General features: G+C 39.7%; 6 protein-coding genes across 12 annotated transcripts in view; 2 read left to right on the forward strand and 4 right to left on the reverse strand.

Moving 5' to 3' along the window:
- Positions 1-743: 743 nt before the first annotated feature.
- SF3B1 (splicing factor 3b subunit 1) lies at positions 744-24393 on the reverse strand. 4 transcript variants are annotated; one of them, XM_082284992.1, is made up of 25 exons: positions 24313-24393; positions 18377-18543; positions 16324-16425; positions 15524-15638; positions 13612-13691; positions 12267-12434; positions 11880-12114; positions 10902-11114; positions 10383-10504; positions 9555-9752; positions 9362-9463; positions 7891-8070; positions 7399-7485; positions 7001-7271; positions 6580-6725; positions 6346-6492; positions 6050-6175; positions 5444-5665; positions 5016-5198; positions 4812-4923; positions 4605-4725; positions 4172-4303; positions 3020-3292; positions 2326-2542; positions 744-1366 (listed from the first exon to the last, which is right to left on the reverse strand). In XM_082284992.1, the coding sequence occupies exons 1-25, from the start codon at positions 24338-24340 to the stop codon at positions 1208-1210; spliced, it is 3906 nt and encodes a 1301-aa protein (XP_082141118.1). In that variant the 5' UTR covers positions 24341-24393; the 3' UTR covers positions 744-1207. The 4 variants fall into 4 exon arrangements, 3 of the variants coding, with proteins under 3 accessions (XP_082141118.1, XP_082141120.1, XP_082141119.1); XM_082284994.1 differs by lacking the exons at positions 16324-16425; positions 18377-18543; positions 24313-24393 and adding an exon at positions 14005-14060 and having other exon boundaries at positions 15524-15605; XM_082284993.1 differs by lacking the exons at positions 15524-15638; positions 16324-16425; positions 18377-18543; positions 24313-24393 and adding an exon at positions 14005-15466.
- Positions 24394-31406: 7013 nt separating this feature from the next.
- On the forward strand, positions 31407-41596 carry COQ10B (coenzyme Q10B). 2 transcript variants are annotated; one of them, XM_082284979.1, is made up of 5 exons: positions 31439-31538; positions 34880-35026; positions 36462-36654; positions 38751-38852; positions 41385-41596. In XM_082284979.1, the coding sequence occupies exons 1-5, from the start codon at positions 31453-31455 to the stop codon at positions 41550-41552; spliced, it is 696 nt and encodes a 231-aa protein (XP_082141105.1). In that variant the 5' UTR covers positions 31439-31452; the 3' UTR covers positions 41553-41596. The 2 variants fall into 2 exon arrangements, with proteins under 2 accessions (XP_082141106.1, XP_082141105.1); XM_082284980.1 differs by lacking the exon at positions 34880-35026 and having other exon boundaries at positions 31407-31538.
- A 1928-nt stretch (positions 41597-43524) lies between these two features.
- HSPD1 (heat shock protein family D (Hsp60) member 1) lies at positions 43525-53223 on the reverse strand. Its single transcript, XM_082284978.1, has 12 exons — positions 53114-53223; positions 52145-52320; positions 49125-49377; positions 48519-48601; positions 47831-47926; positions 47434-47527; positions 46858-47026; positions 46444-46543; positions 45360-45605; positions 44990-45164; positions 44215-44393; positions 43525-44125 (listed from the first exon to the last, which is right to left on the reverse strand). The coding sequence occupies exons 2-12, from the start codon at positions 52316-52318 to the stop codon at positions 43973-43975; spliced, it is 1722 nt and encodes a 573-aa protein (XP_082141104.1). The 5' UTR covers positions 52319-52320; positions 53114-53223; the 3' UTR covers positions 43525-43972.
- A 215-nt stretch (positions 53224-53438) lies between these two features.
- LOC309575150 (MOB-like protein phocein) lies at positions 53439-73045 on the forward strand. Of its 3 annotated transcripts, XM_082285423.1 has the most exons (9): positions 53439-53705; positions 55584-55748; positions 64908-64970; positions 65464-65564; positions 66917-66959; positions 67195-67281; positions 68842-68921; positions 69712-69823; positions 70701-73045. In XM_082285423.1, the coding sequence occupies exons 1-9, from the start codon at positions 53703-53705 to the stop codon at positions 70830-70832; spliced, it is 786 nt and encodes a 261-aa protein (XP_082141549.1). In that variant the 5' UTR covers positions 53439-53702; the 3' UTR covers positions 70833-73045. The 3 variants fall into 3 exon arrangements, with proteins under 3 accessions (XP_082141549.1, XP_082141548.1, XP_082141547.1); XM_082285421.1 differs by lacking the exons at positions 53439-53705; positions 55584-55748 and adding an exon at positions 62741-62847; XM_082285422.1 differs by lacking the exons at positions 64908-64970; positions 65464-65564; positions 66917-66959; ... (2 more) ...; positions 69712-69823; positions 70701-73045 and adding exons at positions 57004-57093; positions 57641-57855.
- A 119-nt stretch (positions 73046-73164) lies between these two features.
- On the reverse strand, positions 73165-105597 carry RFTN2 (raftlin family member 2). Its single transcript, XM_082285420.1, has 10 exons — positions 105493-105597; positions 104901-105105; positions 99841-100024; positions 97829-97940; positions 95564-95876; positions 92434-92634; positions 89995-90116; positions 88778-88881; positions 82261-82339; positions 73165-77922 (listed from the first exon to the last, which is right to left on the reverse strand). The coding sequence occupies exons 2-10, from the start codon at positions 105037-105039 to the stop codon at positions 77653-77655; spliced, it is 1524 nt and encodes a 507-aa protein (XP_082141546.1). The 5' UTR covers positions 105040-105105; positions 105493-105597; the 3' UTR covers positions 73165-77652.
- Positions 105598-115892: 10295 nt separating this feature from the next.
- BOLL (boule homolog, RNA binding protein) overlaps positions 115893-121024 on the reverse strand; it is a gene marked incomplete at both ends in the record, with an annotated part of 16639 nt that continues 11507 nt past the window's right edge. The window contains 3 exons of the mRNA XM_082285374.1: positions 115893-115910; positions 119179-119253; positions 120710-120835. Coding sequence (XP_082141500.1) covers positions 115893-115910; positions 119179-119253; positions 120710-120835 — 219 coding nt within the window. The remainder of the gene's footprint in view (positions 115911-119178; positions 119254-120709; positions 120836-121024) is intronic.

Raw genomic sequence — 121024 nt, forward strand, 5'->3', positions numbered from 1 at the left:
CTCCTTTCCTAACAAATTAGTACCTTTATTAACAAAAGGGTCCCAAGTTGCTTTTGTGCCATCCCAAACCCCTAACAAAAACTTAGGCCCTGAAAGCTAGGGTGAAATTTTCTTATATGCTGAACAGGTAAAGACTCTCACATTTATGTAAAACAGCAGAGAAGTCAGACAACACCACTGCATTGAACTTGGTAAGATGGAAATGAATCACTTGAGTCAAGGACTTGTAGAACAAGGTGTCCAATAGCCAGCTACTGCCTCCTGTTACCTTACAAACATGGGGTAATGCACACTACTACCAGCATGATTCATCCTTGGGTTTTAGGTGGTTTACTGTCAGACAAGACCTTTTTCTTTGTAGTACACACACAAAAGGCAAAAAGCAAATGAGAAAACAGAATGATTTTCTTAGAAACTGCCTCATCTAAGGTGCTGGGGACTTAACTTTCCTAGCTCTTTAACAGAATTATAGCACAGCCTATAAATATTTGGCTTTTTAAACATAATATGATCAATATACATAATTTTCACAACTGATTCTGCAAATAACATTTACAATAAAACTGCTTAACTTCTGAAAATTTAACAAGCTAATCAATGCTCACCAGGATACTGCAGATGAAGCAGTAACAAGCAAGTAAATACTATTTTTTCCATGAAAATAAGCTGATACTACTACAACCATCAGCCAGGCTACAGCTACATTATTGCATGACAAAGATACACACATTAACTACAGTTGGTACATTTTTCTTATTTATTCAAAAGCTAGTGGATGACAAAAAGGGTTAAAATGTTTTATACCACCTATTTATTACATGAACAAATACTTAATCCAAAGGGACTCATTTTACAAGCCCCTCTGTCCAAAAACCACACACAAATTAGTTTTTATACACAAATGTTTATTTCTCAAATAAACTTCCCCTTTAAACACAAGGAATGAAATCTAAATCTTCATAAAGATGGATCCAAAACAAAATCCCTCCAGTACATTGTAATCACTGTTTTGTTGGTCACTACTGGCTTTAACTGTTTAACATCAAAAAACAAGGACATATTTAAAAAATCATGCTACTGGATACCTAGCTCTGCCTCTGACCAGCTCTACACTGATCTCCAAAATTTTAAAATTTTACATCATGAAATCCAAAGCATTTAACTGAACAACAGCTGTGCATTAAACACAAACAACTGAACAAGAAGATTATAAGATGTAATCAAGTTCATAACGAATATAGGTGTTCTTTTCATCATTATAGATTCTTGGGTAATGTGCTATCAGAGCATCCTGTGATCCAATGTAGATTGAATTATAGATCTTCCAATAAACATCTCTGACTTTTCTGGCAGGGTGAAACAAACCCTAGAAAACAGAAAAGAACAAAATGTAATAAAAGCTTGAAGTCCCAATGTCTTTTGTTGAATTTAATCAAGCATTGGAAAATAAGCATTTAATAAATGGGTAGAATATACAAGCTCCAGGAAAAAACAGTTCTATATAATAACAGTATATACAAACAGTGCTTGCAAGAATATACACTGCAAGAGACCTTCCCCCTCCTACTGACATCAGTATCTTCATGCTGAGGTCCCCGCACTGCAGAAGTGTGAAATTTCCTACCTGCAACTTGCTACTAAAATGCTGGCACACCTTCTCTACACTGCCCTGTATTACCTTAATCCTTGCTCCCCACCTGTTAGGTGAGTTTTGATTCCATAGCCAACACAGCCACTGTTACGTGCAATTACACAGAAAAGGAGCCTTCAGATTTTAGCACCACATGCACATTTACAAAACCTGAACTGCCTAATGTTGATCTAGCAGTATAAATTCTAATGAAGGCTCTGTTTTATAGTGCTTCACTCTTCTAATCATCTCACTGTTTCTCTTGGCTAATGACAAATCATGACTATTAATCCTATCCTCTCATTTATTTATCTCACTGGTTACTTGTCATAACCCCTCCCACAGCTAATTTATTCCCCAATCATTAGTTCACATCTTCAGAATTTGTGAGATGCTTCCAATTTAGAAATCAAAGTGCCAGGCTATTTTAGTCAACTGAAAATCTAATTACCTGCTCTTTCTACACAAGTTCTGTGATGTAATCACCTATCTCCCTACACCAAACCCTCTGTTTACTGTCTATTTCCATTATTCAAGTCCTTGGCACAGAATATCATGTTTAAATAATACTTTGGAGACAAAAAGCCAGTTTTTCCTTTGCTGGAAATCATCCTCAGTTGATTTTTTTGTCTCCTGCAAAGAAGTCCTCCCTGACAACTGCTGTCTCTGCTGCCCCAGCACACACAAGGCCATACCTGTAAACAATACTGCAACATCCTGCAGGGCCCAATAGCGACTCTGAGGCCCTCCAGAGCCCCCATAACTGCCTGGATGACGTGAGGAGAGGTTTCAAACACATTAGGCCACACGTAATTTAACAAGTGATTAAGGGAATCTTCACAGCCGAACCCATAAACACCGAGGGACATATGCTGCACCACAGCACTGGCTGTCTGTCTGTGTACAAGATCCCTGCAAAGAGAACAATGGGCTATTAATAAAATAGACTGAGAAGCAACATTGGACAAGCATACTGTTTATTTTCAGTTACACTTTTCTTGAAAGCACTAACAACATTTTTAAGCTATACTTACTGACAGCAAGAGGCAGAGTATCAAAAATTAATAAAGTGAAAAAAGATGTGAGTTTTCTGACAAATTACTGCACTCCAATTCCACAGAAGTACCAACAACAGAAATGATCAAAAGCAGTTTTAATGGAAGAAGTCTTGACTCACTGAAGATGCTTTTACAATTTTAATCTTCAGAATTATTAGTAAAATTGGAGCATACATAATCCAAATTGTTTGCAAGTAACAGCCTCCAAATTACACTGGTCACTTAAAGCCTTCAGCAAACAAGGACAATATGCATATTTGCTATCGTTAATGATCAGGTATATACTTAAATATGACTATGGGTACCTGTACCACAGAAGAAGTGCACTCACCTGTCCATTAAAGCATCTTCAAGCAATGGTGTAACAGCATAAATGTAGTCTTTTCCCATCTCTCCAATGTATTCAAACAGGAAAGAAAGAGATTTTAACACACCATTCTGGACATTCAGTTCTGGAACTCTGTATTCATTCATGAGTGCAGGCAGCACTGTGAAAGGTGAGCATGTTTCAGCCACAATAGCAATTGCTACTGTAGTACATACTCTGTTCTGCCTTTCCTGTACTTTCAAGTTGTTCAGCAGGGTGGCCAATACATCGTGAGGTCTGGAAGAGACAACATGGGCATCCATGTCAATAGATTCAGTGAGGGCTTGGATAAAATTAGTTAAGCTTCAAACAAGTGGTAGAGAAACATGGCTTAGCACTCATTTAAAGTTGAGAGAACTGGGAAACAAACTGAACACTAAAAATGAAACACTAAACTATGGAACAGCTTAAGGATTTCTTTTCACAGCCAATATTTTTTACTTTGCCTAGACTTAGCTTTCTCCCTGCCTTCTGTTCCTCTTGCAGACTCTGGAGGGTAGCAGAGCCTCCCCACTAATACTCTGATCCCAGAGGCAATTACAGACTTGTAAAAAACCATAAGCATTGACAGAAATAGGTTATGTCCTCCACAGAGAAGAGTTACAGTGCCCCTGGCTGCTTGCTCTATCTGCATTCAGTCAGTCATCAGTCACTTAAAGAATATGCATAATGGTGGTAACTGTGCTTCATTCCACAATGTGCTGACTTGCAGTATGACCTTAGTGGAAACAAACCTTTAAAAATCAATAAACTACTGATTTTGGTGGGGGGAGGGGAAAAAAAAAAAAAAAAAGAGAGAGAAGAAAAATTATTTAAAGGAGAGTTTATGAAATAATACAAAGAAGCTACTGAATGCAAATCACAGTACCAAAAATTCATGAGACAACAGCTCTCACCCCCAAGTAAGACTCTAACCTTATTAGTCCACAAATTTTGTTCAGAAGCCCAACATCCTACGTTACTGAAGAATACATGACTGTATTCTTCAAAATGAGTAAAACCAAGTCTGCACATATAAAATGTAGAGAAGCTTGAATATTTCCCACCAGAAAACTAACAATCATCACTATGTTTGGTAACTGCGTGTAGAAGTGGATAAGCATTAAACCAACTTACCCAATAGCTTTTGCAATATAACCAAAAGTGTTCACTGTGGCTCTTCTGATAGCTTTCTTGTGAGCTTTTAATAACTCAAGCAGTTCAAAGCAGATCCTCATCCATTCTCTTGCAGAAACATACTCTGCACCTCTGAAAGAGAATAAAGTGAGTTACCTCTTCATTCACGAAAGAAGTCTTTAAATAAAGCCACAAACTGCAGCACCTATTCATTTGCTATCAGAGGTAACTGCTTAAGCATTTCCTTTATTAGGTAATTCAACAGTCTAAGTATCTCAAGCTTTATGCACAACTTCAGAAATATCAAGAGATACAGAAATATCAAGAGATACAACACTAAATACCCTGATGCCGTATCAAAGATTCAACTTGAACTTTTGCTACAATAATTGCCCACACAGAAGGTTAGATATTTTATCATTACTCAACTTACCTGTCTGCAATACGCCCAACAAGATCAATACAATTTTCCTGTACTTTCTCATGTCTGTTCTTCAAAATAGGTGTCAGCCGTGGCAGCAGGTCTTTGATTGGTGGCGTCATCTTGTGCATACCTATTGAATTCAAAGAGGCACATTTAGTTTTATCATGGTTTTTTATTTTGCTCTTGAACAGCCAAGTAATCAATACAAAAACATACCTATAACATTCACAATAGCCTTAAGCGCTCCAAGTATGCTGCCCAGTACTTCAGGATATTCTTCACCCAGGTACTCATACAAAACAACACCCAAGTGTCCCATCAGTTTTTCCTACAACCAAGTAAAAAGAGTTAGAAGTTAATTTTTCCTTCTCCTCTCATTACTATGACCTGCTAGAGCACATCTGGAAGAGAAGCCCATACCTCTTGACAGGTCTTCATGACAACTGCAGTACGAGAGATCAGGTCAGCGGCCTGCTGCCTGACTTTGGCTGATTTGTTGTTCAAACGCCACAAAACTGTACCACAGATCTGTGGCAAGTAGGGTTTAACTCTTTTGCCTAGAGCATTAACCACTGTGCCAAAACCATTCAGCATCACAGAATCCTGAGGGTAAAAACAACAAAGGAAAATCAGACAACAACACTACATTTTAACTAAACTTGTCATAATCTAGAATTGCTTTTTAAATGCTAACATTCCAGAGATGCCTCTGGATTTCACTGATTAGAGCACTGACATCCAAAAAGGGATTCTAAAAATCTAACTCAGAAGCATACGTTTCCATATAACTAACAGTGAGATAGCTTACAATTACAGTGAACCAAATATTCCAACAGCCTTGGCCATACCTCTGTTGTCTGTTCCTGGAAGGCGTACAAAATACCATCAATGAGCTGTTCTTCCAGTTTATGATCAATGTCAGCTGCCCCCAGATTTCCCATGATCTTCTCAATTGTTTCCATGACCATTTTTCTGTACTGCTCAGCCTCATCTTTCAGATCATCCACAATTCTAGAAATAATTTCTGCTGCTCCAACTTTATTTGCCAGCTCCACAGTTGTATCAACCAACTGAAACACAGAAATGTTAAATAAGCAAACATTGTTAAAATCTACTTTCTGCACCTTGAAAACAATTTCCCTAGTCTGAAGAAACACATTAAGCCCACTCTAAAAAACCTGTTTTTACCTTTAGAAACCCACCAGTGTTTTTGAGAAGATAAATGAGGTGAAGCACCCCACCTTGCAACTGATGAAGAGTCATTCACAGATGTAAAATGTCGTGACAACCTCCTAAGAACCTGAAAATCATCTTAGCTACACAACTTCTAAATTGCTAGTACAAACAAAAATCAAGTTTCAGGACACAGACAAAAGTAAGTACCTAGTCTGAAAGAACATTCTAATTTTCTTCTACTGTAAATAATTTTCCAGCTAAAAAACCACCAAATATACCTGTCTGTAATTTCTTCTGTCCAGTGCCATTCTGTGCTGCCAGAAATGTTTGAAGAAAGGTGGCAAGATTTCTGTTTTAATGTAGTTTGCTTCAACACCATCCGTACCACAGCACTGCTTTACCACCTGACAGGAAATAAAAATCCAACAATTTTAATTCTGTGCAGGGGTGTGGGGTGGGTGATTTGGGGTGGGTTCTTTTGCTTTTGTTTTAGATATTTTTTTTTGCTTTTTATTTTAAGAAAAGGAAATACATACATATTCAATATCAATGGTAAACTATCATTCTGACATACCTTCAACACAATTTTTTTCATCTCTTCATCAGGAGACTGGAACTCTCTGATAAGAATTAGCATGACTTCTCTGGTGTAGTAGTTTGCATACTCGGCATCCATGAGTGGAATCAGGTAACCAATAGCCTTCAAAAATGCAGCCAAACCCTATTTAAATGCAAAATATATCTCTAATAAGTTACAGCAGGTACACATCCGTTTCAGTTCACACTAAAGAAAGTGGTTTAGATTTACCTTTCCTCTGTGTTGACGTATACCCTTCCACAAAGGCTTCAGGACAGAATCAAAGGACTCGATACCATAGGGAGTGGCTGCCTCAGCCAAAGCAGCAATGGCCAAAGCACTGATGGTGCGAACTTTCTGCTGCTCATCCACCAGCCCTGCAAGACAGTAGGGTTTAGTACCACTTCTTGTACTCATGTCTTAAGATCAAAATAGCAAAAATAGAGGAGGACTGTAAAAGGGATTAACTTATTTTCAGGAATACTGAACCACTATTCATCTTTAGTCATCTTTCAGAGTAAGCTGAAATGTTTCTCAGTGTCATAGCAACAACAAAACCAGGACCCTACTGTCACTGTGCCTTACTAAGGTATGAAAAATTTTCCAGATAAAAGTGGGTAAAAAAAACTTTGTCTGGGAAAGCAGAACTTACCATGTTCAATAATTTCAACCAAGCTCCGGAGATGAGGCAGGATAGCACAACCCATAAGAATAGCAATCTGCTGTACAATCTTGATGCCAGTGTGCCTGGCCTGCCAGGACTTTTTGCTTTTACAGACAGCTTTCAAGAAGGGCAACAGAGAAGGAATGCCCAGAGCAGAAGCAACAACAGCAAAGGCTCGAGCTGTTGTATTTCTGACATATTCATCCATGTTATCAATATCAGGTCGCATTGTGGAGATCATTGTTGCCAAACCAGCAGCCTGCAGCACAAAACACAAAACACACCAACTGGATTTAAGAACAGCACAGTTAATTGTTCTGCCATGCCCACAAACATGCAGTTATATGTAAGCTAACTCAGTGCTTTAATAAAGGATGGAGTTTTACCTTAGCCAAGTTTGAAATAATTTCTCTGCCTTCCACTCTAGCATAGTAGTCTTCATCAATCAGCAGCGGTTCAATGACGACAAGGATCTGAAAAAGATACAACAAATTAATATTTCCTTTTATTAACACTTTCTATAGTATTTCTAGCCCTACTAGAATCCATGACACAGAGATGATTCCATTAATTCAAACTTAAAGCCTTATGATGATCAGAAAAAAATTAGATCTATTACATTGTTTTTAGTCTCTTAAGGACATGGTCTGGAGACACTACCTAGATCAGCTAAGGTCCTTCCCACATATGCATATATCATATTTACATCATGCCTCAGTACTATAAAGACTACGCTCCAATCACACTACAAAAACTTAAAAGTCTGGCTTCAGAAATATGAAAGACAATTATGTTTAAAAAAATTGTATCATCCTCTTCTGATGTGCACAAAAAATGCAGAAAGAACAAATCAGATGAAATAGGAAACTGCAACAGACCTTGTGTACGTATGGTCGGACCAAGTCATCCAATTTGTACAGAATTCTGTCGATGACTTTGACAAGCAAGTGACGCTCCTGATCTTCGAGTGTTGGTGACATCAGCAGAGGCAGAATCTGATTGAACAACGGCCCTGCTCCGAACTCCCGAGCTTTATCGGTAATTTGCCGCAACGCAGCCTAAACAAAACCAGAAAACCTGCCAGTTAAACTAAGGAAACAACACTGAACAATCATAAAACAGATACTAACCAAGTTACAATGTAACTGACTATATCCACAGGCTTCCAAGTACTTGCCCCAACCAGTGCAAAATTATTTCAAGCCATTTTATGCTGATCTGTTTAAACACAAACGTGTGATGACAAACACTGTGTTGTTAGTGCCCAGGTGTTCAGTTTTTAAGAAGAGCATGCTTCTGAGCTAATACTGGCTCCATCTGGAAAGTAACTTTACAGCATTTGCATCCAGGCAGCTTAGTGCTTGGTCAGTTTAGAGCATTTGCAGAAAAGACTGCTATTATGCTGCCTAATGCTTATAGCCAAAACTTAAGTAAGAGCTACACTAAGTAGCTAATTCAAGTGTAACAAACAAATCCAGAAATTACAAAGGCCTGTAAGCAAAACACGCTATAAGCCCAGTTTCTCATAACTGTAAAAAAAAAAAAAATTACACAAGCCCTACACCATTTAGTGACTGAACATCACTGTCTAAAGAGCAGCAATACTAAATTATACTGAATTACAAAAAGCCACACAGATATAGAAGAGAAAGAAAGTAAGCACTAAACAGGGTGTGCTGTTTTGGCTGGAATAGTTGATTTTCTTTACAGTCACTAATATCAGGCTGCGTTCTGGATTTGTGCCAAAAACAGTGCTGATAACACAGGAATGTTTAGTTACTGCAGAGCAGGGCTTACACAGAGTCAGGGCCTTTTCTGCCTCTCAACCCACCCCACTACTGAGAAGTCTGATTGGCACAAGAAATTGGGAGGGGACCCAGCCAGGACAGCTGGCCCAAACTGCTCAAAGGCATGCTCCACATCATATGGCACCATGCTCAGCATGTAAGCCAGGGGGAAAGCTGGCCAAGGATCACTGCTAGGGACTGCCTGGGCATCCCTTGGTTGATAGTGAACAAGTGTTTTCCATCTGCATCACTTGTTTCCTTGAGGTTTGTTTCTTTTTTCTTTTTTGGCCTTTACTATTATTATTATTAAATTCTTATCTCAATACACAAGTTTCCTCACTTTTATTCTTCTGATTCTCTCCTTCATCCCACTAGGGTGAGAGGGGGAGAAGCAAACAGCTGTGTGGGGTTTAGTTGCCAGCTGGGGTTAACCCATAATTGATACCAAACCTTAGGAGATCATCTTCAAGAGAATCCCGCAGACCACTGAAGCTAAACTTGAAAACAATCACTAATTTTTGAAAAACGAGATTACATAAACGTATCTGACAACTGATGTTACCTTTCGCATGGGAGGTGTGCCATTCTTTATTTTCAGAAGTAATTTCATTATTTTTCTCTCCTTCTGTTCCTCAGGACTCAGAGTTGATTCATCAACATCAACCTACAAGTAATTCCAGACAAATAAATGCGCATTACTACATAATCAAAAGAAAGCAGCGAAGTTAAATCAGCATGAGTGAAATCTACTTTACCAGCAGCTTGTCAAAGTACTGGATATCATCTGGTTTCAGGAACGGCAGGTTGCCAGATGGCTGGTCATTAACGCTCTTCATAGTGCGGTCCTCTGTCTGCATGTGGAATCCTGTCATACCCCCCAGGGGGGTTGGAGTTGCTGTGAGCTTCCGAGCAGGAGTACGGATGGGCACGTAACCAGCTGGGGGTGGGAGAACCTAAAGAAGGAAGAATAAAATTCATTTTTAATTGCAACAGATATAAAACGAGGAAGCCACTAAATACTAAACATTACTTGAAGTTGTAGCTTTCACTTTATTTGTTTGGGGATTTGTGTGTTATGGCATACAACAGATCCCATGTTCACAGCAATACAAACTCACCCTGACCGCTTGTATTTGCACTTATCCTGTACTGACAACATTTCACAAGAAAGCTCACTCCTGCTTGCAGAATAAATTGTGAAGTCTCCAAGGATTAAAGCAGCACTTCAATAATTGTATCAACATAGTATACTTGCTGTTCCAGGATTTGTGACCCTCTTCCATGTTTGTCTATGTCTGGAGTTGATATTTCTATTAGTCAATACAGAGTACATTTCTGGCCTTGACAGGCATTTCCAACACTGAGAAGCACAATAGTGATTTGCCTGTGAGATCACCTTTAGACCTCCCCTTTCTAAGGGATTTACAATATATCAGTAATCAAGCCAAACAAGTGTGTACAATCAACAATCAATACTTACTGTGAAACCTTCTACTTCTGGGGGGAAAAAAATAAAAATCAATAATCCCTGGTAAAAAAAATACTTCATTATGGTCTGCTGTATTGTAATCCAGATGAATTACCTTATATCCTTCTGGAAACATAGCATCCAACTCCTCATCAGAAAGTGGTCTGTTTCTCTCATCAATTTCCCTCTCCCATCGCCAAGCCTGCAGCTGTTCAGGAGTCATGCTCATGATGTGACCTATATTCAAATTTAAAACAAAAAAGCATTTAAAAAAATCCTTTGTATACAGAAGCAGATTACTTGTTTACTTAACTTTTAAGTACTCTCCTGAGTCAAAGTTCCCATAGCAGTTGAATTCCATAGCCAATAACATATCAAACTTTTACAGAGCGTTTTACCAATTTTTTTACCAACTACACTGAACAGCAACAGACATGTAACCTTAGTCTCAATTCCCCTCCAAAACTGAGTTGCTGTGGACATTACCACAAAAACAGTAACTGAGCATACACTGACTGCTTTCATACACGCAGGAGAGCATGCTGGGCCAAAGTCTGTTTCAAAACACAGCACAAAAGAAATGCTTCATTCCCAACAAAACAAAGTGAAGCCTTAGAGAAGGGACTGAGCTTACCTGGTGTAGGAGTTGCCATGTTCATAGCTGGTGTACCGATGGGTGTTTTGCCAGGTGTCAGAACAGGAGTGCTGCCACCCATCTGGCTCGCAGGCGTTTCATCCCAGCGTGATTTCCTTTTGCTTGCTCCTGGGGTTGGTGTCTCACCTATGGAGTCACCACCTCTATCTGTACGAGGTGTCTCAGCCCATCCACTGCCATGGCCCGGAGTATCTAAGGAAAAACAAACCCAATTTTCTCAGAAAGCTGAACAGTATATACTCCAACTATATTATCAATATTCAAATCTGTTTTCAGTATCAAATTAACAAACAGTATGCAAAAGGTAAAGACTGCTTTGGTGAACATTGAAAAAACACAGGTATTACACTAAAAATATCCAACAGAAAACTTTGTTTTATGAAAAAGTGTCATCTTCCTGCTGAACCTTAGCATAAAAAGGTAAGATTCTAAAAAAAAAAAAAAGTACTCAGATATTCTAGGAATTGAACAAAGTACTCCATGTACTGCCTTGATAAAAGCACTAGGTAACAAGTGTTTCACCATTCTCTGACACAAGAGCCAAATTCAAATTAGGCAGATGAGAAAATGCTTCCAAAATTTGTTTTAATGACAACCTCTACAAAAAACCAAAACCATTCCAAAACAACACACACAAACATATTATGAAAGGTAGTGCAACATGTGCTCCTTTACGGTGTCCTTTGCACATTAAAATCCCAACTTGCAGCAGTCATTAGATATGACAAAACTTTGATTCGATTTTTGAGCCGAGATGGTTTCACAGATGCCACTTAAGCACAGGCAGAACCCAAAGCTACACTCAGACAATAACAACTCCCCACATCAACCACTAGATGTCAGAATAGAATTACGTCTTGCCTGGCTTCTGAACTCACTGTTTACTCAAAGTGAAAAAAACCCAATACAATCAACCATTTGAAACTTATTAAGCACCTCCCAGTTAGCCAGAAATACCTCTTTCTGTTTTGGGTGTTTCATCCCACCGATTTTTCCGTGCACTGGAAGTGGCGCCTCCATGGCCTGGTGTTGCGTGACCGGGCGTGTCCCGGCCGGGTGTTGCAGCTCCTGCTGGGGTATGACTGGGAGTCGGATCCCAGATTTTTGAACCTGGGGTGGCACCTGGAGTTTCGCTGCCCTTTGCACGGCCTGGAGTTTCATCCCATCGCAGAGATGGGGTGTGTCCAGGAGTCTATACAAGACAAAACCGAAAGGATCAGTATCTCATACTCTACAGCAAAAGACTGCTAGTTGTTCTCAAGTACAGTAAGAAACTTCTGACACTCAAGAGCATTAGCACTAATAAAGTCTTCTATAGACAGCTGATGAGCACTAGGTCATTACCTCTGCTTGATCCCAACTGGACAATTTTTTAGGTGTAGCACCAGGAGTCTGATCAGCTGTCTGATCCCAACGCCGTTTGCGTTTTGAAGGTGGCTGAGAAGCGGCTCCATTGACGACTTTAAGCTCTCCAGCTTTAGCTTTTTCAGCTAGTTGTTGCCTAATTTCCCTCTGTTAAAGAGCACAAAAAAAACCCCATAAGAACTCTTCAAATTATACTTTTTAAAAGAGCTTTTTTCAGGATTATCATATCTTTTTATGGGTTTTTTTGAGGTTTTGTTCAAATAACCTGCAATCAGCTACTGCTTTCATTTGAAGGCCACTCTTTTTTCAAATTCTTCTATATTGACAGAGCAGCTGTGTTTGAGGGGCTGTTTTTAAACTGATTTTCCAATACAAGCCATTCTTGCAGCAAATACAAACACAGAAAATTTTTAAAGCTATCAGTTTCTGTCACCTATAAGTATAGGCCTTAAGACCATTACCCTTCTGCTTCAAACAAGTGCCACTTCAGTAAATTAAAGGTGGATGACTTAGAAAATATGTCCACATGAGGTACATCCCATGACACAGAAAAAGCCCTGAGATTCTTATTTAAAATCCTGAGATGATATTGCTAAAACAGCACACTAACCCAGACTGTTTTGCACTCAATGGATGCATAAGCAGTAAGACTGTCAAAATTATGAACTAGTTCCTCAGTTAAGGTAAGACAAATCAATGTTAGAAGTCACTGAACTACAAGGTCTTGCTCCAATTAACAAGATGGTACTGTAGGTATTACACAAGAAATCTGTTTATATTACCAATATCTTTTTACCTATTAAAATGAATTTTAAAGCATGTTTTTGGTTTTTCTCCTTTTTTTCTTTTTCTAATATTTAAAAGCAAATGCCCATCTTATACCAGATATTAGTACTGCAACATCTGCTGTAGGTACATCACCAAAAGCCTTTTAAAACCTCACTGGCTTCCCTGTACACAGGGCTCACAAAAACAAACATCTGACACTGAGTAATTCTCAGTCACTGTTAGATTTTGTCTGTCCTCTGAAAGAACAAAAACAAACAAGAGAAAGTCCAAGTACTACAAAAAAAAAATCCAGATTAAAATATATTGAGACTATTTTTCCCTGCATTGCTTAGCTATTACATAGAACAGATGTTTTTTAGAACTTTCATTTTTAAATTCTACTGATTTTCAACATATGAAAAACATGATTTTCCAAAGAAATGGGCTTTTAAGTCAAGACAAAGTCTACAGAATTTATGTTCCCACTTTCCTAACATGCTTTCAAAGGCTGTAACATGAAACTCAGTCCAAGTGGAAAACCCTTCCCTCCACGCACCTCTTCTTTTGTTAAATGCTGTTCACGCATAACATCCATGTATGTTCTGGCATTCATTTTAGGGTCTGGAGTCTTCCCTCCTGCAGAAGAGAACAGCAACAGGAATGGAGCACAATGAGTACAGGATAAGCAGAAACTATGGACTTCTACTGTCCTGCTCTAGTATTATATTATTCCATGATCATTTAATTTTACTTTTTGATCGAAAATTTTTAAAATTACATGTATCTTACGTTTATTCAGTTTGCTGATCAATTTAACCTGTTTGAACACAAACATAACTACTGCAGTTTCAAACAAATATTTTAAAGCCGATAAAAATGATAAAATGACAACACAGTTAAGAGTCTTCAGAAGTGATGGGTTCCTGGGTTGCTAATCCGGAATACGTACACTTTCGTGCCTTTGTCTCCATCAGCAGTTCTGACTTCAAGCAGCAGAATAGAAGCCTAGAAAATTATCTCTTTACCATTAGTAACACTTTGGAAAGATATTTATAATCAAAACATTACCTTGTGTAAGCTGTTAAATCCTACTTGTTATCTGACTATAAATAACTATTGCATACCTAAGTAATGTTTAAATTGTTTTATCATAAAGACCCATTTATAAGTTTGACAAATCTGGACATGTCTCACAGACCTTCTAGTGTCATATTGTAACAGGGCTTCATTAAAAATAAAACAAAATAAAAAACCCCAAAATACTGTTTGATGACACTTTCCCCCTCTTTTCTTCTCAAGGTACACTTGTGATTGGGAGCTGAATGCAATACAGTACATACACCACCACAACAATACTCACAGGCAATGGGTTTTGTACACCATATGTTGTTTTATGCTCTGTATCTTGCATTAATTAAATTTTTAAATACTTTAAAAGAAGCCCAACTTTATAGAAATGAGACTTGTCAAGAAAAACACTTTTCTTTAAGAAAAATGTGCAGATTTGCTATACGAGTGGTATAGCTATTATACTTCAGGGAAAAAAATAAACTTCTTAAACATTTCTATGCTGAAGATCACTGCCCAATTGGCTGTGTCTTTCTGACACTAGCTTTGATAGGACTTTCCTTTGGAATACTTTTTCACCATAATCTACACAGGATGTGTTGAACTGCACCCTTAAGAATGCAGACAGGACTGGCATATAGCAGTACTGCTGTAGGAAAGAAATTAAGGACAGTTAGTATGGGCCTGTGAATTCTGACAATACATGTTTATATCAATTACAATTAAGCAAGTAAAATAATTAATATCCCTATTAATTCATGCAGGCTGAAATTCTCATTTGTAAAACCTGCAAAATAGCTACTAATTTTAAGCCAACAGGCACCTTATTGCCACATGTGAAACTCACTCACCTGAAGAAAATTTCTGTCAGACCCACTAACACCCCTTCTCCTGACTTTCATTCTAAAATTATCAGAACAGACTTGAACTATTAATAGTATCAAAGTCTTATATATGCTTTTGTTTCTTTTAGCTATACCACCTAAAATTTACATAGGATGGTAAGAATTAGGTGCTCTACTAGCATTTCAAAAGCAGTAACCCTGTAAATCTATAACTTGGAATGAAAACTATCAAGGTACTGAATGAATCTGAGCACTCAATACACAAGTTGTTCAAAGTATAACGCACAACCCAAAACGAAATGAAAATAGAAACCTTTAACCCTTTGTGTTTCTATGGCAATGGCTCATTGACAATTTTCTTGTCCTTCTACCTGGAAAGAAAACTCGTATTATAAAGATGAAGAATATGGCATCTAAATTTTCAACCAAATCTCTATGAAAAGGGGATGTTTAAAACAAAACTAAGTTTATAAGCATGCCAACAGAAATCAAAGGGCTAAAGACAATTAAAGACAAAAATTTCATAAAGGGTATAGAAAAGCCAAGATAAATTACCATCTGCAAAAGGATCAAGACGCTCAGGGGAAATTATCATCATCCGCCTGTGCTTTTTGTACTCATCTTCCCGATCTGCAATCTTTTGAGGACGGTGTTCTGCAAAAGGATCATACTAAAAACCAAGAAAGCCCGTTAGTCACATATTTATGAAGACCAATACAAAAAGTGTCTGATACAGTATTCATTTTCAGTATTATTAAAAAAGACCTAAATTATATTCTGCCTCAACTATGCAGGAACATCAAAACACTATACTAACTTAAATTTTACTTCTGTAACAAGAACTTTCATTTTTCTTTAACACAGAACTTATGAAATTACTTCTGCAAAAATTTGCTATTTTAAGAATTTATTCACTTGTTACCAAAGCATTTCATGCTGTTGACCTTTCCCATTCTTTTTGCAGGGTGACTTAGCTCTACCTCTTGTGCTTTTAAATTTTACAGAAAAATACTCCAGGCGCATAAAACTTAAGTGATTACATTTTCCTTAAAAACCAGAAGTATAAAGGACATGAAGTTTCCCAGTTACTTTAATTTAATGAAGTATCTGACTTCAGTAAAAAAAGAATTCAATAGTTTAGTTTCTACATTCATGTTGGCTTTAACATGCACAAGTGCCAATCTTTAGCACCCTGTGGAATTCCAAACTAAAGCAGTAACAAGCTTAATTTAATTAAAGCAAAATTTAATTAACATACATCTCATATTTCCAGAAAACAAGACCTGTTATTGATTAACACTTCTTTTCCCCCATGCCTACAACAGTATTTTACAGTGCCTTCAATTAAGATGTACCTGTTCAGTAGACTGTGGTATGTCATTAAGCAATGCCACTGGAGCATGGTACCCTGGCTTCTTCTGGCCGAGCAAACTTGTGGAAGGGTAGTCATCATCATCCTGTCAGTAAAGACATGGTGAATTTGTGATGCTGATATTGTATTTAGATAAACTAACATCAAATGTACATGCTGTGGTCACAGAAAAGATGAAAATGGACAAGTACAGTAGTTAATTCCAAGTTTTCACAAGCTTTCTCATATAGGTCTTATTATTCCCAAACTGCTGACTCAGATAAACCTGCTCATATCACTAAGCAGGCTCAAGTAGTCTTCAATATGCTACATTTAATCAAGTGTGCTATCTACACTAATTAGACAAGAAGTCTGTATTTCATATGAGCCCTACCATTACAGTTCCCACGTTGCCATGTGAGAACTGGTTAGAGATACTCAAACTATTTTTCTTAGAAGTCATATACATATATGGAACAAGACTTAATAGCCCTATAAAAAAGCTTCAGAAACAGTGAAAAATTGAGAGATAGAATTCATGTTATTTTAGCTGTACTTACTCACAACAGCAATACAAGCACTTGCTTTTGTTACTTCTTCATATTAAAGTCAGTTTCTATTCAATTATTTACAGCAACCCAAAAGAAAAACTGCTCATAGAAGTATAAAATTTTTTCAGTGAGCCACAGAGTGATGGAAATTTTTAATTAAGGCATCCTTAGAAGTCTATAGATGACACAAGTACATCACTAAAAAAACACTCCATGTATTAATTAGTACTAAACAATCTTCCTCATTCTTAGAAATGAAATTCTCTCGGTGTAAGATATATTTATGTATTTATTATTTAAACTATAGCCTATGAATTTATGATTTGAACTGCAGACTCTGACTGCTCCTGCAACTGAAAATATGATCAAATGCTTAACAATAGAAATTAACATATCTTACAAGCAGGATACATAAGGAGAACACAGTATCATGAGAAAGCCAATTCGTAAAAATAGCTCTGAAATTTGAACCAGAAATCTTAAAACAGTTTGTTGGCTGAAGTTTTATTAGATTTTTTTACCATCATTTGTAATCCTGGCAGCAATAACAGAACAAAGTTAATTATTCCAGTCAAGGCTAACGCTGAGTACCAGGCCACAACTTTTTGCCTCCTGCTTGGGGCCTACAAGGCTCTCAAAGCACAACTCATAAAGTACAAAGCCAGACTTGGAACCGCAGTCCTGCCAAGAAGGAGTTCGGGGAGCTGGTGCAGGAGAGGCTGGACATGACCCAGCAATGGGCACTCACAGCCCAGAAAACCAAACGTGTCCTGGGCTGCATCCAAAACCCCATGGGCAGCAGGGCAAGGCAGGGGATTCTGCCCGTCTGCTCTGCAATCCCACCTGGCACACTGCATCCAGCTCTGGGGGCCCCAGCACAGGAAGGACAGGGACCTGGTGGAGCGCATCCAGAGGAGGCCACCAAGATGATCAGAGAGATGGAGAATCTCTCCTTTGAGGAAAGGCTGAGAGTTGGGTTTGTTCAGCCTGGAGAAGAGAGGGCTTTGGGGTGACCTAATTGAGGTCTTGCAGTAGCTGAAAGGAGCCTACAAGACAGCTGGAGGGGGAGTTTTTCCACCAGCATGTGGTCACAGCACATGGGGGAATGGCTCCTAACTGAAAGAGAGTAGGTCTAGAGTGGATATTAGGAAAATAATTATTTTCTGTGAGGGTGGTGAGGCACTGGCACAGGTTGCTCAGACAAGCTGTGGATGCCCCATCCCTGGAAGCATTCTGGGCCAGGCTGGATGTCACTCTGAGCAACCTGGTCTAGTGAAAGGTGTCCCTGCCCAAGGCAGGGGGGTTGGAACAAGATAATCTTTATGGCCCCTCCAACTCAAACCATTTTATGATTATAAGCTTCCCAGGTAAGACATATTTGGTCCAACATGGCTTTAATAACAACTGTTTTTACTTCAAGCAACTGCAACTAAAAATTTCTCAAAATCAATTCTGAAATACTTACATTGCATGCCATAAACAAACAAAACACGTAAAATCACTTACATCTTCCAATTCAGTTGCTGCAATAGAAGTGACATATCCAGCAAATCTGCTGTCGCTGCCACCATAAATTTCTTGATCATAATATCCTGTGGAATCAAGGCCTACTCCTTGTGCTTCATCAAGAGCAGGCTTTTTTCCTTGAATTTCTCGAATTTGTGCTTCGATATCTAGGGTAAAGCCACACACACAAAGAAGTCTTGTTACACATACATACAAGATGTAATACTCATGTTACTATGTACAGCAAACCAAGTTTTTATTCCCAACCTAAGATTATCACTAAAGTAATAAACATATATGACACACAAAACTATAAAATCATCATTCATAAGCTGGTATTCATAAACAGCTTTTCCTCAATGATCCAGCACAGACTACATAAATAGTATGGCCCAAAGCAAACTATTTAACTCAGTGTTACCATATCTCATCTTCCGACAGAGGTAACAGAGAAGGTAATTTACACCACAGCAATATTTCTCAACACCACACTAACAAAACCTTTTCACAACAAATGTAATCCTCTCATTAAAAAAAGCCTTTCACAATGGTATCACCAATTTTGCTAATTTAAACAACTCTCTTCCAAAGAACTACTGCACAAGTTCTCAAAACAGATTTAATAAAACAGAAATTGTAAAGCTGTACTATCTTTCAATAAGTAAATAAAAGACCCAACCCTAATATGCCACTGAGTAACAAGTTAATGAAAACTCCCAAAACTTAGGACCAGTTTCTTTTCACTTTGGCAGCTCAAATGTTATTTACCCATCATTATTCCTGCCTGCACCACCATCTTTGAAGACTTTACTATTCTTCTGGATAACAAACACCCTTCAAACAAGACAAATGGGAGCTTTGTCATTCTTGTAGTGTGTCAGGATCTGACTCTAATCAACTCTGGTGGCCATCTTTGACCATGAAATTTGGTACTTTCAGAAAGAACATTAACTTCTTAGTCCAAAAAACAAGGAACAAAATTAAACCATGCCTTCCTCCCATCCGTTGTAATGCAACAAGAAAATAAATTGCAGTAATCCAACTACCTTCAGCAAATGTAACTGTAGGTATACTGAGGCACAGCTAACTGTAAAAATTATTTCTGTTTTCGTGCAAATTTTGAGCTAATAGATATGGAAAGACAATTATCCATACAATGTAAATTTCACTAGATCAAACAATTACTTTAATGGCCAAGAAGACACCCAAGAGTTGCATTCCATGGCTGCAAGGAATACAAAGGATCATGCTTGAGAGGAAGAACTGGATTACAAAGTCTCAAAAGACCCTTTCATCATCAGTAATTCTGTGATTCACCCTCTCCCACTTGAAGTGGTACTGCCTGCTACATTAACTTAAAGGAAATTTGTCAATTTACAAAGAAGCTACAGGAAATGCTGTTCACAAATAATCTTGAATCCTGGCTATTCAATAGTTGTTTACTACTGTTGCTCACTTCTCTTTTCAGGATGAATAGATTTGACACGTTTTTCCCACCAAGTCATCTTGCAAAAGACACTATACAGTGTTATGCAACACCTGCTAGGAAACCTGACAAAAAATAAGAATACTTTTTTTATAAAGCTAAGATTATTACTAATGCAAATTATTGGATCAGAATGGCTTAGTTTAAAAGTTTCAACTGTCAACACTGCAAGCTTCAACCTTAACGTCACAGCTGGGTCCTTTTCTTATCACAGACTGCCACTAACCAAAAAAAAGAAACCCAACAAACAACAACAACCAACCACAAACCCACTGTAAGCCAAATTATGCCTCTGGTACAAAGGCGTTTTCTAGGGAGGCAATTCAACACAGTTTTACCTGACAAATCTCTGCCACATAGCTACGAGTGAGAACAGCAGGACTAAGTGTTCACTTAGTCAGAAAGAAACACTGACTTCATGTGAAGCACCGTATTCACTGGCAGCAATTCCTGCACTGCTTTAGCAAGGAAAACCAGCAGAAATGTATTTCTGAACTCATCGAGAGTCCCACACACAGAAGATATACCCTAAATGCTGATAAGGACAATCTTGCTCCAGCCACTTCAGGGCTTCCATCAAACTTCTGCAGCTTTCTAGAGCAGAGTAACCTGGACAGTCACCTCTGTGTTACAGAAACTTGTGATGCCTTAAGCTCATGAGAAGCTGAAACCTCACAAAAGCCTTATACTGCTGACCATGAGCACCTCCTGAATCCTGCCTGTGGGTACATCCTGTTCCCTCTAAAATTCTGCACAGCTCAGGGGATTGCTGTAAGTCCTGAACTTGGGACACATTGTTCTCCAATGTGTTAGTTCTGGGAGAAGCAGTAGGAAGAAATTACTGCCAAATTAGGGATCTTTCTCTTGCCCACAGAGGTCTCTGATTGCCTTCAGAGGCGCTTACAGTGCCCTCCTCTTAAGATATTCCACTTTTGTGGAATCATCCTATGGCATGGCTATGGAGCCAGTGCAACTCAAGTATCTTCTCCACATATTTTTTTTGTTATTTCTGTTTCCTCCAGAGAGCAGACGAAGCTCCTGATTCCTTTTCCAGCCTGGTGCACTGCAGTACTGGAGTGGAAGGGAACACCTGAAGCTTCCATCTCTACCACGGACAACACTACCAGCACTGAGTCGGTGCTTTTAGAGTACACCACCACCATTTCCTTTATTTCCAAAGAGCAGTTACAGGAACAACACCCTGCCTCTTCAGTAGGACACAAGGGCCTGACTGAACATCCATAGTTGTAACCAACTTCAACATGAAACAAAGCCTACAGATCTTGCCTACAGGATCATCCTGCCTTTCCATCACCTGTTCACTGAATCAACCTGACCTACAGCTCGAACACATAACACACTAGGCAAGCACCCTGCCCTGCATGATGGGCCACAAAGATTTCCTTGTGCATGGCCTCCCACCTTTACTATCACCAAGAGAGTTAAGTAAAACAGTTGTGGGATTTCTGCAGTAAAAGTATTAATACAAAAATATTTTCCTGTTGATAGTTCTTACCAACACTTAACATACTAAGGCCTTCTCCTCTAACTTTATTTTTAAAACAGCTATACTTAATGAAGAGGGTAGAGGTCTCATTTATTGTCGGCCTGCTCCTTTAAATTACAGGGATTACATCTGTTGGCAGGGTAAGAAGCATTCTCATTTTCCTACAGCAAAACCTGCTGGGTTATCTATACCAAAAAACAAAGTCTGCATAGGGTCAACAAACCCTACTGATGGCCACCCTAATTTTCAACTAATGCCACACAGCCTCCAGGTGCCAGTTTTAATGAAGCACTCTAGAGAGAACACCCATCTGACATGAACAAAACCCCCTGAACCAGGACGCCTGTCGTCACAGGCAGCCTGGCTGCCAGTTTGGAAAGCACTGCATATTTAGATGGAAAATGCTATTTTAACATTCAACATGTGTTTATCTTCCTTGAGTTAACTGGCACTTTCTTGAAAAAGCTCACACCGTATTTAATAAAGCTCTGTAATAAAAAGCAAATTAAGAAAGAGTAGTCACAAACCTTAAAGATACATTGTGCAGAGCAAAATACCTGTTCAATGACTTAGACAAGCAGGACATAACGGAAGCTTCACTCACAAACAGAGAAACAGGAGAGGGAGTGGGACATAGGGAAAAAGAAGAGGAGGAATATAATATTCTACTGATAATTCCTTTTCTGTATTTTACTCTATTATTTATATATTTTGGGATTTTAGAAGAAGTAACTTTAACATGCAGTTGATTTGAAACATACCATAAATGCTGAATTATTAAAGTCAACACATGTAAATTCGAAGCCTCTGAACATCCAGCTCACAGACGAGCTTTCTCAAAGTATCTGCTCTGTTACCACACATGTAGTTCTACTCTCAACATTAAAAAAAGAAGCCCCTATGCTGGAGAGGTATTTTACAGAGTAAACAGGTTCTGTGTTTTCATGTCTTATCATATTTTTGCACATTTAGCTTGCCCTTGTGTGGATTTATTTTTATCTCCTTTAGCACTTTTACACATATTAAGTCAATTATGTTTGAAGATCTCTGTTCTTTTCTGAGCAAAAAAAGAAATTTAAATTAAAAACGACCTTCAACAGCATTGAAAGGTGAAGCACTTATTGAAGTTTTCTAAGCTGACACTTAAAACTTTACTTTTCAACCTCCAACAGACTTCCCATTTAACTGTAGTTCCCTGTAGCTGACACAACCTCGAACTGTTTTGATGCTTCTTTCAAGTTGTGTCTTGAACACATCAATCAGTAAGTATTTAACAAACAGTACAAATATATCAAAAATATTTCAAGATGATTTAGTAACAAACAACTCAATTTGAAAGATTAGTGAGGAACTGAAAAAAGATAGGATAGAACTCGGAAGCAAAATAATCAAGCTGCTTAGCTAATGCCTCCATGCTGGGAAAGACCCTTACATGATCATGCCCTGTCATACACATTTTTACTTAACTACCCTCCCCCTTAAAACCTGTTCTGATACAACACTAATCAAAACACATCCAACTGGAAGCATGTCAGTGTTTTCACTGAAGTCAGTGCATCACCATTTCCTGCAATAAATAAGCAATTTCAGCTTGGGGGAAAAAAAAAAAAACAACAAACCAAACCTCGACAATTCTACTATTTTAGTACAAAAATCTCTTTAGATAGTAGAAAAGGCAGAGCACTGTGATGGGTAATACTCACTTGGGTAGTATCTCACACAACCCTTATGCATGTCACAGCATACAAACAAAGCACAGGACAACTTCTGTAATAATATAAAAATACCCTAGAATTCTTAAAAGAAAACCCCTTCAAACTAAGTTTAAAAAAAAAGTAAGGAAAACAGTTTAAGCTTTTCTTCTTCCCTAAGGTCAGATTAGGTCTGCAATGTTAAAGACTACATTAACCCCACTTCCACGGGAGATGATGGCTCTCCATCTGAAAAGCTTTTTCAGTGCAAAACTGAAAAAAAAAAAAAAAATCCTAAAAGACAATGAATACCTGGGTGCCCTGCCTACCTCACAGTGCACAACCACCATCCAGAGGTAGTTTTCAATTAGTGAATTACGGATATAAATTAAGACAAAACACAGCAGATCACCTATCGTACACAGAAACACAAGTGAAAAACCCCAAAGCAAAAATACAGAAGCAGTGTAATTCTACAAATTATTCTCCGTTGCCTGAAGATACTTAAGCGCAGGGCAAGCCGCAGTCAATGCCCACAAAGACAGCTTTGATTCACACTGAGAAGAGCTGGAAGCAGCAGTGCACACAGGCACACGGCACCTTCGAGAACACCCCGCCTGAGAAAGCCCTCACTCGGTAAATCGCTCAGAAAGCCGCTTTGCTACGTAGACACTCGGCCGGCAGGAAGTTGTGTAAAATGGCAGCTCAAATGCTCCAGACCTCACGCTCTTTCCCCTCCTTCGGGGCACTTTTCTCAGCAAGCACCGCGGCGGCTCAGTATCAGCTCGGCCGCGCCGGCTTCCAGCGGGCAGCACCCGTCTTCCCGCCCTCTCCGCCCCCCCGTTAACGAGGCCGAAGGGCTCGGGCAGGGAAATAAGCGTGCGATGCCGCCACTTCTGATGCGAAACTCGCATCCGCACCGCGGCGTTTCCACCGAGCACCGGCCGAGGCCCGCTGGGCGGAAGGAGGCCGGGGGCGGGGAGCTCAGAGACCGCGCTCCCCCGCACGGGCCTGGCCGTCGCTCCGTCCCACACCAGCACAGCGAGAGCTCCCCCTCATGCCCGTCCCCCGCCCGACCCGGACACGGCGCTGACGAGCGCAGCCGCCATTACACACAGGCCCGGCCCGCCCGGCCCCCGCCCGACGAGCCGCGCCTGACGCTGCCGGGAGCCGGGGAGAAACACAAGCAGCGGGAAATAGCCGAGTGCGGCCCCAGCGGGAGCAGACACGCGGCCTTCCGTGGTATTTTTACCTTCGTGGGTCTTGGCGATCTTCGCCATTTTGTGCAGCGCCAACGACGCCGAGGCGGAACTGGCGCGCCCCGCCGCTTCCGCCACACGGGGCCGCCAGAGCCAGCAGCGCGCAGGCGCGGCCACCGTCCCGCGGGCCGGGGGCCAGGCCCCGCCCACCGCCTGATGGACGGCACGCCCAGCCAATGGCCGTGCGGGAGCGGCGCGGGCGCGCGCTGAGCCCGGCCCGCCGTGAGGGCACTTCCGGTGAGGGCGGTGGGCAGGGAAGCGCCAAAGATGGCACTGATTGCTGAAAACTTCCTCCCCACAGACAGTGGGCTCTTCCCGGGGGCTGGCCGCACTGGCATTTGGGTGCCCTGCTCTGTTTCCCAAAGTGCTTGACCTGTGTTTCATCTGGTCAGGGTAACTGGCCCAGTGCCAACAGGCGGACTGCTAGCTACCAGAATAAAGTACATACATGCTTTTTGCCACAAAATGGGGGCTTAACCGGATTAAAGCCCTTCAGGCAGGTCAAGTCTGTTCAATATTTTAGTAAGGGCGCGAAAGAGGGAAGGGCAGATGTGTTTACAAAATTGGCGGATGACACCAAACTGGCCAAAACCGCTGGCAGGTGGAAGAAGGAATTGAGAATCATCTTACATTGATTCATACATGAAATAATCTAAGATCAAGGAGGAAAGCTTTAGCAACAAAAAGCGGAAGTTATTACATATTGGAATTTTAAGTCACTATATGAATTCAAAGTGGCAAAACCAGTCAAAAACTGATTACATGGTATAAGCAGATCAAAGCTATATCCGTAGCAACATGCTGCTGCAGTGGAAGTAAATCTTACTCCAGGCCATTAAAAATTGTGTTGCATACAAAACCTGGAAAGCAATCATTTCACTTTACTTAGCTCAGTCAAAGCCACTGATGGAGTTCAACAGAGACGTGGGCAAACTCAATATAGTCTAGAAGAGAGAAGGAACCATCAGGTGTTTACAGACGTGACCTAGGTGGGGATGTAAACAAATTGTTTAGCTGTTCTACAATAACTGACCTCACACTGCTTCCACATTTCATTTGGGAATTATTAACTTTTCCCCCCAGTTCTGTTGATGTGACAGACACACATTTCAGCATCGCTGTCTGTCGTGTATTTAATAACTGAATAGGATTGATTCTGTCCAGATGCAAAGCCCTGGGAACTCTCCCTTACAGTCAAGTATCGTGAACAAACTAATTTTTTATTCTCCCAACTTTTAGTAGTAGTAAAACATCAAGGCTGGCTACACAACCTAAGGAAAAACTCCACAGTTGCTTAATGATACAATGCATCAATGATACTGCATAACTCAGTGTCATATGCAAACTTACATAGTTTATTTACTGTCATGCAGTTTTATTGTACAACTGCTAAATCCTTAATCTCCTTAGAAGTTTTTGCAACAAGTGAAGTCAACTTGAGAACTTTAGATCAAGTAAAATGCATAAACTATTTCCAAAATGGGAGATAAATACATGATGGCAAGACTCATATTGACTCCCTGCTGATCACTCCTCTTACAAAACTTGGTAGCTCACATTATGGCATTTTGAGGGTTGTCTTAAAAGAAATAATGCTAAGGTCATGTGTTTGTGTTAATACATGTATTTGATTAGCCAACTGATCTAAAGATCTGTCTTTGTATTGATTGGTTTGCAGGAACTTGCTGAACAGTTCTGCTTGTAATAATTTACATAACTACATGTACTCAAATGTTCCTAAGGGTGACTGTCATTTGAAGGTGCAGAAGGTCTTCTGTTCTTTATTCTCAGTGTTATTAAACTCACATTCTGCATTTCTAGAAAGATGCACTTGCACATAGTCAAAGGCTACAAAAGGAGATATTTACCAAGCTGCCCAGGGACATGTGACAGTAAGGTTGAGGCAAACTAATTCCCTACTGCAAGAATTTAATGCATGTAACTATTTTAAGTAAATGTCACATGCTCACATTCACCACGAAGATCAATTTGCAGTAACTTTCTCTTGTTTCTTCAGCCTGACTTCCAACTTACGTTAAGCAGAACAGTTGCAATATTACATTTCTCCTGTTACTAAACAGAGCTGAGCTCAGGGACGAGGTCCCAAGGAACACTTTAAAGTATTCATTTTGGAATGTGCCATTTCACACGTAAAAGGGAGAGCTAACAGGAATTGTGCTGTGATGAACCAATGAGAAAAATGCTTCTTGCTTGTGTCTCTTCCCTGCTTTTCCACCAAATTCTGTATGCTGCCCCAGGTTCTTTGTGTCTGCCTGTCAAATCCCTGAATATGTACTTTTGCCTCCTGAACATTAACTCCCTCACACAGCTTCCACAGGATACGGACAGGGCTGTTACTTAGTGGTTTACTAGTCCAACTGAGTTCCCGTCCCTTTCCCACACATACAAGTGTACACAGAGTTCACTGAGATTCCTGTATGGATTTGAAACAGATTGGATTTAAGAGCCCATAAGCTTTGCAGATCTGGAATCATACCTTATTAAAAATGCCCTAGGGTATATTACCATGTCCCACCGCCATAGGGAGGAGGAGGAGAGAAGATCAAGCAGGCAGGAATTGTGCAACAAGATTGATTTATTTAATTATTGTACAAACTCTTTTATAGATTTTTTTTCTTCATAGTCTAATTGGACAAAGGATCAGCCACCCCTTGGGGATGACTGGCTAAAATCCTAAAACATCCATTGTCAAAATATTTTTCTACTGTACTATAAACAAGACTTCTCAAGGTTGCAGGTGTTTAATTGTTTACAGAACTCTGCTGCCTCTTCTGTGAGAGAGAAAAGTCTCTCACGGATTTAGAAAATAGCAATAAAATCCTTGCTAGCAGCATTTTTGTATCTACAATACCTAAGTAACAGACCTTCGAGGTCCCGCTTTATGTAAGATTCAGGTCCAATTTCATGGGCAGCTTAAGCTGTCACTAGCTGGCACTGCTGCTGAAAGAAGTATCCAGACTGTTTGCCTGTCCTTGATTGACCCCATCTATTGTGCCAGTAGAAGTTTCAGGTACTGGTGCACTCAAAGAAGGCAGGCTTTTGACTACACCCTCGTGCTGCTTCTTCCAAAAAAGACTTTCTATTTGTATTCATTTCCACCCCCCCCAAACGCTATAAACAACTCTACAATGAGCTGACATACAAAAAGCTACAAACTTGATCTAAACTACTATCCTTCATTCTGCCTCGGGTCTGTGCTTAGCTTCATGGGCCAGGGACAGTTCACTGACGTTCATGTGTCTATTAAAGATAAGGGCAGTAGTTCTTAAAACAAAAAGAGGAGATATTTAACAGCAGCAGCTATGCTTCAACTCTGTAGAAACTTCTCACACAATATGAGCAAGAAAAAATAGCATGAAATAAAATCCCTTCCAGTCCCATTTTTGCTGCTGATGTCAAGAAGAAATAATGTAGAAAGGATCCTTTTTGTCATTGGAAAGCCAGTGAGTTAAAAAACACCCTTTAGATGATAGGCTTTCTGCAGGAGTTCAAATGAGGGCTGCTTTGTGTTCTGCAGGATGTCCATAACCTGGACACAAACCACCCCTGCTTTTTGTCACTGCTGGTAAGGATGGGCTGAGGAGCATAAATCAAAGAGAGGATGGGACTGTCATCTGTGCTCCCACAGTCCTGTGGGCTCCCCTGAGGGAGTCTGAGGGTCTTTTTGTAGATTTTCTGCCAAGAGGCACCAGGCTTCAGGCCCTGTGTCCCAGCTAGCACAGCTCCCCAGGGCTGGCAGGGGCAGGGTGGTTGGGTAAGGGCTGCTGCAGACACGGCCCTCCCCTAGCAGCAATGCTCCCCCCAGCCTGCCCGAGCTGAGCCCGGGGTCTGTGTGGTTTACTGCAGATCGTGTTCTTCCTTAGAAGTTAAATAAATACAGACAGTACCATTTTGGTAGTGGGACAGTGGGTAAGAACAGAGAAGCTGAATTTCAAAACTGGCTGTGAGCAAGTGTGCACAGAGATTTAAACCTTTTTTGGATTTACAGGTCCATCAAAATCTTACGAAGGTCTAACAAGTCTAATCCTTTACACAACAAATTTACAGCCAAATACTTCAATTACTACTAACACCAAGTTCACTGATGCTGTATGAAATATAAGAAAATTTATGTGATTCTATATTCTGATTAATCCACTTGAGTGTGAAATAGTAAATCTAATTCCTAGCTGCATCATTTGCAGATCATGTAACTAGCAACTTAATTATCACCCATGCTTGTAGATCATTTTTCCCAGCCTACATGTATAATTGTGAGATATTTTGAGATCTTTCAAAGGCAAGTATTATTCAAAACTCATTTATAAACAGGAACACAATGGCTATATTTTTGCTTTCCTCAGTGTCATACATGAAATCCCTATTTGTGTTTGGTCTTTGCATATTAAGTGCTTTAAATAATTAATTTTGAGTTAATTATTTTTAAATTGAATGTTACAATTAACCCATCAGCCCAGGTACAAAAATCCAGTTCTATTATCAGTGTTTCCATTTGTTTAGTTTATTAATAGAGTTGCACCCTTCCCAGTTAAAATTTTCCCAGTTAAAAATCACAAACTTGCCCCTTTTCAAGCTACAAACCACTGGTACACCATAAGAGTTACCTTTCCTGTGTTTACTGTATACTTTTACAAGTGTTTTGAGGTGTGTTGGATGTATTTTAATACTTTTTGTAAGTGTTTCACTTGCATTTTGATTCCAAGGCCAAAACCCCACCCAGTCTTAATAGCCAGCAGCTATTTTTAGCTACAGCCATTACTCTGCAGGCAAGTTCCATGGCAACCTGAATACCTGAATTTTAATGAAGGCATTGTATTCCCTTATCTCTAACTGATACCACCCCCCCCCCCCTTGACAACGATGAGCCATTGGTGGTCAGAGATGATCCATCAAAGGGAAAGCACCAATCGCCTTGGACCGAAGGGGCGGGCTGTGGGCGGACTGGGGGCGGAGCAAAAACTATAAAAAGGGCGAAGCCGAGAGGCGGGCTCTCTTCTCTCTTCCCCTCTTGCTCTTTCCAGACTAGCTGTGGGAGACATCGGTGCTGGGCATTAAAAGCCTTACCCCTTTTAAGGGGCTTTTAGTAATTTTTTTAAGTCAACCCAGCACTGCAAGTTCTTTTTCTCTACCTGAGGTCTAGTGCTGTCTCAGCCAGAAGATCTCATATCCCTGCGCTCCTGGGGCATACCATCTACCGAGCCATAGGATCCCAAATTTTTATATTTTTTTTCATTTCTGTAATTTTTCAATTTTTCTGTTTTCAATAAATTAATCTTTTTAAGAGTTGTCTCATTTCTCACACTCAGCATATCTCTGGCTGCCCAAGGAACATTCTAAACCAGCTACTCTTTTCAGTCATCTGTAGGAATAGAGCTGAATAAAAAATAGCTTTTTTTTACACGGGGAAATGCTCTCCTCATGGAATATTGACTCTCTGCCCACTGAAAGATGTCCTTAAAATTCTTAATTGTTTTTAATAGTATAAACCTCATAATCAAAATTTAAACCTAACCTAACGATAGTAGTGTTACAACAAGTAGCATTTAGAAAAAAACCCCTGTGTACAGTACATCTCTTTCTAGTGTATCAGAAATTTCTTGCATCCCTCTGGTGTTAAGGATTAATTTGGGCCACTCCTCCTGTCAAAGTTAGTAAATGCAACTTTCTCTTCCAGCAACAGATATCAAACAAGGTTTAAGAACTTCAATCCTGAGCCTACCAAGAGAAAACAAAAAAGGCAAAAACCCCTCAAAGTGCCTTAGACATCCATCAGCTCAGACTTCTCAACACCTGACTCTTCAGTTATTCTAAACACTGAGCGACATCTATCTTTCCTAATCGCAGAGCAAACTAGAAAGACAGACACAGAACACATTCCCAGGCACAGAATCCAGCAAATAACAGCAGCACTCATGGAAGTTGCAAAACACACAGATGAGGTTTAGTAATAAGGGTTAGAGGAGAGGGTGACAAGGTAGGATTGGGGTTTTGTTTTTATTTCTGGCTTTGCAGTTTGTTTTTCAGCTGCACTGGAGAACATGGGTTTTTACTTATTTCTGGTTTTCAACAAGTTAATAGAAATATGCTGCAGGACAGCTTATCTGAGACACACCATACCCTGAGGCGGTAAATAAAAGCTGCTCCATTTAGTCTCTGTCATCCAAATTGGTTGTGTGCTTATTTAATAATGAGTGGTTTTGCTAATGGCAAGGACGTTGGGATAATTAAAAAGGATCAATTTTCTGAAGAGGATGTTGTTGTAGGCTTATATAATTGAACTGTTGTTTCTGTCCAGAAATCTTCTCACTTCTTAATGCATTCAGCAGCTTGAACTAAAACTGCTTCATTTACACTGAGTGTAAAATTCTAGTTGCATTTAAATGCGTGGGAAGGGGTTCCTCCCGTAGTTGAAGGGACATTGCTGGCAATGTATCCAGGCTCGTTTTCTACTGCATACAGCCCAGACACAATTCAAATTCAGGACGTGAAAATACTAGTCTTAGTTCAAGATTCCCAGTCAAGACTATACCTGGTACTAAAAAAAAAAAAAAAAAAGAAAATAGATTTTGCAGTCTTACCTTTTAACAATTTATGTGTAACACATATTACACAAAATATGAAATGTGTGTTGAGTTGTATTTAAACAGTAGGTCTCCGATCGCAGTGTAACTGTAAAACACGGATTCCTTGAGGGAGCCTGTATCTGAAAGGGGAATCACGAGAGAGCGTTAAGTAGTAAGTTCTTTGTTTCAGCTTGTGCTCGAACGGCGCTCTGTGGTTGCTGCTGACCGTAACCCTGCGCACGCACCGAGCAAAAGCGGGACGCGCACCAGCGACTCCTCACGCGGAGCCCCCGGGTCAGGCGCTCTGCGGGACACGGGGCCGGACACGGGGCCGACACCGAAGCCGCTCCCGCCACTCGGTGGGGGCGCCCCCCGCGCAGAAGGCCAATTATGGCCGCGCGCGGGACTCGCGCGCTGCCGGGCCAATCAGGCAGAGCGCCGCGGCCGCGCGCGCTGTCCCGTGACCGCGCGCCCCCGCAGCCGGGGCGGGCCGGCCCCGCGCCAGGGCCACAGGCGGCGAGCGGCGCGGGCGGGATGTGGCGCAGCGGGATGTGGCGCAGCGGGATGTGGCGCAGCGGGATGTGGCGCAGCGGCGCGGCGCTGGGCAGGGCGCTGGCCCGAGGGGCCGCCGCCAGGTACGCGGGGCGAGGCGCGGTGACCGCGAGCGTGACAGAGACGGGCCGGTTTCCTGGCTAGAAACTCGCCTCTTCTTTGCCCAAGCCAGTGGTAGAGTTGTGATCTGTCAAAAGAGTTAAAAACTGAGGAAGCGCCCGGTTATTTGCCCTTCATGTAATGCAACACGTTCCTTCTCACCTGAGCATTTGTAAGGCTGGCTGCAACAACTTGAGAAAAATAATATGCTTTGGGGAAGAGTTAACCTTAGAACTGAAAAAAAAAAAGAGCAAGCAGATGAGAGAGAGAGCGATTTGAAAATCAGTATAAAAGAAAAGGTTCACCTGTTACCACTGTTGGGGCAGTGCTGCTGTGTTTCTTTACCAAACTCTTTTGTCCTCGTAAAAACTGTCAAAAAGTGGAATAGAGATTAGTTCATGATGTCAAATTTCATGCAGTCATTTGACAGAACTGTTAACTGTGCAGTGGTATAACATAACATTGGACCACGTTTTTTACTGTATATCCTTTGTGGGATAATCTTAGGGTTCTGTTTGCAATATTAAATTCATTCTGTCCTGGTAAATAAAATGGATGTTTCAAAGAGTAGTTTATTAGAATCTCCGGGGCAAAATCAATTGCTGGGAAGGTGTTTGGTATAATGAAACCCATTAAATAACTGCTTGCAAACTAAGTTTAAAAATGTTTCTCATGGAAGCTGCAAGGATCTTGGCAGCTATGGATCAAACCCAGTGCTGTGTTACTTGCAGCCTTGGAGCTGGGGATGCTTCACTCCTGCAGCTGTCCCCGAAGTGCACTCTGTGCCTGCTGCCAGCCCGGCAGAACCTCACTGTGCTCAGTAGCAAGCTTCAAGGGCTCAGGTGGTAAATTAGTCTTGTGTACTTAATCAGACTGAAATGCTCATGAGGACACTTGATGGTACACTCATTTTTTTGGGATACGAACAGCTGTTGGAAAAGAATTTGAATGGGATCAACTCACAGACCATAAAATCAGATATCACTAACCTGATGAAAGTGTCAGTTGGGGTACAATAAATATAATTGCCCTGGCATGCTCCTGGCACTAATTTCAGTCTTTACACTGAGGAGTTAAGAGAGACGTTTTTTCAAAAATGGTAATCTTCAGGCTTAGAAAATTCTGCTGTTATTTTAAAAAAATAATCACTGAATATAGATCACTTACACGTGCATGTCATACACCAGAAATGCTTCCTTTTCAGGTCATGGGAGTTGGCTGGTACTGTGACCAGTCCTCAAGTGCTTAGGGAGAAAGCAGTGAGTGGCAGGAGTGAGTGGAGATGGTTCTGTCACTGGCAGAGGATAAGTACAGAGGTGGCAGGTGTGTCTGAATTCTAGCATGGACTTGGCTTTTCTTCAGTGGCCCAGGTCAGGTTCACAAAAATGTCTGCTGACAGTCCATGGAAACCAAGGGATTTCATAAAGAGATCTGCTTTCCTAAACTGGGACCTAGCCCACCACATTCTCACAGCATCTGTTCTTCAGATAAAATTGGGAGTGTCACCATAGTTGTTAGCATTATAACCTCTTAACCTTGCCTTCCTCGAATGGCACTGCATTTGTGAAAAGGACAGTGTCTTTCAGCAGCTGAGAGTTTATTTGTTGGGATTGTTTTTCAGTCTTGTGGCTGAAACAGGTTTAGATAAAACTGCATGAAACAATACTAGCACAGCATTACAGTAAAAAACAAACCGAGAGACAAACCCTGGTGACTGGTTTGGACTGTGTCCTGTACATAGCCCCATATAAAGGAATTTAAGTCAGCTGTGCAGAATGAGATCGGAACATTTGAACACCTTCTGTGAATCTGGTTGAGGCAGCTACAATGTTACTGGCACCCTTCCAGCATTCCTGTCAAAGCTTTTCCTTAACAGTCTTGAACAGTCTGTCTGGAAAAAAACAGATTTTGTCCACATCCCTTGAGATACTGTTACAAATATTTGCAGAGACGTCTAAAGGCTTTTAAAGTGGACTTACACTTTCTCCATTTTGACACAATACTTCTGTCCCATCTTAGTTTCTTTTCAACTGCAATGATTACAATGTGTTGTCAGTCATCATGCTTCATATCCCAGTTCCACAGTTGTTTTTTAAAAAGTCTGTACAGATTGTTTCTAACCAGTTGCTAATGATGATTATTTTCCTCATAACTCAATATCAATTTATTCTTTACCTGTCTCCTAATACAGTGACCATATGAGCTGATGTACTCAGTCATGGGTAACTACTGTATTTCTTTAGAATTCTAAATTACGTTGATTTTTAAAGAGCATATTGTTAATTTTAATGAATTCAATTTAATTCAAAATTGGTAACTAATTTGCTGACTGATTTGGTGCTTGGTAAACAAAGAAAAAAGGCTGTTCATTTTGTTTAAAAAAACCAACAAAACAACCAACCAAACTCCGAAGAACCCTAGTTCTAAGTAGAGGAGATTGGTTCAATTTTTAACCATGTGAATCCAGAAGTATAGTCATGATTGTATAATTGGAGGAAGATCAGTAGAAGACCTGGGTTACTCTTTAGCTTATCTTTGTAGAATCACTGAAGGCAAATGGTGGCATTTTTACTTTCCTGGTGCCAAAATACAGAGCTTTTGAGGCAGCATTTTGCATTTTGACTGACTTGATCTGAGCAAAATCAATAATTTAGCAGAGCTGTTAAACACAATGAATATTTGTTAGATTTTGGTGTAGATGTTCACAGAGAACCCTGAGGCCCAATCTTAGAATTGCTAGTACTTTGAAAGGTAATTTGTAAAGTTTTACTTATAAAAACACTGTGTCCAAGGTTCTGGTGATATTTTCTGAAGGAAGTGTTGAAAGCTGGGTAAACAAAGCACCTTCTGAAAGGACTTTTAAAATGAAATTGTCCTTTTAAGAGAAGAGTGGCAGCAGAGGGATTATAGCAGAGTTCAGCTTTCTGTCTCCAAGTGAAACCTTCTCTACTTTGTGTATTCCAAAAGGGTAAAGTATTGCAAACTATGCCTTGATGTTGCTATTAATAAAGCCTGTTCTGCAAAGTAAGTGCATGTGAGACTTGAACGTGAACTGAAGCTGCCATGAAGCCAGTGGTTAATGAGGCCCTTTGTAGTTCACTCTGCCAGTTACTTTTGTCATGACTGGGGGCTATTTTTAGTTTCTCTGAAGTGAAAAAAAAAGGTGCCCCTTGTGTTTTTGGCAGTTTGTATATTGTTACGAGCTTTCATTTTTCCATCTGGCTGATGTTTTCTGTAATGTTTTACAAGAGACTGTCTTACCTGAATGCGCTGTTATTTATTTTGCTGATATGAAGCACATCTAAAAGCATTTCCCCTGTTTCAGGCACTTGGTTTCTTGTGGTATTCTGATGACCAGAACCTCTCCTTTGCAAGTACCTGTAATGAGTCATACTTTTTCAAGAAATTTCTTCAATGTTGCTGCACCACTAATAAATAAAAGAAAAGAATATTCTGAAAGAAGAATTATAGGGTTGGTATAAAACTGTGGAAAGAGACTTTAAATGCTTATTGATTTTGTATTTACTGTACTTAATCCAAAACACTAGTAGTTCAAAAGACCCACGTTGCTGTGACTTTGCCCAGCTGGAGCTTAGAAAGGAGTTTGTAGAAAACAGGTTCACCAGTCTGAAACTGAGTATAAAAAGAGTTCCTACCCAAAGCCCTTGGCCCATGGCAACAAACAGCAGAAATAACTGTTCTATTCCATAATGAAACAAAACCAACCTTGAAATGGAGTAATACACTATAATTTCACCTAGTAAAATATGAATAAACCAACAGGTATGAAAACTCTGTTCCATTCTCTCCCAAATACATGCTAATGTTTGCACTTACATTATGTTATACTTATCAAGATTTTCTTCTTTCTTTTAAGGAAGGAGTGGAATCAGTTATGTGATGAAGAAACTTAGACACAGAAAAAGATTTTGAAAACTTTTTTGCCTTAGAGCTAGTGGGAAAATCCCAGTTCATTTAATGATACTGGGATCTGCCCCCAGTCTCTGGTCCACAACAGTATGAACTGTTTATTAGCATATTTTTTGACTATACTTAACATTCCTTTTTGTGATACTTCTTGAACTGTAACAGATCTTGCCTAGTCACTTAAAAAGGGCCTTTGTCCAATAGCCCTCACTGCTGAGTACTGTTGAACATATGCTTCATTTTAAAGGAAATTAAGCACATGCTTAATCCCATCTGTTTCAGAGTCAGAATGAAAAATTAAAAACCACAGCTATCTAATACTTTGCCACGTTACAGCAGAATCAACTAAAATGTTGCCTTAATATTGTTTCATCTGATTTCAAGATCCTGCTTGAGCAGGGGTGTTAGACAAGATGAGGTCCAGAGGTCCCTTCCAACCTCAACCATTCTGTGATGCTGGAAGGTTTTTCCATTGCATCTGGTTTTTAATTAACTTTTTTCACTTGGGCTAAAATATGGAAGGTAGTGCTCCTCTGTTTAAACCTTATGAAATATAGTACTTGAGTTTTGGTACACCTTGTCTTGGGAGCCATGAAGTGTGGATTTTTCTTTTTTTGTGGGGAATGTCCACGATCTGCTTAAGTGAAGACACAGCTTTGCTGCAAAAGAAATGTTTCCATTTGAAATGTATGCATATTTACCTGATATTGCAGAAAGTAGCAGGCACTAGGTTCATTGTTCACTAATGGTACTGCTGGATGGTATGGGATATTTTGCTTCTTTATGCAAAAGCAATTACCAGCAATTACTTTTCTTTCCTCTTAATTATCAAAGCTGCATTTTCAATTTCCAAAATCAGTGGCAGTGACTGTGTCCACCTTTGAACTGCCTATGCCATGTACACATCTTTGAAACTTTTTAAATACTGAATTTGAAGTTAAAATACCTTGTAACTGTAATGTACGTGTGTCTGTTTCCAGGTATTCCATGCAGGAAATGTATGAAGTTGTTGCCGTTGTGGAGAATTACAAACTCTTTGTTCCCTGGTGTAAAAAGTCAGACGTACTCTCGAAGCGCTCTGGGTACTGCAAAGCACAGCTAGAAATAGGATTCCCTCCTGTAGTAGAGAGATACACATCAATTGTAACCCTAGTGAGACCACATTTAGTTAAGGTAACTGCATTTTTTTTGTTCCTAACCATAATTTTCCTTAACTTTTGTTTGTTGAAATTTGAATATTCCGGGAACATCTTGCTTCAAAACAAAATCGATGCTGGAAGTTCTTTGTGTGGCTCAAAACTTGTGTTGCATTTCTTTAAAGACTTTAGATAAACTGGGGAGAATTTGAATGTGCTTTTAAAATATAACCTGCCACGTGAGGGAGGAAAGGGAATTGCTTTTTAATTTGCCTTTGCTGGAGAAGCTGGCAGCTATTAAATGAAGATATAACTTTTTTGCTTTTTTTTTTAATAATTTTGTCCAAGCCTCTCTAAATGCAAAATTAGTACTCAGTTAAAAGTTATCTGACAACTCTAGCTTCTGATGCCTTAACAAAGTTGCTATCTGTCATTACTTTTCTTCTCAAAATTTTAACTAGTTAATATGAAAAGCCTTAAGTGTAGGATGTGCTGAAGAGACTGTTATTCAGTATATTGATGAGAAGACAGAAGTGTGGATTAAAAGTCAATTTTTTTACAATTAATTTGTTCAGAAGAGAAGCAGTTGTATTTCTCCTTTCAGCTTTTCAAGAGCCATAATTAAGAGAAAAGTAGAAAAGTGTCAAGGAAGACATTTTAAATGATGCCTTATTTGTTTGCCTTATATGTTCAAATCTGTTTTAGTAAAGAATGGCTCAGGACAGATTCCTTATAGCAAAACTGCCTCTCCCCTGGCAGATCCTGATTGGTTTGGAATAATTACTGGAAATTATAGCAGTTGATTGCTGTTCAATATAATTGTTTGAAAATTCTATTTCACTATTCTTTTCTAGGCTGCCTAATAAGAGACACTTAACAGAAAATGAGTTTCTGAAGTACAGGGGAGATGTAAATTGGAAAAGGGATATGCAAAGTGCCTTTATTCAATATCCTTATTGATTCTGGAAAGAAAAAAGATTTTTCTCCCTTTATTTAAAAAAGTTGAGTAGCTATAATGGAAAATCTGTGCTTTACATGCTGAGAGCTTTCCTTTTCTACTGTTCCCTGACAAGACAGGCCTTTTTCTTTCATATAGCTATCAGATTGGCTTACCACCTCTTTTTCCCACTTAATTCACTCAAAATAAGCATTCTTGTCTCAGAAAAAAACCCTACAAAAGTGGTGAGGAAAACCATTTCTTCAGATTTCCTCCCCTGAGACTCATTAGCCTGTTCTCTGCTGCAGTTACTTTTCCTAGAGGTTTACATTATGTCCACAGAACTGCAGGAACATTTCTAGGGAAGTGATTGTGTGCTTGGACTATTTCACTCTCCTCTCGAGTAACTCCAGGCAAAGGCACCTTGCACAGTGGTCAGGCACAAAATGGGAATGGGTTTGTTGCTTAAAACTTTTCCTTTGTCTGGGGCTTAAACAATGGAAAAATCAGATTGTTAACAGCAGTTTTTGCTGAGGGGGAAACCATGGAGTGAGTTTGCTGCTTTTAAGACTGGGAGGAAGGGGGACACAGCGGCAGTTTTCCTATTTTTCCTGCCATTTTGACAGCAGTAGGAAAGAGCAGGCCCAGCTCTTTGTGTTTAATCTTCCTTCTACTCTTTCCCTTTCTGATGTAGAAGTAGCAAGGCCAAGCATTTTCTCATTCCTGGAAAGAAAAATGTAGGTGTTTTTGTGCTGGTGATTAGTCTTTGAGATGAGTCACCTTACCACAGCTTTCCAGCCCAAGCAACACCTATTCCCTGGGGGCACTCTCTTGGAGCAGAGCTGCTTGGGGTAACAATAAGAACTTGTAAAAAAAAAAAAAACAGCTACAGAAATGTTCTCTACAAATTCCAAGCCAGCTGAGGTTGTGTATTTGCATGTTCTATGCATCATGCCACAGATCTGTTCTGTGACATTCAACACACAAATGTTTCCTCTCCCTTGAAAGGACTTCAGTTATTTTGCCATAATTGACACTGTGCATACACGAGCTCACTCTGCCTGTGCTGCAAGAACAACTTTAACTATGCCATGACCATCACTATTTAGCAAAATGCAAACACAAGTTCAGTAATACCTGTTTGTCACATTTGTAAAAGCCTAATTGTAGCTTGATTTTTTAAAATTTTATTTTAGGCATCATGCACAGATGGAAAACTCTTTAATCACTTGGAAACAGTGTGGCGTTTGAGCCCAGGTATCCCTGGTTATCCAAGGACGTGTACATTGGATTTTTCAGTAAGTATGGTAATTAAAACTACCACGTGCTAGGAGAAGCACATAAAAACACTTATCTTCAACTGAGAAGGCTTTTTAAAATGCCTGTACTATTTCTTTAAGCACATGTACACAGAAAACAAGTTAGCTTTAGTTAATTCTGTCCAAAAAATATTTTGCAAACTTTACTGCTGGAAACCACTTTGGTGTCCTTTAGAGCCTTCTGTGAGGTGCCCAGGTATCACGAAACAGTCTAGGACAGGCACCTCTCACCCTACAGTTCTAAACACACTGAAGTTTTTTGACAGTCAAATACAGGAGAAATGCTAAATATGCTTTGCTATTTCCTTTAATTACAACCTAAATGTTCTTGGTACCAGAAAATTGATGTTCTGCCATCTGTCCTGTTTGGGGGGCAGTTTGGTCAGTTTAATTTCATGTCTTCCAATTTTATTCGTTCATGTATTTTAAACCTTACTCCTTCTTTCTTTAATAGAATTGTAATAGATTTTTCTGTCTCTCTATTCCATGATGGGATACCACTGCAGCCCAAAACTATTGCTCTTTAAATCCAGTACCTGGTTTAGCCTGATCTCACTCCCAGACAGGTTGTTTTCCATTCGAGTTACTGCTTTTCCATGTTGTGTGTTTTGTCTGGCATCACATTTTTTTTCTTGCGTTTTACAACAAAGTGTAGGTGTTGCATTGAGCTGGGTGTTGTAACAGGCTGCAAAGGTACACAGAGATGGGCTAATCCTGCTGCCATCTACTGGAATACTCTACTTGGAAAATTATCCTCAGTAAATAGAAGAAAGCTTGTGGAGTATTTTTAAACTAGCACATTAACCTCCTTGGGTTATTAACTTCCAGTTTATTGCTGTATTGCACTTCATACAGTTCAACAGTAAAAATTAATCTACAGGCACTCAAAGAACCACATTTTTAAATTGTTTGCATGTTATTTGTATTTCGTTAGGCAAGTAAGTGTCAGGTCTTTCTACTAATATATAAGCTGTCTTTTAACCCAAGCCATAAATCAGTTAAAAAACTTGAATTAAAGAACTATTTAAACCCTACAATCTAAGTACAAGCTCGGTGAGAAAACAACACCACACCTCCCCAAACTAAAGCCACATTTTGACATTTCAGGTCAAGAACTTCAGTTAAAGGGAATCAAAACTGAACTGGATATGGACGTTTTCATTTTCTTGGGGGAACAGTACCAACACATCTTACTGCTTACCCTGTTGTGAGGCAGCAGAAGCCAGTGCAGTCAGCTGAGCTTAACCCCTGCCAGTGACTGCCCTGCTGGCAGGCACATGCAGGCAAGGATGATAAGAATTTCACAACAAACTCCTCAAAACAGGCCCTGCAATTACAGATATTCAAGAGAAAACTTTGATTTCAAGAATGCTTGTTTGCTTTAGAAAATGTTATTTGAGTCTCAGGCTATGCTGGTTCCCACAAGCTGCTGTACCCTGTTGTGCCAGCCTGATTCCAGGAGACATCCACATACAGCAGGGAACTTTCCTAGTTTGGTTTCAGCTCTGAAATGATTTGGTTCATTGACTGAAGCACACCACCATTTTTACCACCTGCAACCTTCATTAATGTATACCACACCTCAAGATTTACATAATTGCTGAACAGGATGCCACACTCATTATCCCCCGCTCTGCAGAACCCTGCATGCCCTAAATGACAGCTCTCAGACTTGCAAGAGGCACTTTAATTTTACTGATGCTTGAGGTCAAGCAAATGTAAATGAAGCTACACTTGGCTTATGGGCCAAGCTGTTTAATTACTCCTGTGCTACTGCTTTGCAGTTAACATGCATTGCTCATAAAGAATTGAGGAGAAGCTGTATTTGCTCCTTGTGGCATCAAATATACTGATTTCTCTGGAACGACAAAAATTACTTAAATCCCAATCCATTTCATTGATTGTCCCTGTCAGGTTAGGAGTGGGAGCTGTTCAGGTGGGAGATCTGACACACAAACCAAATTTGTAGTTTTAGTCATTACACTGCTTGTTTGAACCTACCATAACTACTGCCAGCAATAAGGAAAGACTGATTTAAAATATTGGCATTTAATAGGTAACTATTTCAAGCCGCTTTTAAGTTTCTTGGGCATGCTCCAGCTTACCTGTTAGTCTGCTGTCTTGGCATGCACGACTTTCTTCAGACAACTTTTGTCCCCCAAAGTGAATTCTGTGCACAAAATAACAGCGTTTGTCAGTAGTTTTTCATTATCCCAAGCCTGTTTTGTCATGCATCATTTATTAAAGGCAGTTTAGGCAAATGTAAATGACTACATCAGAGAACTGAATGAAAGGATTCTTCTGATGGAAAAGCCCAGGGGTACAGTCCTCAGACCAAGGAATATGGGTTTTCTTCTCAGCCACATTCAGCTATTCCTCGGTTTTAACTGTTCTCCTACAACTTACCTGCAGCCTTCACTGGACATTCTTTAATAGAGTTGTCTATTTGTAACAGCATTTTACAACTGAATATATATAGGAAAAATAACTGTATTTTATGTCCTTAAACAGATTTCTTTTGAATTTCGTTCACTTCTACACTCAAAACTTGCTACACTATTTTTTGATGAAGTTGTAAAGCAGATGGTTGCTGCCTTTGAAAGAAGAGCATCCAAACTCCACGGCCCAGAAACCAGCATCCCTCGGGAGCTGATGCTGCACGAAGTTCATCAGACGTAAAGGGGGAACTGTAACAACCTCAGCTATAAACTTGTTTGTACAAAGTGCCGTGCTCCGCCTTTGGGGCATCTATTTCTTATCTGAGCTGTGGGTGTGATTGTACACTGCACCAAACACACGTGCTCAGCCAGACCTATAGAGAATGTTCCAAAGCTGCAATCAAGTGCAGCTTAAAGCCTTATCAGTAACAGACACCTGGCAGCTCCTGTAAGCCAGGCTATCTCAGGCTGCCGTTTAATGCCAAACGGCTCCTGCAACCATGGCCCGAGCTCTGCCTTAGCCAAGCTCATGGGGGGTTTCAGCACTGTAACACATTAACTCAACTTTGTGGGAATGTAACTTCACAGCATCAACTCAGCCAGCTCTGGCTAAGCAGAGACCAACTGACACACTGGCGTCCCAGAGAAGGGCACAGTTTGCCAACCATTGAGGAGTAGTTCTTTCAATTCAAATGAATGGCAAAGGTAAGCCAGGAGTCTCCAGCTGCTCCTGGAGTGACCAGCAACGGCTCTAGAACTCCCCCAGTTTCAGGGATGAAACACAAGGGGTATGCATAAGGAGTATTGTAATTTGAGTGCAGCAGTCGCAGCCATAGCCAGTGCCTCCCAGTGGACCTGTCTGGAATGTGTGGTACATTTGGCAGGCTGAACTTGCCTCTTGCCACTGCTCCCGTTACACATTGCACTTTAATTACTTCCACCTCATCTAATGCAAACAGTACACTTTAAAATAAGTGTTACCTCTTTGAGAACTAGGTATCAGTGCTGTCCTCCCTGGAAGCAGGGAACAAGAGGCCTTGCACTTCCTGCAGACAAGCACAGCCAAGGCCAGCTGTCCTTATAAATCATACACGAGAGCACTAAACCTTTTCTTTGAGGTTTTCAGTACCATACGCCCACTGTGATAATGCCCATCTTGATTAAACACACGTTCAGTACTTCTATTCTGGAAATATTCTCTTCCTGGTCTCTAAAGAAACCAAATGAATAGGTTTGAGCAGATTCTAAATCCTTACTTAATGCAAGGCAGCATAACCATATTTCCTTACTGAAATTCGGTGAAGCTTCAGGGCAGGTACCAAACCTGGTCCTTCGTCTGTAGTGTATGTAATCCATATGGTTACTATAGAACAGCATATTAATATAGAAAGGTATGTTTCAGAATAAAGACAGCCCTGAAACAGTTTCAAACCATTTTACTTAAAATTAGAATGTCACACATCCCATCTGTGGAAGGATAGTTATTAAGGGCAGGAAGCTGGGGAAAGCAACAGCTGGATTAAGGTCATTTTTACAGAACTGAGAAGCTGTAAAGCAGTTTTGAGTGTTGAGGCAATCAGAGATAAACATACACAAGTTTGGGAACACCATTAGTCGGCAGGTGGGAAAGCAGAAAAGACTCTACACAATGTTATTGGCTGTATCAGGTCAAAGAACACGGGAAGGGGCGTAGCAACACTTCTATTGCAAAGTAACTAAACGCTGCACCCCTTACCAAAAAGGAGCAAGGAAAGAATGGAAGGCTCAAGGTGAGGAGGTAAACACATACTACACCTGAGCAAAGGAACTATTTAAAAACCCCAGAACCCTTTCTTAGCAAAGACTTACCTGTGTGATACCCTCAGGGCACTTCCCTTCCCCCGGGACTGTGAAAGGTACACTGGGCCTGTTCCAGCACGTGATACAACCAGGTAAGAAAGGGCAAAATAAAGTCAGTGCACGTGCCTTGTTTTCAGAGCATTGTTTAATATTTCAAAGAACTGTAGTGCAGTTCAGCTTAGAGATTTCTTACCAAAATTAAAGCACTTACATTTCTGAGAAACATTCTAGACAAAGGAATGTTTCTCGGAGTGAAATGCCCTGTCATTTTTTCAAGCATAAGTGTCAATTTCTACTAAATCTTAGAAGCAGCAGCAGGCTGTCCAGGCTCTCCCATAACTATGGCTTTGTGTGCAGATGAAGAAGGTGATACATTTTGTAACTTTTGAGCAGTTTATTACATAAAGGTCACATAACTCTATTTGCCTACTTTGTACACAATTGTCTAGTCTTACGCACAGTGGCTTCCAAGTTCTTCCTAGTACTGGCAAGCACCAAAAAATTCTGAAATAGAATATCAAGTGCCTTAATTTAAGTTCAAATCAGGACCTTGGTAGATGGATCTTGCACCCAGTTATCAGGAATGTACAAATGTCTTTATTCAAAAAATACAAAATAAATTATCTGTAGGCATGGACAATGACTGTAAACAATTACACGTGTGTTAAATGAAATCCGGTAACTGATGGTTACAGTGATTCTTTTCAACACCAGCCTCACTTCAGTCACTATCCATCCTCTCACACTGATAGCTCAAGTTTTTATAGTCAGAACTGTTCAGTCTTCAACAGCACAGCTCATGATGCATCCCTATCCCAGGAATTAGAACATGCCACCTCCCATTCCTCCGCCCATCCCACCCATTCCTCCCATTGCCGGCTCCTTTTCTTCTTTAGGAATTTCAGTCACCACTGCTTCTGCTGTTGACAGGAGAGACGCAACACCTGCGGCGTCCATCAGAGCAGTTCTCACAACCTAAAAATAGGCAAGAAACAACTTAAAATCTGCTGACCATCACAGGAGGTGGGAGGAAGCAAAGCTGAGAATTAAGACCTTTAGGTTACCTTCGTTGGGTCTATGATTCCTTTTTCTACCATATTTACAAAGTCCCCAAGCATTGCATCGTAGCCAACTTCTGATGGGCTCTGCAGGATTTTTTCAACTATCAATGATCCTTCAACACCGGCATTCTTTGCAATAGTCATTGCTGGGATTCTCAGTGTTCTCTTGATTATTTCAATGCCTGCAAGAAACAGGATGGTTGGAGCTCTGTGTGCATACACTGATCCCACTGCCAAGGAATGCCCTTTGAGCTGGAGATCAATACAGAGCAAGAGCATAAGCTATTTTTATCAGTTCCAGGAGGGAAGGGTCTCTGCTACTTGACACTCGCCAACAAATGAAATCTCTGCAGGATATTCATGCACATTTTAGTTTTACTTCCACAAAAAGTAGTAAGGAGTGTTAATACTCTTTATGTGTAACATGACACAGAACCTTCTTCCATCTGATTTTCCACACAGTCTCTTGAGGATTATTGGATTGTGTCTGTCGGCAACAACTTTAACAGCCAGCTCCCAACTCTAAGCATTTGCCAGTCTTTGCTGGGATACTGCTGCTTTACTGCTGCTGGGTCTTTCACAGTCCAGTCAGTGATGCAGTGAAAAAGCTCCTTCCCACCCAAAAGCAGAGACCACCACACAAAAGAAATGGGAGGTTCCTGAGACCAAGTAACTAAAAATGCACTGAAAGCCACCTGCATGTCATCTGATAAAGCCTTGGGACATGAGAAAGTCTGCTTTTATCATTTCAACACACATCTTCAAGTCATCTGCTTACCAATTTTCTGATCCTCGTTGGCTGGAGTTAAGGCATCCAAGGCTGGGATGCAGCGCAGCAGTGCACAGCCACCACCTGGGACGATGCCTTCCTCCACAGCCGCACGGGTGGCGTTCAGGGCGTCGGTGACCCGGTCCTTCTTCTCGTTCACTTCAACATCGCTCGTGCCACCCACCTGCGAGCAGCAAGCCACACATCAAGGCCCGCACCAGGAGCCCAGGTGGGACAGCACTGCTGCCACCAAATTAAGTAGCCAATGCCTAAGAAGTGCCAGAAAGCCAACCCACCCTCTCCCATACTGGCAGTCTTCTTCTGTACCTCAGCACTCAAGAAGCCTAAGCCCAGCTTTAGCTCATCAAGTTCTTAATACCTTCAATACTGCTACTCCATCAGAGAGTTTGGCCAACCGCTCATTCAGTTTCTCTTTTTCATATTCACTGGTGGTAACCTCTAGCTGTTCGATTATTTCTTGAATGCGTTTTTCAATCTGAGCCTTTTCACCCTTCCCCTTAAGGAGCATGGTGTCATCTTTTGTCACAATGACCTCTCCAACTTTACCAAAGTCATGAGGCTGAATATCTTCCACATTTAGGTTCAAACCCTCTTCTCCAAACACCTGAAAGAAATAATGTGACAAGTTGGAATTCACAGGTTTCCCATACATCAGTTTTTTTATCTACAGGCACACGAACACATACAGCAGGCTAATGGTGCAAAATAACCACCTTACTGCAGTTCCACCCTCTGGGTGAAGAATGTCTTCCTGATACCCAACCTAAACCTCCCCTGACAGTTTCATGGTGTTTCCTTGGGTCCTATCACGGTCATCTCCTTGTATTTTTGAGAAGTTACAGATACTGACACTTCACTGACTTTATAACAGTTTGCTGGTTTGTTACTTTGTGCTGCCCTTAGCTTAAACATGAAGTTTTACTTCAACAGCCTCCTCTGGGTCCCAATATCATGCTATGATTTTGAAGTGCATATTAAAAAAGGGCAGCATAAAGGGACATTAATCAGTGCATTAATTATATGCAAAGTTTAGTACTAAGAAAACTCATTCAGTCCATTCCAAACATTGTAAATAATTATATTTGACACATCTGGGTCCAGGCAATTGTGAAACAATCAGTTTTATAAAGGCAGCAATTGCCTTGGAGTTCCTCCTTGCCCTTAACCTAAATCCTGCAAGGAAATCACATGTGACTTCAGTCAGTTACAAGGACGTATCACTCATGGTTGGCCAGGACTGTATTACACAGCAATTATCAGTGTCTGCATTTTAAAAAACAGGAAGATTCAAACATCAGTTACTGTTGCATTTTTGAAAGAACAGAGCACAGCCTGCAATCCAGCAAATACAAGCCAAGAACCTAAAAATGCACATTATTTTCCTCCTTAAAAAGCATTAACATTCCTTGGACCAAAAAGCCACTTAAAACATAGTAACTTACAGCGCCACCAGTAGCAATTGCCATGTCCTTAAGTTGGTTTTTCCTGTTGTCACCAAAACCGGGGGCTTTTACAGCAACAACCTGAAGGCCAACCTTTAGTCTAAAGAGAAAAATTCAGAGAATGAGTCTAATTACTAAGCCAAATTATTTCAGTACAGCTCTAACAGGCAAGCAAACAGAGACCATCACAAAATGAGGTGGTTTTGCTCAAAAAGGTAGGTAGGACACAGCTCAGGTTCTGTCTGAGTTGATGCAAAGTATAGTGACATTAAAAGCTGCTGTTTCTTTGGCACAGATAGGAAACAAACAGCCTTACACCAAAGAAAAATCAAACGTGCTTTTGTATGTATTCCTTTAAAAGGATGGAAATAAAAAAAGCAGTATTTGTAGAAAAGAATGGATTTTAAGCCTCACCTGTTCAAGACTAGAGTGCTGAGGGCTTCTCCATCAACATCTTCAGCAATGATGACCAAAGGTTTGCGGTTAGCATTGGCAATTTCAAGAGCTGGAACTATGGACTGTACACTAGAAATTTTCTTTTCACTGATTAAAACATAAGCGTCCTGGAATTCACATTTCTGCCCTGCAGAAACAACATGCATTATCTGAACAATTCCATTACACAAGCATATCAAGCATTCTTTTAACTTAAGCAGCTGCTTTGGAGCAATGGTTCCACTTTTCAACTGCATTAAAAAGAGACAACTTGTTTTCTCCAAGACTCCACGCTCAATTCTACATTGTTCTGCTGTGTTGCAAGGCCAGCCTAATGTTCACATGAACACTGTCCACACTTAGCACAGAAAGAAAAAGAACCCCCCAAACTCCAAGCTTTTACCAAGTTCAAGTTTTCTGATGGGGAAGGACCCCCCCCTGCTCTATTTGCTGTGATACACAGCATAAGGGACTGTAAAGCCTTTAACAGGTGCCATTATTTGGAACTGACAGGAGCCACTGGGAGGTGTTTGACATGGCTTATTGTTAACTCACCTTTAGTTGTATTAATAAAATACGGAGAGATGTAGCCTCTGTCGAATTTCATACCCTCAATGATTTCCAATTCATCGTTTAGAGTTTTTCCATCCTGTTTAGATGCAAGAAAGTCTGCATTAAAAATTCCCCCATTTGCTACCAAAAGCACAAGTACAGTTTTACATATTAGCACAACAGACTGAAAGGCTCTGCATCCCACATCAATTTCATGTGCTTCTCTTCGAAATAGGAGGAATGTAAGAGGGAACAGTGATCAAACTCTGATCTAAATGAGCTGGGGAGGAGCTATGGTGGGAATTATGGAATGTGAGCTGCAGCATCACATGTGGCAAAAGCCAGCCCTAACAGGAGAAGACACAGTCGCTTGGCACTTTGAATGTCGGCCAGTTCTTACCTTGACAGTGATCACGCCTTTTCGTCCAACTTTCTTCATTGCATCAGAGATTATATTGCCAATTTCCTGATCTCCATTTGCTGATATTGTGGCAACCTGAAAGAGTAAGACATTTAATCTCATTTCCCAACACAAGGCATTCCCTCACGATAAAAAAATCAGAATAACCACTTGCAATTCTCACATTTCTGACAAGGCAGGGCAGCTGACTGCAGCACACCCACAGCAGGAGCCAGGACTCTGTTAGAAGGGCTCAGGCTCTTGGGCAGCTGCAGCACAGGGCCGGATGCCCTGCACTGGGCTCACACCCAGCCCATCTCCAGGCACAGGGACAAATAACCCAAGAAGACCAACACACCTGAACCTCCCACAGCAGATCCTCCACACCCTCAGTACTCTGCCATCACCTCCATCCACAACAGAGCTTTGCTCCCATCAGTTCTTCCCAAGGACACAAATTTATGTTTTATGACCACATTTTAGAATGAAACTTGAAAGATTAAAAAATCTGCCCATTTCTGAACTAGCTTCTAGCAGTGCAACTGAAGACAAAATACTTCTGGTGTATAAAGAAAAATACCCAGTGTTAGATGTACACAACCTAACTCCATTAAACCTGACCTCACCAAACTTTTTCTGAATAACAGCTACCTAAACTGGAGTTACATTTTACTGTGGTTTTTTTAACCTGTGCAATTTCTTCTGGAGTTGTAACAGGTTTTGACAGCTTCTTCAGTTCAGCTATGATGGCATCCACTGCCAGCATCACCCCTAAAGATGAACAGAGCACTTGTGAGTGAACAAAACAAGGTACAGAGCACAGAAAACACAAACCAAGCACCCACCCACCACAACAAAAAGGTTTCCTTTCTAACAAAAGTCCACACTGCAAAAACTCATTGTTTGCACGTTCAAAACCAAACAGTTCTTGTTCCATACTGTCATTTGCATATGTAGTGATAGGTTTTTTTGAAATTGGTATGAGATATTGCCATGACTGAAATTTGTCAGATTTGTTTATATGGCTATTATATTAATTAAATGCAGAAATGGCATTAACTGGAGTTCACTTACAACAAATTAAGTAAGTTAACTGCATGGAAAATAGCAAAATGATTAGAAAAATTAATGATTGTTCAGAGTCCACAATGTAAGAAAAACAATTGTGTTCTCTAAACATTGCTTCAGGTAAACCTTTATGGTGGCTCTTCATATAGAAAACAACTCAAAGTTAGGATATAGAAATTGATAGACAATGATCAAATCTTAAAAACAACAGAAAAAAAAAAGTTACCCCTCCTGATTTCTACTGGATTAGCTCCTTTGCTGATCTTCTCAAAGCCTTCCTTGGCAATAGCTCGTGCAAGGACTGTTGCAGTGGTGGTACCATCTCCTGCTTCTTCATTGGTATTATTGGCAACATCTTGAACTAACTTGGCTCCAATGTTTTTGTATTTGTCTTTCAAGTCAATTGCCTTTGCTACTGTCACACCATCTTTTGTCACTTTGGGACTTCCCCAGCTTTGTTCAATAATAACTGTTCTTCCCTAGGGGGACAAAGAGCAAATTTTAAATCAAAGCCAACCCACAGCACGTTACTCTCACGAGCTCAACTAAAAATGAAGATCCTTTTGAAGAGCCACAGCTGAACACCTTACACAGGGCTTTCAGCTGGGACTTCTCAAGCACACACATTATAACCAACCTTCTCCAAAACTGGAAAAATGGCTCAAAAGCTTTGTGCTTTTGCAGAATGAGGCTTCATTCCTCAGCCATAATGCTTAATACCACAGCCTGCAACTAAGTCAGACTAGCCTTAGAGAGAAAATTGAAAAGATTCCCTCTAATGCTGGTACTTTACCCCAAAATTAAAGTAGAGCAACACAAAGAACTAAATTTGCAAAATTTCCATCAGATCACAATAAAAATTCTTTGTGATTGGAAAAAAAAGTAACACAAAGCTCAATTTGTTGCATGTGCTGGAAGAAAAAAAAAAAGCAGACTTGCAAACCTCATTAGTGATTAGCAAAGAGAACTGAAAATACATCAAATTTGTGTTAATGTTTTATAATAATTTCTCAAACACTGCAAGTTACTGAGCTTTTCTCATCTTAGTTCGCACTTGGATCCAACTGAAAAGCTGGACTATTCTATCTGACAGACACAGCTAACATGGGAAACTGTGAACCATGCCTGGAACACAAGGTAAATGCACAAGAAGATTGTTGCTCATAGATGAATTCAATAGCCTGAATAGCTGCCCCAAACAATCACGGTCCCATTTGAGCTGGAGGCAGCAGAAATGCATGGAGCCACCTCTGGTCTAATGCTGCCCTGAAACTCCTCTACTCCATCCTGACAGCTGGAGCTGCTGCAAGAGGGAAGGGAGAGCAACTACCCCACCTCAGCACCATCTCTCCCAGCTGGCCCTGCACAAGGCCCCTCACCTGGATCTGTCAGGTCCTGCTCAGAGCTGACCCCGCTGGCTCCCACCAGAGCCCTCCCAGCCCAGGGCGAGCCAGGCAAGGATTCCCATGCAGCACCCAGCGCACTGTGCCCTGTGCCCCTCCCCTGCTCGGAGCCCACACACATCTGCCTCAGACTGAACCAGCTCTGGCTGCCTGCCAGGCACGAGGCCACGCTGCTCCTGAAGCACCACCACCCCAAGAACCACAAGGAAAGGTTAAGCTTCAGTTACTCAGGCTGAACCTGGGGAAGAGCTTACAGAAATCTACCTCTGTGCCACGGACCAGTTATTCCAAAATAATGCATTCCCTACTACTATCTTATTTCACCTGTACTTCTAAATATAGAACGATTCAAGAATAAGAAAACTCCTCTCTGGAGGAACATGGTACCAGTATGTTCTTTGTATAGTGTCTCCTAGTTTGCTTAATTTTGGTTTGTATTTCGATATGGTTTTATTCCAAATGTTTGGTTTGCGGCTCTGAGAAGAGGGGTGCAACAAAATCTTCCTATAACAAATTAGAGGAAGGACTTGCTCTCAGCAAAAACATCTGTGTTCCTGAAGAAGGGAACACCACCAGTAACTGCACAGGAATTTGGAATGGTCATGCATATTGAGAAGCTGAGCTCCACATAAACTAGTTCTGTTCAACATGCTGGAGCACCACCAAAAGATTGTGCGAGACTGCAAACCGGGCTCCTTAACATGTAGAACAATGCCAAAGGGAAATTTGTTCACCAGAGTGATGTTTCTTAAAAATGCCAGAAGCAGAATCAGGCACTGCAGTACAACCCCTCCATTTTTACAAATACATGGAGAACAGTGTAACAAACAAAAATCCCCTAAGGTTACATGAAGTTGCATCAGCGACTGCCCTTTAGCCAGTGCATTAGAACCATGCTTAGGCATTCACAAAGTAGCCTAGTCCAAAAAAACAAGAGTTAAATTAACTAACTACACTTAAACTTTGTTCCTTTATGGAAGTAGCCACAGCTTGCTGACATAATTGTTCCTTAACCTTCATCTGCTCAGCTTATGGCATTTTTGCCTCTGAATAAAACTGATAGAACACTAAAAATGTGCAGGAAATACATAAATTAATGTTACAGATGCCAAGCAGCCCTCAGAAGAGCAACCATGTACATACTATTACAGGGAACAGATATTCATATCAGCCCCAAGAAAATCAGTGTCTCTTCCTCAAAAAGAGGAATCTCAGTTCAAGCTCTGCTGCACGTTGCATGACTATGCAGAATACCACAGCTGGTTTTCCAAGAGACATGGATCTCCCTTACAAGACAGAATATAGTGTAACACAAGTGAATCCCACTACCATGGAATTTTACTTAGGCTGGTAATATTTACCAGCCAATTGAAAACTCAACATTACACTTTGGATGTCTTTTACCTTGTTAATAAAAAAACAAAAAACCAAAAAAACAAAAAATCCCACCATAAGAAACCCACGCCAACTCACCCACATGCTAATTAACCTACCCCATGACAGAGACAGTTACACTATCTACTACACTGTTACAGGTTATCAGCTGAGCTGGTAACACATTATGCACCTCTCCACCTTCAAACGGTTTAAACAAATATACTGTACCTTTCACAGGGATTCAAGTAATTTTACTTTGTTACTGTGAAAAGCACATGCACTACTATCACATTTCTGGTGACAAACATGAGACTTCAGCTGCTTGCAATAGCCTGTCCGTGCCCCTACCCCTTTGCGTTACAGTTCTGCAAACACAATCGTGCAGTTTCACCGAGAGAAACCCAACAACTGTTCTGTTATTTTCAGCCAGGTCTGTGCTAACATAAAAGGCCGTATCTTCCGTTACCTTTGGCCCCATGGTGACAGCTACAGCATCTGCTAAAAGATCTACTCCTTGCAGCATCAGAGCTCTCGCGTCTGCTCCGAACTTCACATCTTTTGCATAGGCTCGTGTTAGATGGGGGGCGAGTGCTCTGGACACTGGTCTTATCTGACGGAGTACTGTAGGTAAACGGAGCATGTCTAAAATATTAAAACAAATGCAGACAAAAAGAAAAGCATTATGGCTTTGCACAGCTACTTCTACAGGAAAAGGGGAGAAACAGATTCAGGAAGTAAAGCAAGCATGATGAATCGTTAATTTTTCGACTGGCTGAAATCGAGATACACAAGGAACTCCAAGTACCGGGGCTGGGTATCTCCGAACCTCACGCCGAGATCCGCGCGGCAGCAGCTCCTCCCTGCGCGGCCTCCAGCAGCTCCGAGCTCCTCCCGCCGAGCCTTCCCCAGGAGCGGGGCAGGACACGGCGAGGGCACCGCGGAGCGCCCGGGGCTCCATGTGCTCAGCGCGGGGGCCGCGCCCGCCCGCGGCTGCAGCAACGAGGCCGTGCCGAGAGGAGCGCAGGCAAGGCTCCCGCACCCCCCTACACCATCAAGGGCAGAGAGGAGAGAGGCAGGGCCGTGGCCGCGGCCGCCACCCCGGGCCCGCCGGGGCTCCCAAGCCGGGCCGGGCCCCGCGGCCACATGGCCGCTGCACCAGGACACGCGCAGCAAGGTCAGTGCCGCCCGCCCCTCGCCGCCACCCCCCCGCCAGGCCCGCCGCGCCGCCGCCACCCGCAGGAAGGTGTGGGCCCCGCTCCCGCCACCCGGGCGCAACGCCTGCATCACGGCCGCCCCCCGCTCCCGCCGCTCGGGCCCAGCCGCTCCCGGCGCGGGGCCCTCGCGGTAACCGCGGCCGCCGGGGTAGGGCCGCCATACCCTCCCCAGGCCGGGAAGAGGGGCGCGGGTCCGGCGCCCTGGCCACATTCCCGCTCACCTGCGGCAGCGCGGGAGCAGCACCGCGGCTCTGCGGACTCGCGGGGCACGTCTGGCGCGGCGGCGGCGGGCGGCGCTCGGCACTCACCGCCTCGGCCCCGCCCCCGCGCCGCCGCCGGCCCATGTGCGGCTCCGGCCTCCCGGCCCCGGAACCAGCATGGCCTCCGCGCCCGCCCACAGCCCGCCTGCAGCACTGGGGCCGCCAGCCACAACTGCACATGCGCCGCGGGCTGCAGCATGAACCATTCATGTTCCGGGGCTCGCCAATTCCAGAACCTTCTGGAACGCTCATGCCCGCCGCGGGTCAGGGGTGAGCTGACCTCACTTCCGTGCGGGGCCTGGCCCGGGGTTCCGCGGGCGCTGTGCGGCGGGTCCGCGGTACCACCGGGACGCAGCCGCTCCCGGGACCGGGACGCAGCCGCAGCAGTCGAAAAAAACCGGCGGCGCTGAAGGCGCCCGGGGGCTGGGGAGGGGGTCAGGGCTGTTCCGCCCCGGGGCGGGGCGCTGGCCGCGCATGCGCACGCCGTGACCTTCCTCACGTGTGTGCTGGCGGCGGCGCGGTCACTCGGTGCGGGCGGCGCGGGAGCATCATGGTGAGTGCCGGGGCCGCCGCTGCGCCGTGTCCCCACCGCTCCAGCGGCCCCGTCCCGGGCTGCCCCGCCGAGCGTGCCCGGCGCCGCGGGGACGGACACGCCACAGGGCCTGGCGGCGCCCCTACTCGTTCCCCGGGCGGGTCGCTGCCGGGGCCCCCGAGCAGCCGCGGCTGTGCCGCCGCGCACGGGTGTGCCCAGTCCCTGCCGTGCCCGCGGGCAGCGTTGGGTCGCGGGAGGGACGGAGGGAAGGCGGAGGCGGGGGGCTGGCAGCGCCGCAAGGTCACGCAGTCCATGGGGCAGAAGCGACTCTCCCACAGGCGCGGGGGCTGCGGGCCAGGACGTGACGGGAGGCTTGCGGGGGCTGCTTTTGGCTGCCCAGAAACTCGAGCTCAGGGTTCCCTCCCGCCGCAGTAACGGAACAGTCCCTTGGCAGCAGCAGGGCAGGGCAGGGCCGCACAGGCCGCGGCGTTTCTCTGCGGAGATAGAAAAGAAACCTAGGCCGCGTTCTGGAGCGCTCCTTCTGTAAGTTTAGTAAAATTTTTTATAGAGAAGGAGATTTTGACTGAGTTGCCTTTGTTCTTGCAGTGATACTTGAGTCTTACGATAATAATGCACAGAAATAAAACTTAGTGTAAAATGTTCATGGTCATAAATCAGGCAGCTTTGTTTCTGGTAAACGTAGAACAGCTCTTAAAAAAGAGGATCAGTGGTGTAATCTTCACAGAATGAAAACGGGCACAACTGGCAGCCTTTTCCCTTGGTTATCTTTTGTCCCTGTGGTGCTGACAGCAGTCGAACGCAGCATCTTTCATGTGCTGCCTTCTGTTCGTGCTCTGCCTGTGACTTTGTTTTCTGCCACTTCTCAAGTGTGTGTGGATATTGATGAGTGCCAGCAAAGGGCACGCGGATGCCAAGCCCTTCTAGCTCTTTCGCTGAGTGGGGGCTCCTACCTGCCTAGTGGAGCACTGTCTCCATGTGACTTGGCAAGTTGCCGTATCTTTCCTTCTAAATCAAAGCAAGTTCCTTCTTCCTGACCCCTGCTTGTTGGGATAAATGCACGTGCTTGCATTTATCTGGGAATTAAACGGCTGATTCTGAAATGCAGACAAGTAGCAGTGAGTGGTTGCAAAAAAACCCCAAACCTAAACCAAATGAGAGGGAAAAAACCCAACAGTTCAACAAAAACCCTTCACCTTGACTCTGCTTAAGCAGAGACAGATACAAAAGCAGTTGAGCTAGAAGGGTGCCTTCCTTCCTATTTTCAGGGGCTTGACCTAAACCTTTTCTTAAGGTCTGAATCTATTTGTAGAAGTCGGTATAATAACAGCACTGTGGCTCACCTATTTTTTTGTGAAAGGTTAAGGCTTGAAAACACCTGAAAAAGACTGACAGTGGGGCACCTGGCTAGACTTGTGCTTCTTTAATGTAAACCTCTTCACAAGTACAAATGCAGCTGTCCCAAGGAGTCCTTAGTCATCATTAGATCTGGTTGTGAACTGAATAAATACAGTTCATATAATCAATAATTATGCTCACCAAGCTATAGCAACTAAGGGTTTGGTGTTAAAAGCCTGGAGGCCTCTCCAGAGAGGAGTCTGCTCCATCTGTGGGTGGTTTATTCCCTAGCTGGAGTACATCTTCCTACTGTCAGGATTGCCCAGCTGTCAGGATTGCCCAGCATCTGCGTGTGCCTTCAGGATTTTCTGATGCAATCAGAGGTGGTATTTGATTGCTACTATTAAATAAGTGCTTAGTAGTTTTCCTAAACTATTAATCTCTCTCAAAAGAGAAATCATTATGTGTTGGGGTTTTTTAAACTCTTTAATTGCAGTTTTGTTGTAATGGTTCTCTTGTTACAATGTACAATTACTTCCACAGGCAGGAAAAGCATTTAGGAAATTTCTTCCCCTCTTTGATCGTGTACTGGTTGAGCGATGTGCAGCTGAGACAGTAACCAAAGGAGGAATCATGATACCAGAAAAATCCCAAGGGAAGGTACTACAAGCAACAGTAGTAGCAGTTGGATCTGGAGCCAGAGGAAAGGTAATTACCCTGAAGCATTACTTTGAGTAGAACTAGTAGTAGTGTGGTGGTAGCTGGGATATTGCCAGAGGAGTGGGATGGTTACAGTGCAGATGTGGTTATAGTTCATAAAAATGGGTGTCTGTGATGGCTGAAAATGGAAGTGGAGATTCAAAAAGGAGGTGGGTCCTGAGATGAATTCCATCATTCCTTTCATCATTTGTAAAATGGAGTGGGGTTTCTTTTGTTTGCTGTTTGGTTTTTGTGGGGTTTGTCTGCTTGTTTAGTGGTGGGGTTTTTTTGGGGAAGGTGTTGGTGTTGTTTGTTTATTTTAAATATGTAGACAGTGTTTTGTGTGATACCTTGTTCCATCACTTCTCAGCCGAAACCTTGAGGGACCAACAGACTTCTATGTTAAAATTATTACATGCACAAATGTCTGTGACTTGTGAAAAGGGTGGAATCCCAGAATGTGGTATTGGCTGTCTTGTCTTGTGCAAAATATCATTGTCCATAAGGATTAGGCTTGTTGGACTAAAGAAAGTCAGCAATCAAAAAAAGTAAGTGTTGAATAAGTGTTTGTAATTTTGCACATTGGATATGTATATATATAAAATATATATATATATATAAAATATATATATATATAAAAGGAGACAGTTCACAAAAATGCCAGTGCCTGGGGAATTCCACATCAGAAGGGCTCTTTCCCCACCAGAGCAGTGTTCAGTCAGTAGCAACACTGGAAAACAGGTTAAATTTCAACTTGGACACACTGCCTTGGCCTTTCTGTACCGTGAGTCCCTCTATATGTCCTGTGCTGGTTTGTGTCAGGATCTGATTTTTAGAGCTTTATATTGTGAAAGGGCGATAATATTTGACTAATGTGTTAATGTTTTATTTGTAATATAAAAATTTAATTAAACTTTATCAGGCATTTCTAAACAAGTGATTTGATGGCAACAGTGACAAGTTGATCAGAGTTACAGACATGGGAAGGTACTTTTTAAACTGGCACTTGGAAAAATTATCCTTGGCTATAGAATATGGAAATGGACTTTCTTCCTTGATTTTACAAGGGGGCTTCATGGTTCTTTAAGTGAAATCCTATTCAGTGTGTCAAGCAAAGACCTCACGCTTGTATTTACCATCAAAAGTAAATGCAGAGTTGTGATTTCCTGAATGTTTCTGTACGTGGATGGGTCACTGTAGTTTGGAGGAATTCTATTACATCTGTTTATATTATGGAAAACTAAGGATTTCTTTCTTTTTTCAGAATGGCGAGATTCAGCCAGTGAGTGTAAAAGTTGGTGAAAAGGTTTTGCTCCCAGAATATGGTGGTACTAAGATTGTACTAGAAGATAAGGTAGGTTCCCCAACTTTGTGAGTGCAAATGAGAATGATTCCCAAAACACCAGTGATAAATACTGTGATTACTTCATGGTGTTAGCACCATTCAAGAAAGGGAGCAGCTGGATCCAGCCACCATCTGGTAGCTGTGCTACTGCTACTTCTGCCCCGGCATAAATGGAAGCAACCAAGGAAACCTCTGACCTGACCTTTGCTGAATGGGCAAAATGGTTCCATATGTCAAGCACATATGAGAGGGAAAGCAAAAAGGCTTAGAAATTACTGAGGATATCCTTGCTTTTGACAGGGACAGCCTGCAGAATTGCTTTCTAATAGTCCTTGTGCTTCCCACTGCTAGAAGTGGTAACTTGATAGCTCTCCAAAGAGTATCTTAGGAACAAAAAGAATTTTTTCAAGACTAGCTGTACATGTTGACTTATTGGTTAGCTTGCTTTTGATTTTGTACTTAATGACTGCGATAACCCTAACTTCAGAACAAGACAGTGTTTACAAAACAAGAAAAAAATTTACATGTCAGAAACTAACATTTCTTTTCTTTGCAGGACTACTACTTGTTTAGAGATGGTGACATTCTTGGGAAATATGTGGACTAAACCTGTTGCAGTATCAGTCATCCATTCCACTAAAATGCTGAAATTTTTCTTTCATCATGTAAATAATGTCCTTTATTTTATAATAAACAGGCATTGAATCTTTGAAATGACTTGTGATCTCACTGTAACGATGGAACACAAATAAAAATATGTACAGTCAGAAATCAGTTGCTCTTGCTTGAGTTCCATTGAACAGTGAAATTTGGATGACCACCAACCAGCCTTAATTATTCCAAACATCATCATTTTATATCCTTATCTCTGTACCGAGATTGTAAAGGTCTTTACAATAAACTTATAAAACTATTCTGCTTCTGTCTCAGTTTCTGCTGTTGCTCAGTGAAACTGAGTCTCAATTGTGTAATGAGCTCTCTGAAAATAATGTTATTTTCCCCAAGTTTGTCTGAAATGAGTTTAAAATGGTTATCAGACAGATGCAATCATACTGAGGACTTTTAGCCAGCTCCCTTGCACTTTGGACTTCTGAGATAGCATGGATTCTTTTAACTTCTCTCTGAGGACCCTGAAACACGGGAAGGTTAAGGTACACACACCACCCTGCCACAAACAGCCTTCCCCAGCAGTTGATGGGAGCTTGGTATTAGTCATATCTGTGCTGGAATAAAATCATCAAGTTCCCGGATGAAGCAGATAAGAATTAACGGTTATTCTTGCTTATCTCTCACTGAATTTTGCCAGTAGAAAATAATCTCCCCCCAACAGTTAATCAGGCAGAAGTGGGGCTGATGCTGGTCTGAAATGAAGTTTCTTTACCGTTTGCCACACTACTGCACCCAGATCTCCAGCTTTCCCTTAACTCAGGAGAGACCTGATTTGACAAATTATATTTCCTTTATCCTTAACACACCATTCTTAAATAGCAAGACACTGACTTAGGTAACGCTGAAGCAATCAAATTTGCATATTTGTGGCCACCCTGTCTTGCCTTGAAAAGGATGCGGGGGGTGTTGATGTAAGAGCACCCAAATCTGCACTGTTCCTAAGGAGACTTTCAAAGCTGGGGTCCATAGAGGGATCTAGTGCAGCCTAAGAACATACAGTGCCTTAAAGTGCTTTTGGGCTAAACTTGGCGCAGTCATTCAATATATGACTTGTTGCTGCTGAAACTTCATTGGCTGGAATTAAACTGCATTTCTTTCCATTCTTGGTGCGAAGAACTAGATACATTATAATCCTTATTGCAAAGGTAACAGTAGACAACTGTAACAAAAAATATTTTTCAGAACTCCACTCGGGCGCTGCACTGTGGGACTCTAGCTCTGGCACAGTTTGAAACAATGTATTTTTTGCCAGCAGAAAGCTCCTCCCATCAGTTGCACAGCACAGAAGTGAGCTGGAGCCACGTTTTTCCCTAGCTGCCATGGGTCAGCCAGCTATTCCAGCAGGAGCTGCATTTGCCAGGCTTGGCAGTCTTTTGCTCCCCGTAGCTGTGGGGCGGCTGCTCTTGGCTGGTTACCCCTGCTTGCTCTGGAGCTGAAGACAAACCAGGCACTCCTCTGGGGGTTAAACTTGCACTGAACTAGGGATAGACAGGGAAGGTGCTAAATGAATAAAAATACACATTTTAGTATAAAAGCCCTACTTCTTGAAATCTGCCCAATTGCTGTTTTACTTTGGTAGTTACAGCACTGCATTTTCAAGCTGAAACTTAAGATAATCACACTCCAAGGACCTTGCAAGACAATTGATGGTGCAATGAAACACAAACTCCCTGGGGAGCACTATCTGCCCCTGGAGCCAGCATGCCTTTATTTCCCAGGACAAGGCAGGCAGTCTGCTGCAGTCACATACCAAAGAGGGAAAGGTATTTTAAATATTTACAGACTGCCTAGGGAAACTATACCCCATCTCAATGACAAAAAGATGCACTAGGAATTAACTGCCAACAGAGAAGTGTTTAGGCCTAAAATTTCAGCATTTCTTTCCATAATGTCTTTAAAAGACATGAATTACCTAGGATCACTCTGAGCTCTTACCACACAACCTGGCTGCCCCAGCTCCATCTCCAGCCCATGCTTTCAGCCCAGCAGATTTTCAGCCACTTGATACAATGCCTATGTATTAAAGTATTTAGCATGGCTGTATCTACTGCTGTTTATGTAAGTGATTAAAAACAGAAATCACATTTCATGGAAATAAGTAATTTATGGATGTGGGGGGAAAATAGCATTCCTAAGCCTAATCAAATGGAGGACACGCCAGCACATCTGCTGGATTGACAGGAACATTCTATTCTTGCACCACGAGGCTCTCACTGCAAGCAAGGACAAGGCAACTGCCACATGGCCAAGGTGATCCATCTGCTGTTGCTGCCTCTCAGTCCATGACTGTATGCCAAATTCTGTATCCCTCGGGTTCGACAGAGAAGGACAGACAATCCATCACAAATGTTCTTTCTTTGCTGTGTTCTTCCTGTAGGAAATTAGGCTTCTTTCCACTGTTTTCTAGTTTGTTTTAAAACTTCAGTTTTGGTGTAAATGTTGCATATTGCCCCACCTGGTTTTTGAGGGGATACAGTCCTCAGCCTTGCTTCAGTCTGTCTGAACCACAAGGAAACCAGGTGGACTCCCATCTACTTTTGTGTCTTTCCTTTCTTAACATTTCAGAATAGCTTCCATTATCAGCAGCTGTAGTGTTTTCAGAAAGCTTTCATCACCCTGGTTATGTTATCCTGCCATGGTAAGAAAAGGACAAATCGTTTATATGCCAACAGAGAAGAAAGGATAGCCAGGTCCCTGACAGCACGAGTAGTTGATAAAATTTTGGCCAAATATTCAATTTTTTCATTCTTGAAGGCCATAAGAAAATGAGGACCAGCTAAAACTTGAAAACTGAAATTACTGTTGTACAGGTTTTATTCAACACCAGCTTGAAATTAATGAAATAAAAATAATAAGCATCTTCCAGGAATACAGGGTTAATTATCAAGGGGCAACACAAGATACCTTAGAGAACTCAACATCAACAAGGCAGATTTCTTTCCATTTTCTGCAAACCCATGAGCCAGTTGCAGAATGAACTAACAGACATATTTTTCTCTGAGAGGTATTTCTTCACAGTCAGATTTGTTTCCATGTTAAAAGCAAGATGGCCATGAAATAAAAGTCAGGGACAAATGGAAATGTCAAGTACCCAACTCTTCTGTGCTTTAAAGTTAAACCTTGAATACGGTGATAGAAAAAGAAAAAACAAAAAAACAAAAACAAAAACAAAAAAACCACAAAAAGAATCCCACAAACAGGCTGCTGAATTATGAAGGACTCAAACAGCTAGAACTGCTTGTGTTTTGAGAGTGGCTAATAATAATATCAATCTCATAAAGAAATTAATGTTGGAATACAGCTGATCTAAAGAGATAATAGGACATTTCTACTCCTCATTCTAACACACCGTTTTCTCTCAGCATTTTAAACCTTTTGATGGTTTCTTACACAAGCTGAGTTTCGCCACACCGAAGAGCTGACATTCCTGGGGCAGGAATGCTGGCCAGGAGTAAAAGAGTAACTACTGCAAACTGAACTCAGGTGCCTGAGGCCAGGAATGCCGGCCCCGTGTTTACAGTGTAAGTCGAGAGGAGTTGCCTCTGCGGGTTAGCTGGGCAGGCACTGACCCCGTCACCCATTTCTGCTCCCTCACACAGTGTCCAGCTCTCAGCTCTAACCTGGCCTCCGGAACAAGGCAGGGTCCTGCTCACCGCGTTGCCCAAGCAAAATCAGGATTCAAAGTGCACTTCTCTTTCGGGTGGGAAAGCCTAATTAGAGATTTTTCAAGGTTTTCAATCTAGAAATGTTTCACAAAGTGTAACTTTCACTGGGTAAAAGAAAGGGGTTTTAACGTGTTATTTACAGCAAAATAATTGAGTGAAGGGTGAAGCTACACCCAGCATTCACCCTGAAATACGGTGGAAGTAAGGACAGCACCAGGTACCAGCCTTCTCCACTTTGCAGGAAACACCACACAACTGTAACCATTTATTCTTTGATTGTGTGAGGGGGGTGTCACATCAGAACCTTGCTGCTTCATCATTCTTGCACACAGACAGAAGCAATTCACGCTTTCTTATTCTGTACTCATTTCTACCATATATTTTCAAGAAACAGAACAGCTTTCAAATCATTTTCTTCTCACTTATCCTACAGAAATAGTATGAGTCACTCTGGTCTTCCAGAATGTTTACTTGCTTGTAAGGGGGACGTATTTGTCAGCCAACTATGAGCTAACAGTGTCTTTTTTCTGTTTTCTTTCCAAATACAGTCAACACCTGACTCAGTAAATCTTGAAATCTAGTCTAACTCTGTTTGCCATTAGCACAGCAGTTGGTGCCCTCTGCACACCAAGCTCACAAGTGTCTCAATCCTGCCTTTGGAGACCTAGAAGGCTTCCTACCTACTTTGAAATTATTTTGCCCCAAACCACCTTTGCTGGGGTGGGTTTTTTTAATTCATTATTTTTAGCGTTAACAACTATAAATCTTGAATGCAAACCTGATTATTTTTCAAATTCACGCCCTTATAGTTTGTATTGTACAGAACTTCAGGTACTCGGTTGTACAGAGACAAGCGAGGACTGACCTTGCGGGAGCGCACGTACAGCCAGGGGCTGGCGGGGGGATGCTGATGAAATCCGAAGGATGGATTTCCTCAACCACTCAGCCCGTCAATCTCCGTGCGAGGCTTCGCCTCACAAAGGGGGTCACTCGCTGCGACACGGCCCCGCCGCGCAGCACCGAGCGGCCGCCCCACCTCTGGGGGTGGGGGGGAGCGGGGAATGCCGGTGTCGTCCCTCAGGAATACAAAGCCTTTCTCTGGTAGAGGGACCCGCAGGGAAGCGCCCAGGGCCTCCAGCGCCGCGCTGAGGAGAGCCCGCCCGCGCTCCCTGACTGCCGAGCGGAGGCGGCCGGGGACACCTCGCCCCCCGCCCCTCGCCCCGCGCAGCGCCTCCCGCCTTCTCTCGCGAGAAGCTGTTCTCGCCCCCGCTGCGCGCGGCGGCTGTTCCGGCGGTTACGCCCCTCCCTCCGCGGCCGCTCCCGCCCCGCCCCGCGCGGCCCCGCGGCACATCCGGGCCCCGCGGTCGCTATGGTCATGGCGGAGGGCACGGCCGTGCTCCGGCGGAACCGCCCGGGCACCAAGGCCCAGGTGAGGCGCTGCTGCCGCCGCCGCTTCTCCCGCGGCCGCCGGGCAGGCGGGTGGGCACGGGCAGCGCCGCCGCCGGGGCCCGGCAGCCGGCGGGGCGGCGCCGAGGGCCGCGCCGGGCCTACCGGGGCTGGGGCGGGCGGCGGCCCCGCTGGGGGGATCGCTTTGTTCCTGCGGCCGGGCGCGGGGCAGCGGGCGAGACTCGGTGCCCGTAGGGGAGCGGGCCGGGGACGGCGGCGGCTCCTTCCCCATGGGCTCGGCGGAAAGGCCGCCGCGACAGCGGCCCCGGGGCGGGGGGAGCGCCGAGCGCCGCCGCGGCTTCCAGGCTGCGGGCCGGGAGCTGAGGTCGCGTCGGGCCCGGGTGGCCGAGGGAGGGGCCGCGTCCCGCAGCGCGGGGGCCTCCGCCGGGCCGGAGAACACCTGTGACAGCCGGGCGTGAGCGCGGGCCGAGCGCTGCTCCCGCGCCGCAGGTTGGTGCGGGCAGGGCGGCTCCCTCGTACTGTCAGGCATCGCTGTTGTTACCGCTGGGAAAATATCGAGAGCACGCTCCGGGAGCGAGCTCATGACCCTGCACACGGCTCCGGGTGGGAGCTCGGCACCGGCAGAGCGACCGTACCTGCCTGCCCGTCCCAGAGGGAAGTCATCCTTCCCTTACGTAACTGCGCACAGGGAAATGCTGGTGTCACATCGCTTCTCTTAATCAAAATCGAATTCATTTGTTTCTGGGGTTTCAAGGTCAACTGGAAAAGGCACACCTCAAACACGGAAACTGCATTTTTTAGAATTATTTCAGAGAGGTGATCTGTCAGACTTTATGTCAGACTTTCCCCTCTGCTTTTGTGAGGAGAGCTCGTGGTGAGAAAGGAGCAGCGTATGACATGTGTGTCCTCCTGTTTTTGTCATAGCATACAGGTAAAATTATTACACAATCCTGTAAATCAGGTCATCCTATGCATGTTTAATCTGTGAAGGAGACGGAATGTTGTGTGCCTTTGGTAAATTTGGGGTATTCTGAGAAACAGTAAGCTGGACATAGACCTAGGTTTTGTCAAATATTATGAAGTTCATGTAGGTTGAAGATTTTTGTATATAGTGATGATTATTTCTCTCTGTAGACATGATTTTTGTGTGTGTGTGTGGCTGTATTTAATGTTTTATTTCAGATGACACTGGTATAGCTATTCAGTGCACGAATATAATTAGTTAATGGTATTTCAACACTGGATGTTTACTTGAGGTATTTTTTCCAGAGCTGACTTACTCTCTCAGGAACAGATTGCTGAGCTTTGCAGTTGGGCCATTTTCATTGAGTCATAGCACCTAGTGGGATGACTACAGCAAGCTGATGTGCAGCATCTCTGCATGATATGAGGGAGTAGCACCCAATTTTAGATGTGAAAAATGCAGAGTAAGAAAATGCCTATGGTTTTGGGATGATCATAGGTGCAGGACATGTGGATGGCTGCAGAACACTGAGGTGCAGCTGGATCTGAGGTGAAACTTCTGGAAGGTTTTATCATTACAAGGCTGATAAGCATCCAAGTAAATTAATTAAGGCATACTGACCTTACCAAGGGAATGTGGTACCAGGTTAGGCCAGCACGGCGTTACGTGATCTTAGCTCAGAGAAGACTATTTTCTTGCTGTGTCACCACTGGGAGTTTTAGTTTCATAACCAGTGTACGCTGCTGCTCTCTACAGACCTTTTCTTCCCCATTCCTACCTGGTCTGACATCTGAAATGGGTGCTGTGTGCAGCATTTAATGTAAAAAATACAGGCTCTGGGTGTTAGAGCAGGGTGTGAGGCAGCAGTGGTGTTCACATGCTGAGTCACACACAGCTTTCCATTTCAAGGTGTGCTACTATTGCAGTGTTGGGAGCGTAAATCCCATCTCACCCTCTTCCTGCCAGGACTGTGTGCTGCTTCTGTTCAGATGCAGCTTCCTGGAATTGTATAAATGACATCTATTTTCCTGCATGTTCAGCCTTACTGTAGGCTGTGTGCTTTTCTTCCTCCCCCTCTGGTTTTGTTACATTGCTTTAAACTGTCTTTTTTAAAACAGGATTTCTACAACTGGCCTGATGAATCCTTTGAAGAAATGGATAGTACATTAGCTGTCCAGCAGGTATTCTTATTTACATGATATGCTGTTAATGAGTGCAGTTTCTCAAGTTTTGTGTTCTGGTATATAAAAATACAGGGCTTGCTATTTATCTGCTTAGGATGTTGCTGCACAGCAGTGAATTTCATAAGCACCTGTGTGTATTAAAAAACTATTGTTAATTTTGTTTGCAGAAATAACTGGAATTCCCATGTCTGGTTTAAACAAATCAGGTATAAGAAAATGGTGGGGGTTTCTCTGAGTTTTTTTTTTTGTTTGTTTGTTTTGAGATGAATGTTGGAATTTACCCATTCTTGTACATTTTTTAATTGAATAAAGGTATTTTTCAGAGCTGGCATTTTTAATACCAGTTTCCTTACCCTGCCCATCTGCTCTTGAACTTTTTAGTCTGTGAATAATATCTTAAGTAAGAACTAAACCCCTCCAAGATGTAATGTCCTAAATATACTTACTGTAATTACAACAAGATCTAGTTTTATTTCTCCCTCCCCCCCAGTATATTCAACAAAACATCAGGGCAGACTGTTCCAACATTGATAAGATCCTTGAACCTCCTGAAGGCCAGGATGAAGGTGTATGGAAGTATGAACATTTAAGGTAAAAACCCATCTTTTGTCAATATTCTATCTTGGTTCTAAGTTTTGTTCATTGATGGTGGTAGTGAATCTATTTGAATGTGACAGATCAAAAGTAACCTTAATGAAACTTGATTTTTCCACTGTTAAATATTGGTATTATTTTCTGAATTCCCTGTTCTTTCTAAAGATTTATAATGTGCTCTGATCTTAATGTTTTTTTTAAAGAAAATATGTGTACCTCACTTCAAAAGTTGTACTAGCATGTCTTGAATATGAAGGTATAGTCATGAATTTCCATAGCACTTTCTCTTAGTATTGTCAGTTCTTCACCTCCACTAACAGGTAGTGTGATTTCCAGACGCTCCCAGTGCTTTTTCTGAAACTTGCAGGCAAATAGGCTGGGAAAGCAAGAGTACCTGTGTCTTATAGTTCTTTTTCTGCTTGTAAGGAAAGAAACATTTTTGTCCACCTCTGTTTTTTTTTTTAATTGCAGTACAATAAATACATTCAGCCTCAGAAGTTTGTGCCTTAAAGTATTTTTCAGTTGTAGTGTAGTTATTAATACATGTCTAGTAATCCTTTTGTCCTGATTTTTATTTTTCTTGTAAGCATCTCTTCTCACTTTATTGAGTATACACTCAGGAATAAAAACAATTCTAACTCCTCCTAGAGTCAGATGCCTTGATGTTTTGCCTCACATTTTCTTTTTCTCTCCTCTGGTCTGCAGTAGTTCCAGTAGGCAACAGGGAATCCTCAAGGAAGGAAAAAGTATCTACATACAGTTGCAAAGCCACATTTTAAGAATTCCCCCTGTCCTTTCATATACCTGCAAATATTTTTAGATTCATAAAAGTGACTTGTCACTATGACTCGCGAGTTTTGGAAAATTTCTCAGATTTTCCTGTAGGATGGAGGGCTGAGTTCTCTAAAGTTGGAGAATGCACTTTCAGATACATTCCAGTGAAAGCAGTATTCCAGAGGTCCCACTCTGTTAATGATCTGAGGTGGGAGTTCTTTAGCCCCTTAATTGCCTGGAAGTACACCTTAGAAGGATGGAATGATCCAGCTATATGAGTTTAACTTACACTCCTAAATTAATTTTCTTGAAGTGTTCTTTTAATTTTTTTTAATCTTTATTTGTGAAATAGCACTTTTTTTCATAACAAAGTTGGTATCTTAAACACTTCCACTAAATGATATGTTAAACTCAGCCTCTGCTATCAGTAAAGAATTAAAATATAATTGTTTAGCTGAGTAAAAAAACAATCTGCTGGTATGAAAATCAGAGTGTCTAACCTGTTTTTTTATGAGACACTTGCAGTGAGGAAACAAACAGTTGATTTTGATGCTGCTGTGTTCAATTTCTTTTAGACAATTCTGCCTTGAGCTCAATGGACTAGCTGTCAAGCTTCAGGTAATTCTTGAGACTTTTATATTTTGTCAGGGAGGAGACTGTTTTGTGTAGATTGCAGAGCTTTATTCTAAATATATACACACAGAGCTAAGCAGTGGTTGAAGGTTTTGTAAGATTTTAAGGTCTTATGGCAAATAACCTCTTTGGAGAGTAGACAGGGCAAGGAAGTGATTTGAAAAGATCAGCTCCTTTATGCTGTTGGGTTTTGTTCTTAACTGAACAATTGTTTTAACAGAGTGAATGTCACCCTGACACATGTACTCAGATGACAGCAACTGAACAATGGATTTTTCTCTGTGCAGCTCATAAAACCCCCAAAGAGGTATGGATGTATTGTGGAAAACGGGCTCTAGTGATGCAAAAACTTTCTTTCACAGTTAGTTCATGGGGTGACTCTTTAGAGCTGGCTTCTTACTCAAACTGAGAGCTTATGTGGGTTAAGAATATCACTTGAGCTACTACTCTTCTTTGCCATTCTGTAGTGCTTTACAGAGGAACAGGAGGAGGTAAAAGGAACTGCTTTTTTACACCTCAGTATTAGCAGCTTTGCACATTCCCCTCTTTTCTCTCTAGGTTTGTGTTGAGCCTGCCTGAAACTCAGTGGAAAAAGCTCTTTGTTTAATTGACAGAGGAGTACATGCTGAGAATAGGCTCTCATCTTCAAACTTTAGCTTTGATCCACAGTGTAAGCCTGACACTCCAAACGTGACTGCATGTGCTCATTCTTAGAGCAGTTACTCCAAAAAAGTGGTGGAGTCAAAAATGCTTCAAAGTCAAGTGGGTGTATCAGCATGGCAGTAGCTTGTCTCCCTCCCTCAGTGTCCAGTTAGTTTAAACTTTGTTTGGATCTTCTATTGAGCCACTTGATACATCTTTTTTTTTTGCCTTCAGAAAGTCTTTGTTGCTTTTGGTTATGATGGTAGTGAAGTTTGTCATATTTATCTTTGTATTTCACCTTCCAGAATAAGGTATTGGTTCTTTTTAACCTTATCTTTCCTGTCCTGTAAGATTTTTTTCTTGTTTTGTTCTGCTTTTACTTTCTTGAAATACTTTGATTTAGCCAACTTCCTTTCCCACTCCTTGAACCCCTGTCTCTACTCAGCATCTTGGCATGTCTGGCAGTGTTGTCCTCAGCTAGACTGGAGAACTTCAGGCTGCTTTTTATCTCTGAACATGCAGCATTCATCTCCTGTTTTCCATGTCAGTAGCTGCCAACTCATGGTCACACAGGGGGTGACAGAACCTTGAACTGCTGACAGAAATGTACAACTGACAAGTCTTTTTCCTGAAATTGGTGAATGGCACAACAGACAGACATTCCTTCTCTCAGTCCATCTCAGTTCAGCTTTACTTTCTTCCTTTAGGTGTACCTGATTGCAGAGCCAGAGATGGCTTGTTACACACTTAGTTACATTTAAGATTTTGGTTTTCTTTGTCAAAGCAAAAAGCACTGATAGATTTAGGTGCAGGTTTGGCTTCAGAGCCTGTAGAAGAGCAAGTCTGGCAACTTGACTGTGTGGGAAACAAATGAGCTGTGAGGTAACAATCATCTTTCTTTTCAGTGTACTCCTAGCATGTATTTTTATTATACAGCTTTGCTTAAGGAGAGGCATAAAATTCACTACTTATGTGCATAATGACATTGCCATAGTAACTTTTTTTCTTTAAATAATTTACATGGGTTGTGAAGCACAGAAAAGAAATGACTCACTTAAGGAGAAAAAGAGTTACACCTTCAGACATGCTATGTGAAACTTCTGGGAACAAAAATGACCAGTGAAGTTAAAAGCTTCAGGAAACATAATAAAAATGTTTCTTTTTAAACAAGTTCTGACAACGTCATGTATGTGCTTATACTTGTGCTCACTGTCTGTTTCCGTAGTGTCCTGCTATAGACTACACCAGGCACACACTTGATGGAGCTGCATGTCTTCTGAATAGCAATAAATATTTCCCCAGCAGGTAAAAACACTTTCTCTTGGGAGGAGGGAGAGAAGGAGGGAGGAGGTTGGAACTTAAGATGCTGACAAAGCACTGGGAGAGGTGTAATGCATTTTTCGTGGACTACTATTGGAACTATCAGAAATCCTGCAGCTCTTAGGAGTTGGGGGGCCTATTGCCACTTCTAAGCAAAGGAAGAATTCTTGTTTATTCAAATAGTTTGCCATTTACTGGAGCTAAGGGATACTTTTTAGGTAAGAACTGTTTTAGTGATATCTGTTAGTGTTACGGGGCTTCCACGGGTGTAGCGCCCACCTAAATGACAGGATGGCCTTTGGGCAGATGCTGCACCTCAAAGGTCTTAAACAGGATGGCACCAAAAGGCTCCAGAAGCCAACGCCAAGCGACTGTGGGACGTGGCAACCACAGATGAGAGAGAGCGCGGGTACTGAATGGGCAGGTCACATCAGAGAAAAGGCTGTGCAGAAGTCAGAACTGTACACCTTTAGGAAATTCACTATAGACAAGGAGGTACAACTGGGAGTCCTTTTTTTTTTTTTTTTTTTGCCTATAAATCCTAGAAACCAGAACTCCAGCCTTTACCCGAATTACTGATGATTATTAACTACAGGTAGAATTTTTTTGTACTCAGAGTACAATTTGTAAATGTGGAGCTTGCACCAACAAGTCTAAATTTCATATGCAATTCTAGAATTCATATGCAATTTAACAATCAAAATTTGTGTCAACAATGTGTCTCAGTAGTAATTGCATTAGAGCAGTTGTGTAACCTTTCTCCTGCTGCTTGCAGGGTTAGCATAAAGGAATCCTCTGTAGCCAAATTAGGATCAGTGTGCCGAAGGATTTACAGAATATTTTCACACGCTTATTTTCATCACCGGCAGATATTTGATGAATATGAAGTAAGTACTTTCAAATTACATCTTGAAAGCAGGGCATTTACTGAAGTTACAGCTGTGATGGAGTTGTATAAAACATTTTAGTCCTACTAGAAGATCTATATTCAAGTGAAAGATTGATTACAGTAGATTCCAGTTTACAACTGAAGAAGCTGTTATAATACACGTAGACATTCATTTATGTGATTAGCATACTCAGTTATGGTTTCCCTTCATTTGGATAAAAAGCCAGAATCTGAGGGTTTTTTTTACAGACAACTCAAATTCATCTTGTATTTAAGAATCCTGAATATATTCAAGCAGTGTAGTTAGTACAGCTTACATATATGTATTTCCTGTTTGTGTATGTTGCACAATAATTAAGGAATTACAATTGTGTGACTGTAAAGGATCAGAGTAATTGAGGGCAACTTGTGCACCAGCAGTAGCCTTTTTTTTTTAGTGGGAAAGTAAAAATTAATATCTAAAAAGGAGATAAGGGGTATAGCTAAATATAAAAGGAAACCTTTGCCAAATCCCACTTAAGGTTTCTGGAACAGCTGTGAAATAATTAGGCCCTGTTGTGTTGGAGATAATGCATGTAGGAGGAATTTCAGAACCATGCTTTTAAATATTTAAATATATTCTTGTCTCAGTGCTGTTAAATTGAGCTGTGACTGAAGCCTCAATTTCAGCAGGTTTCTTAGTAATTGTAGTAGCTACAAGCAAACGGTAAAGATATAAAAGAAGCAATATAAATTTACTATTTAAGCATGACTAAGACCTGTAAATCTAATAAGACAATTACATAGAAGCAAGCTTTTTGTATAGCATATTCTCCCTAATGGTTTAAAGTAATCTTTCTGTACATACTGGTTTTTTCCCCTTTTTTCACTTCCAGAATGAAACTTTCTTGTGTCACCGGTTCACTAAGTTTGTGATGAAGTATAATCTGATGTCCAAGGATAACCTGATTGTACCAATTTTGGAAGAAGAAGTGCAAAATTCAGTGTCAGGGGAGAGTGAGGCATAATGGGAATAGCAGTACAGAAGCCTGTACTGAATATAAACAAAACATTAATTATGTACTGTATATATCACTTTAGACACTTCAATCACGTATCCTCATAGCTTTGTTTAGTATACTTTTTGTATGCTGTGTGCATTGCCTTTTACTATGGGAAATACTTTTAAATTATTCATGAGCTGTATATTCATCAATGTGGCACTCATGGTCTTTAAATAAAAGTAGTAGTATTTGTTTATAATGCCTGTTAATAAAAGAATTTACAGTTCTCTAAAATTGCTGCTAAACAATCATTGAATCACAATCCTGAAGATATGTCTGATTGGGTGGGGGAAAAGTGAGATTATGATTTCACAGCAAGCCATTTTGTAATGCAGTAGCTATATTAAGTGTTAGTTCAAAGATTATCACCTTAAATATGTAATTCTGCAGGAAGCTTCTTGCAATGTCACTTATTCCTAATTTACCTTTTATTTTTTTTAAAATTTTTTTGAAGATTTACTTCTGGATGTGCATATTGCTGTATGTGTATATCCAAATACTAACAGGATCTGTGTATTAACCAAAAGGACAATTTCACTATGGTATTGAACATATATATTCTTGATGTGTATCTAACACACTTCATGCACTTGTTTTTGGCTGGAGGCAAGGTTTGTGTACAGCAGGAGATAGGTACTGTCCTGTTAAGGCAGACTGCTGCTGTTCTCCAGTCCACAACATCTCTAAAGAATACCTGTGCATATTTATGGCAACTGCTTACAGATTATACCTCAGCTGTTCATGTTACACTACATAACACACTGGCACAGTCTCTGCTTGTATTCCTAGTCAAAACATGCTAAGTACCTGAAACATCAATCTTTCTTTGCAAGAGTTAATTACATTTTCAATATACTTTTGTTTCTCTTCATTGACCTTAACCATATTGACAAAAAGATTTGGATTCATGCTTCTGGTTCCCTATCAGGTGTTTATTTCAAGTTGTGTTTGCAGATTTGCAATAACTGACAATTTCCATGAGTGCTGCTTAATTGTGTTTTGTCTAGAATGATAGAATTACATGTTTTAGAGATGCATATAAGAGAAATACTGCTAAGTGTACATGAATGCAGGGTCTAAGAGCAGTAGCAGTGTTCATGAATGAATTTTGCTTTGCTGTTTAAGAAGTTAGCTTGTTGTTTCTCTTTGAGGTTGACAGGAGCCCTCTTTTTATTTCTTCCAGCAGGTTTAATGGGCTAGCTCAGCTAGTTTCAGTAATTTACACTTTGTTTTCTACATTATATTTACATGGAAAGAAGGGAGTCCACATATTTTTACTAAGTCTTTTTTCATAATATACTAAACATGCCTTAAATTCTATTTTTCTTTATATGAATCAAGCACACCTCAAGCAACTGTTATCACCTGGATGTAAAGGGAATTTAAACAATGAGAAAATAGAGAGACTAAGCTTAAGTACTTCAACAGCTGTATTCTTCAGCAGCTTCTTGTCTCATGTTTATCATTTTATTTAATTGTCAGCAGGGTAATTGCATGAGATGTTGTCAGAGTGAAGTAGCTTTAGTTACTGTCTATACACTTAGCTGTAACTTGCCTCGTATACACCAGGTTACCTGATTTTGATAGATACCTTGAAGTTTGTACTGCAGGTAGGAGGACTGTTTTCTGGAGGTAGTCAAATGTATTTGGCTCGTTGCTGTCTGCTCTAGGACCATCCGTGGTGTGGCTCCTTTGTACAGTCACTCTGCATGTGTATAGTGGCCGTGGTGACTGGGACAGGCAAAAACATTGGACTGGTGTTGCTAATTACATTTCCTCTACAAAATTGAAGAAAATGATGTGGTGCTCAGGACTGCATTAAAATTTTAAACCTCTCATGCTTTAAGAGTTTCACTTCAAAACAAAACTCTGGAAGTTCTAATCCTGTTTATTCTCATTCAGATTTGCACTGTAAAGTTGACTTGCTATACTAAGCTGATTTTATATAAGGCTTAAGTGAGACACTGCTTGTATTTTCCCTTGCTGTTGTTTACATGAGTACTGTGTACACACATGTGCCTGGATGGTACCATAAAACTTCAGTTAGCCTAAGCAAACCATTGATTTGTCTAATAAATATTAACAAGTTTAATTTAGACTTTACATCATAGGGAAACTGAAACTGTCTTTGAATTATATTGTAAAAAAAGGATAAAATTAAACTGTTTCTTTATCCATACCACTATATTTTGACAATTTATTCTCATGTTTCATGTTGTCAGAGAACACAGCAACTGTTTCCAACAGACCTTTGGATGCTCCCCCCCATCTCTGCTACAAGGTGTGCTCGAGTCAAGTTGTCGTTCTTCTTTCAGAAGTAGAGAAATACAATACTCATTAGGAACTTGCAAGTCAGACCTCAAATTTATACATCCCACAAATCAGAACATGCTGGTTCTACAGTTAAAATATGGGAGATCTAGAAGAGGGCCCTCCAGATACAAAATAAGCACATTATGACTGCATGTCACAGACACAAAGGCTGTAAGCAAAGACTCACTGTCAAATGACTTCTTCCTTTTGTCACTGGGGTTTTTCCTCACCTTTGGCTTAGCATTATGTTCCAACACATCAGCCATGGTGTTAAGCCACAGGGAACTGTCAAGACAGCAACCTCCATTTTCAAAAGATAAATATACTAAGAACAGGGAAAACTTAATGAGCTTTTACCAGATGGCATTAACTCTATCAGGCTTTGCTGTACAGACAAGACTGGAAAAAGGTAATTTTAGCTTGAGGCAAAGTATACATTGATCTAACCCAGTTAATGTCAGTGTGACACAAACATCATAAACTGGTAACTGATTTGGTAATTACTTCTAATGGTAATCTTCCTATATGAACTATAGAAAAAATCTGAACCTGTACAAAAAGAAAATATTTTACAGACCAGAAACAAGTGAAGCAGCCATTTATTGAGCTGACCAGGTATGTAAATAAACTGTTCTGACAGTTATGAGCAGGGTACAAAATATTTAACTGTGGACAGTTTCTTCCTGTTTGTAAACATTAGAAAACTATTTCCTCTCCAAACAATTTAAGCATCAGAAAGTATAAACAGTCTTTTGCAGAGGTTCATGAACACTATTGGCTGCATTCTGTTCTAATAGTTGCAGAGCATTTCTGTTGTCAAAATCAGGAAAGGGGCTTCCCTACTACATTTCAAACACACAGGCTCCTGGCTGAAGTCTTGTTATTGACTGCAAAAAGTGTACTTACTAGTTTTTGTCAGAGAACACATCCATGCTTTAAGTTGCAATTCTTTCAACAAAAAGTTAAATACATTCTGGTAAAATGAAAGCCGAGCAGTGTGTACAATACAAGCAGACCAAAAAAGTTTTGCTAGTTACTCTGACATGTCCTCTGATTTACAAACCTGCTTTGCTTAATGGACAGTGCTGGTCACCACACTAGTAAAGGCAAACCTTAATTAATGGTCTGGTTTATGTCAGACAGATAAGGATCTGAAATCAAATCTCCTATATCCAAAATGCCCCCTCCCCTTTTTACTTGTCCAAGATAGAGTGGTCTTTCAGAATTTTTTACTACAAAGAACAAAACAGAAGATTTTTCATAATTTATTTTAGAAGTATTTTCAATGTTTTCAGTTTCAACATCCATGCCTTAGGAAGACAAGTGATCAAGTGCACGAAGTCAGATAATTCTTGCACTGTCTTCACACAGGCTGAGCAAGCAACTTACTTGCCCTGACTTTCAAAAGCAAACAATTCAGATGAGTATTTCTACAGCACAGGCAACTTTGATACTACAAGACAAATGACATTAAAAAACCAAGCTGTCCTTAACAATCCAGGAATTGCTGAGTGGGTTCAGACAAAACAATTCAGCATAGTTATACTGAAAGAAATTCAGAGGTTTGCAGCACTGTCAACACCTGTGAGACTCATGAGCAAGGACTAAGGCACATTTAAAACTTGAGGGCTGCTGAAAAAGAATATGGCTTTATTTCATTTTGAAAAGCACCTTTCTTTCTAAAAGTGATGATATTCTAGTATACCTGTGGACATCCAGGGCATACTCAATTTCCACCCTAGTTCCAAAACAAGAGTCTCTCTTGTTTACATTTCATTAATTGTAAGCAGAATATTTCTTTTAGAAAGGTACTGTTTTATTTGAATTTTCTGCACTTTCAACAGGTGATACAGAAAGATCTCAGTTAAAAGTTAAATAATTCTTTTTATCCAATGGATGCATTCTAGAAAGAGAAACTGCATTAAATTTACCACTTTGTAACTTGCTTAAATACTTATAGTTCAGTTTTGGTTTAGGACTCACTAATGTTTACTATCTTAAGCAAGGATCTTGCTTTATAAAAGGTAATTTCTTTGATATACTTTAAAAGCTCTAACAAAAATATTCAGAATTGGAGTTTTTAACGAATTTTTGCCCATTTTACAGGTTGGACTTGTATGGAGAACGACCAATAGTTAAAATTACACACACAAGTTTTGGATAACTCATTAAAAAACTTCTAGAAGTAGAGCAACATATTCCAAGTTGCCTGAAACCAGCTGTTACTCCATTTTTAATATGCTAGAGTTACCTGGCTTTCTGGCAAAGATGGGTATAACTTATATTTTCATCGCTCTTCCCCATCTGTGTCCCATGGAGGAGATCCCTGCTGCCTGTGACCATGACCAGTGCTCCCCGAGTATTGGCCACAAGAGAAAGCAGCACTTGGGGCAGGCTCTGCAGGGACACCCAGCCCAGCACGCTCCCCCTCTCAGCAGGGGGTTCTTCCTCCCCACAGTGCCCCCAGACAGGGAATGAACACCAGGCTCACACCCCACATCCCTGACCTCGAGATGCTTGTGGGAAAGCTGGGAGAAGAGCCTTTGCAAGAAGGGGTTTCTTACAGTGCCCGCTATTTGAGGTGCTCCCATCACTCCCTACTGCATGCAATGGGAAAAAGAAGTTGAAGCCAGTTTCCAGAGCTGTAGATTTTTTGGAAGAAAACCCCCAAACCTGCTACAAACACTTGTTAAGAGTTGCTCTTCCAAAGAAAAAAAGAAACAAGCCTGCCTGTAAGAATTTCCTACGCACATCAGGAAGCAGCTCCAAAGCAGTATTATTTCAAGCTCTCCCCCTATCATAATTATGTCAGTAGAATGGGTCTTCCCCCAACCCCCTGACCTATAAAAATAAACTATTTTCCTGCATGTGTTAGTTTTGCTTACTGAAATAAGCAGCTACTGCCCATGCTCTTTGCACAGCTCTGAGACTGCAATTGAACCTCCACTATCCTGGTCATCTCCTGGGGTGCTTATTTGGAGTTAATTGTTGGTGTTCCTGTCACTGCATTAATCTGCCCACTGCATTTAGTGCCAGCATCTACCACTGTGATAAGGCAGAGTCCCACAGCAGCTCTGGGATGCCATCCATGGGGAACAGGGTGTTGTAGGTAAATGATTCATGACATCTATGTTTGCAGCACAACAAAGACAGGTATCAAAATCCCTGGGTGATGTGTGTGCTGTACTGCAAACACTGAGAGCAGAGTTACGAATACATTTGCTCAGTTCTGTTCTGACTTCTCATTTTGACCAAATTATTTTGCAGTAGCTTAAAGATGAGAATTTATAAGGTTTTTGCTTCTAAAACTAAATGAAAAATGCATATTTTAGTTACAATCACATTTGCCTTCTGAAGATGCATTTTTGTTCAGCTTCTTCTCTGTAAAATACAGTTTCCAGACATCAGCACAAAAGCAATTGGTGTTTGTCCCTCTCCCTGCAGAACCTTGCCAGCATTAACCTCCCTTAACACAAGCAGCTCCTCCCCATAGTAAGGATGGAAGCACAGCAACTTGATCCTTTCCTCTGAACATCAAGTCTGGTATTTGATGCAGGTCAATACACTTTATCCAGTGTGAGATACATTTAGCTGAGACATTTGTATATCTACATCAATCTAATATTGCCTATGAAGTTTAGCCTACATTCTCCTCCTATGCATTAGCAGCATCACTGTGCACACGGCTCTGAATGCTTCTTAGGGAGCTTCTCAAACTACTTGTTCACAGACTGCAAGTTATCTTTCAGGGGATGAGCAGTTCTTAATTTCCACTCACAAGTATATCTTTATAATACAAGCTATAAGCTCCTGGCTTACATGTACAAAGAACCCAGTAAAAACTGCATAGGTGAAGTTGCATTCCAGGAGCAAGTATCTACCTCCAGCCTCCTGAGTTTTTTCTGTCCATACCAAGTCTGAATATAGCTTAAATTATTAACACTCTAGTGTAAGACTTGACATTTCTCTAGGCTTTTGAACTTAGGCAAGGCAAATAAATTGAAAATTACATTAAAAGTTAACAACAGCCAGACAGTTCATTTTTCCCCACCAATATTTACAACATCCTTAAAAAACCCTGAACAACAAAACAACCAAACAAACCCAAAAACATTCCTCCAGCTTGTGGAAAATTCTAAACATCCTCATTCCTTTCTCTCTCACACAATTCAAACTGTCACTGTTTTGCAGCTTTTGCTTCCTTGCTTGTCAAAAGCATTAACAAATTAGCAGAGCACCCAAGTCATGTAGTTCTACTATTAAAGACAGAAAACCAAGTTATTTTGCAGTAGTATTACTACAAAATTACTACAGTAGGATTAACACAACAAGGAAAATGACAAAAATACAAAAGGAGTTTGGGAAGAATCATAGGGGATTATACCAATGCATTTAAAGTAGTGTAATTTTTAAAAAAAAATCCGCTTGTATGATTTATGTACATGTCCATTTGATGCAGTTACTTACTTTATCACATACACGTGACCTGAGTGACTCCATCTTCCTGGTCAAATTGTCCATCATCCAGTTCCCTTAATACTCCATCACTGCTACTGAATCCTGGAAAGCCTCCATAATGGGAGGATCCCTCCTTGATCCAACATTGTTTAGAAGGAGATAGGTGAAACTCGTCAGGTGGTTGTCCAGTTTCTACAGGGTAAGAAGTAGCTGTGTCTGATCCAACACTTCTGCTGGACACTCTGCCTTTTTCTTCCCCACTCACTTGTCTTAAGGATTTCCTCTGAAATACAAGAGGATGTTGATATGTTAGCTTATTTAGGGGAAAAACAATCCAGCCAAACACTTTGCAATGAATTGTGGATAGATTTAGTGTGAGCTGCATTTTAACACTGAGTGTGAGAAATGTGCCATTATCTGAGGAGGCAGTTACAATTCCCATGGTAAATTATGCAGATAGAAGTCAGTGGCTGTTCTATACAGCCATTTGAAATGGGATCTACAGAGTCCTTGCACAGGAGGAACTCAGTATAAATACAGTCTGGCATTGGTATTGGTATTGCCTGACATCTTTCTTGTTGAAATGATGGTTGGCAATATCAAAAAGAAAAGTAAGCAGATTGTGATTTCTGCAAACAATAGACCTACCAGACTATGCTAAGGGTTCTCTGAGGCACCACAAATAAATAAAACATTTATCTCAGTTCAGCATCAGGAGCTACCTGAGTTACTCAGATCTGTGATGATGCAGCACCTCCAGAGACAATGTCAGTACCTTGAGCCACAACAGAGGAGCAGGGTCAGGAAGGCAGAAGTGCCCTGAGCCACCTGCCTGGAGCCCTGCTCTCAGCACAAGCACTTCTACACCAGGAGATGTTTGCCAGGGGACACGGCCCTGCCCACACAAGGAGCACATGAAGCAAAGAGGGAATCCAGCCTCAGCACAGAGCTGCATTTCAGTGTCTGAAGGACACAGTGCAAACACTTCAGAAACAAAACCACTCCAAAGACTTTTACTATGCTTTGGCAAGTTTGTGTCCCCTGTCTGTACATTGTCTTTTCTCAAATCCTTTTTAAACAGTAAAAACAATGGCCCATGTGGCTAAAGGAAACATATTTAGGAAAGCTGTTACAGGGGACACTGGGAAATTAGACTAAGAGGAAATAGCATTGCCTCAGGAGAAACAGAAGGAAATAAGTTTTGCCTGGATGCCATAGTAAGAGGATGGAAAAGTCTGCTTAAGGGAAATAAAGAAAAAAACCCAATCCCCTCAAACACTGCATGGTTCAATCTTGCATCTCATCCTCTGAATTCTTTCTTAGAAAAGCAAATGGTATGTGACAAACAAAAAGTCCATTGAGACAGTACAGCCCTTGTAACCCAAGAAGCTTTTGTACTATTACATAAATCATAAGCCAGGCCATAACACACTACCCCCACGAATATACAAGAAGGCAGGGAGATGAGCTGTGAAGGTATAACATACTCCATCCTCAGAAAAGAGACCCTGTGAGATTAAGAGACCAGGTAATAGAGGGGTTCCCCTCAATTCTTACTGAATCAAAACTTCCTTTAGAAATGGCAATTCTTAATTCAATCCAACAACCAAAAAAAAAATCTGAATACAGAAAGCACCCCATACCCCATGTTGCCATTTTCTAGAACAGAAGTCATGGAGATCCAACAGCTGAACATGCCTAAGGAGCAAAGCTCCTTCCATGGCCAGACCCTGCTGCACTGAGAGGAACTGGAAAGTGATGTTACCAGGGCTTGATAGTTAAGTGATGAGAAGGCTGGATGAGGCTGCTTTCTTAGTTCAGTAATGAAAGAGCCTTGTTAGCAGCATTCTTCTTAAGGTATCTGAGTTGCAAACATGCTAAGTGTATGCTTAAAAAATCATAAGTTGTGATGCAATTTTCTTTTAACTTAAACTTTAGGTATCTGTAATATTTCTGTGTTCCAAAAACATCCTAAGTTGTGGACATAAAATTTCTTTTAACAGCAGCTTTAATGTCATATGAACATCAGTGAACAGATACACAGCACAAATGAAGAGGAAGATGTCATGACCAACAATATACAATCACAGGAATTAAATGTTTTTACAAAAAAGTTTGCAACAGTTTGACGAAGTTGTACAGCTGTGTCATCACTGTCCAGGGGACATTTTAAATAAAGGCTACACAATACCAAAAAATCCCACAAAAACAAAACACCCCCCCAAAAGCCAACAAAAACTCCCAAATGAACAAACCCCAACCAAAATAAAAAGCTCAACAAAACCCCCCCTAAACATAAAAGTTCCTAGAGCAGAAGGGAATGCTTTCAAATTTCAGTAGCTTGTTTTACAGCTGAAGTCTAGCTACTCAATGCAAAACTAGCAAACATTTTGGTAAAAAAAAAAAAAAAAAAAAAAGCAGTGAAGTAAAAAAGACTAAGATTCAGGGGAAAACCAATGTAACTGCCAAAACAGAAGGAAAATGTAACTCTGTTAAATGTTTCAGCTTCAGCCCCAGTTACCTATTCATCCCATGCTAAATGACCTCAGCATACTGAAATTTCCTGGTAGAGAAGTAAAACATTCATTGGTACTGAAAAAAGCACATTTTGTTCGGATTTTAAACACAGAAATCCTGACATAAATGGCTACAAATCAGCTATTTCTTGTTTACTTTGAGTATATTTAATGCTTTAGTCATTAGTGTCCCATTACAACAAAATAAAACAACTACAAAACACATTTTATTTGTATACACCAAGGCTGCTCATCACCCCACAACAGGGTAAAAGAATTTGAACAGTGAGCATAATGCTTCCTATTTTTAATTTAAACCATGTCTCAAAGATTCATCAGTTCCTCAGACTGAATGTTTTTACAGAACTGGTTTGTATTACATCTCTTGGCAGAATCCAACTTGTGACATACAGTTATGCTGCCTTTGAAGAGACACATAGTTAGAAGTAACATTATGCCTTAGCAAGAGAAAAATACTTGTGTCAGGAGTTCATGCCCTTATTATATACAGAGTATTAATGAGGTATGAAAGCATCAGGAAAAGCATTATTTTATGACTGACATGATACTGTATTATATATTTACAATACTGCTATCAAAAATTGCGGTCCAAAACATACTTTCAGAAATGTATTAGGAAAGAAAGTAAAGACTACAAAGTCAGAAGGTTTTAAAGATAAAAGCTGGCGATGCTTTCTACACACAAGGTGGTTAGGGAAAAAATTCCACTAACAGAATTTAGAAGAGGGTACGAATGGAGAGAGATTAAGACACCAGCAAAGGAGACCACAGAACACTGAAGAGAAAAAAAAAAGCAAAAGCTCCAATTCTGTAAATGAAGAAATAAATTATAGTGTACGAGAACTAGCTGGGAATTGAGACAGTGGCAGAGACAAAAACAATAAAATAGGACTTGAACTATGCATGCTGAAGGCAGTTCTTCAAGGCATGGAAGTACTAATTATCAGGGGACACAGTGAGAAGGAAGTTAGTCTGGAGATAAGCAGAAGCCTGGAGAAGAACAAAAAAAGGAAGAGTATATTTTAGAAACACTAAACAAAGGAAAACACAGATGATGACCACACTGAACAGACAGTAAAAAACACAGAGAAAGATCAAATACAAATGCAAGAAATTTAGAGACTCATGGAAGTATTTATACAGGTACAGAAAGAAGCAGTTAGGTATCACTGCCATACAATATATAATGCCATGAATGAGTTTGTAAAGTTACTACTCCAGTACTGGACATGAGTGAAAACATTCATAGCTGTCCTAACTGCTTAAGACTATCACAGGAAAGACATGTAGAATAGAGAAAGCTCAACCAGCCACTGAAAACCAGAAAGAACCAAAAGTGGAAACCCATCACAGTATGTCAAAAGACTTGGTAAAGAAAAGCCCACCAGTAGTTCACCCTTCTCTGGCCACAGCAGGATTTACTGCAGTACTGTGCAGGTGCTGTAACTGCTGTGACACTGACTGAGCAGAACGTGGAGACGGAGTTACTTAATCCTCAAAGCACTTGATAGAACCACTGCTATGGGAGCTTCACTCAAAAGGGACAAGGAGTTTTTGAGGTTCAGCTGCAGGAACTTTAAACCCTCTATCTCTGTCACACATTTTCATGCAACAACAACCCTTCACCCTGATAACCTGCAGATTACAGTATCCCTCACAGCACAGCTTAACAATTCTTTCTTCTAAAAACGTGAAAGTAGATGTTCTGAAGGCCAAGACAGTTTTCCATTTCATGCGCAAGAGATGCAGGATTTTGATCAGAACTTTTAAGACTCCCTAAAGACTTCCAAGGAAATATAGCATAGCCAACCTCATTCACCTGAGACACAGTAATTCCTTAGCATAAAACAGGTTTTTAGCATGCTTATGCTTTTCTCCATGGCTTAAGAGTAAGTTGAGGAAAAAAAATAACATGTGATCCAGCTATAAAAAATATCCACAAACTTGAACTTGTTTGAGGGGAAACCCTGTTCTGCTATTCCCCCCCCCCCCCCATTAATTCTGAAGTTTAGTTTGTTTCTGTATCTTACCATTATGTGCAGTACTAATTTTTTTTATATTAATAGCACAAATATGTTACTCACCTCTGGTGTCTGGACAGAAGAACTCCACATAACAGGTCTCTGAAGAAAAATTACTTGCTTTGTGGCCAGATTTCCTTCACTAAAATTTAAAGAAAATAATTTCTATGTTTGAAAGGCAATAATTGTCACTAACATTCAAATTCAACTTTAAACTGGGTCTAAGTCCATGAGTGAGGACAGACTACAGAGCATTAGCCAGTTTATTAATTCCTCAACAGTTCTATAATGATATTTTTAAAAAACCAGAAGCACAGAACTGGGTTAAGGTGATGCACATGGAAATATGGACAGACCAGTAATTTGTACTACCATAATTGGAGTTATTTAACATATGTGCTCTTGAAAGTTTAAATATTAGAGCTCCTACTTTTAATACTTTTAATCCAAGTCTGCACATTTATGTCTGAAGCAAACCTTCAAGTCTTTATTTAACTTAATCTTCACTGTAAAATATACAGCAACATATTACTACCTATTAACATCACAACAACGAGGCCCAATCTTAACAGATCCATAGCTTCAACAAATCTCTCAATACTTTGTGGTATGAAACTTAGGAATTAACATTCTTTACTGCTAAATAAAAGTTGCTGTAAAATGTCATCTGACACAGGAGGATAAGCTTGCTGCCTCACCACCTATGGATAAAGGGACTCAGCTCAGTTTTAATAAGCTCTACATCAAGAATGAGATAAATGACACTGGCTGTTTTGTATGAGGGAGGTACCAGCATAGGCAGGACAAGAGAAATGTTTCAGAAGAACAGGGGAAAAAAAAAAGAAAGCAACTTCAGTCCTGGAACTTTTGCAGATACTAATACTGTTGTGGTAGACAAAGCACAGGTGTTGGGTTTTTTCCCCAAAAGGGAATACTTGTAGAACAATAAACATGACAAGTGAAGTTGCTCCCAAGACCAAATCAGATATTACTGATACGATGTTTCATAAGTATTATAGCCTTAGTAGTGATGATAAATACATCCTTTAAGTTTTAATCTATTTTCATCACCTTTGCACCAGAAATACATGTCACCACATTGACAGGATATATAATACAAAGCCCAACTCCATGTCACTGAAAGTGAAACAATTTCAAGATGAGAACTCTAGAATGAGAGATTTTAAAAATTCCTGTGTCCTTCTAAATATCAGATACTACATTTTTATAGGCTCTTCTTCCCCCAGCTGCTTCTGGGCAGTATTCAGTAAGATGCTGAAGCATACCAAGGCAAAACACTGAAATACTTTGGCAAAAGGGTGACTACAGATTTAAGAGTGCACTAAATGTAAGTAGCAAAATAGAAACACCAAAGAGATGGGACTTCATTTGAAGTATTTATGATTCTACCTATTCTACCAATCAAAACTGTTATTATGCATAACATTACAGAAAGAACTACTACAATAATGTAAGCTTTTACTTCAGCATGGGTTTGTAACAAGGTTAACCACCACACACATGAAGTTAAGGTAACTGATGCATCTTTCAAGACTGAAAATTATTTTGTATTTAACATCAGGGACTTGCTCCAAGAAAAACCAGGGATTAAAACTCTTCCTATGAGCTCAGAAGAGCTCGTTAACAGCCTGCCCTACACTAAAGCTTCTGGACATAAGGTCTGAGAAAGTACACAAACCAGTGCTATTCCCTGCATAGACAGGGACTCAGATCAATAGTGATGATGGGTTTGTGATTGTGTTTGGCCCCTCATAATCTTCCTTTCAGTCTAGCCGAACTCAGGTCATGGCATATCTTTGCATGTCTTCCTTGGATGAAAACAGAACTAAAATTCCAGCTTGTGGGAAAAACAAGAATGCAGGAGAACAAATTCATTCATTTCCTTAAGCCTAACAAGGTTTCCTGTTCAAAGAGTCCCTACCTCATTATTTGCATTCATTAAAAGAAAGTGTTTAGATTTTAAGACATTACAAGGAAATCTGCAATCCTACAACCTTATTCCACTTGGCTAGGTATTTCTCTGTGCCTCAGTTATGTCTCTTTTGATCAATTGAAAAATGTCTCTTCTAAGCAACAGGGCTGAGCACAGTCCCTGGCATGGGGAAGAGCCTAGGGCTTATTTTGTAACAGTGTCTGCATTCCTTCAGAGAAAAGGAAAAAAACCCAAACATTAAGCTACAGCTTGTACAAATTCTACTAGAACAGAAAAAGGACACGATGGTGAGCAGACAAGAAGTAAATTAACAACTTTCTAAGTCTGACCTTATTAAAATGCCGCACACGACAAAGCTGCTATGAGCTTAATTCACAAAGAACTCAATGACAGTGGGATTTCCACAGAATTTAAATGAGAAAAAGTGCTTAGAGCAAGGGAAGCTCCATAGTTTCCCTCACATTTCTATACTCCCTCTTTGCCTCGTAAATCAGGGCATTTTGAAACCATAGATTAAGTAGTGAGCCATGATAAATTAATAACCACAAAGTCAGTGTTTTTGCACTGCATTGCCCGTAGTCTGCCTTGCCCATTTTCAGGGACTACAGTAATCAGTGAAGGGAAATAAAGGTCACTGCAGAGTAAGGCTGCTGAAGCCTTTTTCCTGTCTCTTCTTTTAAGAGTGATGAAGAGCAACAGAGACTTTTGTTGAAACACCAGCACTTTGTTTGTCTGCTTATGCTGTATGGGCAAAAACTGTGTCCTCTTACACATCTATATTTAAGTCGTCCAAAACAACCATGAAGCTACAAGCTCAGTAGTACTGCCAATGGCTCTGGTTTTTCCAGTTCCATTTTTTTATGCATGAACATTTGATATACAAAGCACTTAGAATAGATGTTAGACAAAATTTTCTGAAAAATGAACACAGGAAATAAGATAAATTATTTTCATCTATTCAGGGGTGGTTTTTTTTTCATTTCTCAAAATAAAACTTTGCACTCCTTTGGAACTGTGGATTACCTAGACTTTCAGTTTTGAGACAGACACCAGCCTGGGATACCAAGTGTCCTGGCTTAGAGGATCTATTAAATGAAAAATTTAAAAGCCTTAGAAATACTACTAATTTTCAACCACAAACATCTATGGACTTCCACAAACTCATAATAATACCATACTAAAAACTGCAGCAGCACTAATTTACAAGGAAAGTATTTTCTAGATACTCACTAGACTTAACTCCTAAAAGGACTATTAATTTTTTTCTTGCTCTTTATCTTCTGAGCTTGGCATCATTACTATCAAATTCTTGTCTTGAAGGAATTCACCAATTAAATAAGACTTGTATGTAGTGCAGGGGGTTCTTTAGGTCAATAACATTTTTGTGGATCTGTCTGGTATTCTTTTATGGTCTGCTTTCTTTCATCTAAAAATTTCTTTATTGACCCCTGACACAGTTTAAATACCCAACATGGATGGATACAACAAGCATTGCATCATATGCATTTTTTTCATGTTCTATTTCCTCATATTTCTAGCAAAAACAGAATCACTGTCAGAAGAGGGCTTCTATGCAATCTGTAGTGTGCAGGCCAAAAAAAACCCAAGACCCACAGAGTTTATTTTTCAAACAACACTGCACAAAATCACCACTGCATGTTTCAAGAAAGTTAACTTTTCTCAGGGAAATGTTTCCTGCATCCAACATAATTTAACTGTTGACATAGGAGGTAAAGGACTAAACAGATCTCCAGACTACCGTCCCTGCATGAATGGGACAGTGACCCACGACATTCAGCTCTCAGAACAGTCCATGCATCAGGACATCTGATTTTATTAAGATCTGTAAAAACATTAAAAACTACAAACCCACATAGGAACATGTATGACAGCCTGGTGTTTTTTAAACTGTTTCAGATCCTAACCATGTAAAAACCTGAAAAGGAACACACCAGGGCACAACAATTCCATCACACACCTAGAACCCATACTGGCCTGTTGATTACACTATTCTTCTGCAGACAAGCAGTGGGCACAATGTCTAAGAACAGATCACAAAAGATCTGAGATGAGGGAAAGTTTTGCAATAAATTAGGAGAAAAGGAAGACAGAATAGAGGAAAGTACTACAGTGAGTAAAAACGGGGACAATAGAAAATTTTCTTTACATACTATGCACAAATTCTATATTAAAAATTATGAAAACATCATTTTTCAGATCATCCCAAAATGTTGCTTTTTTTGTTTTTTCAGTGTTTCTGAAGCCCCTTAATATTCAGGCTGGGTTTTGAGGTCAGAGTTTCAAGTCTGGGAAAAAAACCAGCTGTTGATCAGCATAAAGTGTCCCTCTTTATTAAGACTTTTGCATTCCTAGGATAACCTACCACCACAGCAATGGCATCTTTCACAGCAGACACACAGTGACCTTCCAAGAATTTCTTCTCCTCTTTAAATACCAACATCACTGCCTAAAAATAGTTGTTATCAATCACTACTTAGCTTATCAGAACAGGAAGGCATTCATTTTCTGACTCTTATGAATTCTCAATTCCTAATTAGAAATTCTTGTTCATAAGCTTTTTTTACTTTTTTTAAGAAAATTGAATTGCTGTATATGAGATGTACTGCAGGCACACAAAACATGATTCATCCTACTTCTTCCAAGAGTAACTCAGCTTGGGATAACAAGCATTAGACAATTCACACAGACTCCTACTCAACCATTCAGGCCAGAAAATAAATGGTTTTTATTAATCTGAGTTACTCTAGTATGGATACAAAATGAATCCAGTTTCAGAGTTGGCCAGGATACAACCCCCTTTAGCATGAGCACTGCTATTTAATGCTCTGGTTGTTTCACATCTGGGATACAGCACTATTTGAGACCTAAATATCTTCCTGGTATATTCTCTCTAATTCAAGGAACAGCTCCAGCCTAATCAGTCCGTTGATGCTTCCTACAGCACTGAGTCCTAACTTTTTTTCTTACAGCACTTTGCCTCTTTTAATTGGCCCTGCCTTTGCTCTGCGATCTATGAGGTACAAACCAACACCATGTGATGTGCTGCAAGCACAGACTGACACTCCCAGAGTGTCATTCAGCAGCTGCTCAGGACATTCCTGACCCTGCTTATCCAAACCCTATGGGGCTGGTTCAGTTACATTGCTTGGGGGACACAAAAGGTTGGTTGGCAGTTAAAAATTCTGTCATCCTATGACTCACAACACACCATGACTACTAAAATCTCTCTCTCATTCTTCTCTGGCATTCTTCACAGATTAAACCCAGATTCTGAACACTTACTCTCAAGCTCTAAGATTTGGCCAAAATTTCAGCTGTTTATGAAAACCAGGCCGAGTAGTTCATATAGCCCTTAAGTCACCATGTTCAAAGCTAATACACTTAGACTACAAAATTATTGCAGAAATTAAAGGATAACCATTTGTTTCATATTCTGGAAACTGCTTCTTCCAGAGGAAAACGAAACATAGACCCTTAAAAAAAAATAAGCAACAGAACATGCCATATTTTACTACAACTTCTTTTGTCTTTGCATTTAACCAGTTGGTTGAAATCAACTATTAGAAAAACCACTGCCAAAAAAACCCAACACCTATTGCCTTATCACAAAAGCCTCCTTATGCGGGGTGAGTTGATTTATTTATGTCAAATCACTTGACCAGAACTCCACTTTCTTGCAGCAGTTTTCTTAATCTTTCATTCACATCTTTTTCATGCTGTCTTGATTTAACACAGTGAGGTCTGGGATCCAAAGATTACTCAAGTCACCCACTCTTCCCACAGCTGCTAATGAGCCCTAAGTCCTGTCTCAGTACATCTGTTTGTTTTTGAAGTTTGGCAATCTTATGGGTGGAGAACTTTAAGAAAAAAATGATGAGAGAAGAGAGGCATTAAGTGTGCTTGGTCTAGTGTTTCATTGGCCATTTTTTAGCTTGATACTGTGATGAAAGCCAGAGTACCTTTTCAGGGGGTTATTTAAGAAAAAAAAAGCCTGGAATGTTATGGAAAATCCAGGTCTGCAATTTAGCTTTCCTCTTATGTAGAAAAGAGGCCCATCAATGACCTAAATAAGCAATACAGCTAGAGACTGAAATCCAGTAGTCTGGTACTATATTTGAGGTGAACCATAATGTCTATATTAAAGAAGAGAAACAGCCCAATAACTTGCTGGATTAGCACATTCTCTGCCCTAACTTGAAATAAATACTCCATGACTGTCTTGTGACAACATGACTTTTTCCATAGTCTAAATCAGTCATTCACCAAGGTCCTAAACTAGTGAAACATTCCCACACTTGTTTCCGGTTGAAGCATGAGTAACCCCATTGCTGTGGACTGGGTATGTGATAAAAAGTTTCCTAAATAAAATTTTTCATGTTCAGATTTACACAATATATTTTAAATTTAGAATAAGACTCACTGAAATCAGTAGTCCTAAGCAGATGTGGTAAAAACACTCCATGAAAGTGCTACTTACATCTCAAGCTCTATCTACATACATTTAACATCAGCATTTTTCTTCCTTTTACACTTAAGTATGCAAGTAATTATTTGCTAATTCTCAGACATACACACCAAAAATGCTGTAATCAATTGTTTGGGTACCTGTCATGTCGTACAATTGGTGTAGGCAGGACACAGGTCAGGAGCCATCCAAACTCAGCCAGCGTGTGCAATAAAGGTCCATAATCTGTTTTAATTTCACACCCCTACATTAATAATTATAAAAAGTAGTAAAGAGACTCTGTACAGGTTTTGTTTGCATTTCTACACAATTACAACACCTCCCCTCCCACTTTTAATGAGATAATCCTCTGAGATGACATCAAGCTTGCTTGATGGAGATTCATTATTTCAAACTGAAAACAACTTGAAAAGTTCAAGACTTCAAAATCCATGGAAAACAGAATTTATTAACATTAGGTATGGGCCTTGACTAATCAAGACATAATTCAAAGCACATCTCACTCATTAAACTTGTCACTTTGCTAAATTAGTGTCTAAAACTTTTCAAGCACCATAATTACATGTGTCAATTGGCGTCTTTACGCTTTTTACTCCACATGTGAAGAATAAGGATCTCACTTAGATACATAGTTAAGGTTTTGGTAGGTTTTTCTGTGTTTTTTTTTTTTTTTTAAATAGGAAAGTTTAGTTTGATGTTGATTTTTTCACATTGGTAAATGTATTTATCATTGGATATTTCAAAAGTAAGACCTAAATCCAACAACAACTGCTTTCAGATGTCATTGATACCAATAATCCTAAAAGAGTAGAATATTTCTAAACAGTAATTTAAGTAATTTTATTGCTGTAACCTACTACAGCAGTACATGTAAATTTATTAGGAAACCCAAGTCTTTCATATTTAGCAGAAAATTTTCATAAAAATACATATCTGAATACCATACTGAATTAATTCACTATCAATTTTCTCTTGTTCTGTTTCCAGTTCTACTTTCTCCTCCTTTTTAAAGTATACCTCACACTATCGATGTGATCTGCACTTGCTGAAACTACACCTAAATTGGTCTGAAACACACACAAAGCCCCCCAAACATTTTCTTTGGTGGTTGTATTTGTTGGTATGAACATTTACAAATGTCAGGCCAGAATTCCTCCAGCATATTTCTTTTATGCATATTCACCAACGCCCACAAATCTGATTTCATTTTTATGATTCGTGGCTTTAGTTAAGCCTATGCAGGTGACTTCAGGAAGCCATCCTGAATGTTTATGGAACACGGGTACCAGCATCCTAAAGGAAAAAACAAAGAAAAAAACAAGTAGGAAATAGCATTGCTAAGTAGTCACCTATTTACCTCAATGACTGTCCATTGTTCAACAACTATTGCATCATTTCCTTTCCTGTTAGAACCTGGAACCCCAGCACCTTCTTCTTCATAGATAAAGAATCCTTCTAAAGATTTGGGCAAATAGTCCCCTGTGAACATAAACATTAAGTTTTAGGTTAATAGATTACCAAGATGTACACAAGATGTTTCTTTCTCACTGAACAATCCTCTAAAATAAATGACTCAGCAAACTCAAAATTGTGGTTATTTATCCATCTAGTTACAGCTTGGAGTGTGCAAGTCAACTTATTATTAAAATCCCTTTTTTCTATACAAATTGAACTATGAGCTATTTTCTCAAAAGCATTAACCCCTTCCATACTCCAATCTGAATTCCAGTTTCCTGTATTCAACATACCCATTGCAGAGGATGGGCATGACCCTTTTTCTTCAGCTTCAATATTGTCTTCCTGACAAGAAGAGTGGCTTTTGGTGTGGTGGGAAAGAGCATAAAAATGAGTGAACCATGAAGTGCAAAGCTCAACTACATATGTAAATGGCCACAGGAAGAGCCTGAAACAAGTAATTGTAGGAGGATTCCTGACAGGAAGGAAGTTTCAGAGCACAACTCCCTGACTCACATGTCAAAGCCTGGTAGCATCCGTTTGGCCCAAACTAACACTATGCATCAAATATTGGTTCATTTTCTGGTTTTGCTTCTCCTAGCAGCCTCTGGGAAGCCTTTTGTGGAGATTTACCTTGACAGCTGACTAAAACTGATTTTGTACAGTAAAATTATGTAATCCTCAAAATAGCAGCTTTAAGTCTCCTTGAATGCTGGATGAGGTAGGTTATTACCTGCGTATTAAAGACGGGGAAGTTATTCATGCACAGAACAGCAGACAGCTCTCTCTGTGGGGAATGGGAAGACTGTAAAACTGTTGTTGGACAACAGCTGCAAAGATTGATTTCAACAGCTGCCAAAACCACCCCTCAGTGAACTGTAACAGATCTCCACAGAGTTCTTTTCCAGCTCTAAAAAACTCTATATTGAAAACTACAAGTCTGAATTCTCACCTCTCCTCCCGCAAAGGAAATTTGGTTCTTCCACTGAGTTAAATAAATAGGAGTAACAGCTTCAGAGCAAAAAAGATGACTACCACAAACTGTGACATTAGACTGTTCACGTGCACAAAATATGCAGTTTGAGAGGGACTAGCTGCCAAATTCCATCAGAAGTAAATCTATGTTGATGAGCTTATGTGCCTCTGAGTCACTAAATTTACTGCAGAGCTACAGAAACACAGTGATTCACACTCAAAACCATGGAGAACAATGAAAACTGAAGAGCTGTCATTAGTGTCAGGTTTTTGTTTTTGAAGAATCGTAATTTAACTTGCAAAGATCTTATGTTTTACATTTTTTAAAACTTCATTTAAGGCCTTCAATAATCCAAGCCTTGTAAAGGGGACAATGAGTGCATATTATGCTTTTTTCTGATAATTCTGATTTAAAACAAGACATAGTAAATACAACAACTACTCACACTGACAGTAATTTTACCCTCCTCATATAATTCATGTAAGAAGCAGAAAAAATGACTTATGAAAGCCACTTTAATACATTATTAATTGCCTATTGCACTTGATAATCAGCCTAAGCATTGCAAAAACTGTTTAAGGTCCCCAGGACATTTTAAACAAACATTTGACACGACTTTTCTCCACTGCAACCCTGTATTTTGCTTGCTTACACTGGACTACAATAATTAATTCTAAAGGAACACAAACAACTTGCAACTTAGTACAAGCAAGACAGGTACAAATCCAACCAAAGTATCACCTTAGTGAAGTATAAAGTCTAGGCTTGCTATTAGTTATTATTATTAATTATTAGTTAAAATAGTTAATTGTTTTGGAATTTACTAAACATGTCAGCTTGTCTTGGCCCATACTCCTAACGCTAGGTACTACCATTTTCTTCGCTTTTTTGCAAGTAATTGTACAACAGTAGCTACCTACTATTGTTTGCACACTTTTAACTTCTGGCTTTCAGACAAATTCAGTTCAAATGGAAATTAATCTCTCAATTACATATTTTATCAGCAACAGAGTTTGAGAGTTCTAAATGCTTTTCATCCCATTGTTTTCTTGAAAAAGCACAAACCAAACCAAACGAACCAGCACAAAAGGTTTATTTTGTTATAAAGCTACACTAGTTTGCTGCTTTGGAAATCGTCAGTTTGATAAAACAAAGCAGAAATTTCAATTACTTAGTCAATTATGATTTTGTAGAATCTGATACCTAAAACAGGAGTAATTTATTTTCTGGCCAGTTACAGATCTATCTGAACATGTTTACATATTGACTCTCACATCAAGAAGCAAAATATGGTAATTTTTTTTCAAGTCACACAGTTCTGTGTAAACAAGCAAAAGCTTCATGATGTCCTGGGACAGTACTCACCTTTAGAAGTGTCCCAGTGTACAAAAGAATCAACTAAGGACAATCCTTGTTTATAATAAAATGTAGTTAATTCTAGCCAGTCTGCTTCCAATGTACTAACAACTGGCCCCTTTCTTGTTACTTTCATAGACAAAACACCTTCATGGTAGGTCCAGCAGGTAGAATCATCATCAAAAACATTGAAGACTGTATAGAGCTTGTCTAAGGAGAAAAAAAGGAAGAATGAACCTCAAAGACAGTGCTCCAAACTTAGTAATATTATTAATCTCTTATTTTAACATAATTTTCTAATTCTACACAACAGTTTTAATAATTGATTCTTGATGTGGCTCTGATCAAGAACTAAACACACTCAGGACAAGGTGTGAGGGGAGGTACACTTTGGGATATGAGGAAAACGTGAAGGTATTACAGTTGGGCTGTCACTGGACTCTTCAGGTAGTTGGGGTTTGCATAAAGAAAGCATACAAGGACTAAGGAAAACCCAGAGGAAATAGGCTTCATTTCTGCCACTCGTGGAACTGCTGGCTACAAATATTTGCAAATATAAAAATGAAAGACAATTTTCTAAGTTTGCAAATACAAGGAATGCCTTGTACTGATTTTTATCCATTATTTTCTGAAGCTAAGTACCAGTGTAATTAGTTGCCTACTGGGATTTTCCCATAGTAACTGATGATCAGTGGAAATTAAGGATACAAAACCAACATATCCTCCATTTGTTTTTATCTTGGTATTAATACAGTACTGCAACAAAACCAGTCACAAACAAGCACTCATTAAAAGTTAATAGATCCACAGCATTTTAGGAAATCACTGGTGCAAGTTATGAAATCCTTACTATGTGTGTTCTACAAACACTTGTGTGTCACTGGTTTGGAGAAGTAACACAAAACAGCTGCCCAGAAATATTCTCAGATTGCCTAATACTGCTGGGCTGCCTAAATCAATGCAAACCAACCTCAAAACATGGAAGTTTTCACACTGTCAAAACAAAGGAATTTGCTTAGATGACCCCACTTAAGAGACAAGTCTCTCTAGGCTCCAGAAACAGAGATTAATTCCAAAGAAGGACTTGTACTCCAAGTAATCTGAATCAGTATCTGGAAGAATCCCTCTCTGTTTTGAGAAGTGTTACTACAGCCACTGCAGGTGACATCAGGTGCCCGGAATAAGGTAAATTAGGAACAAAATGTTGAACTTTCAGTAAGAGATGACTCTTTTCTATACAGTTTTATCACCTTCACAGGTGCTTATATTAGATGTGTTTATCCTGACAAAACTTAATTTCTTCTCCCACATATTGAAGTGAGATCACTTATTCTTCAGAAAAAAAGAAAATTGTTTCCCAATACAACTACTCAATTCCTCATGTCTACCAGAAATTTACCTCTGCAAGCAATGCATTATAGTGAAAATTAAAGAGAATAGTTCAAAAAGCAACATAATAGTCAAAATTCATACACCATGAACTCCAATCTGTAACTTGGACACAGTTTTGCCTCTTTCGAGCAGAGGTAAATGGAAGTGGCACACTGGCATAGCAGTACATATCTACACATATGTAAGACTGCCTTGGAAAATTCACATCAGGATTTTTCAAAATGATGGTTACATAAAACATAGACCAAGAAAGGTGGTTAAGTTTCATCTTATGAACTCCAGTGATTTTCTATCTGACTAGTGTAGAGAAGCCTGGCATATCCTTGCCAAAGCTTTTTGAAGAGTTTCCTGAGAATACTGCACATAGGGGATGCACTGGCTGCTGATCTTTCTGGTTACACCAGTCTGCACAAATAGTGCTCCTGAATAGAAAAAGAGTTTTCCACTTCTTCCTTGCAGGACTTCTATTCTGCTATATATAGAAAACCCACTATTTCAAGCTGTAAGGAAAGAACTAAGCTTTAATTGATTATGATATAAAGGCTCTCTTGTAGGAGAACTGCTTTTAATCAAGAATTAAAAATAAGAGGGACACTGATTATCTCAGTGCTTAGAGTCATTCTCACAGTCTACAAACTAGAGAGGCTGCTTTAACAGGAGAGTGAAAAGGTTGCTTTTGAGAGCAATTAAAACATGTCTGGCTCATCAGAGAAGAGCCCATTATGTCAAAATGCAGCCTGACATGGAAGTTTCATGCTGCCTGCTTTCCACACAATACTGTCTTGCATTAGTTCTCATACTTGGATTACTTCTTCCTTTTTACCTTCTCCTCTTAGCAGCCAGGAGGCCTTAGAGTTTCAGTACCAGAAGCCAATGTTTCAGGCCATTTTTTACACAGACTACACCAAGCATCTCATTCTTCTACAACTAAGCTGTCTATCACAGCACCAACATTTTTTCAATTATGCTTTTCATTCCCATACTTCTAATGCCTACTTCTCTCTAATAAATTCATTTTGTAACAATTATTGTCTTTGATTTCATGGTCAATGCATTAATTTAAGTGATCTCTTTCAGGACACTTCTTGAAGGCACATTAACCAGAAAGAATCCATTATGAACGGATTTATTTGCTGTACATTATGTGAGTTGCCTGGAAGCATGCAGAATTTTGGCTCTAGCTGGAAGGGACTCTTTGTTGTCAGCTCTGAAACAGGCACAACTGGAATCACAACATACTTGGAAATCATTACATGTTTATAATACAATACTAAGTAAAACTACATGTGCACTGCAGAAAATACTTTATAACAATTGCATCCTTCTAAAAGGAAGGATTTTTAGTGCCACATGTTTGTTAATACACATATCAAGCAAAAACCCTTTCTGTTTGCACCACATTTCAAGTCACAGTTACACCGTGGGCAATTTTGGGGGGGTTTGTTTGTAGTTCTCTTTCTTTAAATTGCAAACTAGAATTCTGACAGTAGATCTATAATACTCTGTACGAAAAGTGAAATATTTTAATATATTACCACAGCTCACATACATAAAGCAAAAGGTAAGTCCTCCTTCTGCTTCTTTTACTGACAGCTCTTTTAGAAATATGTACACATGTGCATATGTAGAGGCATCTTCCAAAAGCAGCATTTGATACAACAAAAAATGCTGTTCTTCTATTTTTTCCAACACCTCAACAACTCAATAAAATACCTTATTTCTGCAACAAACAAGCAGCGTTTATTACCATGTCCTTTTCGTGGTTTAGAAGGGCTGACTTCTTTTCCAAACTGGAAATCTGAATCCTCTAACAGTCTGCTTTCTCCATGCATTTCCTCCTCTACCCCACTCTCAGATGAGTGACCACTCAACGTCCCTTCATTCCAGTTTTTATAGTTTTCATCAAAGTTTTCTCTTCTGTGTTCCCTATTTCTTCTGCCCAGTGTCGATTCCAGCTCTGCACCTCCATCTGCGCTTGTTCCATTACAGGCTTTAGGCTCAGGAAAATGTTGTGTTACAAATCCCACAAACTTCTTTCCTCTTTTAGCAGCTTCATTAACCTGCAATACAACAAACTTAGCTGCAGAATCATTTTAGAATTGCATGGACCTTTTTCTTCTTTAAAACCTGTACATACATGAACTGCTTAACTAAACTGCTGAGAACATAGAAGGCATAACGTTGTATTACAGAAGGGTGACTCTCCTTGGATGCTGCCCCTGCTTCAAAGTAAATGGAAGTTTTCCAGCATGTCTTTGGAGTCAGGCCAGGAAAGGTGGCCAACACTGGGAATGACTTCAGAGTATACAAAGTCCTTCATTTAGAACAAACCCAAAGTATTTTATTTACTGTGTTGTATTGGTAAGCAGTATAGTAGAGCAATAAATAGTATTTCTCTAAATAGGTGATGCTAGTCATACTAAAAATAACGACCTCCAAAACTATAGAAATATCTGTCTTGTGCTGTGAGTCATTACCCCCTGGTTCCCTTGGGGGCTACTCAGCTTCATTATTACTGAGGACAAGTAGAGTGCACGAGCAGAGAAAGGAGGGAGATAGAAGCAAGTTAAAATCCTCTCAACTCTTTCAGCCAGTGATGTCTTTTTCTCTGCACTGAAGTCTCAACATACAACTGTAACATCTATGCTACCTGTGAGATGTGTCTGTTCTTGAAGGCATTTTTTCTTCCTGGGTTAAGGAGTGCTGCCATTTAGGAAGGTGACCCCACTGACACCTTGTGCTACAAGCTCCCCTGTGAAGTAAAGTCTTCCCAGGTAAATAGAGAAGCCTCAGCTCAGAAAGAAGACATCACTTGGGAAGTACTGGATTAAGTGAGGACAGAGAGGGAAGGATCTTTATTCAGTTTACTCACATAAACTACTAATCAGCAGAGTGAGTAAAAAAAAAAATCAAACAACTGATGGTACAGAATCCCTTTTTAGTATCATGATAGTCACACTTCAGTCTATCTACTGCCATTATTTATGTACAGCAGGGATACAATATGCCAATCACTGATTATATATACAGAGCTGCTGCTTCAAGGACAACCAAGAGAGTTTTAAATTTAACAAGCAACAGAGAAAAACAGGCAATATGATAATGTTTTTGCTGAAACACCACAAAGTCTTATTGTTTCACATCTTTAAAAAAAAGTACTAATATTTAACTGGATTAATTGCTCTGTCTTTTTAAAACTGAGAGCATTTTAAAATCAAATTATTCTCACATACTACTTCTGTAACAGATACGCTTCCAAGACTCCATCACTGCTCATTTCAAGGGTGTTTTTCCTTCTAATCCTTGTCTGGTACACTACACCAACCTGGAAATAGGTATCTATATTATACATGCATAATGTAATTTCATTTTAAATTTGAAACACCTGACAAAGTCAAAACAAGCCATTTAGAAAACAAACAACTCTCGAAATTTCAAAGATCATTAAAGATCTCCAATATGCTTTTTCTCCTACTACCCTCCTTGGCAACTAATGTAAAAGACATCACTAACTCTTGTAATAACAATAGCTTCCTGTTTCAGCAAGTCTTCAATTTTGCAGAGGAAGTTAAACACAAAAAGAACCAGAACTATAACTTGCATTCCAGTAGAAGTTTACTTTAACTATACAATGTTTTCAAAAGCTGTGCCAAATAAATATCTAGTATAGTTCCTATAAATGCTGTACTTTTTGTTAAAGAACGAAAAAGCCATTTTTCTTAGGTACTTAACTCAGAAAAGCATAAAACTTCACATATCATACAAGCATTTTATAAAGAGTGACTGAACTTGGGCCTGATTCTGCTTTCAGTGGTGTAAGCAGCCAGACTTCCAAAGCTTTACAGGGGTACTCAGTCCTACATTACAAAAAGTAACTCTTTTCTCACTTTGAGAACAGTTCTGTAGCTTCTATAAAATAAACACAAAATTAAAACCACAACCACTAAATGTAACTTACATGTATGAAAGAAATAAATATCTGAAGAAAAGTTGGAAAAAAAACTCCCATTACCTTCTCTAGCAGTTCTTTCACTACTTCATTTGTCAGTGTTTCATATGTTAAGGGACATTCTTCAATCACCAGCCTGGGGTGCCTTTGTCCTCTGGGTGCTGCATGCTTCTGGCTAGAACACAGAAAGAAAGCACTCTTTGTCAGGAGTTTGCTGCAAACTTGAGCAAATGCTTGCATATAGAATTCTTTTCTTTTGGAATAGTTATGAATGAAATACTGACAATTCTTCTTCATACTTTTTAGAACTCAGTGGGTTTTGGTGTTCTGTTCTACTTCCACAAAGTGGCAGGTACTGTGTGTTTCAGTGCTAGGATAAGAATACTAATATTTAACTAGAATTTCATTTGAAGACCTTGCAGAGAGATACTTTGGAAACTGAGCTTTACTGACAAACAGCTCTGTCTTTGTAATAAATAAATGCAAAGATCTCTGATGATGCAAAATGCACCAATTTAAACTATAAATTTAGTAAGCACAAAGTAGGTTCAGTTTTGTGGAAAACACACTATGAATAGAAATGGTGCTTTTACACTGTTAACATCCTGCTGCTTAGTTTTTGTAACTAAAGCAGAGCTGCAGCTGTTAAATGAAACAGTACAGGCAAATCCTAGAAATACAATGCAAAAACACTGGGGGCTAAATAATGTTTAAATCTCTCATATTTAAGCTGACAAACTCAAAGTTATAGAACTGTGCTCATGTTTTATCTAAAGCCAGTTGTGCTATTAGTCAGACAATATTTAGTGTATGCCAATAATATAATAGGATTTAATTTGATGCTTCCTTCATATAATCATTTCATTTAGAAAAGAACGTCAACGAGACACATTCAAATATAAAAGGTTACTTTCCAAACAGTAGTTGGAGAAGGTACATTTCCCTACAGCAAAACCAAACTTGGTACATATAGTGCCTGGGAAGGAAACTGGAACCTACACCAGTTTCACATGCAGGCTACAGAGACTCATCCTTCACCCATTCAAGGGCCTAAAGATTCAAACAACAACATCCAAAGGATGCCACATCTACAGGGACAAGGCAAATTGTGGGAGCTGCATGCTGGCAGTGTCAGCTCTTGGAAGCCTCAGATCCGGAGCAAGCATTTTGCTCTTACTCAACCTTTTGCCCATATGAACAGCATTCACCTTGTTTGCAGATGAACTTACAAAGGTTAAGTTGTATGAGCAGTAAATACTCTGGACCAGGCTTGTTCAATCAAAAGGTTTAAGAATTTCTCTCGAATGTTTTAGGAAAGCATTACGGGAGTGGCAGCGAGGCAGCTTCCAATTCACACCCTTCCAGTGCTCAAATAAAGGCAAGAACCTCTGTGCATCACATAAGGACTCGGGAGAGAAGGGGAAGCCTGACAGCTTTTAATGCAGTAAGAAATCCACTTTTCTAGTTACTCAAAATAAGAACAAAAGGTTATCTTCTTTGCATTCCAAGGAACTAATGGTAACATTGTTTTGTACACCTTCTTTAGGGTCACACGGTGATTACAATGCATTAAAACAGGTATAATAAACAAGACCATGGATCTGGAACAAAAATGAGCTCTTGCCTCTCCCTCAGTGTCAAAACTAAGCTTTTGTATGATCTCTGATCCAGAATGATTATTTCCTTCTTAAGAAAAAACCCCGAACTATCCCTGACAAATTAATTCACAAACTGTGTAATTTTCCCCTGGGAAGAGACAAAAGTTTTGAAAACCAAGAAAAAGCAGACATAAGTTAGTTTAAAGCAGCTTATTACTCTCCTAGTATTTTGATTAATCTTTTATTTGCTGCAAGTTCTAAGACAGATGATATTACATTTTGGATTTTTGTTAGGACATTTACTAAGGCAAAGCAAAAATTATTAGCCTGTTGTATGCTTAGAATTATTTAAAAACATTACTAACTTGCTAATCTGAGGTGCTCATTTCAAATTGATAATAAGCTATGCAGGTTGAGCGATCCACTTACAAATGGCTTAAGTAAAGAATCAGTGTATTCAAATTATTTCACTGTTACCTTAGTTTTAATCGTGAAAGTACCACTCGATACATGTGACTTGCAGGGAAACTCCTTCTCCGTCCAATTGGCAGCATAATGGGATGAACAGCTCCTACAACATATCCTTTGCTGTAATAGTCTTCCACTCGAGATGCTATATCCAGCACAGAACTGATCTTGATAACTTCTGGACTAGAGGAAGCTAAAAAGCATTGAAAGCAGAAGAGAAGCACATGATACTGTGTACATCCATAAACATTTTGGGTGAGTTCCTTTTAAGTAAACCACACAAAACCTATCCCCAGGCATTTATTAAAAAACTACAGCAGTATTTATACAAGAAAAAGCAGATTCACAGATGATTCAACACTATTCAACTACTTCAAGTACCTATTTTTACAACTTAGTGTGATCTATTTTTAACATACTTGGCAACGTCTTCTGCTCAATCTAGGTCTGCCAACCTGATTTAAAAGCTATGTTAACATCTAAACACACAATAGGGCTGAACTTAACAAAGCAACTATTTTGTCTACCCAAAGCCTTCAACATACTGAAGCAGTATCTCTCAACCCCAGTTGTGAGGTAAATTCCCATGTAACAGATTTAAGCCTATGACAATTATTTGTTTCCATTAATTTTTTTCCCCCCTTAGAAGTGATCTGTGGAGTTGACATATTGACAGTCCCAGTTCCTTTTTCCAGCAGACATAAGGATATATCACCTAAGTAAGCTTGTGGTGTCACTGATTTCTAAGGAGGGTCTCTCTCAGCATGTGCAGGCATTTTGCATCAATAGGCAGCACCTGGACAATACACTGCTGTTAGGGAAAACTACAGAGATAAAGGGAAAACTTCTTGGACAACCTTTTTTTGAATGGTCCACAGCTTTTCCAGAGAGGAAAGGAAGATTCTGCATTGGTAAGAGATGATATATTCTGCTACAGTCAGTCTGATGGGTCAGTAATTCCTGTTCCTCTCAAGTACAACTGGAACTGTAAAAGCTCTCAGAAAGCAGGAAATCAATACTCATATACAAACAGTAGCAGAAGAGTAATTATGCCAGCACAGATTTGCCAAAGCTTTAATCCTTTGCAGTTATGAGCTCTGATAACAAAACAGCTTGGCTTGAAATCTGCTGGTCTACTGGTGACCTCTGCTCCAAGCAGCCTACTTGTCTGTATTCTGATGGGTCTCTCTTTGCAGGACTTCCCATGCATTAAGACCAGTGCTTATCTGCATTAAAGGATGCCTCAATCAAATTTAAGTGACCTCATGACACTTTTTCCAAGATACACACAACCTTAACGTGCTGCCCTGAACATTCCCTTTCCAACCATACAACTGAAAATAATGAAATACACTATTTCTCCTTTGATTCTGTAATTTAAAAAGTATATAAAAATAATAAGTGCAATTACATAAATCTCTCATAACTTTGCTGAGTTAATTTCATGTTCCTACCTTCTCTTGTCTACCTATAGTGCAGGTTGGCAGTCAGCAAGGAATTTCAGGACCTAAGACACAGCAAGTCACAAAGTTTGTCTATCCTACTGTTTTAAATGATCATCAACTGGAGATATGACTCTTTAGTTTGCTCAAATGTTTTATTCTAATAAACTGAATTAGAACTCCTCTGGTTCATGAGTGGTGTTCTGTAAAACCTCTCTATACTGCTTTCCCACAATAAAATGAGGATATTGACATACATACACTTACGGAGGGCTTTAAAAAAAAAGACCACAAAAAACCCACAAACCATCAGAAACTAATATTTTACAACACTCAAATGCTTTTTAATACCAATTTCTACAAAAAGGACAAAGGAACAGAGGTCTACTTTGCTTGTCACTGTAAGAGCCTTAACAGAAAAGCCAGCAAGAGGAACCAGAATTTATACTGTAGGAAACACACACTAACAAAAATTATCACCAACATACAAACTGATGGTTTATTGCTGATAACCAGCAAATTCAACATATTAAACTAAACTGTCAGTAATGCTCAGTCATAAGAACAGGGCTGTTGCACTTTTTCTGTTTAAGTAGACAGTATATCACAGCTCCCCTTCTGTAAACAGATCTTTTGCCCTTAGTAATACCTCCATCCCATGATTCCTCTCATTGAAAATCCAGGAGATACATGTATTGAGAAATAACTGCTCCATAGCCCACAAGCCAAAAAAGCAGGAATGATGCAATAGGATCATGACTTCACTGATTTTACAAATTTCTTTAACCCCTTTTCATTAAAAAAAAATTCCTTTCTGATGTGCTCTCAACAGGTAGCCAAAATACTGTAGCAATAGCAACTCCAGCCAACTTTCTAGCTGCATAGTAAGCCTCAGATGCAGGATACTGAAGATGATGACAAAACAGCTATTTCATACTTCTTCATATTGGTACTCAGAGTGACAAGAGCTTGACAGCATGTCACCTTAGTAGGCTGCATCAGTATTTATTTTTCTCCCTAATACGAGGGTTGTGGATAAAGCATAAGCATTCTGCTTAGTAGAAATATATAAACTATCACTACTTTCTGGGTAAACTGACTTAAAAGAATAGCAGCTGTTTTTGTTATTGGGATATGCCTCATGCCTGAGACCTTGGAATTTACAGTCACTGACAGGCATTTAAAACTATACTTCAGAGTCCACTGCTCCCTTTTCTTTGTACTATTCAGTTCTACCAAAATAAAAGATTGGCTGCAATTTTCTTGTTTGGGATTTTCCTGATGGAAAAGCTAATTTTTACAGTAGGGATGGGAGCATTTTGGGGACCAGGAGGAGAAAAGGCAAGGTTCAGTGCACAGCTAATAACTAGTTAAGATGCACAGGGACTGCAGCCAGCAAATTTAGACTGCAGCATGGTTGACCTAATCTGCATCATGGCTTGGGAGAAGATCACGGACTGCTGAAAGTTTCCCCAGCAGGCTCATTTCAACTTCACATTGCATATACCTGATAAAGCACAGAATAAGGCATATTGAATTGAAGTAACACATTTATGCTTGCTATACTTTTATCTTGATGCAGGACATAGTTTACCGTAAGATCTTAAAATATTATTAAGTGCAGATTTTCTGTTTTACTTGATGCAAGATCCAGTGGCAAGAAATCACTTGGGCACACAAATCTATGTAGGGGAAGACCTTGCTCTGGAAAGTGGCACAGCAGAACGAGTGCCATAAAGATATGGCACAACTTGACAGCAGAGCAAAAACTTTGGTCTGCAGTGATAAAGAGGTCTCACTTTCATTTAGCCAAAGGATATTCAAACAGCAACAAGTACATGAGCGAGTTGACTGAAATAGAAGAAAAAAAAGACAAAAGCACAATATATTGTCTACACTGCTTTAGCCAATTCCCACATTTCAGAAACAATCAGAATTTAAAAATGCCTCCAAGACATTATATACACATACCATGTTTTATTTCTGTATTCATCTTAGCTCTAAAAAAGAGATTTCAAAGAAAAAAATATTTTAAGGTCATATATAGGCATAGCTAGAACAAGTCAACAGACAGACACCTGTGTTTACAAATCCTCTTACTTCCAGTGAGAAACCTAAAGAAGAGTTAGGCTGTTATCTGGAACTGTTATTTAACATTCATAATTCCACTGAAGTGAAGCAATTCTGAATATCAGATAAAACAGGAGAAAATTAATCTTTACTGCTGTACTGCTAGGTTATTAAAACAGAGATACACCTTTATTTGATGGGCTTTTACTTAAAAAGTCACAACCTCCTTTACAACAAATAATTTATACACCACTTCTAGAAACTAACTTGAAAACACAGCAAAACTATCCAGAAGAGAGGCTATTTAAGAACACTAAACACTCTTCAGCTTCCAAATAATTTATCCTTTCTATCAGTGGATTAATAGGCAATCCATGTATGCCTTAGGCAGCCTAGCTCTATTTCCAACGTCTTACCACTATTATTTACTCATTAGTTTTGTTTCCTCAAAAGGAACAAGCCAGTAAGAAACTTTTTGTGTAAATAAACAGAACACAGTTACATTCTGCTACATTATAGTACTGGAGATCTATCTTCTATTAGTATCTTGCAGTTTTTTTAAAAAAAGACTCCTGTATTTTAGATAAAAGTATTATAAGAGTTAAAAGTAATCAGAAGCCAAGTTTTGTTTATGAAAAAGTTCCTGTAATTGCAGTAAGACCTGCACTTACACTGTCTCCCTTTATCCAACCCTTCTAGTAACAGCATTTACTTCAAATCCCTGTTATTAAGCATTTCCAGTAGATTGGGTTGTTACAAAATGCAAGTTACTATAAAGTGACTGTAAAACTGAGCTGTCTGTTCTCTGAGGGCAGCCATCTGGGCTTGTTTATGTTTTCAACTTTGTGGAACAGGGAGTTGCTCTGTTAGAGATGGGACACCCTCGGGAAGGAAGTATCCCACAGAGCACTGTCTGCCTCTAGCTACGCATACAGATTCTGTTTCATTTCAGTCACAATTTCAAAAGACTATTCAACAACTACAAGTAAAGCATTTGGAAAAAATAGTAAGCCGAAACTCAGACTCTTACAGAAACATCTACCAAGAGACTGTGGTGGGCGTAAGAGGGGAAGTTACTCCTGATATACAACTAAGGAACAGGCTTACTTCTGCATAAAGTAGCAAGGACAATGACAGCCTGTTTTCGGAAGTTGAGTGCATTTAAAAGATTGTTATTCAATTAAGGCTCAGGCACAGTGTATTTTCTGAACCGTCACACTGAATTCAGACAACCATTATTCAAAGTGAGTACAGATGGCAGTATCTGACTCCCAGGAAACTAGGAAAAATCTCTAACAGCTTTTCGCCAGCTTCCTTAAAGAGGACAGTTGTATAATTTGGAGGGTTTGGTTGTTAAAAATACTTCAGCAGTTTCCATTGTAATTTTATACAAGTAAGAACCTTCGTCATGATTTGTGTTTCAAAATAAAAGTCTTACATTTTGGCTAGCTTTGATAAAAGTGCCTAAGATTTACTGTAAGTCAAACAAGATAAAACTAAGTTAAATCCTGTTCCTTCTCATTTCAAAATAGTAAAGATACAGCATAAAAAAAATACCTTCTACAGTAAAATCCAGCAATACATATTCATAAGCAGAATCCGTCTTTGTTTCAACTTGTGGTCTCTTCAGTGTAGAAAAGATTTTTCCAGGGCTGCTATCATCTGGGTCTTCCAGCTTTCTCAGTCCGCACCCCATGGCAAGATCTGCAAATGATTAAGTCGCAGGAAAAGGTGGGGGGAGCAGCAAGATCTGTCGCTCTTACTACAGGAAAAAAAAAGGAACCAAATAATTCCCCTTGATTTTTTCTATTATCTGTAAATCCAAACAGAGAAAAAGTCCAGTTCCCAAACCAAAAAGCAAAGGTACTTTCCATTCATTTTTAATATAGAAGCAGTAAGCTTGTGATGATTTCAAGCTACAAACTTGGTTAAGAGTAGGCTTGATTTTGCAGCAACATTAGAGCTGCTCCAAACTAGCAGAGATTTTCCATGCCACGTCAATTTACAGCCAGCCCCTATCAGTGCTCTCTTGCAGAGGACACCAATAGTGCTTTGTTTGTCCTTCTAGACCGACCGGGTGAGGGGGGGGCAAGGGGGGAAGAAGAACTGAAAAAGAAAGTTAGCGAGAAACTTGTCTGTCATTACTTACCTCCAGAAGTTCCCAACAGCAGTAGAAAGTCAGAGAGAAAAAAAGCAAGTTAGTCAGAATGAAAGAATGAGAAAAGAGCCTCAACATGGTTGGAGACAAAAATCACTTCCAGAAAGGAAGTCAGCTTCAAGAGGAAATTGCTTCTGGCATCTCAAAGGGTAGAAAGGCAAATGAAAAGCTGTTTGGTCCTTATTTTAGATTTCAGAGTTGGCTCCTATTTCCTTTCTACAGGGACTTTATTGCAGAGGAAAAACCCACCAACACGAACACAGTGTAATAGCATAAAAATATGTAGTAATTTCTCATCCAGAAAAATCAATAAGAATCTTCATAATGAAAATTAACTTATGTAACTGGTTTTGAAAAAAAACCCCAAAAAATTACACTGAAATATTCCTCATTTCAAATGGGAAAGACTTTTTCAACACTATATAAGAATAAAGTTACAAAACTTCGATTTCCATTACTCCTGGATATTGAACAAACAAAATATTTTTCTCCTCTGTTAAACTGACCTAAGTTGGTACAGCCACAGACTTTCAACACTGCTTTCTATGTAAACTTTTCTTTAGGTCCTAAAAATTCAGTTTAATTTTAAGAGCTCTCAATACTCTTCTATTAACTATTGCAAGTCACTTGTAACTGTATTATACCTGATGCAGGCCACAATAATGCATGGCAAAAAAAAAAAGGAATACAGTTATTTTCTAAGGCTCTGCTACTCCCAGGACAAACTGTTAGAAATTTGCCTTTTTCTTTTGAGACTGCATCTAAAGAAATTAAAGAGTCATCCAGAGAAAACCAAAGATTCATAACACCATTTTAGATTATATGAACTGCACATTTAAATTCAAAAGGCTTTTCTGCTTTTTTCTCACTGAAATAAATATACCTTATTAAAAATGCTAATATTTTCTATAATAAATAGCACGAAGTTAGGCATTAACTATTTATGGGTTTCTGTTCTACTGCAAGCAAACTGATCAACCTTTATTTAAGCAACTTACCAGGAATGATAAGTCTAGAAACTACAACCCTTTGAAATACATATTATAGATTGAAGTCACTTAATTCTGGAAAAAAATTTAAAAGTCACTTAGTGCAGAGACTAGAACTGAAGCTGTAATTATAATTGCTGTTATTATTTAAAACAAGCTCCTGAGTGCTGAAACAAAGGAAGTCCTCAAGTGTTGTCTTCTTGATTAAGACCTAGGAAGACGTATCAAATATGTAGAATTCTTCATCTTGCTGCATGTCCTCTTACACAGAAATTGTTCCCAAACACTACTTTTTTTCATTAAAGGTTGTCCTCTTACACAGAAATTGCTCCCAAACACTACTTTTTTTCATTAAAGGTTATCCCTGAACTGTTGCCGTATCAGCCATACATATAAACTGCCCACTCAACCCTGAGAATCCTGCTGCTTCATTCTACACATCCCTTAAGATTCATTGTAACTGCTTGTATAAAGCCATGGCATGACTGGGATAGCTGCAACTAAACCAGCTTTTTGCAGCACTTCTCCAGTTGCCAGCAGGCTGCTTTTTTATCTTTAACTTAAAATAGCTACATTTTTAGTGAGGCCATTTTGAACTCTTCATGACAAGGCTTACACAATATTACAACCCTCCACCAAGACAGGACTTTCCATAATATAAACAAACTCTTACAACACCATGAAGAATCAGTTATAGACAGAAGCAACAGTCCATATTTTGTGCAATCCTAGATTAGTATAAGTAGTTATAAGATTCCAAGTTGGAAGTCAGTCAACAGTTGTCACTGGAGACTTAACTCAAGTTGCTAACCTCAACCAATGAAACCAAAGGTCCCACAGACCAAAATAGAGAAAACAAAACAAAAATCAGCAAGAACAAGCAGCATACCCCACAGGAGTTCAAAACTGCATCACAACACTTGAATGACTCAGGAGAAACACAGCATCACAAGATTCTTAAGATTCAAGAGCTGCAATTTCCTGTTGCAAAGTGGATACAAACTACAAAACAATCTTCAGTGACCCAAAATGCAAAGGCTCTGGGAACTGGCATCAGAGAAGAGCAAATCCCTAAAACTACACTGTGATTCACTAGCATGTTGTATTTACAGCACCCCCTCTGAAAGGGCATGTGACTCCTTCACTGAAATTTGGTAAAATTTTTAGACTTTAAAGTAGGCAAAGACAGCCAGACAAAGGACCAATGAGCCCAAAGGAACTTTGCCTCCACAGAAGGCTTTCAGGATCCCCCAACAGTTTTTATTCCAACTAAACAGAAAAATGATACAAAGACAGCAAGAGTAGCACACCAACAGGAACGTGTGTCCCGTGCTGAACTACTGACTGCCTGTTGGCAACACAGGGTGAGAAGCAGCAGCAGCTCTGCACAGCAGCTTTGACCAGACAGAGACAAACAAGCCTTGCTGTCTACCCACACCTCAGGGTTGCTCCTCCTCTTGCTCATGATCTGCTTTGCTCCCTCTTGTCTGAGGGAGGTTTGAAAACTTTTGTGTGGGAGGCATTTCTGTTTCCCTTGTTACATTACCAGGCCTTCTAAACCAAAGGACACCATGCCATGCTTGAAACTGCAGTTTGGAAATAGATGTCCCCCTGGTTCCTGACTCCGTGCTAAGCTGCAATCAACATGACTGACAGCCAGGACAGACTCTCTGTCTATGGCCTTGGTGCCAAACACAAGTGGTACTGGCACCTCTTTTTGATGAAATCTCCCTTGCTGGAATTGTAAAGACAACACTTCTTGGGGTTTGGAACATCTGTGACAAACCCATCTGAACACAAAGCCTATTCAAAAGAACACCTTCCCGTCTCCAAAACCCAGTATGATCTGCATAAGCAATTTAATAATGCAGTTTAAAGATTTTCTCCCCCATTACCTTAGGGGATCAAGAATGGGAGATAGTACCTCATCATCCAAGTTTCCTCCTGGCTAACATCACGAAGTGCACGGAAAATTATGAAAATAAGGAAAGTACACCAAAGATGTTCCTTGTCTGTATGTACAATATCTAAACCAAAACTCAAGGAAGATCCTAAATTACTGAATCTACAGTTCAGTCACTATACCAGCATCCGCACCAAATGTTATCTTTATTAAAGAGAACCCTGTCTCTTTCTGATTATTACTGGCTAGTGAGTTAAAAGCAACAGGAATCATATTGCTTTAATGCTACATTAACTTCAAAAATAATCAAAAGCAGCAGTGTTATAACTTTAAATTTCAAAACATAAATCATGGACTTTGTGAAAGGGCTATAGAATTAAAGGTCTATCACAACCAGGACACAACTCCTGCTCAATCTCATGATTTAGAACCGGATAAAGATTCCAAGAGGAGAACATGTCCCATCTTCCAGCCTCTTAGGCCACCAGTGGAAAAAAACCATTAGTCTGGGCAGCTTCTATCAGTGAATTTATTCCAGGTAAGCTCATCAGTGAAAAATTTTGAGTGAATAACCTTCTCACAAATGTACCACCAGTAAAGATCCACTCCTATTCTCAAGGTTGATGTAGTGAGCAGCAGAAATGCAAATACCTTAAACTCCTACCAATTACCCAAAGAATATATTATCATTATTAATAATGATTTCACTAGGACCAAAACGACTCACTGCAAAATAGAAGGGGTAACTTCCTCTGACAAAGTCAAAATGCAAAATATTTGGACCAAGCACATTTCCTACCCAGGTTGGAATGTTGGCATGCTTATAAAGGATATATTGAAAAAAAAAAGTTAAAAAAAACCCCAGCAGTATTATTGGCTATAGATCAGTCATCACTGACAATATTTTTAAACAGAGGACACGGACATAAATAAGAAACAAGGCAGCAGATTACAAAGATGCTAAATTAATCAGATTTCTTCAGAACCTGAGGGTATTTGAACAGCTACAGGACTCAAAAATAAGACATTTAAAACCCCTAAATATTAATAACCTCAAAAAGCAACATTTTTGAACTTCAGTTCCTCTTTGAACTTTTTATCAGGCTTACTTCCTTTGTTTTTATGACTCAAAGCAAATGTAAAGTTTTTGCTTGAGAGAGGATAATGACAGAAAAAGCAAAAAAGCTTCCATCAGAAGAATTTGGCAACTCAGTTGTCAAATATTTTTTTTTTCCACAACCCCATTCCCAAGAGCCATTACTTTAACTAAAATACTGACATTTCTTTCTTTTTTCTCTAGAATGATTTGGTTTAAAGATACTAACAAAGCAGCAGGGTTCCATTCTGAAGGCTTTGGGTTTGGAAATTTCAGTTTTTTCTTCAGCCCAATTTTTTTTTTCCTTTGAAGGAAGAGTTTCATGAATGTAACAGGAACAGTCTTATTAAACATGGTAACTAGAACAGAAAAGCCAGCTTTTCTGCTGTAAGTTTTAACTTAATGTTCTAAAAATAATGAACAGAGATGACAATAGTTTGCTTTTGCAGTCATTAAAACACAGTTTAATGATAAAAATTTAATTCCATTTTTTCATGTTATTCTAAACCCATAAACTCTGATACTACAATAAACAAAAGTTACAATCCAAACAGTAAACACAGACCAGTTGGAATTAAACTTGTAGCTACCAACTCAGAACTTGACTAGAAATCCAAAGCTAAAGAAGCTTGTTTACGATTGCTGTATTACAAGCAGTTTCAATAGGAAAAGCTTTTAATTTCTAAAATTGTTAACAGTTCTCTAAAATGAGATCTGCAAATTTATTAAACTTTTCTCTCTGTGCATCCACAGTGTCTCACTTATCAAGGCAGTAGTAAGTGTATTATCTGTATCTCCAATACAGTATCAAACACTACAGCCATATGTTAGCCACCAATTAAACCCACATATTCTAGAATGAAACTGGATGGTCTAGATCTGGATTTTCTACATAACAGCTATATAAGGATTAGTGTGCAGGAATGCACACACAGCACTGTATTCTGGATCCTTAAAAAGGATTTAAGCTGAATATTTTTTATTTCAATAGCAAACTTAGGAAGATGTTATATATCGAAAGTGAATCAAACCTACTGTCGTACTTCAACATTACAAAGCCACAAACCTATTTTACAAAAACAAACAAACAAAAAAGCTATTTTGCAGCCATACAACTTTCCACGTTTTGTAACTATGTTAAACAGAAAACCATTTCAAGAGAGCCATGTGTTCTGCTAGTTTCTGCTCAGTTACTACTGGAATGCAGTTTACTCAATGACTTATTACCTATTTTGGAAAATCAGTTTCAGAATACAAAGAATTGCCAATTTAAAATGAAAACGGTAAGTGGTTTTTCAAGGATAATGAATAGACTTCTGACGCATAAGATCTGAAGTAGCAGGAACCAGAAATGCTAGTGAACTAGAGAATTCTACTTTATTAAAAAAATATATAAAAAAATATAGGAGAAACAGAACTTCAGAACTTTCTGCCTGTCCACAGGATTTTATGCAGTGTTAATCAAAGAGAATGCTAGAACTAACCTTCTGCAATGGAAATGTAATATTAAGCAGACAGCAGTCACTAGAAATACTGTAACAGTTAGCTCAGTAGAAAACAGAAGATACCAACCAGTTCTCTTAAATTCTAAGGGGCAGAAGCCAGAAAATTAACTTATTTTGCTCATCTGTGAATGTGACAGCCAATACATAAGGATGATTTGCTACACACGTGTGAAGCCTTACAATTATCAATGGGAACTGCAAAAGGCCAAGGACAACGTGACCCTTTCTCCAACCCCCAAAATCCTCATCCGAAGATCTGCAGTTAACTAAATTACTTCTGCTGACAGCATGGGAATCTCCACATTCTGGAAATCCAAACTAGCAGAATAGTACTATGCAGGGTAAAGGAACAAGAAGTCATGGATGCTAGAACATCAAAATAGCACAACTGCAGGCACTGAGGAAATGTAGTTCTTCCTCAGCATATATATAATTCATCTACAGGGATTCACAAAGGTCAGTCAGTTACATCTCAACTGCGTCTACAGAGATTCAACTCCTGAAAGGTTGGTTCAGTCACTGCTGTCTGACGTCATGCCATCACTCTTGGCAAGCATTCTGAAGAAAGATGAGCTACAATGTAAATGAAAAGGCCTCAATTTCAACAGTGACTGCCAGTTTCTGGAGGAAAACCAATACTCAGAGCTACTTGGTTTCTTCTCGGTCTCTCACATCAAAACAAAACTTTAAGACCTAAAGATACAATCCTAACTAAAACTACCTCCAGACTGGCATCACACACCCCACAGGGGAACACTGCAGGGATAGTGAAGTGCCTGACACTGAATATCCTCACAAACAATCAAGTTCACATGCAAGTAAAAAGAAAGTGAGGGATCGTTGAAGCAAAGGCCATGGGATCAACTCATTATCAACAACATAACATCTGCACCAATTAAGAGAAAATAAACTACATTTTGTGAGTGTCTGGAATAGAGCCACAATCTGATGACATGTGACTGCACAGTATTTGTACACTTTCAAGCAATTAGTTCAAGAGACTTCCCTCTAAGCACTCTTCTTTTAAGTTAGTACTCACTGCAAAATTTATTTCTTGAATCTCTGATGCATTATTAAAAACAGGCAAGTCACATTTGGTAAACAAAGTGCAGGTTCAAAAAATAAGGCCTTGGGACTAAATCTCGAGAACCCTGGGTAAAATGTGTGTTTCATGACACACAAAATAAGGTTCTACCAGAACACAATCTTTTTTTGGTACCTTCTGAGACAAAACTTCATTAAAAAATATTTACTATGTAAAAATTCTTCCATGGAAATGAATTATGGCTTTGATGAGCCAAGATTTTTGTGATACATTTGTATTGATGAGTTCTAAAATGTGAAAATTAAACAGAACTTGGACAGATGTGTTTAGTGGTAGAGACTTACTCAGAGCCATGAGAACTTACAACAGATGAGAACTTCCCCCTTCAAAAAAACCAGCTGAGCTCTACATGTATCAAAAAATAGTATTTTTTTTTTGATACTTAGTGGTAAGACAATCCACCACAGCTGCTACAGCAATAATTTGTTAAAAAGAGAAACTATTAAAATTATATTGGTGCAGATTTTTCTACCTAGCAGAAGGTGCAAAGTCCCTTGAGGAAACTTGCAACCAAGACCTAGTACATGGCATCTCCTTTCATAACAATTTCAAAAGAGCATAAAACCAGAACCAGACTCCAACTCTATTCCTGGACAACACCATAAAGCACCATTGAACACTGGAATAATCTTTAAAGATATTTACATATATCATACATGGATTATTCACTGACTACAATATCCATTTGGCAAGATGTAAATGATTAAAAGGAAAAAAGTACCAACAAAACAAATCCACGCAAAAAGAAAACCCCCAAATTACTACAAAACAGAATTGAACAGTTCAAGGATATTATACATAAATAAAATAAAGACTTCATTATTGCAGAAGCAATAAGCCATAGCTTGTACTCCTGTAACTACAGACACTGTATTTTTTAACCTTGGGAAGTAAGAGGAGAAACAAAAACAAAATCCAACCAACCAAAAAAAAAAAAAAACAACCCCTCACCATCAACAAAAAAGAAGATTAACATCCTGAAATTGAGGAAAAAAAATAGTATTTCATCTCAATCTGTGATCCTGCCAGGGAGTTCCTTATTTTCATACAGGCAACAGAAAATGCCAGAGAAGCAAAGAGAAGTTTTCAATGGTTTTTCTAATAGAAGTAGTCAATTCCTGGCTTTTTCTATAGCTAAAAACATACTATAAAACCAAATGTATATGCAAGAAAAACATTAGGTTGAGAACAAATAATTATTAAACTAGGGTTCCAAACTTTATTTTAAAAAGTTATTACTTCAAACACTAAAATGACACACAAGTAAAATACCTTATAAAAGGAGAAAATACTGATAGCAAAAAAAATTAAACTAGACAAATTGTTTTGGAATGGAAATGAAATTCACATAGACTTAAATAACCAGATTTTATCCACAGCACAGAAATGCTGTCAGTATGTGGCAAAATGGCTTCAACTTTGTAATTAACGTATCTTCAAAGTTTATGCAACCCAGAAATTAAAGGTGACGTTATCCCTTTAGCAGAAGTACGCTGGCTTTCAGTCTGGGTTAGTAACTGGAATACATACAGTAGGCTGTGTTTCAGAAATCACCCTTTTGTCCTGTAACAGGGTTTCTACTAAGAAAGGAAGTGCAGGGATAAAATTATTGTTTCACATGTTTTTACCTGACAAAACTACAAAATTTCATGTTATTACTTGACAAAAAGTAGTGGTATTTTAACTGGGAAACCTGCAGGGAAATGTCAGAAGACAGGAAGAACATACCCTCGCTGTGATAGGTATGTTAGCAAAGCACATAGCTAAAAACCCCAGTGTTTTACAGTATTTGTAGAAGGTAGTGTAAAATTTTATCTTCCATTCTGTAATCTTTTCTAGGATGAAACTGATGACTTCATGAATACTGAGGTTTCAGACTCACAGACGAATGATGCAGAACACTTCTTCTCACAGAATGCAACCTCAATTCCTAAAGAGAGGGAAAAATGCAGTGTTGTTTCTTCCATTCCAAAGTGTCCCATTTACTGCATTAATAATGTTTCAATGAATAGTTACAGTCCACTTTATTGCATCAGCTGGACAGACTTGGTTCAAAAAGGAAAAACAGATTTTCATTATGCACCTAGGTGAAGCCCCCAGTGGCAGGAAATACCTTCCTTCATTTACAAGCATGGAATCTTAGAATGTGTTCAGAATTTTTACTAACAAAATAACCCAGTTTTGTTCATTGATCATACAGTCTTACTAAATATGTCAAGTTATTAAAGCAATTGTATCCTCTTTATAATTGGATGGGGAAAATTTGTTTTTACAAAGTGTACAGTGAAAAACTATTTAAGCAACTCTATTTTTTCTTCAGCATTCTCTGTAATGTAGAGTAGAGCAATGCTTTACTATGGGTACTTATAATAATGTTTACATTAAGTTTTTGGTAGCTACCTGAGCTAAAGAACTGAAAGCTGTTTTATTTGTAAACTGAGAAATAGGCAATGGACTGTGCTTACCTAATTTGTCAGTAGATGCCACTAGCTGCTGACAAAAGGATGGCAAGCTACAGAAAACACAGCTACCACTTTAGGTATTGGCACAAACAGATTTTAGAATACTTGTACAATTCTGTTTCTTCTTCCAAAGATCAAATTCTCTTACAGTTCCCCTATCTCAGCTGCTCTATATCCCAAATGCACGATGTCCATCTCATTTCCTCTTTACTTAACTATTGTCGTATGACTCAAACTGTCCTTTTTTTTTTCCTAACCTTACTTCTTATCCCAGGCATTTTCAGCACTAACTATTTTTGTTTTGTTAAACTTAACTTTTTACCCTTCCTTCTGGATCTGAGAGTTTCCTCATACAACCAGCTCCAGTTCATACACCTCTATCAGGATATCCAACCCACTATAATCTCAAGATGTCAGTCTCTTTCCATCATCTACTAACTCCCCATCATGTTGTGCATTGCTTTTCAAAACTTGAAGGTTCCATGCTCTTTAGTTTTCATGATGTCAGCTTGACAAGATTTCAACCCCAACATATTTTCCTTTTTCTTTAGTTTAACTCCTATTAGCATAGGTCGGACACAAACACATTGTCTACTAAGAAAGTTATGCTCAGTTTTACACTGGTAGGCTTCTAACACTTGTTTAAAAGCCACACCTGGGGATAAATCATACAGGTTAAGATAAGGCAGACAAGAAGTTGCATCTTAACATACAACATATGCTACAAATCAGTGAGCTGTTTAAAGGCAATCAAGCAAGAAATTGACTCTAAGATGTGCAGAACATGCATTTTCCCCTAGCTTCCTTTCATCAAAGTGTAAGCAACTAAAAAGTGTAAGCAACTAAATGAGGCAGCATTTTCACAGTAAAAACATGCTTGAGCACCTGCCAGAGTATAGCCCTATAAACACCAGCTACTGTAAATTGCACAAAACAGGGAGAAAAAAAGAAGCTGTCAATAAAGGAATTAAAACAGTTTTCAGAAACAAAAATTATACATTGGAAGTACTGAAAATTTCATCCTTGTTGAAGGAAAACAACCCAAACCCATATAAATTTCAGGCAGTTAAACTAAAAAGAAAATGGTGATGGAATTTACATATACATTATCATTCAAGGAATGAATGACACTGGTTATATAGAGTTCATTTTATGAAGAGAATTATTAGCAAGTGTCAAACTGCAGGAAGCAGCTAACTAATGCTGCAGGCTGTGCTAGATCTGAGCATGTTTTATTATTCACCAATTCCTAAATAGCAAACATTGCAATTAAACAACTGACCCCAAATTCCACAACTGGCAGCTGCTAGCTGGTATGTTGATGATGGATCTCAGCCACACAGGAAGGACTGGACACAAAAAAAAAAATTAATCAGTATAGATAGACTGGAGTGGCACAAATGCTTTAATAGTGAATGCTCCATAGGATCATCAAGAAAAGCAAGAACAGAGTTCAGAGAAAACAAAAGAAAAAAACCTACTGAACTGAAGTAAGAGCAAACTAACAGAAAAGGAGAAGTTTGTAAGGAGAACACAGAATGAAACAGCATGAGAAAAAGCATGCACCACCCGCACCTTTCCATGTTAATATCAAATGAGCAAGTATGGTTTCAGTGGAGTTTAAAATAGCCATTTTAGAGGCAACAGGCCTAGCTGCAGCTGGTGACAAGTCTCTTGGCAATCATACAACTATAAGTTTAGCTTCAAATTTCTTTGACTAACATATCTTTAAACAAAAGGCTTAGCCTCTTTCAATTTCACTTACCTATACAGAAAATATGCTGTAATATTTTTTATTGTTTCAGATGGAATATCAGGCAATAACATGCAGTACTAGTATAAAATAACTAAACTTTCCCCAAATGATTACACCAGAACTCTTATGAAAGACAATTTACATAAATCTAATTGCACATCTATCTACACAAACATTTATAAGCACACATTTATGTGTTTTATACACACAAAACACAAATCTTCCCTTATTACTCTTAACTTCAGAGAAAACCAGTGTGCTACATTCAGTTAAATTTACAAAACACTCACAACCCCAAGACCATCATGCACTATTATGATCTGAATGCAAATATCCATGAACTATACTGCAAATGACACTTTACTATCTGGTACTGTTGATACCAGCCAAAAATACTGTTTGACACAGACTATGGGAAAAGCAGTAACTGTGACAGACTAGAACCATGCCTATCCCTCAAAGGAGGCACTGCAGCTCAAAAAGGTAGATAAGAAAAAAAAAAATCTAAAAGCATGAAACAAAACAAACCCTACTCACCCACTCCCCTCCATGTGCCAGAACCTCTTACACTTTGCTCACTCTGTAGACTGCAACTGTGTGCTCAGTTCCCCATGCCTCAGGGGTCTCCCTCATATACACACAAAATATACAAACATTTACCAGGCCAGTGCCTCAGAACTCAAAGATAATTGCTCAGCAAACCCAAAACTTAACTTACAGATATTTCTCTTGAGCCTGAAAGCAAAGATCACAAATTTCAATCCTCCACATTTCCACTGGTACTATAGACCACGTAACTTTTACTACCAGACACTATTTCACATATAGTCTCTGGAAGCATCCAAACATTCATCTCCATATTAGATGATATAGGATCTGAAACATCCAGTAGAGAAGAGACATCCTCTCCCTTCCTAAAAACAAAGTTATGTTAACCTTATCCATTTGTATAGATGTGAATATATGAAGTCACTTCCACATGCTCACCAACAGAACATTCTATTAACTGCCAAAAGAATTCAGCCTGAAGTAAATAATATTCAATATCATTAGCAAACACATGATCACAGGGATGGTATTAGTATTTTTGATTCAAACCTGATCTTAAATACCAAATTAGGATCTCAAATTATTTACAGTTCCAAGTTGGAGAATGTTGTCCTCTAATTGTCATTTAGCACTATTAAAAACTATGTACTAAAAATAACATTTTATTGATGTAACTCAATGGTTACTACTGGGTCTACTGATGGTAGAACAGAGAGAATGATCTGGTGTGAGCTGCATTTGAAAGCTGTAAGAAGTCTACAACTGCCAAAATATCTGGATACTGGCTGTAGCATCCTAATCTCACCACCTGACTTACAGCTCCTAGCACAAAGCACAGGAATTGCACTGGGAATACAGAAGGCAGGAGAAGCAATTAGCAGATTACCTTCAAGGTACAGTCATTACTTCAGGAACCTGCTTCTTTTACACAGCCACTACTTGGCAGTTTTCAAGCAGAGATATATTTGTTGAGGTATTTTAAGAAGACTACAGCCACCAGGCAGCCGTCTTCTGCAGCTGGGGAGCAGGTGGTAATGACACAGCCACTTGCCTAACACATAGCAGTGTGCTGACAACATTTGACTTTTCCAATCATTGTTGAGAGCTCAGCCACACTGACAGACAATATAAGCTGATCATATTCATTATCTGGGAAACATATTCAAACTCCAAGTGGGTATGTGAAAATGTAACATGAAAATTTAAAAGGGAGAGTTGTATTTCAGAACTACCAGTTAGTAGCAAATGAAGCTAACTAAATAAAACTTAAAGATCAAAGGCTATTTAGCATCAAGCTGTAACAAATAAAATTATCAGAATTCAGTAAGCCTTTGGAAGGGTTTAACTATCTGTGAATCTACTTGAGACCTGAACAAAGCAGGGTTTCAATTCTAGGTAACAAGACTTCTGAGAAAACAGGAAATATAGGGCACTTTAGTCCAAGACAACGCTTAGGTTACAGCCCCCTCTGCTGGCAATATCCAGTACTTATTGTTACACAATAATCTAGAAAAAATGCTAAGAAAAGTAAAATTAATCAAAAATGTGGAAAAGAGAGCTTATAACATGGCTTTTATCCACTCATGTTTTTCACTTGCAGCTGAGTAAGCACCTTTCACAGAAGAGGAAGTGCTATAATAAGTATAAATACTGACAACTTTAGACCTCTCTCATCAGGGCCAATCAGTTTTGACATTTTTTCATGCATGGTGTGAATAGCCTTATTAATTTAGATAAGAGGACCTTAAACTGGGAACCAAAAGAATCCAACGACTTCCATCAGGTGACATAGAATAATATTTACATGGCCTTTCTAAATCAGAACTGCACAGAAAAACACCCAGAGGTGACTGACTGGAATGGTTTTTCATTCTCCGTGTTTCAAAATCTCAACTATTCACAACATTAGGCACTTTTTTAAGGCTGAAGTAATGAATGTGATATCAAGACCCAGAGAAATAAACTAGGATTTGTAACCACCATTTCAAAGATCAGAATGAGGTTCCCCAATTTCTCTCAAAATATTTCTTATTTGCAGTTTACTTTGTAGCTGTCTTAAAATAACTAGTCATGTTTTGACTTCTTAGTTTCCCCAAAAAGTTCCAAAATAAGTAACATGTTTGTCCCTCCGTAACAAAACTTCAAGTGAAGAAAAATCTCAGCTTCTCCCCAACGCTTCCCATTTCCTTATTTATCAATTCATTAATAAAAGACCTTTTCATCCATTTCCCTCTTGTCTTACTGTCACTGCTTCGAGAAAGAAGACAGCAATACTGCCATGCTTGCTTTAACTATCTCAGTTTGATACTCACAGCTGCAGGCATGGCTATGTGACTCTGGACATAGGGCTGGTGATGAAGTGTTTGAACTCCATGATCAGAATACAGCTGGTATAAAAAAATACAAAAAATTAGCACAAAAGCTTGTTTCACAATGTTAGTTTTTAAGCTTTTCATTTAAATTCAGATTCCTTAAAGCTTCAAACTGTGGGCTATGCTTATCTGAACTACTGACTTTTTAAAAACCACAATTTCAATATTTAAATCTATGTTTTCCCCACTGATCAGTAAAGTCTAGTAAACTTAGTTTATTTTCACCAGTGTCACAAATCACTTTCCTCAAAGTAGCAGCTAGAGAAGTAGCAGCTTCTCAATTACAAATCCATTTCACTCAGCTCTAATTGGGAACAGTGTTTAAATGTGTAGATTAACACATTAAAATGTAATTCTCAGCACTATCACACTAGTAAAATATTTACATACAATTAATACAAACTGTTCTTGGAATTTTACATCATTTTTCCAAAATCTGACACACTGCTTCCTTTAACATGAACAAATTGCCTACCTGTAAACCAAGAGCCCTTTAAATATTCCTTAAATAATTTCATCTATTTTCTTAGTGCTCACAGGTTTCAGATCTCTGTACAAGTTTATAACTGATTCATGAAATACTAAAGGTAAAACAGTACTGTTAATAAGATTATGACTATAAAATAAATATCAAGATTCATGCATTTTCAAAAAGGAAGAAAAAGCCCCATAACGCAAGCCTTGTATTATTCAGTATCTTTGTAGGGAAATTAAATTACTTCAGTATTTCAGAATTTTCCACTTGAGATGTCTGAAATACCAGTTTTGGAACTTCTCTTGTAGGAATAAAATACCCATTTACTTTTGTAACAATACTTGATTACTGGTATTAATAATTAGATGTCCTAATTTAACATCTATTTTGGCCTCCCTGTTCATGAGGAATGAATATTTGAGAAGTACCAATTAATACCAAACTGAAATTGTGTTGTGATTAAGTTTTTCTGTAGCCATTTACTGTCATTTTAATATCCAATTATGAAGAGATTGAATGATTAAATATTCATTGTTTAGTTTTTTTGCTTCTATATCAGTAGCATTTCTAATGTTGTGGAGATTTTTAAAGTACAATAAAGCACTCAATTAATTCAGATCATCAGAATATTTAGAAACAAGCTTCTACTCACAGAATTACTCCAGGAAACTACTGTGGTTCAGGGATACTAAACCAAACATGCCAAAGAATGAACTCCCATTTTACTGAAACATTACTTGCAAACAAAACCAATTGACAAGTCCTTATATGGCTGTCTGTAATCCATTTGAGACTCTCAAATATTTCAGAATCAAAGCATTCTCCTAGACAGGAAGGGAAATTCTAACTTGAGCACACCTGAAATTATTTAACAGCAACATAAGTACTGGAACCTAACTGCTCTAACAGCCAGTACTTAAAATAAAAGATTTTATTTTTCACTTGTAAATAAGCACTTCAATTCTCAGTACACTTTTTCACATTTTTAAAAAATACCTCAGGAACTGCAGCTTCCATTAGGAGAGGTGGAGATATACATCCACCTTCCTGGTTAATTCCTATTGGCTGATAAAAGACTTCAGATGGTTGCAGATACAGGAGTGGAGGTGAAGAGGTAGGAGACTGAAATAAAACATTATTCTAATAAATTTTATGATTTAAGCAGGATGAAAAGAAAAGCTTATTTTACAGTCGTCTTTGCTACATATAAACAAAATGAAGTTTTAAAAAAGTGTCAAAAAATCTTTGGTAACCTAAAGAAATTAAGTGAGAGGGAAGTGGATAGAAAGGTCAGGTAGGAGAAAAAAAATG

Source organism: Coloeus monedula, assembly GCF_965178545.1.
Source record: "Coloeus monedula genome assembly, chromosome: 7".
NCBI classification, from domain to species: Eukaryota; Metazoa; Chordata; class Aves; order Passeriformes; family Corvidae; genus Coloeus; species Coloeus monedula.

What these genes read in the sequence shown, in the direction of transcription:
- SF3B1 (XM_082284992.1), bottom strand. Translation starts at nt 24,340, where the DNA reads ATGGCGAAGATCGCCAAGACCCACGAAG. An exon ending in TGAAAAAAATTGTGTTGAAG is followed by an intron (nt 6,176 to 6,345) that starts GTATGTCAGAAT and finishes ATTTCCTGTCAG; the next exon opens with GTGGTAAAGCAGTGCTGTGG. An exon ending in ACAGAAGAAATTACAGACAG is followed by an intron (nt 5,666 to 6,049) that starts GTATATTTGGTG and finishes TCTGTGTTTCAG; the next exon opens with TTGGTTGATACAACTGTGGA.
- COQ10B (XM_082284979.1), top strand. Translation starts at nt 31,453, where the DNA reads ATGTGGCGCAGCGGGATGTGGCGCAGCGGGATGTGGCGCAGCGGCGCG. An exon ending in GCCCGAGGGGCCGCCGCCAG is followed by an intron (nt 31,539 to 34,879) that starts GTACGCGGGGCG and finishes CCCCTGTTTCAG; the next exon opens with GCACTTGGTTTCTTGTGGTA. An exon ending in CGTGTACATTGGATTTTTCA is followed by an intron (nt 38,853 to 41,384) that starts GTAAGTATGGTA and finishes GTCCTTAAACAG; the next exon opens with ATTTCTTTTGAATTTCGTTC.
- HSPD1 (XM_082284978.1), bottom strand. Translation starts at nt 52,318, where the DNA reads ATGCTCCGTTTACCTACAGTACTCCGTCAGATAAGACCAGTGTCCAGA. An exon ending in AGCACTCTAGTCTTGAACAG is followed by an intron (nt 46,544 to 46,857) that starts GTGAGGCTTAAA and finishes TTTTCTCTTTAG; the next exon opens with ACTAAAGGTTGGCCTTCAGG. An exon ending in ATGGAGTAGCAGTATTGAAG is followed by an intron (nt 45,165 to 45,359) that starts GTATTAAGAACT and finishes TGCTGCTCGCAG; the next exon opens with GTGGGTGGCACGAGCGATGT.
- LOC309575150 (XM_082285423.1), top strand. An exon ending in TGGAAGTATGAACATTTAAG is followed by an intron (nt 65,565 to 66,916) that starts GTAAAAACCCAT and finishes AATTTCTTTTAG; the next exon opens with ACAATTCTGCCTTGAGCTCA. An exon ending in AATAAATATTTCCCCAGCAG is followed by an intron (nt 68,922 to 69,711) that starts GTAAAAACACTT and finishes TGCTGCTTGCAG; the next exon opens with GGTTAGCATAAAGGAATCCT.
- RFTN2 (XM_082285420.1), bottom strand. Translation starts at nt 105,039, where the DNA reads ATGGGGTGCGGACTGAGAAAGCTGGAAGACCCAGATGATAGCAGCCCT. An exon ending in CTTTCACGATTAAAACTAAG is followed by an intron (nt 97,941 to 99,840) that starts GTAACAGTGAAA and finishes TCTGTGTTCTAG; the next exon opens with CCAGAAGCATGCAGCACCCA. An exon ending in ACACTGGGACACTTCTAAAG is followed by an intron (nt 90,117 to 92,433) that starts GTGAGTACTGTC and finishes TTATGTTCACAG; the next exon opens with GGGACTATTTGCCCAAATCT.